The sequence below is a fragment of the Oncorhynchus kisutch genome, linkage group LG16, assembly GCF_002021735.2.
Source record: "Oncorhynchus kisutch isolate 150728-3 linkage group LG16, Okis_V2, whole genome shotgun sequence".
In the NCBI taxonomy this organism is placed as follows: Eukaryota; Metazoa; Chordata; class Actinopteri; order Salmoniformes; family Salmonidae; genus Oncorhynchus; species Oncorhynchus kisutch.
Genome location: NC_034189.2, coordinates 2,633,644 through 2,777,822, shown reverse-complemented (window position 1 = coordinate 2,777,822; position 144,179 = coordinate 2,633,644). Strand labels below are relative to the sequence as shown.

The following is a 144,179-nucleotide window of genomic DNA, read 5'->3' as shown; positions in this document are numbered from 1 at the left end:
AGACTAGACAGGTGTAGTTCCCATAGACTAGACAGGTGTAGTTACCATAGACTAGACAGTGGACAGGTGTAGTTACCATAGACTAGACAGTGGACAGGTGTAGTTACCATAGACTAGACAGGTGTAGTTACCATAGACTAGACAGTGGACAGGTGTAGTTACCATAGACTAGACAGTTGGCAGGTGTAGTTACCATAGACTAGACAGGTGTAGTTACCATAGACTAGACAGGTGTAGTTACCATAGACTAGACAGGTGTAGTTTCCATAGACTAGACAGTGGACAGGTGTAGTTACCATAGACTAGACAGTGGACAGGTGTAGTTACCATAGACTAGACAGTGGACAGGTGTAGTTACCATAGACTAGACAGGTGTAGTTACCATAGACTAGACAGTGGACAGGTGTAGTTACCATAGACTAGACAGTGGACAGGTGTAGTTACCATAGACTAGACAGTGGACAGGTGTAGTTACCATAGACTAGACAGTGGACAGGTGTAGTTACCATAGACTAGACAGGTGTAGTTACCATAGACTAGACAGGTGTAGTTACCATAGACTAGACAGGTGTAGTTACCATAGACTAGACAGTGGACAGGTGTAGTTACCATAGACTAGACAGGTGTAGTTACCATAGACTAGACAGTGGACAGGTGTAGTTACCATAGACTAGACAGTGGACAGGTGTAGTTACCATAGACTAGACAGGTGTAGTTACCATAGATAGACAGGTGTAGTTACCATAGACTAGACAGTGGACAGGTGTAGTTACCATAGACTAGACAGTGGACAGGTGTAGTTACCATAGACTAGACAGTGGACAGGTGTAGTTACCATAGACTAGACAGGTGTAGTTACCATAGACTAGACAGGTGTAGTTACCATAGACTAGACAGTGGACAGGTGTAGTTACCATAGACTAGACAGGTGTAGTTACCATAGACTAGACAGGTGTAGTTACCATAGACTAGACAGTGGACAGGTGTAGTTACCATAGACTAGACAGGTGTAGTTACCATAGACTAGACAGTGGACAGGTGTAGTTACCATAGACTAGACAGGTGTAGTTACCATAGACTAGACAGTGGACAGGTGTAGTTACCATAGACTAGACAGGTGTAGTTACCATAGACTAGACAGTGGACAGGTGTAGTTACCATAGACTAGACAGGTGTAGTTACCATAGACTAGACAGGTGTAGTTCCCATAGACTAGACAGTTGACAGGTGTAGTTACCATAGACTAGACATGTGTAGTTACCATAGACTAGACAGGTGTAGTTCCCATAGACTAGACAGGTGTAGTTACCATAGACTAGACAGTGGACAGGTGTAGTTACCATAGACTAGACAGTGGACAGGTGTAGTTACCATAGACTAGACAGGTGTAGTTACCATAGACTAGACAGTGGACAGGTGTAGTTACCATAGACTAGACAGTTGGCAGGTGTAGTTACCATAGACTAGACAGGTGTAGTTACCATAGACTAGACAGGTGTAGTTACCATAGACTAGACAGGTGTAGTTTCCATAGACTAGACAGTGGACAGGTGTAGTTACCATAGACTAGACAGTGGACAGGTGTAGTTACCATAGACTAGACAGTGGACAGGTGTAGTTACCATAGACTAGACAGGTGTAGTACCATAGACTAGACAGTGGACAGGTGTAGTTACCATAGACTAGACAGTGGACAGGTGTAGTTACCATAGACTAGACAGTGGACAGGTGTAGTTACCATAGACTAGACAGTGGACAGGTGTAGTTACCATAGACTAGACAGGTGTAGTTACCATAGACTAGACAGTGGACAGGTGTAGTTACCATAGACTAGACAGTGGACAGGTGTAGTTACCATAGACTAGACAGGTGTAGTTACCATAGACTAGACAGGTGTAGTTACCATAGACTAGACAGTTGACAGGTGTAGTTACCATAGACTAGACAGGTGTAGTTACCATAGACTAGACAGGTGTAGTTACCATAGACTAGACAGTTGGCAGGTGTAGCTACCATAGACTAGACAGTGGACAGGTGTAGTTACCATAGACTAGACAGTGGACAGGTGTAGTTACCATAGACTAGACAGTTGACAGGTGTAGTTACCATAGACTAGACAGGTGTAGTTACCATAGACTAGACAGGTGTAGTTACCATAGACTAGACAGTTGGCAGGTGTAGTTACCATAGACTAGACAGTTGATAATGCTGCTGGTAATAAACAGACTATGAGCTGTTACTGCAGGAAGTGTTTCTCCTGTTTATATTGAGCTGTGATTGCTGGAGAATCCTACAGTATCGTCACACTATTCGGTAACCAGTTTCCAGAGGCTGCAGTTCTCCCAGATGACCACAGGGAGGCAGCAGAGTGCCAGACATGGTGCTGGCCGACAGGATGTTGTCGATTTAGGGACTCATAATAAACAGTAGAAAGCGTTCTTATAATAGACTGTTCCTATAACAAGTTGATATAGTTATTATACTATTATTATTATTATTTTCATGAAAAAAGTGTCAGATTAACATAATCAGACAAACAACACCAGATAAACACCATCAGGTAAACACCAGATAAACACCATCAGGTAAACATCATCAGGTAAACATCATCAGGTAAACATCATCAGGTAAACACCAGATAAACATCATCAGGTAAACACCATCAGGTAAACATCATCAGGTAAACACCATCAGGTAAACATCATCAGGTAAACACCATCAGGTAAACATCATCAGATAAACACCATCAGGTAAACATCATCAGGTAAACACCATCAGGTAAACATCATCAGATAAACACCATCAGGTAAACAACAGATAAACATCATCAGGTAAACATCATCAGGTAAACATCCTCAGGTAAACATCATCAGGTAAACACCATCAGGTAAATATCATCAGGTAAATATCATCAGGTAAATATCATAAGCCAAGCCACCAGTACACATCACTCAGCAGTCACCATCACTCAGCAGTCACCATCACTCAGCAGTCACTATTACACATCACTCAGCAGTCACCATCACTCAGCAGTCACCATCACTCCACAGTCACCATCACTCAGCAGTCACTATTACACATCACTCAGCAGTCACCATCACTCAGCAGTCACCATTACCCATCACTCAGCAGTCACCATTACCCATCACTCAGCAGCCACCATCACTCAGAAGTCACCATTACCCATCGCTCAGCAGTCACCATTACACATTACTCAGCAGTCACCATCACTCAGCAGTCACCATTACCCATCACTCAGCAGTCACCATTACCCATCACTCAGCAGTCACCATCACTCAGCAGTCACCATCACTCAGCAGTCACCATTACCCATCAGTCAGCAGTCACCAGTACACATCACTCAGCAGTCAGCAGTCACCATTACACATCACTCAGCAGTCACCATTACACATCACTCAGCAGTCACCATTACACATCACTCAGCAGTCACCAGTACACATCGCTCAGCAGTCACCATCACTCAGCAGTCACCATTACACATCACTCAGCAGTCACCAGTACACATCACTCAGCAGTCACCATCACTCAGCAGTCACCATTACACATCACTCAGCAGTCACCATACCCATCACTCAGCAGTCACCATCACTCAGCAGTCACCATTACACATCACTCAGCAGTCACTATTGCCCATCACTCAGCAGTTACCATTACCCATCCCTCAGCAGTCACTATTACACATCACTCAGCATTCACCATCACCCATCACTCAGCAGTCACCATCACTCAGCAGTCACCATTACACAGCACTCAGCAGTCACCATTACACATAACTCAGCAGTCACTATTACCCATCCCTCAGCAGTCACTATTACCCATCACTCAGCAGTCACCATCACTCAGCAGTCACCATTACCCATCACTCAGCAGTCACCATTACCCATCCCTCAGCAGTCACTATTACCCATCCCTCAGTAGTCACTATTACCCATCACTCAGCAGTCACCATCACTCAGCAGTCACCATTACCCATCCCTCAGCAGTCACCAATACCCATCACTCAGCAGTCACCATTACCCATCCCTCAGCAGTCACTATTACCCATCCCTCAGTAGTCACTATTACCCATCACTCAGCAGTCACCATTACACAGCAGTCACCATTACCCATCACTTAGCAGTCACCAGCACTCAGCAGTCACCATTACCCATCACTTGGCAGTCACCATCACTCAGCAGTCACCATTACCCATCACTCAGCAGTCACCATCACTCAGCAGTCACCATTATCCATCACTCAGCAGTCACCATTACACATCACTCAGCAGTCACCATCACTCAGCAGTCACCATCACTCAGCAGTCACCATTACCCATCACTCAGCAGTCACCATTACACATTACTCAGCAGTCACCATCACTCAGCAGTCACCATCACTCAGCAGTCACCATTACACATCACTCAGCAGTCACTATTACACATCACTCCGCAGTCACCATTACACATTACTCAGCAGTCACCATACCTCAGCAGTCACCATCACTCAGCAGTCACCATCACTCAGCAGTCACCATCACTCAGCAGTCACCATTACACATAACTCAGCAGTCACCATTACCCATCACTCAGCAGTCACCATCACTCAGCAGTCACCATCACTCAGCAGTCACCATTACACATCACTCAGCAGTCACTATTACACATCACTCAGCAGTCACCATCACTCAGCAGTCACTATTACACATCACTCCGCAGTCACCATTACACATTACTCAGCAGTCACCATACCTCAGCAGTCACCATCACTCAGCAGTCACCATCACTCAGCAGTCACCATCACTCAGCAGTCACCATTACACATAACTCAGCAGTCACCATTACCCATCACTCAGCAGTCACCATCACTCAGCAGTCACCATCACTCAGCAGTAACCATTACCCATCACTCAGCAGTCACCAGTACACATCACTCAGCACTCAGCAGTCACCATTACACATCACTCAGCAGTCACCATTACCCATCACTCAGCAGTCACCATTACACATCACTCAGCAGTCACCATTACACATCACTCAGCAGTCACCAGTACACATCACTCATCACTCAGCAGTCACCATTACACATCACTCAGCAGTCACCAGTACACATCACTCAGCAGTCACCATCACTCAGCAGTCACCATTACACATCACTCATTAGTCGCCATTACACATCACTCAGCAGTCACCAGTACACATCACTCAGCAGTCACCATCACTCAGCAGTCACCATTACACATCACTCAGCAGTCACCATACCCATCACTCAGCAGTCACCATCACTCAGCAGTCACCATTACACATCACTCAGCAGTCACTATTACCCATCACTCAGCAGTCACCAGTACACATCACTCAGCAGTCAGCAGTACACATCACTCAGCAGTCACCATTACCCATCACTCAGCAGACACCATCACTCAGCAGTCACCATTACACATCACTCAGCAGTCACTATTACCCATCACTCAGCAGTCACCATTACCCATCACTCAGCAGACACCATCACTCAGCAGTCACCATTACACATCACTCAGCAGTCACTATTACCCATCACTCAGCAGTCACCATTACACATAACTCAGCAGTCACCATCACTCAGCAGTCACCATTACCCATCACTCAGCAGTCACCATTACCCATCACTCAGCAGTCACCATCACTCAGCAGTCACCATTACACATCACTCAGCAGTCACTATTACCCATCACTCAGCAGTTACCATTACCCATCCCTCAGCAGTCACTATCACACATCACTCAGCAGTCACCATTACCCATCACTCAGCAGTCACCATCACTCAGCAGTCACCATTACACAGCACTCAGCAGTCACCATTACACATAACTCAGCAGTCACTATTACCCATCCCTCAGCAGTCACTATTACCCATCACTCAGCAGTCACCATCACTCAGCAGTCACCATTACACATCACTCAGCAGTCACCATTACCCATCCCTCAGCAGTCACTATTACCCATCCCTCAGTAGTCACTATTACCCATCACTCAGCAGTCACCATCACTCAGCAGTCACCATTACCCATCCCTCAGCAGTCACCAATACCCATCACTCAGCAGTCACCATTACCCATCCCTCAGCAGTCACTATTACCCATCCCTCAGTAGTCACTATTACCCATCACTCAGCAGTCACCATTACATAGCAGTCACCATTACCCATCACTCAGCAGTCACCAGCACTCAGCAGTCACCATTACCCATCACTTGGCAGTAACCATCACTCAGCAGTCACCATTATCCATCACTCAGCAGTCACCATTACACATCACTCAGCAGTCACCATCACTCAGCAGTCACCATCACTCAGCAGTCGCCATCGCTCAGCAGTCACCATCACTCAGCAGTCACCATCACTCAGCAGTCACCATTACCCATCACTCAGCAGTCACCATCACTCAGCAGTCACCATTACACAGCACTCAGCAGTCACCATTACACATAACTCAGCAGTCACTATTACCCATCCCTCAGCAGTCACTATTACCCATCACTCAGCAGTCACCATCACTCAGCAGTCACCATTACACATCACTCAGCAGTCACCATTACCCATCCCTCAGCAGTCACTATTACCCATCCCTCAGTAGTCACTATTACCCATCACTCAGCAGTCACCATCACTCAGCAGTCACCATTACCCATCCCTCAGCAGTCACCAATACCCATCACTCAGCAGTCACCATTACCCATCCCTCAGCAGTCACTATTACCCATCCCTCAGTAGTCACTATTACCCATCACTCAGCAGTCACCATTACATAGCAGTCACCATTACCCATCACTCAGCAGTCACCAGCACTCAGCAGTCACCATTACCCATCACTTGGCAGTCACCATCACTCAGCAGTCACCATTACCCATCACTCAGCAGTCACCATCACTCAGCAGTCACCATTATCCATCACTCAGCAGTCACCATTACACATCAGTCAGCAGTCGCCATCGCTCAGCAGTCACCATCACTCAGCAGTCACCATCACTCAGCAGTCACCATTACCCATCACTCAGCAGTCACCATTACACATTACTCAGCAGTCACCATCACTCAGCAGTCACCATCACTCAGCAGTCACCATTACACATCTCTCAGCAGTCACTATTACCCATTACACAGCAGTCACCATTACACATAACTCAGCAGTCACCATCACTCAGCAGTCACCATTACCCATCACTCAGCAGTCACCATTACCCATCACTCAGCAGTCACCATCACTCAGCAGTCACCATTACACATCACTCAGCAGTCACTATTACCCATCACTCAGCAGTTACCATTACCCATCCCTCAGCAGTCACTATTACACATCACTCAGCAGTCACCATTACCCATCACTCAGCAGTCACCATCACTCAGCAGTCACCATTACCCATCCCTCAGCAGTCACTATTACCCATCCCTCAGTAGTCACTATTACCCATCACTCAGCAGTCACCATTACACAGCAGTCACCATTACCCATCACTCAGCAGTCACCAGCACTCAGCAGTCACCATTACCCATCACTTGGCAGTCACCATCACTCAGCAGTCACCATTACCCATCACTCAGCAGTCACCATCACTCAGCAGTCACCATTATCCATCACTCAGCAGTCACCATTACACATCACTCAGCAGTCACCATCACTCAGCAGTCACCATCACTCAGCAGTCACCATTACCCATCACTCAGCAGTCACCATTACACATTACTCAGCAGTCACCATCACTCAGCAGTCACCATCACTCAGCAGTCACCATTACACATCACTCAGCAGTCACTATTACACACCACTCAGCAGTCACCATCACTCAGCAGTCACTATTACACATCACTCCGCAGTCACCATTACACATTACTCAGCAGTCACCATACCTCAGCAGTCACCATCACTCAGCAGTCACCATCACTCAGCAGTCACCATCACTCAGCAGTCACCATTACACATAACTCAGCAGTCACCATTACCCATCACTCAGCAGTCACCATCACTCAGCAGTCACCATCACTCAGCAGTCACCATTGCACATCACTCAGCAGTCACTATTACACATCACTCAGCAGTCACCATCACTCAGCAGTCACTATTACACATCACTCCGCAGTCACCATTACACATTACTCAGCAGTCACCATACCTCAGCAGTCACCATCACTCAGCAGTCACCATCACTCAGCAGTCACCATTACACATAACTCAGCAGTCACCATTACCCATCACTCAGCAGTCACCATCACTCAGCAGTCACCATCACTCAGCAGTAACCATTACCCATCACTCAGCAGTCACCAGTACACATCACTCAGCAGTCACCATTACACATCACTCAGCAGTCACCATTACACATCACTCAGCAGTCACCAGTACACATCACTCAGCAGTCACCATCACTCAGCAGTCGCCATTACACATCACTCAGCAGTCACCAGTACACATCACTCAGCAGTCACCATCACTCAGCAGTCACCATTACACATCACTCAGCAGTCACCATTACACATCACTCAGCAGTCACCATCACTCAGCAGTCACCATTACACATCACTCAGCAGTCACTATTACCCATCACTCAGCAGTCACCATTGCACATAACTCAGCAGTCACTATTACACATAACTCAGCAGTCACCATCACTCAGCAGTCACCATTACACAAAATTTGCAACATGAAAAATGGAAATTTCAAGATACACAGGTCTTTTTCTTTTTCATTCAAAAGGAGGGAGAAACTTAACAATTGGCAACTAAAGTTTTCTTTATGAAGGAAACATATATAGGCATGGCCTCCTTCCAGTGGCTACCCGGTGTGTTTTGAGCTCCACATATATATCATTTAGACTGTTTTGCATTTATTTGGCAACAATACATGTCACATATCAGTTTGCAAACAATGTAAAAAACCGATATAACTGAGTTAATAAAGCTGCATACATGGGTCTCTTTTTTGTTTTCGTAAGGCAGCTCCAAAATGCAGGTGTTTCAGCCTAGCTCAGTGCTTTCTGTGGTGGACGCGAGCGGTGTAGTCAGGGTATAACACCAACTGGGTCCTGGACTTTCTGACAGGCCTCCCCCAGGAGGTGAGGGTAGGAAACAACATCTCCACTCCGCTGATCCTCAACACTGGGTCCCCCCAAGGGTGCGTTTTCAGCCCCGTCCTGTACTCCCTGTTCACCCACGACTGCGTGGCCATGCACGCCTCCAACTCAATTATCAAGTTTGCAGACGACACAACAGTAGTGGGCTTGATTACCAACAAAGACGAGACGGCCTACAGGGCGGAGGTGAGGGCACTCGGAGAGTTGTGTCAGGAAAACAACCTCTCACTCAACGTCAACAAAACAAAGGAGACGATCTTGGACTTCAGGAAACGGCAGAGGAAGGTGGAAAGTTTTAAGTTCCTCGGCGTACACATCATGGACACACTGAAATGGTCCACCCGCACAGACAGTGTGGTGAAGAAGGCACAACAGCGCATCTTCAACCCCAGGAGGTTGAAGAAATTTGGCTTGTCACCTAAAACCCTCACAAACTTTTACAGATTCACCATTTAGAGCATCCTGTCAGGCTGTATCACCACCTGGTATGGCAACTGCACCATCTAGAAGAAAAATAAACGCACACCTATTTAGGCGAGGTGCTGGCTAGCGGAGTAGAACACCTATTAAGACGAGGTGCTGGCTAGCGGAGAAGAAAACTAGAAAATAAAAGAGAGCCGCACACTCTAGGAGCTCAGATGCAAAAATGTAATTACCAACGTTTCAACAGCCAAGCTGTCTTCATCAGGGTATAATCACAAACACTGCGGGATGACTCGTTTATGTAGTGTCAAAAGACACAGGTGTCTGTAATCATGGCCAAGAGTGGCCTAATATCATTGGTTAATTATCAAATATTAAAATGTCATACAAAGAACAGCATACTGCACCACCCTCAACCACAAGGCTCTCCAGAGGGTGGTGAGGTCAGCACAACGCATCACCGGGGGGCAAACTACCTGCCCTCTAGTACACCTACAGCACCTATTGTCACAGGAAGGCCAAAACTATCATCAAGGCCAACAACCACTCAAGCCACTGCCTGTTCACCCCACTATCATCCAGAAGAGTAGGTCAGTACAGGTACATCAAAGCTTGGGCAGAGAGACTGAAAAACAGCTTCTATCTCAAGGCCATCAGTCCATTAAACAGCCATCACTAACACAGAGAGGCTGCTGCCTACCTACAGACTCAAATCATTGGCCAATACATCGATTAAATAAATGTATCATGAGTCACTTTAAATAATGTCACTTAATATAATGTTTACGTACCCTACATTACTCATCTCATATGTATATACTGTATTTTATACCATCTATTGCATCCTGCCTATGCCGCTCGGCCATCTCTCATCCATATATTTATCATGTACATATTCTTATTTCATCCCTTTACATTTGTGTGTATTTGCCGAAACAAGGAGCACAAGCATTTTGCTACACTCGCAATAACATCTGCTAACCATGTGTATGTGACCAATAACATCTGCTAACCATGTGACCAATAACATCTGCTAACCATGTGACCAATAAAATTTGATTTATTTTGATGTTGTGTAGTAAGCTGTTAGTAGCCCATGTTCCTCACCCAAATAATTTGGTCTCTATCCCCCTCATAATTTTGCCTACTGTTCTGACTTGATGGTGCACATGTAGCCTCTAACCTGTTTTAGAGAAATATAATCATCAAATATTGTAAGAGCTTTCATTTTCTGCTTATATGCCCCCTTTTATTTATTCTAGGCTTCTGACTTGGTGTGCAGGGAGAGAACTGTCAGAACGGCCCATGTTCTGAATTCTGTCGCTGTAAATTTATAAAGTGCTGAACAAATAGTTATATTGAATACGGCCTAGCTTGCTCACTAATGTCTTAATCGAAACGACGGATTGCCTCTCATCGTTCCCTTATGTCGTAGTTTGAACATTTTAGTTGTCATTAGAAACCACATTTGTTTATTAAGCAAGTCAGCCATTTCAGCAGTTTTCTTTTAAAGGCAGTAAATGAGGCTGAATGAACTTTTTCGCTGCCAGACAAAGCTCCGCTGATAGCCAGGTGTAGCAGTGGTAAGGTGTTGGGACTCTGCTGTTAGGCTAACAGTTTGTGGGCACTGTTTGTCACCATTCTAGTGCAATTAATGTATTGTTTAGTGTTGTGTAGTGGCTTTGCATCCAACTTTTTTTCTATTTTTTTGCCCCACCAACATTTACATGCTAAAATCGCCTCCTTCAAATATCCAGTTTCCAAAACACACATATTGATCAAATCACAACTTATAAGTTTCCACTGAATCTGTAGTTTCCCCGGGGATATAGAGGAGGCTCTTCTCAACCTTAAGGGGGGCTACTCTAGGTGGTTCCTGAGAGAGGTTAAGGCTGAGGTCAATCAAACCTTCTAGATCCATGGAGCATATAAGATAGAGAAGGATAACTGGCTATCACGTTTCAGGTATGACCAAGATGCAGACAATGTCAAAGAAACACAAGTTTATTTCTGAAACAGGGGCAGGCAAACGACAGGTCAAAGGCAGGCTCAAGGTCAGGGTCAGAGGTCAATAATCCAGAGAGGTGGGGGAAAGTACAGAACGGTAGTCAGGGTCAGGGGTCAACAATCCAGTGAAGTGGGGGAAGGTACAGAACGGCAGGCAGGCTCAGGGTCAGGGGCAGAACGGTCAAAACCAGGAAGGACTAGAAAACAGGCGCAAGAAACAGGCAGGAGCAGGGAAACAAACACTGGTAGGTTTCACAAACAAAAACAAAATGGCAACAGACAAACAGAGAACACAGGTATAAATACACAGGGGATAATGGGGGAAGATGGGTGACACCTGGAGGGGGGTGGAGACAAGCACAAAGACAGGTGATACAGATCAGGGTGAGACAGACAGGAGGTAGAGAGGATAACTGTGGTTCCATTTGTGGGGACTTATTTATTCTCAGGCTCTGGTGGGGTTCAACACTGAACTGAAATCTCATTTTCAACAGGCCCAGAATGATGGTGGGGCTTTGATTCAGGGTAATCTCAGCCTATTGGAGGAGTAAAAGCCTGAAGGACACTCTAGTCAATTCAAACCTGACCAAGCAGAAAAAAAACACTTTATCGAAACACCGTTTCTGTCCAATAGGCAATCGGGCTTGAGGGACCTCAATCAGGCATAAAGTCCAATTGAATAATATAAATGTGGTTGATGTGATTGAGTCATAAACTCTATATTGTAGAGACACGAATGGCAGAATGCAGACCACATTCAGAAGGAGAGCAGTTACCTTTAGATTACCCAAAACTCAGTAACGTAATCTGATTACATTCAGTTACTTTTAGATTACGTTCCCCTTAAGAGGCATTAGAAGAAGACATAAAATGTATGTTACCAATTGAACAACGTCTAATTGCAGGATAAATCAATTCCAGTCACTCCAATAAATGTTAAACCCCTTGATCTTCAAGAACAGGACTTGGAAATATGGAAGTATAGTTTTGCCAAATTGTTTTACCTGAGTATGACCTCAAAACTAAGGACTTATTAGCCAGCAGGCAGAACGGAACAGTCTGTTGTTTATGATTTAGTTGTCATGGACGACTGATTGGGCTCATTGATTCGGGTTGAAAATAAATGCTGCGCTAGTGGAATGGCTTTGAGCACTACTGAAAAGTGCTATTTACATGTGATAAATGAATGCCATATGCTGCATTTGCTACAGGTCCGTTGTTTACCTTTTAGTTTGTGACACTTTGATATCTTGATAATATGCAGCTGTTTTAAAGGGCAAATCCACAGATGAAACAATAACAAAACGTTCTCCCCGCCTCTGTTTTGGTAAAAAGCTGAGGGATGGGGCATGGAGAAATGTAACCAGTCTCAGATTAATAGATAGAGCTATGGATGTAATGACTGACTATACAGGACTGACCATCCATGATATTAACATTATAGTTATAACCATGTTATGAGGCTATACAGGACTGACCATCCATGATATCAACATTATAGTTATAACCATGTTATGAGGCTATACAGGACTGACCATCCATGATATCAACATTATAGTTATAACCATGTTATGAAGCTATACAGGACTGACCATCCATGATATCAACATTATAGTTATAACCATGTTATGAAGCAGCCATTTGATTAGCTGTTCAGGAGTATTATGGGGTTAGGAGTCTCTTGGATCTGGACTTTGAGCTCCGGTACCTCTTGCCGTGCGGTAGCAGAGAGAACAGTCTATGACTGGGGTGGCTGGAGTCTTTGACATTTTTTTAGGTCCTTCCTCTGACACCGCCTGGTATAGAGGTCCTGATGGTGACGTTCGTCCCATTTATTTTCCTCCGATTGAACATTAGCTAGCAGGATGGAGGGCACGGGCTGATTAGCCACTCGTCGCCTGATCCTCACAAGGCACCCTGATCTTTTGTCTCAGTCACAGTTTCTTTCACCAGTGAAGCACAGGGATCTGGGCCTGGTGTCTGTAGTAGTATATCCCTACCATCCGACTCATTGAGGATCTGGGCCTGGTCGGATCTGGGCCTGGTCAGATCTGGTCGGGTGTCTGTAGTAGTATATCCCTCCCAACCGACTCATTGAGGATCTGGGCCTGGTCAGATCTGGTCGGGTGTCTGTAGTAGTCTGTCCCTCCCATCCGACTCATTGAGGATCTGGGCCTGGTCGGATCTGGGCCTGGTCGGATCTGGGCCTGGTCAGATCTGATCGGGTGTCTGTAGTAGTATGTCCCTCCCATCCGACTCATTGAGGATCTGGGCCTGGTCAGATCTGGGCCTGGTCAGATCTGGTCGGGTGTCTGTAGTAGTTTGTCCCTCCCATCCGACTCATTGAGGATTTGGGCCTGGTCAGATCTGGGCCTGGTCAGATCTGGTCGGGTGTCTGTAGTAATATATCCCTCCCATCCGACTCATTGAGGATTTGGGCCTGGTCGGACCTGGCCTGGTCGGATCTGGGCCTGGTCGGATCTGGGCATGGTCAGATCTGGTCGGGTATCTGTAGTAGTATATCCCTCCCATCCGACTCATTGAGGATCTGGGCCTGGTCAGATCTGGTCGGGTGTCTGTAGCAGTCTGTCCCTCCCATCTGACTCATTGAGGATCTGGGCCTGGTCGGATCTGGGCCTGGTCGGATCTGGGCCTGGTCAGATCTGGTCGGGTGTCTGTAGTAGTATGTCCCTCCCATCCGACTCATTGAGGATCTGGGCCTGGTCAGATCTGGTCGGGTGTCTGTAGTAGTATGTCCCTCCGATCCGACTCATTGAGTATCTGGGCCTGGTTGGATCTGGGGCTGGTCGGATCTGGGCCTGGTCAGATCTGGTTGGGTGTCTGTAGTAGTATGTCCCTCCCATCCGACTCATTGAGGATCTGGGCCTGGTCGGATCTGGGCCTGGTCGGATCTGGGCCTGGTCAGATCTGGTCGGGTGTCTGTAGTAGTATATCCCTCCCATCCGACTCATTGAGGATCTGGGCCTGGTCGGATCTGGGCCTGGTCAGATCTGGTCGGGTGTCTGTAGTAGTATGTCCCTCCCATCCGACTCATTGAGGATCTGGGCCTGGTCAGATCTGGTCGGGTGTCTGTAGTAGTATGTCTCTCCTATCCGACTCATTGAGGATCTTGGCCTGGTCGGATCTGGGGCTGGTCGGATCTGGGCCTGGTCAGATCTGGTCGGGTGACTGTAGTAGTATATCCCTCCCATCCGACACATTGAGGATCTGGGCCTGGTCAGATCTGGTCGGGTGTCTGTAGTAGTATGTCCCTCCCATCCGACTCATTTAGGATCTGGGCCTGGTCAGATCTGGTCGGGTGTCTGTAGTAGTATGTCCCTCCCATCCGACTCATTGAGGATCTGGGCCTGGTCGGATCTGGGGCTGGTCGGATCTGGGCCTGGTCAGATCTGGTCGGGTGTCTGTAGTAGTTTGTCCCTCCCATCCGACTCATTGAGGATCTGGGCCTGGTCAGATCTGGTCGGGTGTCTGTAGTAGTATATCCCTCCCATCCAACTCATTGAGGATTTGGGCCTGGTCAGATCTGGGCCTGGTCGGATCTGGGCCTGGTCGGATCTGGGCCTGGTCGGATCTGGGCCTGGTCGGATCTGGGCCTGGTCAGATCTGGTCGGGTGTCTGTAGTAGTATATCCCTCCCATCCGACTCATTGAGGATCTGTGCCTGGTCAGATCTGGTCGGGTGTCTGTAGTAGTATGTCCCTCCCATCCGACTCATTGAGGATCTGGGCCTGGTCGATACTGGGCCTGGTCAGATCTGGTCGGGTGTCTGTAGTAGTATGTCCCTCCCATCCGACTCATTGAGGATCTGGGCCTGTTCAGATCTGGTCGGGTGTCTGTAGTACTATATCCCTCCCATCCGACTCATTGAGGATTTGGGCCTGGTCGGATCTTGGCCTGGTCGGATCTGGGCCTGGTCGGATCTGGGCCTGGTCAGATCTGGTCGGGTGTCTGTAGTAGTATATCCCTCCCATCCGACTCATTGAGGATCTGGGCCTGGTCAGATCTGGTCGGGTGTCTGTAGTAGTATGTCCCTCCCATCCGACTCATTGAGGATCTGGCCCTGGTCGATACTGGGCCTGGTCAGATCTGGTCGGGTGTCTGTAGTAGTATGTCCCTCCCATCCGACTCATTGAGGATCTGGGCCTGTTCAGATCTGGTCGGGTGTCTGTAGTACTATATCCCTCCCATCCGACTCATTGAGGATTTGGGCCTGGTCGGATCTTGGCCTGGTCGGATCTGGGCCTGGTCGGATCTGGGCCTGGTCAGATCTGGTCGGGTGTCTGTAGTAGTATATCCCTCCCATCCGACTCATTGAGGATCTGGGCCTGGTCGGATCTGGGCCTGGTCGGATCTGGGCCTGGTCGGATCTGGGCCTGGTCGGATCTGGGCCTGGTCAGATCTGGTCGGGTGTCTGTAGTAGTATATCCCTCCCATCCGACTCATTGAGGATCTGGGCCTGGTCAGATCTGGTCGGGTGTCTGTAGTAGTATATCCCTCCCATCCGACTCATTGAGGATTTGGGCCTGGTCGGATCTTGGCCTGGTCGGATCTGGGCCTGGTCGGATCTGGGCCTGGTCAGATCTGGTCGGGTGTCTGTAGTAGTATATCCCTCCCATCCGACTCACTGAGAATCTGGGCCTGGTCGGATCTGGGCCTGGTCAGATCTGGTCGGGTGTCTGTAGTAGTATGTCCCTACCATCCGACTCATTGAGGATCTGGGCCTGGTCGGATCTGGGGCTGGTCGGATCTGGGCCTGGTCAGATCTGGTCGGGTGTCTGTAGTAGTTTGTCCCTCCCATCCGACTCATTGAGGATCTGGGCCTGGTCAGATCTGGTCGGGTGTCTGTAGTAGTATATCCCTCCCATCCAACTCATTGAGGATTTGGGCCTGGTCGGATCTGGGCCTGGTCGGATCTGGGCCTGGTCGGATCTGGGCCTGGTCGGATCTGGGCCTGGTCAGATCTGGTCGGGTGTCTGTAGTAGTATATCCCTCCCATCCGACTCATTGAGGATCTGGGCCTGGTCAGATCTGGTCGGGTGTCTGTAGTAGTATGTCCCTCCCATCCGACTCATTGAGGATCTGGGCCTGGTCGATACTGGGCCTGGTCAGATCTGGTCGGGTGTCTGTAGTAGTATGTCCCTCCCATCCGACTCATTGAGGATCTGGGCCTGTTCAGATCTGGTCGGGTGTCTGTAGTAGTATATCCCTCCCATCCAACTCATTGAGGATTTGAGCCTGGTCGGATCTGGGCCTGGTCGGATCTGGGCCTGGTCGGATCTGGGCCTGGTCAGATCTGGTCGGGTGTCTGTAGTAGTATATCCCTCCCATCCGACTCATTGAGGATCTGGGCCTGGGCAGATCTGGTCGGGTGTCTGTAGTAGTATGTCCCTCCCATCCGACTCATTGAGGATCTGGGCCTGGTCGATACTGGGCCTGGTCAGATCTGGTCGGGTGTCTGTAGTAGTATGTCCCTCCCATCCGACTCATTGAGGATCTGGGCCTGGTCGGATCTGGGGCTGGTCGGATCTGGGCCTGGTCGGATCTGGGCCTGGTCGGGTGTCTGTAGTACTATATCCCTCCCATCCGACTCATTGAGGATTTGGGCCTGGTCGGATCTGGGGCTGGTCGGATCTGGGCCTGGTCAGATCTGGTCGGGTGTCTGTAGTAGTTTGTCCCTCCCATCCGACTCATTGAGGATCTGGGCCTGGTCGGATCTGGGCCTGTTCGGATCTGGGCCTGGTCAGATCTGGTCGGGTGTCTGTAGTAGTATGTCCCTCCCATCCGACTCACTGAGAATCTGGGCCTGGTCGGAACTGGGCCTGTTCGGATCTGGGCCTGGTCAGATCTGGTCGGGTGTCTGTAGTAGTATATCCCTCCCATCCGACTCATTGAAGAAGAACTCTTTGTCCAGTTTGAGGTGAGCAATCTCAGTTCTGACGTCCAGAAGTTCTGTTCGGTCGTAAGAGACGGTAGCAGCAACATTATGTACAAAACAAGTTACGAACAGCGCGAAGAAACAAACAAAATAACGTGATTGGTTGAGAGCCGATAAGACGGAAGCCCTATACTTTATCCAATATCTTTTAGATTTAAGAAAGGAAATATGTTAGTTTTTTGGACGCATATTTAATTCATTATTTGTATTGCCACAAAACTACCTCCATATATATCTATATCTACCTCTATATATATCTATATCTACCTCCATATATATCTATATCTATCTCCATATATATCTATATCTACCTCCATATATATCTATATCTACCTCCATACTACCATTCATTTGTATGGGTTAATATCTATATATATATCTCCATACTACCATTCATGTATATGGGTTACCTTCAGATTAAGGTTTAATATCTATATATATCTCCATACTACCATTCATTTGTATGGGTTACCTTCAGATGAGTCCCGTGACATTGTGTTCTTGAGAATCCCCGCTTTCCATAGTGGGGTCATATTAGTTTGTAGCTGAGAGTCTCCCCTTTCCATAGTGGGGTCATATTAGTTTGTAGCTGAGAGACTCCCCTTTCCATAGTGGGGTCATATTAGTTTGTATCTGAGAGACTCCCCTTTCCATAGTGGGGTCATATTAGTTTGTAGCTGAGAGTCTCCCCTTTCCATAGTGTGGTCATATTAGTTTGTAGCTGAGAGACTCCCCTTTCCATAGTGGGGTCATATTCGTTTGTAGCTGTCTCCTCTTTCCATAGTGGGGTTATAGTGAGGTCATATTAGTTTGTAGCTGAGAGACTCCCCTTTCCATAGTGGGGTCACATTAGTTTGTAGCTGAGAGACTCCCCTTTCCATAGTGGGGTCATATTAGTTTGTAGTCTAAATGTAGTTCGGATGCTACAGACAGAAGTTGGCATATCAGTATAGTATATAGTACTGTAATACCATAATATAGGCCAATACAGTACTGTAGTATAGGCCAATACAGTGCTGTAATATAGGCCAATACAGTACTGTAGTATAGGCCAATACAGTACTGTAATACCATAATATAGGCCAATACAGTACTGTAATACCATAATATAGGCCAATACAGTACTGTAATACCATAATATAGGCCAATACAGTACTGTAGTATAGGCCAATACAGTACTGTAGTATAGGCCAATACAGTACTGTAATATAGGCCAATACAGTACTGTAATATAGGCCAATACAGTACTGTAATACCATAATATAGGCCAATACAGTACTGTAGTATAGGCCAATACAGTACTGTAGTATAGGCCAATACAGTACTGTAATACCATAATATAGGCCAATACAGTACTGTAGTATAGGCCAATACAGTACTGTAATACCATAATATAGGCCAATACAGTACTGTAATACCATAATATAGGCCAATACAGTACTGTAATGTAGGCCAATACAGTACTGTAGTATAGGCCAATACAGTACTGTAATACCATAATATAGGCCAATACAGTACTGTAATACCATAATATAGGCCAATATAGTACTGTAATATAGGCCAATACAGTACTGTAATATAGGCCAATACAGTACTGTAATACCATAATATAGGCCAATACAGTACTGTAGTATAGGCCAATACAGTACTGTAATACCATAATATAGGCCAATACAGTACTGCAGTATAGGCCAATACAGTACTGTAGTATAGGCCAATACAGTACTGTAATATAGGCCAATACAGTACTGTAGTATAGGCCAATACAGTACTGTAGTATAGGCCAATACAGTACTGTAGTATAGGCCAATACAGTACTGTAATACCATAATATAGGCCAATACAGTACTGTAATATAGGCCAATACAGTACTGTAATACCATAATATAGGCCAATACAGTACTGTAGTATAGGCCAATACAGTACTGCAGTATAGGCCAATACAGTACTGTAGTATAGGCCAATACAGTACTGTAATATAGGCCAATACAGTACTGTAGTATAGGCCAATACAGTACTGTAGTATAGGCCAATACAGTACTGTAGTATAGGCCAATACAGTACTGTAATACCATAATATAGGCCAATACAGTACTGTAATATAGGCCAATACAGTACTGTGATAACATAATATAGGCCAATACAGTACTGTAGTATAGGCCAATACAGTACTGTAGTATAGGCCAATACAGTACTGTAATATAGGCCAATACAGTACTGTAATATAGGCCAATACAGTACTGTAATATAAGCCAATACAGTACTGTAATATAGGCCAATACAGTACTATAATACCATAATATAGGCCAATACAGTACTGTAATACTGTAGTATAGGCCAATACAGTACTGTAATACCATAATATAGGCAAATACAGTACTGTAATACCATAATGTAGGCCAATACAATACAGTACTGTAATACTGTATCCTGTCTCAGCCTCCAGTATTTATGCTGCAGTAGTTTATGTGTCGGGGGGCTAGGGTCAGTTTGTTATATCTGGAGTACTTCTCCTGTCCTATTCGGTGTCCTGTGTGAATCTAAGTGTGCGTTCTCTAATTCTCTCCTTCTCTCTTTCTTTCTCTCTCTCGGAGGACCTGAGCCCTAGGACCATGCCCCAGGACTACCTGACATGATGACTCCTTGCTGTCCCCAGTCCACCTGGCCATGCTGCTGCTCCAGTTTCAACTTCCACCTGACTGTGCTGCTGCTCTAGTTTCAACTGTTCTGCCTTATTATTATTCGACCATGCTGGTCATTTATGAACATTTGAACATCTTGGCCATGTTCTGTTATAATCTCCACCCGGCACAGCCAGAAGAGGACTGGCCACCCCACATAGCCTGGTTCCTCTCTAGGTTTCTTGGCCTTTCTAGGGAGTTTTTCCTAGCCACCGTGCTTCTACACCTGCATTGCTTGCTGTTTGGGGTTTTAGGCTGGGTTTCTGTACAGCACTTTGAGATATCAGCTGATGTACGAAGGGCTATATAAATAAATTTGATTTGATTTGATTTGATTTGTAATACCATTATATAGGCCAATACAGTACTGTAGTATAGGCCAATACAGTACTGTAATATAGGCCAATACAGTACTGTAATACCATAATATAGGCCAATACAGTACTGTAGTATAGGCCAATACAGTACTGTAGTATAGGCCAATACAGTACTGTAGTATAGGCCAATACAGTACTGTAATATAGGCCAATACAGTACTGTAGTATAGGCCAATACAGTACTGTAGTATAGGCCAATACAGTACTGTAATACCATAATATAGGCAAATACAGTACTGTAATATAGGCCAATACAGTACTATAGTATAGGCCAATACAGTACTATAATATCATAATGTAGGCCAATACAGTACTGTAATACCATAATGTAGGCCAATACAGTACTGTAATACCATAATATAGGCCAATACAGTACAGTAGTAACATAATATAGGCCAATACAGTACTGTAGTATAGGCCAATACAGTACTGTAGTATAGGCCAATACAGTACTGTAGTATAGGACAATACAGTACTGTAATACCATAATATAGGCCAACATACTACTGTAATACCATAATATAGGCCAATACAGTACTGTAATACCATAATATAGGCCAATATAGTACTGTAATACCATAATATAGGCCAATACAGTACTGTAGTATAGGCCAATACAGTACTGTAGTATAGGCCAATACAGTACTGTAATACCATAATATATGGTATTAGTTAGTGAATAGAGACAGACTGCTCTGTCAGTCAGTTAGTGAATAGAGACAGGCTGCTCTGTCAGTTAGTGAATAGAGACAGACTGCTCTGTCAGTCAGTGAATAGAGACAGGCTGCTCTGTCAGTCAGTTAGTGAATAGAGACAGGCTGCTCTGTCAGTTAGTGAATAGAGACAGACTGCTCTGTGTGTCAGTTAGTGAATGGAGACAGACTGCTCTGTGTGTCAGTTAGTGAATAGAGACAGACTGCTCTGTCAGTCAGTTAGTGAATAGAGACAGACTGCTCTGTCAGTCAGTTAGTGAATAGAGACAGACTGCTCTGTCAGTTAGTGAATAGAGACAGACTGCTCTGTCAGTCAGTGAATAGAGACAGGCTGCTCTGTCAGTCAGTTAGTGAATAGAGACAGGCTGCTCTGTGTGTCAGTTAGTGAATAGAGACAGGCTGCTCTGTGTGTCAGTTAGTGAATAGAGACAGGCTGCTCTGTCAGTCAGTTAGTGAATAGAGACTGGCTGCTCTGTCAGTCAGTTAGTGAATAGAGACAGACTGCTCTGTGTGTCAGTTAGTGAATAGAGACAGACTGCTCTGTCAGTTAGTGAATAGAGACAGACTGCTCTGTCAGTCAGTGAATAGAGACAGGCTGCTCTGTCAGTCAGTTAGTGAATAGAGACAGGCTGCTCTGTGTGTCAGTTAGTGAATAGAGACAGGCTGCTCTGTGTGTCAGTTAGTGAATAGAGACAGGCTGCTCTGTCAGTCAGTTAGTGAATAGAGACAGGCTGCTCTGTCAGTCAGTTAGTAAATAGAGACAGGCTGCTCTGTCAGTTAGTGAATAGAGACAGGCTGCTCTGTCAGTCAGTTAGTGAATAGAGACAGACTGCTCTGTCAGTTAGTGAATAGAGACAGGCTGCTCTGTCAGTCAGTTAGTGAATAGAGACAGGCTGCTCTGTCAGTCAGTTAGTAAATAGAGACAGGCTGCTCTGTCAGTTAGTGAATAGAGACAGGCTGCTCTGTCAGTCAGTTAGTGAATAGAGACAGGCTGCTCTGTCAGTCAGTTAGTGAATAGAGACAGACTGCTCTGTCAGTTAGTGAATAGAGACAGACTGCTCTGTCTGTCAGTTAGTGAATAGAGACAGACTGCTCTGTGTGTCAGTTATTGAATAGAGACAGACTGCTCTGTCAGTTAATAAATAGAGACAGACTGCTCTGTCAGTCAGTTAGTGAATAGAGACAGATTGCTCTGTGTGTCAGTTAATAAATAGAGACAGACTGCTCTGTCAGTCAGTTAGTAAATAGAGACAGACTGCTCTGTGTGTCAGTTAGTGAATGGAGACAGACTGCTCTGTGTGTCAGTTAGTGAATAGAGACAGGCTGCTCTGTGTGTCAGTTACTGAATAGAGACAGACTGCTCTGTGTGTCAGTTAGTGAATAGAGACAGGCTGCTCTGTGTGTCAGTTAGTGAATAGAGACAGGCTGCTCTGTCAGTTAGTGAATAGAGACAGACTGCTCTGTGTGTCAGTTAGTGAATAGAGAAAGGCTGCTCTGTGTGTCAGTTACTGAATAGAGACAGACTGCTCTGTGTGTCAGTTAGTGAATAGAGACAGACTGCTCTGTCAGTCAGTTAGTGAATAGAGACAGACTGCTCTGTCAGTCAGTTAGTGAATAGAGACAGGCTGCTCTGTCAGTTAGTGAATAGAGACAGGCTGCTCTGTCAGTTAGTGAATAGAGACAGACTGCTCTGTCAGTTAGTGAATAGAGACAGACTGCTCTGTCAGTTAATAAATAGAGACAGACTGCTCTGTCAGTCAGTTAGTGAATAGAGACTGGCTGCTCTGTCAGTCAGTTAGTGAATAGAGACAGACTGCTCTGTGTGTCAGTTAGTGAATAGAGACAGACTGCTCTGTGTGTCAGTTAGTGAATAGAGACAGACTGCTCTGTGTGTCAGTTAGTGAATAGAGACAGGCTGCTCTGTGTTTCAGTTAGTGAATAGAGACAGACTGCTCTGTGTGTCAGTTAGTGAATAGAGACAGACTGCTCTGTGTGTCAGTTAGTGAATAGAGACAGACTGCTCTGTGTGTCAGTTAGTGAATAGAGACAGACTGCTCTGTGTGTCAGTTAGTGAATAGATAGACATGCTGGAGACCAGAGTGACACAAGGACATGGCTCTTACATACACTCTGCTATTGACGCAATGACACGGTGTGTGTGTGTGTGTGTGTGTGTGTGTGTGTGTGTGTATTGATAGTCTCCCTGTTTTTAGGAGAAGGAAGAGAAAGAACTCTTAGCCTGCCAGTAGCACCATGGTTACAGCCTTCGAGTTGTTCCCACCCCTCCTCCACACATTGAGAATGCTACATATCCTCTCTCTCCTATATTAGAACTCCCAGATGGTTCTGCTTCTAGAATGTCACAGCTCCTCTCTCTCTCTCTCCTATATTAGAACTCCCAGATGGTTCTGCTTCTAGAATGTCACAGCTCCTCTCTCTCTCTCTCTCTCTCCTATATTAGAACTCCCAGATGGTTCTGCTTCTAGAATTGGAACATTCCCCTTCAGAGAGAATCCAAAAACAAGTCACAACTGAATGATGTAATAATAATAATGAGGGAAGTCTTTCTATTTTAAGCAAAAAGAAGTTTGATGTGCTCCTCAGCTATTCTTAAATCGATCCAAGTGGGTTTTCAGTCCTTTTTATTTTTTTTGACGTGACACCTGTCAAAGAGGGTGTGACGTAGAAGTTGCGTAATTGTGAGTCAATAGTTTATCTAACCTCCTCTTGTATGGTCTCCTCCTGACAATATGATTGGCTAGTGTTATTAAAACACTGACTGGACAGGGCTGTTATTAGTCAATCTGTCACTCTCTCAGCACTCTGTCGGGGGGCGGTGGGAAGACACAGGTTGTCAGCTCTTTTGTGTTAGTGTATAGGAACAGGCTGCAGCCTAGACAACATGCAGCGTTGCTATGTGGAGGCTAGTTATTAGCTTGCTGCTGAGTTGGGCTTTTAATGTAACGTTTAATGTATTTATCTTATATGCAGATTTAGCCAAATAGCTGTGTCTAATATATAGAGGACGTGCATATCTAGTCAGTGAAACTGTGAATCGATTTACTCTAAACTATCTGAGTTGTGTAAGCAGCTCCATGGAGAGCGAATCCGGAAATCCACCACGATCTCAAAACGGAGCTTGCATCACTTTCAAAGAGCGTGTCTGCAGATTCAATAATCGAGGCTTCAAACACGGTGTGTCGCGCGCATTTCCAAAGCACCATTAGGTTGCCTTTATGCGATGTCTGTCCCGGGTGGACCAAATCGGTGTCGTATGAAGCAATAACCGTTTACACAACGTTTGTTCTATATTAAGGCGGGTGATTGTGATTAAGTTAACAGTTGCAGGGTAACTATTCAATTGGGTTTTAATTAACCGAGTCCGTGCAGTCAATAAATTGATTGCAAAATCACTGAGCCCGTGAAATCCTCACGCACCATGAGGCTGATATCCGGTGAGGAGAGAGAGAGGGAGACCCACCGATGGGGAGTAGTGTCGCATTATGATGCAACAATAGATCCAGGATTCTTCTCCCTGTACATCATTTCTACATATTTCAATAGGAGACAAAACGATACGGAAAGCTGTTTTCTCACGACACGCTGTGTGCAGCAGTCCTCAATGGTGCACGAGTCAGAACGGTGTTTAAAATTACAAATACATATGATGTGTATGTTTAGTTCGGCTGGCTGACTATATAACGCATTGCTTCCAGTTTGACACATCATTCAGAGTTACATGTCTGGTCCATGCATCTCCTTCTAATGGAATGAAGCATTCTGCAGATAAAACTGAGCGCATCACCCCTCCTCTCTCTCTCTCTGTCGCTCTAACACACACACACGCACGCACGCACGCACGCACACACACCCATCTGCGCTTCCCTGTAGCATGTTGCATGTCCAGTGCGCTGCCTATGGTTCTGAACGTGAAGACAAACGCTGTGAGACTGAGCTACAACCAAACGCTGTGAGACTGAGCTGCAGCCAAACGCTGTGAGACTGAGCTACAACCAAACGCTGTGAGACTGAGCTGCAACCAAACGCTGTGAAACTGAGCTACAACCAAACGCTGTGAGACTGAGCTACAACCAAACGCTGTGAGACTGAGCTGCAGGCAAACGCTGTGAGACTGAGCTGCAACTAAACGCTGTGAGACTGAGCTGCAGCCAAACGCTGTGAGACTGAGCTGCAGCCAAACGCTGTGAGACTGAGCTACAACCAAACACTGTGAGACTGAGCTGCAGCCAAACGCTGTGAGACTGAGCTGCAGCCAAACGCTGTGAAGACAGACATTAATGCCAACAGACGTCCATTCCAACCCGAGATCAGGGCTCATTCAACTAAATGCATATTGTCAATACAGCAGTTTACAGGGAGGAATATCTTCTGGATTTCTCACAGCAGATCCCCCACCAATCCCATCAGAGGCACCGGGTCCTGTTTCCACTGCGCCACGGTGCGCACACAAACACAAAACACAAACACACAACACAAACACACACAAGCCCCGTGATGCTCATAATAACATGCAGGTGATTCATTCCTGTTGACCAGATGCTAATTATAACGTGGGACAGATGACTATGATGCTTTTGTTTTCATAAACAAATATCCAGTAGTGTGTAATATCCAGTAGTGCTTAATATCCAGTAGTGTGTAATATCCAGTAGTGTGTAATATCCAGTAGTGCGTAATATCCAGTAGTGCGTAATATCCAGTAGTGTGTAACCTGTGTTCCTATCTGTGTTGCATCTCATGAAGGGGGAAACGGAATGTGTGTTTATTCCTCTAAATGGTCATCATTACTCTTCACCTGTATGTGCATTAGCACGCCCTTCAAACCGACATGTAGGTTTAACCCGCTATGTGTTGTGTAATCACTCTTGCGCACCCGGGGCTCTGCTCTGGGCTCGGCGGGTGGGCGGGTTTCAGCATAGAACACAGAGCTTCAAGAGAATCCCCTCTTTTATGTCACACACCCGTGTGTCCTTATAAGGCAGGGGGATACCCTGCGTCATATCCTCTGTCCATGTTTGGGCATGATGCTACGCAGCGGGGGAATCCTCACGGACGTAGAACCAATGGCGGGAGGAGGGGTTACCTAGCAGCCAGAAAAGTATAAAATGGAGAGGCGCAGAGCAAACCTTATCATTCAGACACATCTACCAGAATAACGGAATACAGCAACCATTCAGCAAAGGACTTACCTTCCCCACTCCTCACCACTCCAAGGGAATCCCCACATTTAATCGAAGACTAATTTCATTATCTGTTTGGAGATTGATCAATCATTTTAATTGATTAATTGATTAATTACCCTTGGACCTAGCTTTTAATAACATTCATTTAGCTAACGTTTTCCCTCTCATTTTATCGAGACGTTTACCGGATCCGTTAACATGCTGTTCACAGAGGAAGACATCTTCATGTCAGAGTTCGAGGACGCGTGCAGCGCCTGGGTGGACAGTGTCAGCTCAGGCAGTGACGGTACAGACTCTGATGTCGGATCTCCAGCACAACAAGGTGGGTTTCTCTCTAGATTCTAATCCCCTGGATACAAGGATTGATGCATTATCAATAACATTTGAATACATAACTCATAAAGAATGCTAATGTATTCTCTAGTAGCTATTGTGCAATTGTTTTGTAGTCAAAAATACTAGGCTATAATTACATCTTGTTCAATAATATGTTACTTATGTAATGCCATGCAGCTAGAAGTCCCTCTTCACCCAATGCTTGCTGCCTTTGCTAATGTAGCCTATCAGTTTATATAATGATAATAACCGCAGTTGTGTTGTCTCTCTCTCTCAGGTTGTGTGTTATCCCCGGGGACCGAAGGGTCTGATTCGGATTTCTTCTCCGACCTGAATGACTGTTCCTCAGACAGCCTGTCGCCTCCTCTTGCCTACACCGGGAGCTTCTACAAGGAGGCGTTACCGGGCACGGTGCCACCCTGCAGCACAGAAGCCCTGCTCAACATGATCACGGAGATAGTTGGGATCTGCACGGTGGAGGACCAGGCGACCAGCGAGACTCCGTATGCCTCCCTCCCCGTCTCTGCCACACCCTGCTCGGCCATGAGCGTTGCCTCTCCCCCTATTTACTCTCCCTCCATGGAGTCTGTCTCCAGCGCATACTGGAGCCAGGATCTGACCGAGATTCCTTCTCCTTCCTCCGGGGTGGACATTCAGACTCCCACCGCTGCCCCTGTGGTGGTCAAGAACGAGTTCAACAGCAACTGCGACGGCTGCGACAACGACCACTTCTCCCACCCTGGTCAGGATGCCTTCTCCCCGGGCAGCTTGGAGCAGCTGTTCCCGTTGTCTGGTCAGTCTCTGGATCACCAGGTAGATGTAAAGGAGCTTCTGGACTCTCTGCTGCTGACTGACATTAAGACAGAGTGTATCATCAAACAGGAGCCGTGCTACGTGGGAGACTGGGCTCAGAATTACCCTGTACCTGTTAACGGGAGCTACGTCAACGATAGCTTTCTGGTCAAAACGGAGCCTCTGGAGTTCCAGACTGGGGCCTCAGGGCCGCAGCAGCTGGACGCATGCAGCGACCTGGCGGCCTTCACCGCCTCTCTCTCCTCCTCCTCCCTGGATGCCATCCTCTCCTCCCTGCTGCCCAGCGTGTTCCCGAGGAGCAGGGGCGTGCACGCCACCGCTGGAGCAAGTAAAGCGACGGCCCGCACCGGGGCCGTGAAGGTGAAGCCGTTCCCGTGTCCAATAATCGGCTGTGAGAGGCGTTTCTCGCGCTCCGACGAGCTCAATCGCCACGTGCGCATCCACACGGGCCACAAGCCATTCCAGTGCGCAATCTGCCTGCGCAGTTTCAGCAGGAGCGACCACCTGACCACGCACACGCGCACGCACACTGGAGAGAAACCTTTCTCTTGCGAGGTGTGCGGGAAGCGGTTCGCGCGCAGCGACGAGAGGAAGAGGCACGGACGCGTGCACGTGAAGCAGCAGCTGAAAGCTCAGATGATGGCAGCCTATCATCTGGCTTTCCCCGGTGAAGTTTGAACTGAACTCTAACTCTCTAAAGCTGGGCTTCGTGGCCCTGAGTTTAAACGTGCTCTTTAGAAGGCTTCTGTTTGGTTCTACTGGCTTCGGTTGGTTCTACTGGCTTCGGTTGGTTCTACTGGCTTCGGTTGGTTCCGTCTGCCTGGTAACGTTGGCTATTGGCCCGGTTCAGTTGGAGGTGTTGACTTCAAAATGGGCCATCGGTTGAAAAATGGTGGAAAAGTTTCAACGGGAAAGAAAATAAAATAATCTCGTCTTGTCGGTTGGACGTGGAACTATTTTAGAACGTCTCTGGTACGTTGTCGTATGAACAGAAACCGTTGAACTACGAGAGGATTCGTTGGTTTTCAGCACCTCTGTGAGTGGACAGCTCCTTGTCTGTCAATCCGAACAGACTGAAACATACAGTACATGTTTTGGCACTCGACAGTTCTGATTGTAAACTGGTACAGTTGTCAGAGTTTGAGTTTTTTGTGCAACATTGCATGATATAGTTTTACATTGATGTGTTGATGTTTATTTTATTATATAAATCTCTAATGTTAGGAGTTGGAATGTAACTTTTCTCTACTTCGAATCACATTTCTAGCCTTGATGTTGACCATATAGGCTTATATTTTATCATTCTAAATATATATTTGAAATCTTCATAATCAAAACATTATTTATATTCTATTCTCTCAATTGTATTTTTCTACCTGTATGTATATATATATATATATATATATATTTATATTTGAAACGTCCTCTTTCCTGTGATAAACATTCTCTATATTTTTTCGGAACTTCCATAAGAACGTTGAACAGTCACAGATGTATTATGACATCATTTCTCTAACCGATAGATTGTTCCCGGGTTAGGTGGCTCGTTGCTGCGCTCACACCGGTGCTTAACGGTAATTAATAACAGGGGTCTTGGAGTTTGATTGTACTTTCTACATTCATACAAGACTCACCGGGAAAAAAAAACAATATTCAACATTGTAGTTGATGAACCAAGTAGCACACATTGCTGTGCGTTTACGTACAATTAGTTCAACTGCTAAACTCTTGTCTTGTTTGAGGCATGAAACGCAGATCTGTTTCGGTTTTAAATGGAAGACCTTGTGTTATTTTGTTGCATGATGGTTATGAATAAAAAAACTGTGAAATGACACGTGAGAAGTTTCTATCGATTATCTACTTTATTCAGTACACACACACCACACACACACCCTGCGTGTGTCTCGCACGCCTATAGCGCCCCCTTCTGTCTGAAGAGTACTACAGATCCCGCGCTGCAACTTATTATATGAAACTATTTTGAGTCAATAAAAAGGCAAATAACAGCCACAAATAAGGTCCATCAAAAAGACACAGCAGATAGACTATAGGACTATAGGACTAACCTACACAGCAGATGGACTATAGGACTATAGGACTAACCTACACAGCAGATAGACTATAGGACTATAGGACTAACCTACACAGCAGATAGACCATAGGACTGACCTACACAGCAGATAGACTATAGGACTAACCTACACAGCAGATAGACCATAGGACTAACCTACACAGCAGATAGACTATAGGACCAACCTACACAGCAGATAGATAGACTATAGGACTAACCTACACAGCAGATAGACTAAGCTACACAGCAGATAGACTATAGGACTAACTTACACAGCAGATAGACTATCGGACTGACCTACACAGCAGATAGACTACAGGACTAACCTACCCAGCAGATAGACTATAGGACTATCGGACTGACCTACACAGCAGATCGACTATAGGACTATCGGACTGACCTACACAGCAGATAGACTACAGGACTAACCTACACAGCAGATAGACTATAGGACCAACCTACACAGCAGATCGACTATAGGACTATAGGACTGACCTACACAGCAGATCGACTATAGGACTATCGGACTGACCTACACAGCAGATAGATTATAGTACTAACTCACACAGCAGATAGACTATAGGACTAACCTACACAGCAGATAGACTATAGGACTAACCTAGACAGCAGATAGACTATAGGACTATCGGACTGACCTACACAGCAGATAAACTATAGGACTATAGGACTAACCCACACAGCAGATATACTACAGGACTAACCTACACAGCATAATGTTATTGTATGACCACAACAGATAGAGAAGGGGAGACAGACAGACAGACAGACAGACAGACAGACAGACAGACAGACAGACAGTAAGCAGCGCATTACTGGTCAGGCACCGTGTTATGCGGTTAAGCGCACCGGAGCGCTATAAGGCAGCCCCCCGAAAGTGTCATGCGAGTGTGGGCATCGAGCCAGGGCGTATGGTGCCTGCTCAGCGTGTCTGGTCGCCGGTACGCAGTTTTGGTCCAGGGTATCCTACACCGGCTCTGTGTGCTGTGTCTCCAGGCCACTGGGAGGGTTTCCTTTGTTTTGTCATTATTTAGTATGGTCAGGGCAGTCTGAGTGAGTTGGGGTGGGCAGTCTGTTTTTCTATGATTTGGGGATTTGTATGTTTCGGCCTAGTATGGTTCTCAATCAGAGGCAGGTGTCATTAGTTGTCTCTGATTGAGAATCATACTTAGGTAGCCTGGGTTTCACTGTGTGTTTGTGGGTGTTTGTTTCCGTGTCTGTGTTGCTCATCACACGGTACTGGTTTGGGTTTCGTTCGTTCCACGTTTATTGTTTTTGTATTCAGTTGTTCATGTGTACTATTTCTTATTAAAAGAACCATGGACACTTACCACGCCGCATATTGGTCCTCCGATCCTTTTCGCCTCTCCTCTTCGGAAGAAGATACATAGATAGATAGATAGATACAGGGGAGAACAAATATTTGATACACTGCCGATTTTGCAGGTTTTCCTACTTACAAAGCATGTCTGGTCTGTAATTTTTATCATAGGTACACTTCAACTGCGAGAGACGGAATCTATAACAAAAATCCAGAAAATCACATTGTGTCACGTTCTGACCTTAGTTATTTTATTATGTATTTCTATTAGTATGGTCAGGGCGTGAGTTGGGTCGGTTGTCTATGTTCTTTTTTCTATAATTTGGAATTTTCTGTGTTCGGCCTGGTATGGTTCTCAATCAGAGGCAGTTGTCAATCGTTGTCCCTGATTGAGAATCATACTTAGGTAGCCTGGTTGTCCCTGATTGAGAATCATACTTAGGTAGCCTGGTTGTCCCTGATTGAGAATCATACTTAGGTAGCCTGGTTGTTCCTGATTGAGAATCATACTTAGGTAGCCTGGTTGTCCCTGATTGAGAATCATACTTAGGTAGCCTGGTTGTCCCCGACACCGAGCTAATGGAGACCAGGCTGAGCCAGGACACCGAGCTACTGGAGACCAGGCTGATCCAGGACACCGAGCTAATGGAGACCAGGCTGAGCCAGTACCCTAACTTCACTAGGGTAGAGGGCAGCATTGGGAATTTGGGATGAAAAGTGAGCCCAAATTAAACTGCTACTCAGCCATAAAAGCTAGAATATGCATACATTTGGATAGAAAACACTCTGAAGTTTCTAAAACTGTTTGAATGATGTCGGTGAGTATAACATAACTCATATGGCAGGCAAACACCTGAGAAAGAAATCCAACCAGGAAGTGGGAAATCTGAGGTTTGTAGTTTTTCAACTCATTGCCTATCGAATTTACAGTGTCTATGGGGTCATATTGCACTTCCTAAGGCTTCCACTAGATGTCAACAGTCTTTAGAACCTTGTTTGAGGCTTCTACTGTGAAGTGGGGCCGAATGAGAGTGGTTTGAGTAAGGTCTCTCCCAGAGTGCCATTAGCTGACCACGCACGTTCACGTGAGAGGTAGCTTGCGTTCCATTGCAATTCTAAAGACAAAGGAATTCTCCGGTTGGAACATTATTGAAGATTTATGTTAAAAACATCCTAAAGATTGATTCTATACATCGTTTGACATGTTTCTACAGACTGTAATGGAACTTTATGACTTTTTGTCTGCACCTAGTGATCGCACCTCATGAATGTCTATTTCTGGGCTAAACGTGCAAACAAAAAGGAGGTATTTGGACATAAATGATGGACTTTATCGAACAAATCAAACATTTATTGTGGGAACTGTGATTCCTGGGAGTGCATTCTGATGAAGATCATCAAAGGTAAGTGAATATGTATAATGCTACTTCTGACTTATGTTGACAAGATCCTGCAACCATGGAGATGTAAATACCTGTCTATTTATGGAAAAAGTACACTGATTAACTGATGGTATTTTTTTGGGGGGAGGGGGTCTTGGATGGTTGAGGTGCAGCTGTTGGGGAACTGTGGGGTGATCTTTGAGGGTTGAGGGGCAGCTGTTGGGGAACTGTGGGGGGAACTTTGATGGATGAGGAGCAGCTGTTGGGGAACTGTGGGGTGATCTTTGAGGGTTGAGGAGCAGCTGTTGTGGAACTGTGGGGTGATCTTTGAGGGTTGAGGGGCAGCTGTTGGGGAACTGTGGGGGATCTTTGATGGTTGAGGAGCAGCTGTTGGGGAACTGTGGGGGGATCTTGGAGGGTTTAGGGGCAGCTGTTGGGGAACTGTGGGGGATCTTGGAGGGTTGAGGGGAAGCTGTTGGGAAATGGGGGGGGGATCTTGGAGGGCTGAGGGACAGCTGTTGGGGAACTGTGGGGGGGATCTTGGAGGGTTTAGGGGCAGCTGTTGTGGAACTGTGGGGGGGATCTTGGATGGCTGGTGGTGGGCCGGTGGCTGATAGGTCGTTGGTTCCGCTTGGGCTGGTGGCTGATAGGTCGTTGGTTCATCTTGGGCTGGTGGCTGATAGGTCATTGGTTCAGCTTGGGCTGGTGGCTGATAGGTCGTTGGTTCAGCTTGGGCTGGTGGCTGATAGGTCATTGGTTCAGCTTGGGCTGGTGGCTGATAGGTCATTGGTTCAGCTTGGGCTGGTGGCTGATAGGTCATTGGTTCAGCTTGGGCTGGTGGCTGATAGGTCGTTGGTTCAGCTTGGGCTGGTGGCTGATAGGTCGTTGGTTCAGCTTGGGCTGGTGGCTGATAGGTCGTTGGTTTGGGTCTCCGTTTTGACTTGTTGGGAGATCTGTTGACGTCCTTGGGCAGGGCGTTGACCCTAGTTGCTTCTGTGTCTCTGGATGGGAGTCTGCTAGATGACTAATGTAATGTAAATGTTGAGCGGCAGGTAGATTGTATATTTCAACATTTGATAATAAAAATACAGTATATGTCAGGTGAGAAATCAACGCCCCCTGTGGTTGACTGTGGTACTACAGCTACAGAGGACAGGAACAAGGTGGTGAACAACATTGTATTGGTTCCCCTGTGGTTTACTGTGGTACTACAGCTACAGAGGACAGGAACAAGGTGGTGAACCACATTGTATTGGTTCCCCTGTGGTTTACTGTGGTACTACAGCTACAGAGGACAGGAACAAGGTGGTGAACAACATTGTATTGGTTCCCCTGTGGTTGACTGTGGTACTACAGCTACAGAGGACAGGAACAAGGTGGTGAACAACATTGTATTGGTTCCCCTGTGGTTGACTGTGGTACTACAGCTACAGAGGACAGGAACAAGGTGGTGTAGTGAACAACGTATTACAGCTACAAAGGACAGGAACAAGGTGGTGAACCACATTGTATTGGTTCCCCTGTGGTTTACTGTGGTACTACAGCTACAGAGGACAGGAACAAGGTGGTGAACAACATTGTATTGGTTCCCCTGTGGTTTACTGTGGTACTACAGCTACAGAGGACAGGAACAAGGTGGTGAACCACATTGTATTGGTTCCCCTGTGGTTTACTGTGGTACTACAGCTACAGAGGACAGGAACAAGGTGGTGAACAACATTGTATTGGTTCCCCTGTGGTTTACTGTGGTACTACAGCTACAGAGGACAGGAACAAGGTGGTGAACAACATTGTATTGGTTCCCCTGTGGTTTACTGTGGTACTACAGCTACAGAGGACAGGAACAAGGTGGTGAACAACATTGTATTGGTTCCCCTGTGGTTGACTGTGGTACTACAGCTACAGAGGACAGGAACAAGGTAGTATAGTGAACAGCATTGTATTGGTTCCCCTGTGGTTGACTGTGGTACTACAGCTACAGAGGACAGGAACAAGGTGGTGTAGTGAACAACATTGTATTGGTTCCCCTGTGGTTGACTGTGGTACTACAGCTACAGAGGACAGGAACAAGGTGGTGAACCACATTGTATTGGTTCCCCTGTGGTTGACTGTGGTACTACAGCTACAGAGGACAGGAACAAGGTGGTGAACAACATTGTATTGGTTCTCTGTGGTATTACAGCTACAGAGGACAGGAACAAGGTGGTGAACCACATTGTATTGGTTCCCCTGTGGTTTACTGTGGTACTACAGCTACAGAGGACAGGAACAAGGTGGTGAACAGCATTGTATTGGTTCCCCTGTGGTTGACTGTGGTACTACAGCTACAGAGGACAGGAACAAGGTGGTGAACAACATTGTATTGGTTCCCCTGTGGTTGACTGTGGTACTACAGCTACAGAGGACAGGAACAAGGTGGTGAACAACATTGTATTGGTTCCCCTGTGGTATTACAGCTACAGAGGACAGGAACAAGGTGGTGAACAACATTGTATTGGTTCCCCTGTGGTTGACTGTGGTACTACAGCTACAGAGGACAGGAACAAGGTGGTGAACAACATTGTATTGGTTCCCCTGTGGTTTACTGTGGTACTACAGCTACAGAGGACAGGAACAAGGTGGTGTAGTGAACCACATTGTATTGGTTCCCCTGTGGTTTACTGTGGTACTACAGCTACAGAGGACAGGAACAAGGTGGTGAACAACATTGTATTGGTTCCCCTGTGGTTTACTGTGGTACTACAGCTACAGAGGACAGGAACAAGGTGGTGAACAACATTGTATTGGTTCCCCTGTGGTTTACTGTGGTACTACAGCTACAGAGGACAGGAACAAGGTGGTGAACAACATTGTATTGGTTCCCCTGTGGTTTACTGTGGTACTACAGCTACAGAGGACAGGAACAAGGTGGTGAACAACATTGTATTGGTTCCCCTGTGGTTGACTGTGGTACTACAGCTACAGAGGACAGGAACAAGGTGGTGAACCACATTGTATTGGTTCCCCTGTGGTTTACTGTGGTACTACAGCTACAGAGGACAGGAACAAGGTGGTGAACCACATTGTATTGGTTCCCCTGTGGTTTACTGTGGTACTACAGCTACAGAGGACAGGAACAAGGTGGTGAACAACATTGTATTGGTTCCCCTGTGGTTTACTGTGGTACTACAGCTACAGAGGACAGGAACAAGGTGGTGAACCACATTGTATTGGTTCCCCTGTGGTTTACTGTGGTACTACAGCTACAGAGGACAGGAACAAGGTGGTGAACAACATTGTATTGGTTCCCCTGTGGTTTACTGTGGTACTACAGCTACAGAGGACAGGAACAAGGTGGTGAACAACATTGTATTGGTTCCCCTGTGGTTTACTGTGGTACTACAGCTACAGAGGACAGGAACAAGGTGGTGAACAACATTGTATTGGTTCCCCTGTGGTTTACTGTGGTATTACAGCTACAGAGGACAGGAACAAGGTGGTGAACAACATTGTATTGGTTCCCCTGTGGTTTACTGTGGTATTACAGCTACAGAGGACAGGAACAAGGTAGTGAACAACATTGTATTGGTTCCCCTGTGGTTTACTGTGGTACTACAGCTACAGAGGACAGGAACAAGGTGGTGAACCACATTGTATTGGTTCCCCTGTGGTTTACTGTGGTACTACAGCTACAGAGGACAGGAACAAGGTGGTGAACCACATTGTATTGGTTCCTCTCTGGTTCTCTGTGGTACTACAGCTACAGAGGACAGGAACAAGGTGGTGAACCACATTGTATTGGTTCCCCTGTGGTTTACTGTGGTACTACAGCTACAGAGGACAGGAACAAGGTGGTGAACCACATTGTATTGGTTCCTCTCTGGTTCTCTGTGGTACTACAGCTACAGAGGACAGGAACAAGGTAGTGTAGTGAACAACATTGTATTGGTTCTCTGTGGTATTACAGCTACAGAGGACAGGAACAAGGTGGTGTAGTGAACAACATTGTATTGGTTCTCTGTGGTATTACAGCTACAGAGGACAGGAACAAGGTGGTGTAGTGAACCACATTGTATTGGTTCTCTGTGGTATTACAGCTACAGAGGACAGGAACAAGGTGGTGTAGTGAACCACATTGTATTGGTTCTCTGTGGTATTACAGCTACAGAGGACAGGAACAAGGTGGTGTAGTGAACCACATTGTATTGGTTCTCTGTGGTACTACAGCTACAGAGGACAGGAACAAGGTGGTGTAGTGAACCACATTGTATTGGTTCTCTGTGGTATTACAGCTACAGAGGACAGGAACAAGGTGGTGTAGTGAACAACATTGTATTGGTTCTCTGTGGTATTACAGCTACAGAGGACAGGAACAAGGTAGTGTAGTGAACCACATTGTATTGGTTCTCTGTGGTATTACAGCTACAGAGGACAGGAACAAGGTAGTGTAGTGAACCACATTGTATTGGTTCTCTGTGGTATTACAGCTACAGAGGACAGGAACAAGGTAGTGTAGTGAACAACATTGTATTGGTTCTCTGTGGTATTACAGCTACAGAGGACAGGAACAAGGTAGTGTAGTGAACAACATTGTATTGGTTCTCTGTGGTATTACAGCTACAGAGGACAGGAACAAGGTAGTGTAGTGAACCACATTGTATTGGTTCTCTGTGGTATTACAGCTACAGAGGACAGGAACAAGGTAGTGTAGTGAACAACATTGTATTGGTTCTCTGTGGTACTACAGCTACAGAGGACAGGAACAAGGTAGTGTAGTGAACCACATTGTATTGGTTCTCTGTGGTACTACAGCTACAGAGGACAGGAACAAGGTAGTGTAGTGAACAACATTGTATTGGTTCTCTGTGGTACTACAGCTACAGAGGACAGGAACAAGGTAGTGTAGTGAACAACATTGTATTGGTTCTCTGTGGTATTACAGCTACAGAGGACAGGAACAAGGTAGTGTAGTGAACAACATTGTATTGGTTCTCTGTGGTACTACAGCTACAGAGGACAGGAACAAGGTAGTGTAGTGAACAACATTGTATTGGTTCTCTGTGGTACTACAGCTACAGAGGACAGGAACAAGGTGGTGTAGTGAACAACATTGTATTGGTTCTCTGTGGTATTACAGCTACAGAGGACAGGAACAAGGTAGTGTAGTGAACAGCATTGTATTGGTTCTCTGTGGTACTACAGCTACAGAGGACAGGAACAAGGTAGTGTAGTGAACAACATTGTATTGGTTCCTCTCTGGTTCTCTGTGGTATTACAGCTACAGAGGACAGGAACAAGGTAGTTTAGTGAACAACATTGTATTGGTTCTCTGTGGTATTACAGCTACAGAGGACAGGAACAAGGTAGTGTAGTGAACAACATTGTATTGGTTCTCTGTGGTACTACAGCTACAGAGGACAGGAACAAGGTAGTGTAGTGAACCACATTGTATTGGTTCCTCTCTGGTTCTCTGTGGTACTACAGCTACAGAGGACAGGAACAAGGTAGTGTAGTGAACCACATTGTATTGGTTCTCTGTGGTATTACAGCTACAGAGGACAGGAACAAGGTGGTGTAGTTAACAACATTGTATTGGTTCCTCTCTGGTTCTCTGTGGTATTACAGCTACAGAGGACAGGAACAAGGTAGTTTAGTGAACAACATTGTATTGGTTCTCTGTGGTATTACAGCTACAGAGGACAGGAACAAGGTAGTGTAGTGAACAACATTGTATTGGTTCTCTGTGGTACTACAGCTACAGAGGACAGGAACAAGGTAGTGTAGTGAACCACATTGTATTGGTTCCTCTCTGGTTCTCTGTGGTACTACAGCTACAGAGGACAGGAACAAGGTAGTGTAGTGAACCACATTGTATTGGTTCCTCTCTGGTTCTCTGTGGTACTACAGCTACAGAGGACAGGAACAAGGTAGTGAACAACATTGTATTGGTTCCTCTCTGGTTCTCTGTGGTACTACAGCTACAGAGGACAGGAACAAGGTAGTGAACAACATTGTATTGGTTCTCTGTGGTACTACAGCTACAGAGGACAGGAACAAGGTAGTGTAGTGAACAACATTGTATTGGTTCCTCTCTGGTTCTCTGTGGTACTACAGCTACAGAGGACAGGAACAAGGTAGTGTAGTGAACAACATTGTATTGGTTCCTCTCTGGTTCTCTGTGGTACTACAGCTACAGAGGACAGGAACAAGGTAGTGTAGTGAACAACATTGTATTGGTTCCTCTGGTTCTCCATGGTATTACAGCTACTAGTAAGATGTCAACTAGGCAAAGCTGCATAAACTGAACAGAAGAGGGAGCCGTTTAGCAGAGTTGTGTCTAATGAAGAAAAGCACCATGGTCCAACCCTTAGCCTCTACTCCCTAGACCCTAGCCCCTACTCCCTAGCCCCTACTCCCTAGCCCCTACTCTCTGGACCCTACTCCCTAGACCCTACTCCCTAGACCCTAGCCCCTACTCCCTAGACCCTACTCTCTGGACCCTACTCCCTACTCTCTGGACCCTACTCCCTAGACCCTACTCCCTAGACCCTACTCCCTGGACCCTACTCGCTAGACCCTACTCCCTAGACCCTACTCCGTAGAACCTACTCTCTGGACCCTACTCCCTAGACCCTACTCCCTAGACCCTACTCCCTGGACCCTACTCCCTGGACCCTACTCCCTGGACCCTACTCCCTAGACCCTACTCCCTAGACCCTACTCCCTGGACCCTGGACCCTACTCCCTAGACCCTACTCCCTGGACCCTACTCCCTAGACCCTACTCCCTAGACCCTACTCCCTGGACCCTACTCCCTGGACCCTAATCCCTAGACCCTACTCCCTAGACCCTACTCCCTAGACCCTATTCCCTGGACTCTACTCCCTGGACCCTACTCCCGGGACCCTACTCCCTGGAACCTACTCCTTGGACCCTACTCCCTAGACCCTACTCCCTAGACCCTACTCCCTGGACCCTACTCCCGAGACCCTACTCTCGAGCCTTTAGCTCCTCCTCCCTATAGTAGTGACTGACAGTAGGGGTTAGAGGTCAATCCTCTCAGATCTACAGTAGTGTCTGACAGTAGGGGTTAGAGGTCAGTCCTCTCAGATCTACAGTAGTGTCTGACAGTAGGGGTTAGAGGTCAGTCCTCTCAGAATAACACAGTTGAGCACATGGGAATGGTTGGCATTAACGGATATGATCCTAGTCCAGGGGTGGGAGAAGTGGCAATGAAGAAATATACAGTGGTAGAGGAAGTATAGACAAGATAATCTACTCTCTCTTCCTCTGTTTCACAGCGTCAGCAGGGCCGTGTGTGTGTGGTCAGAACAGGAAAGAGGCATACTGTCTATAAGTCTAAAACTGGAGTTCAGTCTCACTCAGCATCAAAACATGAGAGAACTGACACCACTCTGCTGGCAGCTCTGTAAGTACTCTCTCAATTCAATTCAATTCAAGAGCTTTATTGGCATGGGAAACGTGTTAACATTGCCAAAGCAAGTGAGGTAGATAATATATAAAGTGAATATATAAAGTGAAATAAACAATAAAGGTTAACAGTAAACATCACACATACAGAAGTTTCAAAACAATAAAGACATTACAAATGTCATATTATATATATACAGTGTTTTAACAATGTACAAATGGTAAAGGACACAAGATAAAATAAATAAGTGTAAATATGGGTTGTATTTACAATGGTGTGTGTTCTTCACTGGTTGCCCTTTTCTCGTGGCAACAGGTCACAAATCTTGCTGCTGTGATGGCACACTGTGGACTTTCACCCAGTAGATATGGGAGTTTATCAAAATTGGATTTGTTTTCGAATTCTTTGTGGATCTGTGTAATCTGAGGGAAATATGTATCTCTAATATGGTCATACATTGGGCAGGAGGTTAGGAAGTGCAGCTCAGTTTCCACCTCATTTTGTGGGCAGTGAGCACATAGCCTGTCCTCTCTTGAGAGCCATGTCTGCCTACGGCGGCCTTTCTCAATAGCAAGGCTATGCTCACTGAGTCTGTACATAGTCAAAGCTTTCCTTAATTTTGGGTCAGTCACAGTGGTCAGGTATTCTGCCGCTGTGTACTCTCTGTGTAGGGCCAAATAGCATTGTAGTTTGCTCTGTTTTTTTGTTAATTCTTTCCAATGTGTCAAGTAATTATCTTTTTGTTTTCTCATGATTTGGTTGGGTCTAATTGTGCTGCTGTCCTGGGGCTCTGCCCAAATTAAACTGCTACTCAGCCATAAAAGCTAGAATATGCATACATTTGGATAGAAAACACTCTGAAGTTTCTAAAACTGTTTGAATGATGTCGGTGAGTATAACATAACTCATATGGCAGGCAAACACCTGAGAAAAAAATCCAACCAGGAAGTGGGAAATCTGAGGTTTGTAGTTTTTCAACTCATTGCCTATCGAATTTACAGTGTCTATGGGGTCATATTGCACTTCCTAAGGCTTCCACTAGATGTCAACAGTCTTTAGAACCTTGTTTGAGGCTTCTACTGTGAGGTGGGGCCGAATGAGAGTGGTTTGAGTAAGGTCTCTCCCAGAGTGCCATTAGCTGACCACGCACGTTCACGTGAGAGGTAGCTTGCGTTCCATTGCAATTCTAAAGACAAAGGAATTCTCCGGTTGGAACATTATTGAAGATTTATGTTAAAAACATCCTAAAGATTGATTCTATACATCGTTTGACATGTTTCTACAGACTGTAATGGAACTTTATGACTTTTTGTCTGCACCTAGTGATCGCACCTCATGAATGTCTATTTCTGGGCTAAACGTGCAAACAAAAAGGAGGTATTTGGACATAAATGATGGACTTTATCGAACAAATCAAACATTTATTGTGGGAACTGTGATTCCTGGGAGTGCATTCTGATGAAGATCATCAAAGGTAAGTGAATATGTATAATGCTACTTCTGACTTATGTTGACAAGATCCTGCAACCATGGAGATGTAAATACCTGTCTATTTATGGAAAAAGTACACTGATTAACTGATGGTATTTTTTGGGGGGGAGGGGGTCTTGGATGGTTGAGGTGCAGCTGTTGGGGAACTGTGGGGTGATCTTTGAGGGTTGAGGGGCAGCTGTTGGGGAACTGTGGGGGGAACTTTGATGGATGAGGAGCAGCTGTTGGGGAACTGTGGGGTGATCTTTGAGGGTTGAGGAGCAGCTGTTGTGGAACTGTGGGGTGATCTTTGAGGGTTGAGGGGCAGCTGTTGGGGAACTGTGGGGGATCTTTGATGGTTGAGGAGCAGCTGTTGGGGAACTGTGGGGGATCTTGGAGGGTTGAGGGGAAGCTGTTGGGAAATGGGGGGGGGATCTTGGAGGGCTGAGGGACAGCTGTTGGGGAACTGTGGGGGGGATCTTGGAGGGTTGAGGGGCAGCTGTTGTGGAACTGTGGGGGGGATCTTGGATGGCTGGTGGTGGGCCGGTGGCTGATAGGTCGTTGGTTCCGCTTGGGCTGGTGGCTGATAGGTCATTGGTTCAGCTTGGGCTGGTGGCTGATAGGTCATTGGTTCAGCTTGGGCTGGTGGCTGATAGGTCGTTGGTTCAGCTTGGGCTGGTGGCTGATAGGTCGTTGGTTCAGCTTGGGCTGGTGGCTGATAGGTCATTGGTTCAGCTTGGGCTGGTGGCTGATAGGTCATTGGTTCAGCTTGGGCTGGTGGCTGATAGGTCATTGGTTCAGCTTGGGCTGGTGGCTGATAGGTCATTGGTTCAGCTTGGGCTGGTGGCTGATAGGTCGTTGGTTTGGGTCTCCGTTTTGACTTGTTGGGAGATCTGTTGACGTCCTTGGGCAGGGCGTTGACCCTAGTTGCTTCTGTGTCTCTGGATGGGAGTCTGCTAGATGACTAATGTAATGTAAATGTTGAGCGGCAGGTAGATTGTATATTTCAACATTTGATAATAAAAATACATTATATGTCAGGTGAGAAATCAACGCCCCCTGTGGTTGACTGTGGTACTACAGCTACAGAGGACAGGAACAAGGTGGTGAACAACATTGTATTGGTTCCCCTGTGGTTGACTGTGGTACTACAGCTACAGAGGACAGGAACAAGGTGGTGAACAACATTGTATTGGTTCCCCTGTGGTTGACTGTGGTATTACAGCTACAGAGGACAGGAACAAGGTGGTGAACAACATTGTATTGGTTCCCCTGTGGTTGACTGTGGTACTACAGCTACAGAGGACAGGAACAAGGTGGTGAACAACATTGTATTGGTTCCCCTGTGGTTGACTGTGGTACTACAGCTACAGAGGACAGGAACAAGGTGGTGAACAACATTGTATTGGTTCCCCTGTGGTTGACTGTGGTATTACAGCTACAGAGGACAGGAACAAGGTGGTGAACAACATTGTATTGGTTCCCCTGTGGTTGACTGTGGTATTACAGCTACAGAGGACAGGAACAAGGTGGTGAACAACATTGTATTGGTTCCCCTGTGGTTTACTGTGGTACTACAGCTACAGAGGACAGGAACAAGGTGGTGAACAACATTGTATTGGTTCCCCTGTGGTTGACTGTGGTATTACAGCTACAGAGGACAGGAACAAGGTGGTGAACAACATTGTATTGGTTCCCCTGTGGTTGACTGTGGTATTACAGCTACAGAGGACAGGAACAAGGTGGTGAACAACATTGTATTGGTTCCCCTGTGGTTGACTGTGGTACTACAGCTACAGAGGACAGGAACAAGGTGGTGAACAACATTGTATTGGTTCCCCTGTGGTTTACTGTGGTACTACAGCTACAGAGGACAGGAACAAGGTGGTGAACAACATTGTATTGGTTCCCCTGTGGTTTACTGTGGTACTACAGCTACAGAGGACAGGAACAAGGTGGTGAACAACATTGTATTGGTTCCCCTGTGGTTTACTGTGGTACTACAGCTACAGAGGACAGGAACAAGGTAGTGAACAACATTGTATTGGTTCCCCTGTGGTTTACTGTGGTACTACAGCTACAGAGGACAGGAACAAGGTGGTGAACAACATTGTATTGGTTCCCCTGTGGTTTACTGTGGTACTACAGCTACAGAGGACAGGAACAAGGTGGTGAACCACATTGTATTGGTTCCCCTGTGGTTTACTGTGGTACTACAGCTACAGAGGACAGGAACAAGGTAGTGTAGTGAACAACATTGTATTGGTTCCCCTGTGGTTTACTGTGGTACTACAGCTACAGAGGACAGGAACAAGGTGGTGTACCACATTGTATTGGTTCCCCTGTGGTTTACTGTGGTACTACAGCTACAGAGGACAGGAACAAGGTGGTGTACCACATTGTATTGGTTCCCCTGTGGTTTACTGTGGTACTACAGCTACAGAGGACAGGAACAAGGTGGTGAACAACATTGTATTGGTTCCCCTGTGGTTTACTGTGGTACTACAGCTACAGAGGACAGGAACAAGGTGGTGAACAACATTGTATTGGTTCCCCTGTGGTTTACTGTGGTACTACAGCTACAGAGGACAGGAACAAGGTGGTGAACAACATTGTATTGGTTCCCCTGTGGTTTACTGTGGTACTACAGCTACAGAGGACAGGAACAAGGTGGTGTAGTGAACAACATTGTATTGGTTCTCTGTGGTACTACAGCTACAGAGGACAGGAACAAGGTGGTGAACAACATTGTATTGGTTCCCCTGTGGTTTACTGTGGTACTACAGCTACAGAGGACAGGAACAAGGTGGTGAACAACATTGTATTGGTTCCCCTGTGGTTTACTGTGGTACTACAGCTACAGAGGACAGGAACAAGGTGGTGAACAACATTGTATTGGTTCCCCTGTGGTTTACTGTGGTACTACAGCTACAGAGGACAGGAACAAGGTGGTGAACAACATTGTATTGGTTCCCCTGTGGTTTACTGTGGTACTACAGCTACAGAGGACAGGAACAAGGTGGTGAACAACATTGTATTGGTTCCCCTGTGGTTTACTGTGGTACTACAGCTACAGAGGACAGGAACAAGGTGGTGAACAACATTGTATTGGTTCCCCTGTGGTTCTCTGTGGTACTACAGCTACAGAGGACAGGAACAAGGTGGTGAACAACATTGTATTGGTTCCCCTGTGGTTCTCTGTGGTACTACAGCTACAGAGGACAGGAACAAGGTGGTGAACAACATTGTATTGGTTCCCCTGTGGTTTACTGTGGTACTACAGCTACAGAGGACAGGAACAAGGTGGTGAACAACATTGTATTGGTTTACTGTGGTACTACAGCTACAGAGGACAGGAACAAGGTGGTGTAGTGAACAACATTGTATTGGTTCCCCTGTGGTTTACTGTGGTACTACAGCTACAGAGGACAGGAACAAGGTGGTGAACAACATTGTATTGGTTCTCTGTGGTATTACAGCTACAGAGGACAGGAACAAGGTGGTGAACAACATTGTATTGGTTCTCTGTGGTACTACAGCTACAGAGGACAGGAACAAGGTGGTGAACCACATTGTATTGGTTTACTGTGGTACTACAGCTACAGAGGACAGGAACAAGGTGGTGAACAACATTGTATTGGTTCCTCTCTGGTTCTCTGTGGTATTACAGCTACAGAGGACAGGAACAAGGTGGTGTAGTGAACCACATTGTATTGGTTCTCTGTGGTATTACAGCTACAGAGGACAGGAACAAGGTGGTGTAGTGAACAACATTGTATTGGTTCTCTGTGGTACTACAGCTACAGAGGACAGGAACAAGGTGGTGTAGTGAACAACATTGTATTGGTTCTCTGTGGTATTACAGCTACAGAGGACAGGAACAAGGTAGTGTAGTGAACCACATTGTATTGGTTCTCTGTGGTATTACAGCTACAGAGGACAGGAACAAGGTAGTGAACAACATTGTATTGGTTCCTCCTCTGGTTCTCTGTGGTATTACAGCTACAGAGGACAGGAACAAGGTGGTGTAGTGAACAACATTGTATTGGTTCCTCTCTGGTTCTCTGTGGTATTACAGCTACAGAGGACAGGAACAAGGTGGTGTAGTGAACAACATTGTATTGGTTCCTCTCTGGTTCTCTGTGGTATTACAGCTACAGAGGACAGGAACAAGGTAGTGTAGTGAACAACATTGTATTGGTTCTCTGTGGTATTACAGCTACAGAGGACAGGAACAAGGTAGTGTAGTGAACCACATTGTATTGGTTCTCTGTGGTACTACAGCTACAGAGGACAGGAACAAGGTGGTGTAGTGAACCACATTGTATTGGTTCTCTGTGGTACTACAGCTACAGAGGACAGGAACAAGGTAGTGTAGTGAACAACATTGTATTGGTTCCTCTCTGGTTCTCTGTGGTATTACAGCTACAGAGGACAGGAACAAGGTAGTGTAGTGAACAACATTGTATTGGTTCTCTGTGGTACTACAGCTACAGAGGACAGGAACAAGGTGGTGTAGTGAACAACATTGTATTGGTTCTCTGTGGTATTACAGGTACAGAGGACAGGAACAAGGTAGTGTAGTGAACAACATTGTATTGGTTCCTCTGGTTCTCTGTGGTACTACAGCTACAGAGGACAGGAACAAGGTAGTGTAGTGAACAACATTGTATTGGTTCTCTGTGGTACTACAGCTACAGAGGACAGGAACAAGGTAGTGAACAACATTGTCTTGGTTCCTCTCTGGTTCTCTGTGGTACTACAGCTACAGAGGACAGGAACAAGGTAGTGTAGTGAACAACATTGTATTGGTTCCTCTGGTTCTCCATGGTATTACAGCTACTAGTAAGATGTCAACTAGGCAAAGCTGCATAAACTGAACAGAAGAGGGAGCCGTTTAGCAGAGTTGTGTCTAATGAAGAAAAGCACCATGGTCCAACCCTTAGCCTCTACTCCCTAGACCCTAGCCCCTACTCCCTAGCCCCTACTCCCTAGACCCTACTCTCTGGACCCTACTCCCTACTCTCTGGACCCTACTCCCTAGACCCTACTCCCTAGACCCTACTCCCTGGACCCTACTCTCTAGACCCTACTCCCTAGACCCTACTCCCTAGAACCTACTCTCTGGACCCTACTCCCTAGACCCTACTCCCTAGACCCTACTCCCTGGACCCTACTCCCTGGACCCTACTCCCTGGACCCTACTCCCTAGACCCTACTCCCTAGACCCTACTCCCTGGACCCTAGATCCTACTCCCTAGAACCTACTCTCTGGACCCTACTCCCTAGACCCTACTCCCTAGACCCTACTCCCTGGACCCTACTCCCTGGACCCTACTCCCTGGACCCTACTCCCTAGACCCTACTCCCTAGACCCTACTCCCTGGACCCTGGACCCTACTCCCTAGACCCTACTCCCTGGACCCTACTCCCTAGACCCTACTCCCTAGACCCTACTCCCTGGACCCTACTCCCGAGACCCTACTCTCGAGCCTTTAGCTCCTCCTCCCTATAGTAGTGACTGACAGTAGGGGTTAGAGGTCAATCCTCTCAGATCTACAGTAGTGTCTGACAGTAGGGGTTAGAGGTCAGTCCTCTCAGATCTACAGTAGTGTCTGACAGTAGGGGTTAGAGGTCAGTCCTCTCAGAATAACACAGTTGAGCACATGGGAATGGTTGGCATTAACGGATATGATCCTAGTCCAGGGGTGGGAGAAGTGGCAATGAAGAAATATACAGTGGTAGAGGAAGTATAGACAAGATAATCTACTCTCTCTTCCTCTGTTTCACAACGTCAGCAGGGCCGTGTGTGTGTGGTCAGAACAGGAAAGAGGCATACTGTCTATAAGTCTAAAACTGGAGTTCAGTCTCACTCAGCATCAAAACATGAGAGAACTGACACCACTCTGCTGGCAGCTCTGTAAGTACTCTCTCAATTCAGTTCAATTCAAGAGCTTTATTGGCATGGGAAACATGTGTTAACATTGCCAAAGCAAGTGAGGTAGATAATATATAAAGTGAGTATATAAAGTGAAATAAACAATAAAGGTTAACAGTAAACATTACACATACAGAAGTTTCAAAACAATAAAGACATTACAAATGTCATATTATATATATACAGTGTTTTAACAATGTACAAATGGTAAAGGACACAAGATAAAATAAATAAGTGTAAATATGGGTTGTATTTACAATGGTGTGTGTTCTTCACTGGTTGCCCTTTTCTCGTGGCAACAGGTCACAAATCTTGCTGCTGTGATGGCACACTGTGGACTTTCACCCAGTAGATATGGGAGTTTATCAAAATTGGATTTGTTTTCGAATTCTTTGTGGATCTGTGTAATCTGAGGGAAATATGTATCTCTAATATGGTCATACATTGGGCAGGAGGTTAGGAAGTGCAGCTCAGTTTCCACCTCATTTTGTGGGCAGTGAGCACATAGCCTGTCCTCTCTTGAGAGCCATATCTGCCTACGGCGGCCTTTCTCAATAGCAAGGCTATGCTCACTGAGTCTGTACATAGTCAAAGCTTTCCTTAATTTTGGGTCAGTCACAGTGGTCAGGTATTCTGCCGCTGTGTACTCTCTGTGTAGGGCCAAATAGCATTGTAGTTTGCTCTGTTTTTTTGTTAATTCTTTCCAATGTGTCAAGTAATTATCTTTTTGTTTTCTCATGATTTGGTTGGGTCTAATTGTGCTGCTGTCCTGGGGCTCTGCCCAAATTAAACTGCTACTCAGCCATAAAAGCTAGAATATGCATACATTTGGATAGAAAACACTCTGAAGTTTCTAAAACTGTTTGAATGATGTCGGTGAGTATAACATAACTCATATGGCAGGCAAACACCTGAGAAAAAAATCCAACCAGGAAGTGGGAAATCTGAGGTTTGTAGTTTTTCAACTCATTGCCTATCGAATTTACAGTGTCTATGGGGTCATATTGCACTTCCTAAGGCTTCCACTAGATGTCAACAGTCTTTAGAACCTTGTTTGAGGCTTCTACTGTGAGGTGGGGCCGAATGAGAGTGGTTTGAGTAAGGTCTCTCCCAGAGTGCCATTAGCTGACCACGCACGTTCACGTGAGAGGTAGCTTGCGTTCCATTGCAATTCTAAAGACAAAGGAATTCTCCGGTTGGAACATTATTGAAGATTTATGTTAAAAACATCCTAAAGATTGATTCTATACATCGTTTGACATGTTTCTACAGACTGTAATGGAACTTTATGACTTTTCGTCTGCACCTAGTGATCGCACCTCATGAATGTCTATTTCTGGGCTAAACGTGCAAACAAAAAGGAGGTATTTGGACATAAATGATGGACTTTATCGAACAAATCAAACATTTATTGTGGGAACTGTGATTCCTGGGAGTGCATTCTGATGAAGATCATCAAAGGTAAGTGAATATGTATAATGCTACTTCTGACTTATGTTGACAAGATCCTGCAACCATGGAGATGTAAATACCTGTCTATTTATGGAAAAAGTACACTGATTAACTGATGGTATTTTTTTGGGGGGAGGGGGTCTTGGATGGTTGAGGTGCAGCTGTTGGGGAACTGTGGGGTGATCTTTGAGGGTTGAGGGGCAGCTGTTGGGGAACTGTGGGGGGAACTTTGATGGATGAGGAGCAGCTGTTGGGGAACTGTGGGGTGATCTTTGAGGGTTGAGGAGCAGCTGTTGTGGAACTGTGGGGTGATCTTTGAGGGTTGAGGGGCAGCTGTTGGGGAACTGTGGGGGATCTTTGATGGTTGAGGAGCAGCTGTTGGGGAACTGTGGGGGATCTTGGAGGGTTGAGGGGAAGCTGTTGGGAAATGGGGGGGGGATCTTGGAGGGCTGAGGGACAGCTGTTGGGGAACTGTGGGGGGGATCTTGGAGGGTTGAGGGGCAGCTGTTGTGGAACTGTGGGGGGGATCTTGGATGGCTGGTGGTGGGCCGGTGGCTGATAGGTCGTTGGTTCCGCTTGGGCTGGTGGCTGATAGGTCGTTGGTTCAGCTTGGGCTGGTGGCTGATAGGTCGTTGGTTCAGCTTGGGCTGGTGGCTGATAGGTCATTGGTTCAGCTTGGGCTGGTGGCTGATAGGTCATTGGTTCAGCTTGGGCTGGTGGCTGATAGGTCATTGGTTCAGCTTGGGCTGGTGGCTGATAGGTCATTGGTTCAGCTTGGGCTGGTGGCTGATAGGTCGTTGGTTCCGCTTGGGCTGGTGGCTGATAGGTCATTGGTTCAGCTTGGGCTGGTGGCTGATAGGTCGTTGGTTCAGCTTGGGCTGGTGGCTGATAGGTCGTTGGTTTGGGTCTCCGTTTTGACTTGTTGGGAGATCTGTTGACGTCCTTGGGCAGGGCGTTGACCCTAGTTGCTTCTGTGTCTCTGGATGGGAGTCTGCTAGATGACTAATGTAATGTAAATGTTGAGCGGCAGGTAGATTGTATATTTCAACATTTGATAATAAAAATACATTATATGTCAGGTGAGAAATCAACGCCCCCTGTGGTTGACTGTGGTACTACAGCTACAGAGGACAGGAACAAGGTGGTGAACAACATTGTATTGGTTCCCCTGTGGTTGACTGTGGTACTACAGCTACAGAGGACAGGAACAAGGTGGTGAACAACATTGTATTGGTTCCCCTGTGGTTGACTGTGGTACTACAGCTACAGAGGACAGGAACAAGGTGGTGAACAACATTGTATTGGTTCCCCTGTGGTTGACTGTGGTATTACAGCTACAGAGGACAGGAACAAGGTGGTGAACAACATTGTATTGGTTCCCCTGTGGTTGACTGTGGTACTACAGCTACAGAGGACAGGAACAAGGTGGTGAACAACATTGTATTGGTTCCCCTGTGGTTGACTGTGGTATTACAGCTACAGAGGACAGGAACAAGGTGGTGAACAACATTGTATTGGTTCCCCTGTGGTTGACTGTGGTATTACAGCTACAGAGGACAGGAACAAGGTGGTGAACAACATTGTATTGGTTCCCCTGTGGTTTACTGTGGTACTACAGCTACAGAGGACAGGAACAAGGTAGTGAACAACATTGTATTGGTTCCCCTGTGGTTTACTGTGGTACTACAGCTACAGAGGACAGGAACAAGGTGGTGAACAACATTGTATTGGTTCCCCTGTGGTTTACTGTGGTACTACAGCTACAGAGGACAGGAACAAGGTGGTGAACAACATTGTATTGGTTCCCCTGTGGTTGACTGTGGTACTACAGCTACAGAGGACAGGAACAAGGTGGTGAACAACATTGTATTGGTTCCCCTGTGGTTGACTGTGGTACTACAGCTACAGAGGACAGGAACAAGGTGGTGAACAACATTGTATTGGTTCCCCTGTGGTTGACTGTGGTACTACAGCTACAGAGGACAGGAACAAGGTGGTGAACAACATTGTATTGGTTCCCCTGTGGTTTACTGTGGTACTACAGCTACAGAGGACAGGAACAAGGTGGTGAACAACATTGTATTGGTTCCCCTGTGGTTTACTGTGGTACTACAGCTACAGAGGACAGGAACAAGGTGGTGAACAACATTGTATTGGTTCCCCTGTGGTTGACTGTGGTACTACAGCTACAGAGGACAGGAACAAGGTGGTGAACAACATTGTATTGGTTCCCCTGTGGTTGACTGTGGTACTACAGCTACAGAGGACAGGAACAAGGTGGTGAACAACATTGTATTGGTTCCCCTGTGGTTGACTGTGGTACTACAGCTACAGAGGACAGGAACAAGGTGGTGAACCACATTGTATTGGTTCCCCTGTGGTTGACTGTGGTACTACAGCTACAGAGGACAGGAACAAGGTGGTGAACCACATTGTATTGGTTCCCCTGTGGTTGACTGTGGTACTACAGCTACAGAGGACAGGAACAAGGTGGTGAACAACATTGTATTGGTTCCCCTGTGGTTTACTGTGGTACTACAGCTACAGAGGACAGGAACAAGGTGGTGAACCACATTGTATTGGTTCCCCTGTGGTTGACTGTGGTACTACAGCTACAGAGGACAGGAACAAGGTGGTGAACAACATTGTATTGGTTCCCCTGTGGTTGACTGTGGTACTACAGCTACAGAGGACAGGAACAAGGTGGTGAACCACATTGTATTGGTTCCCCTGTGGTTTACTGTGGTACTACAGCTACAGAGGACAGGAACAAGGTGGTGAACCACATTGTATTGGTTCCCCTGTGGTTTACTGTGGTACTACAGCTACAGAGGACAGGAACAAGGTGGTGTACCACATTGTATTGGTTCCCCTGTGGTTGACTGTGGTACTACAGCTACAGAGGACAGGAACAAGGTGGTGTACCACATTGTATTGGTTCCCCTGTGGTTGACTGTGGTACTACAGCTACAGAGGACAGGAACAAGGTAGTGAACAACATTGTATTGGTTCCCCTGTGGTTGACTGTGGTACTACAGCTACAGAGGACAGGAACAAGGTGGTGAACAACATTGTATTGGTTCCCCTGTGGTTGACTGTGGTACTACAGCTACAGAGGACAGGAACAAGGTGGTGAACCACATTGTATTGGTTCCCCTGTGGTTGACTGTGGTACTACAGCTACAGAGGACAGGAACAAGGTGGTGAACAACATTGTATTGGTTCCCCTGTGGTTTACTGTGGTACTACAGCTACAGAGGACAGGAACAAGGTGGTGAACCACATTGTATTGGTTCCCCTGTGGTTTACTGTGGTACTACAGCTACAGAGGACAGGAACAAGGTGGTGAACAACATTGTATTGGTTCCCCTGTGGTTGACTGTGGTATTACAGCTACAGAGGACAGGAACAAGGTGGTGAACCACATTGTATTGGTTCCCCTGTGGTTTACTGTGGTACTACAGCTACAGAGGACAGGAACAAGGTGGTGAACAACATTGTATTGGTTCCCCTGTGGTTGACTGTGGTACTACAGCTACAGAGGACAGGAACAAGGTGGTGAACAACATTGTATTGGTTCCCCTGTGGTTTACTGTGGTACTACAGCTACAGAGGACAGGAACAAGGTGGTGAACCACATTGTATTGGTTCCCCTGTGGTTTACTGTGGTACTACAGCTACAGAGGACAGGAACAAGGTGGTGAACAACATTGTATTGGTTCCCCTGTGGTTGACTGTGGTATTACAGCTACAGAGGACAGGAACAAGGTGGTGAACCACATTGTATTGGTTCCCCTGTGGTTTACTGTGGTACTACAGCTACAGAGGACAGGAACAAGGTGGTGAACAACATTGTATTGGTTCCCCTGTGGTTGACTGTGGTATTACAGCTACAGAGGACAGGAACAAGGTGGTGAACAACATTGTATTGGTTCCCCTGTGGTTGACTGTGGTATTACAGCTACAGAGGACAGGAACAAGGTGGTGAACCACATTGTATTGGTTCCCCTGTGGTTTACTGTGGTACTACAGCTACAGAGGACAGGAACAAGGTGGTGAACAACATTGTATTGGTTCCCCTGTGGTTGACTGTGGTACTACAGCTACAGAGGACAGGAACAAGGTGGTGAACCACATTGTATTGGTTCCCCTGTGGTTTACTGTGGTACTACAGCTACAGAGGACAGGAACAAGGTGGTGAACAACATTGTATTGGTTCCCCTGTGGTTTACTGTGGTACTACAGCTACAGAGGACAGGAACAAGGTGGTGAACAACATTGTATTGGTTCCCCTGTGGTTTACTGTGGTATTACAGCTACAGAGGACAGGAACAAGGTGGTGAACAACATTGTATTGGTTCTCTGTGGTATTACAGCTACAGAGGACAGGAACAAGGTAGTGTAGTGAACAACATTGTATTGGTTCTCTGTGGTATTACAGCTACAGAGGACAGGAACAAGGTGGTGAACAACATTGTATTGGTTCTCTGTGGTACTACAGCTACAGAGGACAGGAACAAGGTGGTGAACAACATTGTATTGGTTCTCTGTGGTACTACAGCTACAGAGGACAGGAACAAGGTGGTGAACAACATTGTATTGGTTCCTCTCTGGTTCTCTGTGGTATTACAGCTACAGAGGACAGGAACAAGGTGGTGAACAACATTGTATTGGTTCCTCTCTGGTTCTCTGTGGTATTACAGCTACAGAGGACAGGAACAAGGTAGTGTAGTGAACAACATTGTCTTGGTTCCTCTCTGGTTCTCTGTGGTATTACAGCTACAGAGGACAGGAACAAGGTAGTGTAGTGAACAACATTGTATTGGTTCTCTGTGGTATTACAGCTACAGAGGACAGGAACAAGGTAGTGTAGTGAACAACATTGTATTGGTTCTCTGTGGTATTACAGCTACAGAGGACAGGAACAAGGTAGTGTAGTGAACAGCATTGTATTGGTTCTCTGTGGTATTACAGCTACAGAGGACAGGAACAAGGTAGTGTAGTGAACAACATTGTATTGGTTCCTCCTCTGGTTCTCTGTGGTATTACAGCTACAGAGGACAGGAACAAGGTAGTGTAGTGAACAACATTGTATTGGTTCCTCCTCTGGTTCTCTTTGGTATTACAGCTACAGAGGACAGGAACAAGGTAGTGTAGTGAACCACATTGTATTGGTTCTCTGTGGTATTACAGCTACAGAGGACAGGAACAAGGTGGTGTAGTGAACAACATTGTATTGGTTCTCTGTGGTATTACAGCTACAGAGGACAGGAACAAGGTGGTGTAGTGAACAACATTGTATTGGTTCCTCTCTGGTATTACAGCTACAGAGGACAGGAACAAGGTGGTGTAGTGAACAACATTGTATTGGTTCTCTGTGGTATTACAGCTACAGAGGACAGGAACAAGGTGGTGTAGTGAACAACATTGTATTGGTTCTCTGTGGTATTACAGCTACAGAGGACAGGAACAAGGTAGTGTAGTGAACAACATTGTATTGGTTCTCTGTGGTATTACAGCTACAGAGGACAGGAACAAGGTGGTGTAGTGAACAACATTGTATTGGTTCTCTGTGGTACTACAGCTACAGAGGACAGGAACAACGGAGTGTAGTGAACAACATTGTATTGGTTCTCTGTGGTATTACAGCTACAGAGGACAGGAACAAGGTAGTGTAGTGAACAACATTGTATTGGCTCCTCTCTGGTTCTCTGTGGTACTACAGCTACAGAGGACAGGAACAAGGTGGTGTAGTGAACAACATTGTATTGGTTCTCTGTGGTACTACAGCTACAGAGGACAGGAACAAGGTAGTGTAGTGAACAACATTGTATTGGTTCCTCTCTGGTTCTCTGTGGTATTACAGCTACAGAGGACAGGAACAAGGTAGTGTAGTGAACCACATTGTATTGGTTCTCTGTGGTACTACAGCTACAGAGGACAGGAACAAGGTAGTGTAGTGAACAACATTGTATTGGTTCCTCTCTGGTTCTCTGTGGTATTACAGCTACAGAGGACAGGAACAAGGTAGTGTAGTGAACAACATTGTATTGGTTCCTCCTCTGGTTCTCTGTGGTATTACAGCTACAGAGGACAGGAACAAGGTAGTGTAGTGAACAACATTGTATTGGTTCTCTGTGGTATTACAGCTACAGAGGACAGGAACAAGGTAGTGTAGTGAACAACATTGTATTGGTTCTCTGTGGTATTACAGCTACAGAGGACAGGAACAAGGTAGTGTAGTGAACAACATTGTATTGGTTCTCTGTGGTATTACAGCTACAGAGGACAGGAACAAGGTGGTGTAGTGAACCACATTGTATTGGTTCTCTGTGGTACTACAGCTACAGAGGACAGGAACAAGGTAGTGTAGTGAACAACATTGTATTGGTTCCTCTCTGGTTCTCTGTGGTATTACAGCTACAGAGGACAGGAACAAGTTAGTGTAGTGAACAACATTGTATTGGTTCCTCCTCTGGTTCTCTGTGGTATTACAGCTACAGAGGACAGGAACAAGGTAGTGTAGTGAAGAACATTGTATTGGTTCTCTGTGGTATTACAGCTACAGAGGACAGGAACAAGGTGGTGTAGTGAACAACATTGTATTGGTTCTCTGTGGTACTACAGCTACAGAGGACAGGAACAAGGTAGTGTAGTGAACAACATTGTATTGGTTCTCTGTGGTATTACAGCTACAGAGGACAGGAACAAGGTAGTGTAGTGAACAACATTGTATTGGTTCCTCTCTGGTTCTCTGTGGTACTACAGCTACAGAGGACAGGAACAAGGTGGTGTAGTGAACAACATTGTATTGGTTCTCTGTGGTACTACAGCTACAGAGGACAGGAACAAGGTAGTGTAGTGAACAACATTGTATTGGTTCCTCTCTGGTTCTCTGTGGTATTACAGCTACAGAGGACAGGAACAAGGTAGTGTAGTGAACCACATTGTATTGGTTCTCTGTGGTACTACAGCTACAGAGGACAGGAACAAGGTAGTGTAGTGAACAACATTGTATTGGTTCCTCTCTGGTTCTCTGTGGTATTACAGCTACAGAGGACAGGAACAAGGTAGTGTAGTGAACAACATTGTATTGGTTCCTCCTCTGGTTCTCTGTGGTATTACAGCTACAGAGGACAGGAACAAGGTAGTGTAGTGAACAACATTGTATTGGTTCTCTGTGGTATTACAGCTACAGAGGACAGGAACAAGGTAGTGTAGTGAACAACATTGTATTGGTTCTCTGTGGTACTACAGCTACAGAGGACAGGAACAAGGTAGTGTAGTGAACAACATTGTATTGGTTCCTCTCTGGTTCTCTGTGGTATTACAGCTACAGAGGACAGGAACAAGTTAGTGTAGTGAACAACATTGTATTGGTTCCTCCTCTGGTTCTCTGTGGTATTACAGCTACAGAGGACAGGAACAAGGTAGTGTAGTGAAGAACATTGTATTGGTTCTCTGTGGTATTACAGCTACAGAGGACAGGAACAAGGTGGTGTAGTGAACAACATTGTATTGGTTCTCTGTGGTACTACAGCTACAGAGGACAGGAACAAGGTAGTGTAGTGAACAACATTGTATTGGTTCTCTGTGGTATTACAGCTACAGAGGACAGGAACAAGGTAGTGTAGTGAACAACATTGTATTGGTTCCTCTCTGGTTCTCTGTGGTACTACAGCTACAGAGGACAGGAACAAGGTGGTGTAGTGAACAACATTGTATTGGTTCTCTGTGGTACTACAGCTACAGAGGACAGGAACAAGGTAGTGTAGTGAACAACATTGTATTGGTTCCTCTCTGGTTCTCTGTGGTATTACAGCTACAGAGGACAGGAACAAGGTAGTGTAGTGAACCACATTGTATTGGTTCTCTGTGGTACTACAGCTACAGAGGACAGGAACAAGGTAGTGTAGTGAACAACATTGTATTGGTTCCTCTCTGGTTCTCTGTGGTATTACAGCTACAGAGGACAGGAACAAGGTAGTGTAGTGAACAACATTGTATTGGTTCCTCCTCTGGTTCTCTGTGGTATTACAGCTACAGAGGACAGGAACAAGGTAGTGTAGTGAACAACATTGTATTGGTTCTCTGTGGTATTACAGCTACAGAGGACAGGAACAAGGTAGTGTAGTGAACAACATTGTATTGGTTCTCTGTGGTATTACAGCTACAGAGGACAGGAACAAGGTAGTGTAGTGAACAACATTGTATTGGTTCTCTGTGGTATTACAGCTACAGAGGACAGGAACAAGGTAGTGTAGTGAACAACATTGTATTGGTTCTCTGTGGTATTACAGCTACAGAGGACAGGAACAAGGTGGTGTAGTGAACCACATTGTATTGGTTCTCTGTGGTACTACAGCTACAGAGGACAGGAACAAGGTAGTGTAGTGAACAACATTGTATTGGTTCCTCTCTGGTTCTCTGTGGTATTACAGCTACAGAGGACAGGAACAAGTTAGTGTAGTGAACAACATTGTATTGGTTCCTCCTCTGGTTCTCTGTGGTATTACAGCTACAGAGGACAGGAACAAGGTAGTGTAGTGAACAACATTGTATTGGTTCTCTGTGGTATTACAGCTACAGAGGACAGGAACAAGGTGGTGTAGTGAACAACATTGTATTGGTTCTCTGTGGTACTACAGCTACAGAGGACAGGAACAAGGTAGTGTAGTGAACAACATTGTATTGGTTCTCTGTGGTATTACAGCTACAGAGGACAGGAACAAGGTAGTGTAGTGAACAACATTGTATTGGTTCCTCTCTGGTTCTCTGTGGTACTACAGCTACAGAGGACAGGAACAAGGTGGTGTAGTGAACAACATTGTATTGGTTCTCTGTGGTACTACAGCTACAGAGGACAGGAACAAGGTAGTGTAGTGAACAACATTGTATTGGTTCCTCTCTGGTTCTCTGTGGTATTACAGCTACAGAGGACAGGAACAAGGTAGTGTAGTGAACCACATTGTATTGGTTCTCTGTGGTACTACAGCTACAGAGGACAGGAACAAGGTAGTGTAGTGAACAACATTGTATTGGTTCCTCTCTGGTTCTCTGTGGTATTACAGCTACAGAGGACAGGAACAAGGTAGTGTAGTGAACAACATTGTATTGGTTCCTCCTCTGGTTCTCTGTGGTATTACAGCTACAGAGGACAGGAACAAGGTAGTGTAGTGAACAACATTGTATTGGTTCTCTGTGGTATTACAGCTACAGAGGACAGGAACAAGGTAGTGTAGTGAACAACATTGTATTGGTTCTCTGTGGTATTACAGCTACAGAGGACAGGAACAAGGTAGTGTAGTGAACAACATTGTATTGGTTCTCTGTGGTATTACAGCTACAGAGGACAGGAACAAGGTGGTGTAGTGAACCACATTGTATTGGTTCTCTGTGGTATTACAGCTACAGAGGACAGGAACAAGGTAGTGTAGTGAACAACATTGTATTGGTTCCTCTCTGGTTCTCTGTGGTACTACAGCTACAGAGGACAGGAACAAGGTGGTGAACAACATTGTATTGGTTCCTCTCTGGTTCTCTGTGGTACTACAGCTACAGAGGACAGGAACAAGGTAGTGTAGTGAACAACATTGTATTGGTTCTCTGTGGTATTACAGCTACAGAGGACAGGAACAAGGTAGTGTAGTGAACAACATTGTATTGGTTCCTCTCTGGTTCTCTGTGGTACTACAGCTACAGAGGACAGGAACAAGGTAGTGTAGTGAACAACATTGTATTGGTTCTCTGTGGTATTACAGCTACAGAGGACAGGAACATGGTGGTGTAGTGAACCACATTGTATTGGTTCTCTGTGGTATTACAGCTACAGAGGACAGGAACAAGGTAGTGTAGTGAACCACATTGTATTGGTTCTCTGTGGTACTACAGCTACAGAGGACAGGAACAAGGTAGTGTAGTGAACAACATTGTATTGGTTCCTCTCTGGTTCTCTGTGGTATTACAGCTACAGAGGACAGGAACAAGGTAGTGTAGTGAACAACATTGTATTGGTTCCTCTCTGGTTCTTTGTGGTACTACAGCTTCAGAGGACAGGAACAAGGTAGTGTAGTGAACAACATTGTATTGGTTCTCTGTGGTATTACAGCTACAGAGGACAGGAACAAGGTAGTGTAGTGAACAACATTGTATTGGTTCTCTGTGGTATTACAGCTACAGAGGACAGGAACAAGGTAGTGTAGTGAACAACATTGTATTGGTTCTCTGTGGTATTACAGCTACAGAGGACAGGAACAAGGTAGTGTAGTGAACAACATTGTATTGGTTCCTCTCTGGTTCTCTGTGGTACTACAGCTACAGAGGACAGGAACAAGGTAGTGTAGTGAACAACATTGTATTGGTTCCTCTCTGGTTCTCTGTGGTACTACAGCTACAGAGGACAGGAACAAGGTAGTGTAGTGAACAACATTGTATTGGTTCCTCTCTGGTTCTCTGTGGTACTACAGCTACAGAGGACAGGAACAAGGTAGTGTAGTGAACAGCATTGTATTGGTTCCTCTCTGGTTCTCTGTGGTATTACAGCTACAGAGGACAGGAACAAGGTAGTGTAGTGAACAACATTGTATTGGTTCCTCTCTGGTTCTCTGTGGTATTACAGCTACAGAGGACAGGAACAAGGTAGTGTAGTGAACAACATTGTATTGGCTCCTCTTGGTTCTCTGTGGTATTACAGCTACAGAGGACAGGAACAAGGTGGTGTAGTGAACAACATTGTATTGGTTCTCTGTGGTATTACAGCTACAGAGGACAGGAACAAGGTAGTGTAGTGAACAACATTGTATTGGTTCCTCTCTGGTTCTCTGTGGTACTACAGCTACAGAGGACAGGAACAAGGTAGTGTAGTGAACAACATTGTATTGGTTCCTCTCTGGTTCTCTGTGGTATTACAGCTACAGAGGACAGGAACAAGGTAGTGTAGTGAACAACATTGTATTGGTTCCTCTCTGGTTCTCTGTGGTACTACAGCTACAGAGGACAGGAACAAGGTAGTGTAGTGAACAACATTGTATTGGTTCCTCTGGTTCTCCATGGTATTACAGCTACTAGTAAGATGTCAACTAGGCAAAGCTGCATAAACTGAACAGAAGAGGGAGCCGTTTAGCAGAGTTGTGTCTAATGAAGAAAAGCACCATGGTCCAACCCTTAGCCTCTACTCCCTAGACCCTAGCCCCTACTCCCTAGCCCCTACTCCCTAGACCCTACTCTCTGGACCCTACTCCCTACTCTCTGGACCCTACTCCCTAGACCCTACTCCCTAGACCCTACTCCCTGGACCCTACTCCCTAGACCCTACTCCCTAGACCCTACTCCCTAGAACCTACTCTCTGGACCCTACTCCCTAGACCCTACTCCCTAGACCCTACTCCCTGGACCCTACTCCCTGGACCCTACTCCCTGGACCCTACTCCCTAGACCCTACTACCTAGACCCTACTCCCTGGACCCTGGACCCTACTCCCTAGACCCTACTCCCTGGACCCTACTCCCTAGACCCTACTCCCTAGACCCTACTCCCTGGACCCTACTCCCGAGACCCTACTCTCGAGCCTTTAGCTCCTCCTCCCTATAGTAGTGACTGACAGTAGGGGTTAGAGGTCAATCCTCTCAGATCTACAGTAGTGTCTGACAGTAGGGGTTAGAGGTCAGTCCTCTCAGATCTACAGTAGTGTCTGACAGTAGGGGTTAGAGGTCAGTCCTCTCAGAATAACACAGTTGAGCACATGGGAATGGTTGGCATTAACGGATATGATCCTAGTCCAGGGGTGGGAGAAGTGGCAATGAAGAAATATACAGTGGTAGAGGAAGTATAGACAAGATAATCTACTCTCTCTTCCTCTGTTTCACAACGTCAGCAGGGCCGTGTGTGTGTGGTCAGAACAGGAAAGAGGCATACTGTCTATAAGTCTAAAACTGGAGTTCAGTCTCACTCAGCATCAAAACATGAGAGAACTGACACCACTCTGCTGGCAGCTCTGTAAGTACTCTCTCAATTCAATTCAATTCAAGAGCTTTATTGGCATGGGAAACATGTGTTAACATTGCCAAAGCAAGTGAGGTAGATAATATATAAAGTGAGTATATAAAGTGAAATAAACAATAAAGATTAACAGTAAACATTACACATACAGAAGTTTCAAAACAATAAAGACATTACAAATGTCATATTATATATATACAGTGTTTTAACAATGTACAAATGGTAAAGGACACAAGATAAAATAAATAAGTGTAAATATGGGTTGTATTTACAATGGTGTGTGTTCTTCACTGGTTGCCCTTTTCTCGTGGCAACAGGTCACAAATCTTGCTGCTGTGATGGCACACTGTGGACTTTCACCCAGTAGATATGGGAGTTTATCAAAATTGGATTTGTTTTCGAATTCTTTGTGGATCTGTGTAATCTGAGGGAAATATGTATCTCTAATATGGTCATACATTGGGCAGGAGGTTAGGAAGTGCAGCTCAGTTTCCACCTCATTTTGTGGGCAGTGAGCACATAGCCTGTCTTCTCTTGAGAGCCATGTCTGCCTACGGCGGCCTTTCTCAATAGCAAGGCTATGCTCACTGAGTCTGTACATAGTCAAAGCTTTCCTTAATTTTGGGTCAGTCACAGTGGTCAGGTATTCTGCCGCTGTGTACTCTCTGTGTAGGGCCAAATAGCATTGTAGTTTGCTCTGTTTTTTTGTTAATTCTTTCCAATGTGTCAAGTAATTATCTTTTTGTTTTCTCATGATTTGGTTGGGTCTAATTGTGCTGCTGTCCTGGGGCTCTGTAGGGTGTGTTTGTGTTTGTGAACCAGCTTGCTTAGGGGACTCTTCTCCAGGTTCATCTCTCTGTAGGTGATGGCTTTGTTGTGGAAGGTTTGGGAATCGCTTCCTTTTAAGTGGTTATAGAATTTAACGGCTCTTTTCTGGATTTTGATAATTAGTGGGTATCGGCCTAATTCTGCTCTGCATGCATTATTTGGTGTTCTACGTTGTACACGGGGGATATTTTTGCAGAATTCTGCGTGCAGAGTCTTAATTTGGTGTTTGTCCCATTTTGTGAAGTCTTGGTTGGTGAGCGGACCCCAGATCTCATAACCATAAAGGGCAATGGGCTCTATGACTGATTCAAGTATCTTTAGCCAAATCCTAATTGGTAAGTTGAAATTTATGTTCTTTTTGATGGCATAGAATGCCCTTCTTGCCTTGTCTCTCAGATCGTTCACAGCTTTGTGGAAGTTACCTGTGGCGCTGATGTTTAGGCCAAGGTATGTATATATTTTTGTGTGCTCTAGGGCAACAGTGTCTAGATGGAAATTGTATTTGTGGTCCTGGTGACTGGACCTTTTTTGGAACACCATTATTTTCGTCTTACTGAGATCTACTGTCAGGGCCCAGGTCTGACAGAATCTGTGCAGAAGATCTAGGTGCTGCTGTAGGCCCTCCTTGGTTGGTGACAGAAGCACCAGATCATCAAAAACAGCAGACATTTGACTTCAGATTCTAGCAGGGTGAGGCCAGGTGCTGCAGACTTTTCTAGTGCCCGCGCCAATTCATGATATATATGTTGAAGAGGGTGGGGCTTAAACTGCATCCCTGTCTCACCCCACGACCCTGTTTGAAGAAATGTGTGTTTTTTTTTGCCAATTTTAACCGCACACTTGTTGTTTGTGTACATGGATTTTATAATGTTGTATGTTTTACCCCCAACACCACTCAGTTCCATCAGTTCCATCAGTTTGTATAGCAGACCCTCATGCCAAATTGTTTTGGTTTGTTTGTTTGTCAATTAGGGTGTGCAGGGTGAATACATGGTCTGTTGTACGGTAATTTGGTAAAAAGCCAATTTGACATTTGCTCAGTACATTGTTTTCATTGAGGAAATGTACGAGTCTGCTGTTAATGATAATGCAGAGGATTTTCCCAAGGTTACTGTTGACGCACATTCCACGGTAGTTATTGGGGTCAAGTTTGTTTCCACTTTTGTGGATTGGGCTGATCAGTCCTTGGTTCCAAATATTGGGGAAGATGCCAGAGCTAAGGATGATGTTAAAGAGTTTTAGTATAGCCAATTGGAATTTGTTGTCTGTATATTTGATCATTTCATTGAGGATACCATCAACACCACAGGCCTTTTTGGGTTGGAGGGTTTTTATTTTGTCCTGTAACTCATTCAATGTAATTGGATAATCCAGTGGGTTCTGGTCGTCTGTAATAGTTGATTCTGAGATCTGTGTTTGATCATGTATATGTTTTTGCTGTTTATTCTTTGTTATAGAGATAAAGATATTGGAGAAGTGGTTTATCCAGACATCTCCATTTTGGATAGATAATTCTTTGTGTTGTTGTTTGTTTAGTGTTTTCCAATTTTCCCAGAAGTGGTTAGAGTCTATGGATTCTTCAATTACATTGAGCTGATTTCTGACATGCTGTTCCTTCTTTTTCCGTAGTGTATTTCTGTATTGTTTTAGTGATTCACCATAGTGAAGGCGTAGACTCAGGTTTTCCGGGTCTCTATGTTTTTGATTGTACAGGTTTCTCAATTTCTTTCTTAGATTTTTGCATTCTTCATCAAACCATTTGTCGTTATTGTTAATTTTCTTCGGTTTTCTATTTGAGATTTTTAGATTTGATAGGGAAGCTGAGAGGTCAAATATACTGTTAAGATTTTCTACTGTCAAGTATACATCTTCACTCTTACAGTGGAACGTTTTACCCAGGAAATTGTCTAAAAGGGATTGAATTTGTTGTTGCCTAATTGTTTTTTGGTAGGTTTCCAAACTGCATTCCTTCCATCTATAGCATTTCTTAATGTTACTCAGTTCCTTTGGCTTTGATGCCTCATGATTGAGTATTGCTCTGTTTAAGTAGACTGTGATTTTGCTGTGGTCTGATAGGGGTGTCAGTGGGCTGACTGTGAACGCTCTGAGAGACTCTGGGTTGAGGTAAGTGATAAAGTAGTCTACAGTACTACTGCCAAGAGATGAGCTATAGGTGTACCTACCATAGGAGTCCCCTTGAAGCCTACCATTGACTATGTACATACCCAGAGTGCGACAGAGCTGCAGGAGTTGTGACCCATTTTTGTTGGTTGTGTTGTCATAGTTGTGCCTAGGGGGGCATATGTGGGAGGGAATGCTGTCACCTCCAGGCAGGTGTTTGTCCCCCTGTGTGCTGAGGGTGTCAGGTTCTTGTCCGGTTCTGGCATTTAGGTCGCCACAGACTAGTACATGTCCCTGGGCCTGGAAATGATTGATTTCCCCCTCCAGGATGGAGAAGCTGTCTTCATTAAAGTATGGGGATTCTAGTGGGGGGATATAGGTAGCACCCAGGAGGACATTTTTCTCTGTTAGGATAATTTCCCTTTGAATTTCTAGCCAAATGTAGAATGTTCCTGTTTTGATTAATTTAATGGCGTGAGTTAGGTCTACTCAATATCAAATTAGCATACCCCCTGAGTCCCTTCCCTGTTTCACATCTGGTAGTTTGGTGGATGGGACTACCAGCTCTCTGTAACCTAGAGGGCAACCAGTGGGTCCGTCTCCTCTATACCAGGTTTCTTGCAGGATGACAATGTCTGTATTACCGATTTCTTTGGTGAAGTCTGGGTTTCTGCTCTTTAGGCCAAAAGCAGATGACCTCAGGCCTTGGATATTCCAGGATGATATAGTGAAGGCTTTTTGTTCCATAGAGTGTCCAATGTTGTTGGTCGTGGTTTGTCCTCAGGCCAGTAAGTGTGAGCAGAGCCTGCTGAGCATCCGGTACATGCCATTGGCTTGGGCGAGTGTGAGAGTGGGGGTTGGGACTGTTTGCCCGCTCACTACCTGGGCGTATGTGTGGCTTCCATGTTGAGGCCCTCTTTGCGGGGGTGGGGTGCATGGGGTGGGCAGGAGTGGCATAGGTCTGATCTGAGGGGGCCTAAATGGGGTGTGGGCATGGGTGACGTGGGGGGGTGTTGATTGGTTGGGGTGGGGGTGTGGATGTGTCTGGGGGTGCTGTGGTCTGGATGTAATTCCTCTTGGCGTGGGTCCTCTATGTGTAGGTCCAGGGGGGGGTCCTGCAGATCTGGGAGGGTGTCTCGCTTGTCTGGGTGGGGTGTCTATTGATCTGTTGCTCCTGTGTGAAGTGTTGGGGATACGTTTGAGAGCGATGTCCTTTAGAGTTCGGGCAAAGGTGGGCACTGCTGCCTTGTAGAGGTGGACCTGGTCATAGAGGCTGTTCAAGTCCAGGGTGGAGAGGTGGGCCAGGAAAACATTTGGTTTTGAGGCACAGTCACAAGAAATACTCGCGTTTACCCGCTGTATTGTGGCAGGGTGGAAGTCTTTTCGTGGTAGCAGGGTGGAGATAACCACTTGTGCGTTGGGGAAAGTAGAAGAAGCCTTTTCAATCACTCCCTTCAGTGCTGTGGCCACCCTTTCCTGCTGTGCTCTCAGGTCGTTTGTGCCTGTGTGTATTATTATGTGGCTAGGTGAGCCTAGTTGGTCCTCAGACAGAAGGTCGAGGGCGCGCTGGGTGTTTGGACACCAGAGTTTAGACACACTGTGTTTGGGAAAAAGTTTTTTTTCTTCTATATATTTCCCATTTGAGTCCATAAGTAGTACAATCTGTGTCTTGTGTTTGTCCTCAGTGGGTGTGGGGGGGTTGTCAGAAGGGCTATCAGGGTGGCTGACAGGGGGGGTGCTCAGAGGGGTGAGAGCCTCTGGGCTTGGGGTTCTTCATTTGTCTGTTCTGCTGCGATGTCGACTCTATGGTCAGGGTCTGGTGTGGACTGTTCTGCTGTGGTGTCGGGACTTTTGTCGGGTGCTGAGGTGGGCTGTTCTGCTGGCTTCTCTGTGGGGGTGGCCACCTCTCTAGTGGGTTGTTCTCTGTCACACGCCGTCCCCCTCAACCTCTCCTCCGTCCCTCTCACCCTCTCCTCCATCCCCCTCAACCTCTACTCCAACAGTCTGATCCTCTCCTCTTGTGCTCTGTTCTTCTCTTGATCCTGCTCTTTCTCCTGTTGAAGTTGTCTCACCACTGTCCAGAGTGCAGATAAGTCTCTCTCCAACTCCAGCATTCCGGGTCTGGTTAAGGGGGTGTTGTTGTGCTTGACTGTTGTCTGGATCTGTGCTGACTGAAGTGTAATCACCTGCTGTTCCAGCTCCACCTGCCTTACCTCCAGCTGGGTGAATTTGTCCTTCATTTCAATGAGGGGGTGGTAATCTGTGCTGGGAGGTTGACTCTCCGTTGGGGGTTGCTCGTCTGTGGGGTTACATAATGAAGAGGTCTGGTCTGACCCGCTCGGGGTGGGGGTATCTTTATCAAGGGAGAGCTTCTCCTGCTGGGCTAATTCTTTGATTAGGTGAAAGTCCAGCTGAAACCGTTTGGGGTTACCCTGTACCATTACTGTTCCGGACTTATAGATATTTATATTACCTGACTCGAGAGTCCTCATTATCAAGTATTCTGAGTTTCCACCCCTCGTTAACTGCTCTCTTAACAAAGGGGTAGTGTGCTAATATAGCACTGTGCCAGGGGATGGTTTGTGTGGAAGATAAGGTTGCTGATGTTCCCATTTTTGTAATAGTCAGCAAAAAGTGTCTCTTGATTTTCCATAAGGAGCTTCATTTTGTAATCTTTTCTTGCCTTATCATTCTTTACATACACAGGGTACTGTTTTTTAATTACCTCTGAACAGTGGGAGGCAGCTTCTAAGGCCTCTCCATTTGGTTGGGGTAGACTGTGTGACTCTCCTGCCATTGTTGTGCTAATGGGCTTTGACACCTCTCACTTGACACGTCAGTGCTAGTTGAAGCTGTATCAAGCTTGGTAGAATTATGTGTCACGTTTCTTCAAAATTGAACCCAGAAGCAGACCAGGACAAGGAGAGTAGGAAAGAAGATGAGTATTTATTTACAAGTGAATGTGAATGGGTAGATATATCCAGGTGGCGTAGCGGGCAGCGGTGGTGAGTTGATGGGAGTAAATAGGTGGATCCAATGGGGAAGCGGAATCCTCCGACGACCAGACGGGAATGGGGTAAATGATCCGGGTGAGTAATGTTCATGGCTAACGATCCGGCAGGGAATGGTTGTCAGGTCCGGGCTTATGAAGAGGAGAGATGATGATCAGGACCAGGTGTGCAGATAGCTGATGGGATACAGGTGCGGGTAATCAGAACTCCCAACTGGCTACATTGCCCGGCAACCAGACAGGGTGCGTTCCAGGACGCCGGAAAAAAACACTCCAGGACAGAACACTGGCAAAAAACAGACTCAGGAAACGGGATTCGTGACAGTACCCCCCCCCCTCCGACGAACGCCACCGGGCGGACTACCCGGAGCGCCAGGGTGGAGGCGGTAAAAGTCACGAAGCAGGTCATCGTCAAGGATCTGACGCCGAGGAATCCAACTCCTCTCCTCAGGACCATATCCTTCCCAATCCACTAAATACTGGAACCCTCGACCCCGCCGTCTGAAGTCCATGATGCGGCGCACCATGTAGACAGGACCACCTCCGATCATCCGAGGAGGAGGAGGACGAGGAGGAGGGGGCAACAGAGGACTGAGGAGAACCGGCTTGAGGCAGGAGACATGAAAGGTGGGATGTACTCTTAGTGTAGCAGGCAACTTGAGTCGGACCACAACAGGATTAATGATCTTCTCCACTACAAACGGACCAATGAACTTCGGTGACAGTTTCCTCGACTCAGTCCGTAGAGGAAGATCCCGTGTAGCCAACCAAACCTTATCTCCAATGGTATAAGCGGGGGCAGGAATACATCTTCGAGAAGATGAGGATATCATCCAGGTAAACGAACACAACCAAACCTTATCTCCAATGGTATAAGCGGGGGCAGGAATACGGCGACGATTCGCCTGGATCTGATACCGGTCAGAAACCTTAAGGAGGGCCTTCCTGGCCCGATGCCAGGTGCGGTGGCAACGACGAATGTGGGTCTGGACAGAAGGAACCGAGAGATCCCGCTCCTGAGAAGGAAACAAGGGAGGTTGGTAACCGTACAGGCACTGGAAGGGAGACATCCCAGTGGCAGATGAAGAGAGAGTATTATGAGCATACTCGACCCAGGGTAATTGAGAGGACCAAGAGGTGGGATCAGAGGAAACAAGACAGCGCAGCGTGGACTCCATCTTCTGGTTGGCTCTCTCCGCCTGACCATTAGATTGGGGGTGAAATCCAGATGTGAGACTGACTGTAGCTCCAATGGCCAAACAGAAGGACTTCCAGACAGCAGAGGTAAACTGAGGACCACGGTCAGAAACAATGTCACAGGGCAACCCGTGGACCCTGAACACCTCCCTAACCAGGATCTCGGACGTCTCAGTGGCAGAAGGCAGCTTGGAGAGGGGAACAAAGTGTGCAAACTTGCTGAATCTATCCACAATGGTCAGAATAACCGTGTTACCAACAGAAGAGGGCAACCCCGTGACAAAATCCAGGGCCAGATGCGACCAAGGTCACCGGGGAATAGGTAAGGGGTGAAGAAGCCCAGAGCTGGCCCGATTGGTACTCTTATTCTGCGCACAAACAGGACAAGCGGCAACAAACCTCCGGGTATCTTCTCCCATGGCAGGCCACCAAAATCGTCTGCGCAGTAACGCCATAGTCCGAGCAACACCAGGGTGACAAGCTATCTTGCTGGCGTGGGACCACTGAAGGACAGCAGAACGAACCGAATCAGGCACGAACAACCGGCCGGGTGGCCGTTATCGGGCCCGGGCTGTGTCCGAAGAGCCGCCATCACCTCCTCCTCAATCCTCCATGTAAGGGAAGACCCCCCTGAAGTGGACAAAAATGAATGGCAACACATTGGCACCGGACAAACCATACACACATTGGACAATACCACCCAATTGGACGCCAATTCGTGCAAAGTTGATGGCAAATGTCATATGGCTATTGCCAGTTGTAACACTTCAAAAATCCAACAGGGGGTGAGTGCGCTCCACCGTGGTTTTTCATATTGGAAATGGACATCAAGTCAACATCCAAAAACAAAATTTTGAAAAAATGATTTTTTTGTCAAAAATTATCACCCCTTAAAAAAGTGCTTTCTGGACCGTTTTTCGAAATTCTTTCGATTTTTTTGTCAATTACACATGTGTAAGAACTGTATGAATATACTTTTGTCCAATTTTATTAGCATATATATATATTTTTTTACATGCGCATAAGAAATATGTTTTGTCCATTTACAATGTGATTTCATAGGAAGTCAAAAGTCAAAAGTCAAAAATGTCAAAATGTTGTAAAAAACTTCACACACCCTTAAAAAAGTGTTTTCTGGACCGTTTTTTCAAAATTCTTTCCATTTTTGTGTCAATTACACATGTATAAGAACTGTATCAACATACTTTTGTCCAATTTTATTAGCCAAATTCACAATGTGATTTCATATGAAGTCAAAAGTCGAAAATTTGAACTTTTTAAAAAACTTATCACCCTCGTAAAAAAGTTCTTTCTGGACCGTTTTTCGAAATTGTTTCGATTTTATGTCAATTCATCATGTGTTTTTTTGGGGCCAAATACCATAAGAAATTTGACATGCTCAAAAATCCTGCAGAAATGCAAAATTGACTGGCCAGATGAACTCGGGATGGCCTGGCAGTGATAGTTGCTCCTTTCCATCGCTCATTGTGTTGACTTCATCATGTCCATTTTGTGATGTTTTTTCACTGTTTAATCATATTGCAAGTGTACGGGCATTTGCAATATGGTTCAATGGGCATTTACCATATGAAATTTGACATGCTCAAAAATCCTGCAGAAATGCAAAATTGACTGGCCAGATGAACTCGGGATGGCCTGGCAGTGATAGTTGCTCCTTTCCATCGCTCATTGTGTTGACTTCATCATGTCCATTTTGTGATGTTTTTTCACTGTTGAATCATATTGCAAGTGTACGGGCATTTGCAATATGGTTCAATGGGCATTTACCATATGAAATTTGACATGCTCAAAAATCCTGCAGAAATGCAAAATTGACTGGCCAGATGAACTCGGGATGGCCTGGCAGTGATAGTTGCTCCGTTCCATCGCTCATTGTGTTGACTTCATCATGTCCATTTTGTGATGTTTTTTCACTGTTTAATCATATTGCAAGTGTACGGGCATTTGCAATATGGTTCAATGGGCATTTACCATATGAAATTTGACATGCTCAAAAATCCTGCAGAAATGCAAAATTGACTGGCCAGATGAACTCGGGATGGCCTGGCAGTGATAGTTGCTCCGTTCCATCGCTCATTGTGTTGACTTCATCATGTCCATTTTGTGATGTTTTTTCACTGTTTAATCATATTGCAAGTGTACGGGCATTTGCAATATGGTTCAATGGGCATTTACCATATGAAATTTGACATGCTCAAAAATCCTGCAGAAATGCAAAATTGACTGGCCAGATGAACTCGGGATGGCCTGGCAGTGATAGTTGCTCCTTTCCATCGCTCATTGTGTTGACTTCATCATGTCCATTTTGTGATGTTTTTTCACTGTTTAATCATATTGCAAGTGTACGGGCATTTGCAATATGGTTCAATGGGCATTTACCATATGAAATTTGACATGCTCAAAAATCCTGCAGAAATGCAAAATTGACTGGCCAGATGAACTCGGGATGGCCTGGCAGTGATAGTTGCTCCTTTCCATCGCTCATTGTGTTGACTTCATCATGTCCATTTTGTGATGTTTTTTCACTGTTGAATCATATTGCAAGTGTACGTGCATTGTTGTGCAACTGGTAACCCAAAAATAAAAATATGGTGATTTCATTATGTCCATTTGTTTATGTTTTCTTACTTTTGCAAAGTCACTGGGCATTTGCAATATGGTTCAATGGGCAGGTACCATCACGAATTTGTCATGCTATAAAAATCCTCAAGGAATGTGAAATTGACTGGCCTGATGAACACAGGATGGCCTGGCAGTGATAGTTGCTCCTTTCCATCGCTCGTTGTGTTGACTTCATCATGTCCATTTTGTGAGGTTTTTTCACTGTTGAATCATATTGCAAGTGTACGTGCATTGTTGTGCAACTGGTAACCCAAAAATAAAAATATGGTGATTTCATTATGTCCATTTGTTTATGTTTTCTTACTTTTGCAAAGTCACTGGCATTTGCAATATGGTTCAATGGGCAGGTACCATCACGAATTTGTCATGCTATAAAAATCCTCAGGGAATGTGAAATTGACTGGCCTGATGAACACAGGATGGCCTGGCAGTGATAGTTGCTCCTTTCCATCGCTCGTTGTGTTGACTTCATCATGTCCATTTTGTGAGGTTTTTTCACTGTTGAATCATATTGCAAGTGTACGTGCATTGTTGTGCAACTGGTAACCCAAAAATAAAAATATGGTGATTTCATTATGTCCATTTGTTTATGTTTTCTTACTTTTGCAAAGTCACTGGCATTTGCAATATGGTTCAATGGGCAGGTACCATCACGAATTTGTCATGCTATAAAAATCCTCAGGGAATGTGAAATTGACTGGCCTGATGAACTTGGGATGGCTGGGCAGTGATTCTGGTTAATCTCAGTCGCTCGTTAGGGTTGATTTCAGAATGTCACTTTGGTGATGGTACCTCACTGTTTAAACATATTGCAAATGGACAAGAGTCACCAGCAAGTCACCGTCCGTCAGTCAATTAGATATCATTCTGACACCAAACTGATACAAACTGACACCAAACCCACTTTTTCCAACTCGTTTAGTAGCCAACTATCACATACTTCAGAGCTGGCCCAAAATTCACAACGCCTTCGGTTCAAACCATAAAAAAAACATAAAACACGTAGTTACGTTCTAGCTGCGGGTCCATTTCTTATGTTATGTGTAGGCCTAGCTGAGGCGACCCCGAATCCCAAGTTTCGGCTCGATCGGTCATTTGGTGTCCGAGCAAAACCCTAATTGGTGCTGAAAATCCACTTTTTTCCATGACTTGCTACGGGGTCCTTGAATGAGCTATCGGACAGAAACGTTGGGGTCCGTCTCTATGAAACGAGACGGTCGCAATGCACCTAGTCTTGCGTTTCTGAGACTTTTCTAAATGTCGTCATTTTCGTAACGGTCAAAATGAATTGAAGTCATTGCAAATGTACGAGGCTGTTTCTCGGTCCGAGAACCTTTTAGAGCCACGTAACTCACCACGCACTATTGACCGGAGGTCTAGAACAGGATTCTAAAGTTTCGGAACTCTAGGTCTGACGGTTCTTTTTTAGCTCGAACAAAGCTAACTATTGCAGTCACTGTCTGTCTCTACGCACCCCAATACGTCCCTCCATCCAAGTTGTGTTTTAGGGTGATTTATTTTTCCTTTGAAATTTTATGGGAAAAATGACTGATTTACAGTTCATGGGGGTTGCCTAATCACATATATGAAGTTTTGGAAAGATCTGACTTTTTTAACCCCTCGAAACAGCCCAAGAGACACCAATTATGACACTTCCGGTTGGCACAGGAAGCTATAAATCAACACATATCCTCACTGGGGTATGCTTGTACAGAATCCTGAGTTCTAAGTCCTTACGTTAAGAATTGACTGATTTACACAGGGTTGAATGCACTATGTCTATCAAACTGCAGGCAGGGTATGGATAAACACTTTTAGGGTGATTTTAACCACTTCCGGTTGGTCCAGGAAGCTTAGAATCAACACAGGTAGACCTCGTAGTGGCCTGATGGATTGTCATCGAAGACAGGTTCATACGACATTCATAACCCACATAGGCTTCAGGTTGAATTTAGGGGTGCAGGCAATGTATTCCTATGGGGAGAGAAGTCAATGCAAACTCTTTGAAGTAAACACCCTCTTTTAACTATTAAGGGTTAATGCCACACGGTCAACGTTAGGCTTGCACGGATCGGGAGGACCTTAGGAACGTACCTGAGGTCGAATTGTGCTTCTCACCCTAACGGTTCTCTCACTGTCACCCAAAAGCAAATGACGTTGTGGGGCAGGCTTCATTTTGGGCCTACTTTTCTAATAGTCGCTGCGCCTAGACCGAGCGAGCTACGGTCAAGCGGGATATCTCGTTGAACTCGGCACGGCCTAGAGATTATGTTTATGCCATTGCCTGCTCTCTGTGTCTTTGAGCACCGCACTTTATCACTCCATCCTTGCTGTGTGTGTATGTGAAAGCTTTTCTTTGACATCTGTTGGGAGAAATGACTGATTTACAGTTCATGAGGGTTACCTAGTCACACATATGAAGTTTTGGAGAGATGTGACTTTTCTAACCCTTCAAAACAGACAGTGTGACCCAATTAAAGGCACTTCCGGTTGGCACAGGAAGCTATAAGTAAACACATGTCTTGATTGACATAGAAACTTACAGAATCCTGAGTTTTAAGTCTTTAAGTTAAGAATTGACTGATCTACGATCTACACAGGGTTGAATGTAGTCATTTTCACCTTTGAAGGTTATGTACATCAAAACACCTTTTGGGTTATAACCTGGTTAGGGGTGTTTGGCCTTTAGGCCTGTATGTCCCTTCATCCCATGAGAGAGAGTTTAACTTTTTAAGCCTCTCTGTGTCTTCTTATTCACAATCTTTAAATTTTTGGGTTACCAGATGCACAACAATCAGTATCCATCGTGAAATTTCAAAGTGTCCATAATGCACTCAGGTCGCCCCTGACAGAGAGAGGGCCGTAGTAGGGTGTTTCCATAGCGGGCATTAATATCAGAATGACCCTTAAATGCATTTAGGACCATATTTGAATTTTTGGGTTACCAGATGCACGTTTTCAATCACCAGGTGCACGGGTCTATTTCCTCTTGGGTTACCAGATGCACGTTTTCAATCACCAGGTGCACGGCTCTATTTCCTCCTCCAGCACTTGGCTAACAGTCCATAAAGCACCCAGGTCGGTCCTGAGTGAAAGAGGGCCGTAGTAGGGTGCTCCTATAGCGGGCATTAAAATCAGAATGACCCTTAAATGCATTTAGGACCATATTTGAATTTTTGGGTTACCAGATGCACGTTTTCAATCGCCAGGTGCACGGGTCTATTTCCTCTTGGGTTACCAGATGCACGTTTTCAATCACCAGGTGCACGGCTCTATTTCCTCCTCCAGCACTTGGCTAACAGTCCATAAAGCACCCAGGTCGGCCCTGAGTGAAAGAGGGCCGTAGTAGGGTGCTCCTATAGCGGGCATTAAAATCAGAATGACCCTTAAATGCATTTAGGACCATATTTGAATTTTTGGGTTACCAGATGCACGTTTTCAATCACCAGGTGCACGGGTCTATTTCCTCTTGGGTTACCAGATGCACGTTTTCAATCACCAGGTGCACGGGTCAATTTCCTCCTCCAGCACTTGGCTAACAGTCCATAAAGCACCCAGGACGGCCCTGAGTGAAAGAGGGCCGTAGTAGGGTGCTCCTATAGCGGGCATTAAAATCAGAATGACCGTTAAATGCATTTTGGGCCTTCTTTTTTTCAAAGTCGCTGCACTCAGAACGAGCTACGGTCAAGCGGGGCGTCTCGTTGAACTCGGCACAGTTTGGAGACTGTGGTGATGCCATTTTTTGTGTTGATTTCAGAATGCCATTTTGGTGATGGTCCCTCTCCGTTTAAACACATTGCAAATGTACAAAAGTCAACTAGCAAGTCAGTGTCCATCAGTCAATTAGATGTCATTATGACACCAAACTGATATCAATTGACACCAAACCCACTTTTTCCTACTCATTTAGAAGCCAACTATCACATATGTCAGAGCAGGCCCATAATTCACAGCGCCTTCGGTTTAAAACATAATAAAAACGTAAAACACATAGTTACGTTCTAGCTGCGGGTCCAGGTCGGACATTATGTGTAGGCCTATGTGAGGCGACCCCGAATCCCGAGTTTCGGCTCGATAGGTCCTTCGGTGCCCGAGTAAAACCCTAATTGGTGCTGAAAATCCACTTTTTTCCATGCCTTGCTACGGGGTCCTTGAATGAGCTATCGGACAGAAACGTTGGGATCTGTCTCTATGGGCCGAGCCGGTTTCAATGCACCTAGCCTTGCGTCTCTGAGACTTTTCTAAATGTCGTCATTTTCGTAACGGTCAAAATGAATTGAAGTCATTGCAAATGTACGAGGCTGTTTCTCGGTCCGAGAACCTTCTAGAGCCACGTAACTCACCACGCACTATTGACCGGAGGTCTAGAACAGGATTCTAAAGTTTCGGAACTCTAGGTCTGACGGTTCTTTTTTAGCTCGAACAAAGCTAACTATTGCAGTCACTGTCTGTCTCTATGCACCCCAATACGTCCCTCCATCCAAGTTGTGTTTTAGGGTGATTTATTTTTCCTTTGAAATTTTATGGGAAAAATGACTGATTTACAGTTCATGGGGGTTGCCTAATCACATATATGAAGTTTTGGAAAGATCTGACTTTTTTAACCCCTCGAAACAGCCCAAGAGACACCAATTATGACACTTCCGGTTGGCACAGGAAGCTATAAATCAACACATATCCTCACTGGGGTATGCTTTTACAGAATCCTGAGTTTTAAGTCCTTACGTTAAGAATTGACTGATTTACACAGGGTTGAATGCACTATGTCTATCAAACTGCAGGCAGGGTATGGATAAACACTTTTAGGGTGATTTTAACCACTTCCGGTTGGTCCAGGAAGCTTAGAATCAACACAGGTAGACCTCGTAGTGGCCTGATGGACTGTCATCGAAGACAGGTTCATACGACATTCATAACCCACATAGGCTTCAGGTTGAATTTAGGGGTGCAGGCAATGTATTCCTATGGGGAGAGAAGTCAATGCAAACTCTTTGAAGTAAACACCCTCTTTTAACTATTAAGGGTTAATGCCACACGGTCAACGTTAGGCTTGCACGGATCGGGAGGACCTTAGGAACGTACCTGAGGTCGAATTGTGCTTCTCACCCTAACGGTTCTCTCACTGTCACCCAAAAGCAAATGACGTTGTGGGGCAGGCTTCATTTTGGGCCTACTTTTCTAATGGTCGCTGCGCCTAGACCGAGCGAGCTACGGTCAAGCGGGATATCTCGTTGAATTCGGCACGGCCTAGAGATTATGTTTATGCCATTGCCTGCTCTCTGTGTCTTTGAGCACTGCACTTTATCACTCCATCCTTGCTGTGTGTGTATGTGAAAGCTTTTCTTTGACATCTGTTGGGAGAAATGACTGATTTACAGTTCATGAGGGTTACCTAGTCACACATATGAAGTTTTGGAGAGATGTGACTTTTCTAACCCTTCAAAACAGACAGTGTGACCCAATTAAAGGCACTTCCGGTTGGCACAGGAAGCTATAAGTAAACACATGTCTTGATTGACATAGAAACTTACATAATCCTGAGTTTTAAGTCTTTAAGTTAAGAATTGACTGATCTACGATCTACACAGGGTTGAATGTAGTCATTTTCACCTTTGAAGGTTATGTACATCAAAACACCTTTTGGGTTAATTTAACCACTTCCGTTTGCTTCAGGAAGCTTAGAATTGGCACAGGTAGACCTCATAGTGGTCTGATGGACTGTCATAGAAGACAGGTTCATAAGGCATTCATAACCCACATAGGCTTCAGGTTGAATTTAGGGGTGCAGGCAATGTATTCCTATGGGGAGAGAAGTCAATGCAAACTCTTTGAAGTAAACACCTTCTTTTAACTATTAAGGGTTAATGCCACACGGTCAACGTTAGGCTTGCACGGATCGGGAGGACCTCAGGTACGTTCCTGAGGTCGAATTGTGCTTCTCACCTTAACGGTTCTCTCACTGTCACCCAAAAACAAATCACATTGAGGGCCAGCCTCCATTTTGGGCCTACTTTTCTAATGGTCGCTGTGCTTAGACCGAGCGAGCTACGCTCAAGCGGGGCATCTTGTTGAACTCGGCACGGCCTAGAGAATATGGAAATGCCATTGTAGGCTTTGTGTGTCTTTAAGCACCGCACTTTGTCACTCCATCCTTGCTGAGTGTGTGTTTCTGTGTGTGTGTGTGTGTGTGTGAGAGAGAGCTTTTCTTTGACATCTGTTGGGAGAAATGACTGCCTTACAGTTTATGGGGGTTGCCTAATCACACATATGAAGTTTTGAAAAGATCTGACCTTTTTAACCCTTGGAAAATGCCACTGTGACACCATTTAAGGCACTTCCGGTTGGCACAGGAAGCTATAAATAAACTCATATCCTGATTGTGGTATGCCTTTACATAATCCTGAGTTTTAAGTCTTTACGTTAAGAACTGAGTTATTTACGGAGGGTCTAGGGAGTGTGTGTTATTTCAGAAAATCATAAAAAATCACAGAAATCTCGCAGAGCTCCGAAGCACACTTTAAAAAGATTCGTAAGAACACCCTGCAACTGGATCTGTAACCGTTGAAAAAAAAAAACACCTATCCGTGAACATCACCAATCTGTCGTTGTACGATTTCTCTTAAATGACGATAGATAAATGGCTGTTTTTTTTTTTATTGACACCGGAGGCTCCTTGACTTTGACGTGAAGTGGAAAAATAATTTCTCTATTTTCATTTTGGACCTTTAATCCCAGATAAATGGCCATAACTCAAAAACCGTTGAGGCCTAGACGCCATCTTGTTCGGGGCCAACTGCCCGTTATGCCAAACCTACGCTCACCGAGTTTCGGCTTTGAAATATTTTCAGTTTTCGAGATAAGGCCCCGTCGTGAATCGTGATGTTTTGTCCAATAGCAATATGATTGCTTATGCCCTCTTGTGGGAATTTCCGGGACAGCGGCAAAATGACCAAAATCTTATTATTTTTGTAAAACGGAAACCGAATGTCCGACAAAGTTCATTTGATGACTTCCCGGTAGGTCCGGCCCTGCCGCTCGGCCCGACGCCGTCCGCGAATTTTACAAACGATTTCGGACGTCTAGTAAGGGACCGTACATTTGCAATATGGACTTTCTCACTAACCATATGGCACCTGCCGAAATCTTCCCTTAAGGTATGTAACGGCTCCCACGACAACGTTCTGGGGAAGAATCGTCTCAGTCTTGGCCCCACTCTCCTCCGTCTTGGAGAACATCCGGGACAGGGCGTCCGCCTTCCCGTTCTTCGACCCAGGTCGGAATGTCAGGGAAAAATTGAAGCGTCCAAAAAACAAAGCCCACCGGGCCTGACGGGAGTTGAGACGTTTAGCCGATTGCACGTAAGCCAGATTCTTGTGGTCAGTCCAGACCACAAACGGTTGCTCCGCTCCCTCCAACCAGTGACGCCACTCCTCCAAGGCGAGCTTCACAGCGAGAAGCTCCCGGTTACCCACATCGTAGTTTCTTTCAGCTGGAGAAAGACGACAAGAGTAGAAGGCGCAGGGATGGAGTTTACCATCAGTGGAGCTACGCTGGGACAGGATGGCCCCCACCCCCACATCAGACGCATCCACCTCCACAACGAACTGACGGGAAGTGTCAGGTTGAGAGAGAATCGGGGCGTTGGTGAATCGGCTCTTCAAATCTCGAAATGCTCGGTCTGCCTCAGGAGACCAACAGAACTTTCTGGTGCAAGACGTCAGTACAGTTAAAGGGGCGGCCACCCGGCTGTAATCACGGATAAACCTCCGATAAAAATTCGCAAACCCCAGGAATCTCTGGAGCTGCAATCTCGTACCGGGCTGGACCCAATCCCGAACCGCCCGAACCTTCTCTTGGTCCATCTTGATCTCTCCCCTGGAGATGATGTACCCGAGGAAGGACGTCGTGTGGGCGTGAAAATCGCACTTCTCAGCCTTCACGAACAGACGGTTCTCCAATAACCGCTGCAGGACCTGCTTGACATGCTGAACGTGGCTAGAAAGCTCCTTCGAGAAGATGAGGATATCATCCAGGTAAACGAACACCAAAATACCAATCATATCTCTCAGAACGTCATTCACCATACTTTGGAACACAGCAGGAGCGTTGGTCAGTCCAAACGGCATCACCTGGTACTCGAAATGTCCCATCGGAGTATTGAACCCAGTCAACCACTCGTCCCCCTCCTTGATCCGAACCAAATGATAAGCATTACGTAAATCAAGCTTCGTAAAAACCGTAGCACCCTGTAAAGAATCGAAAGCCGAGGTCATCAAGGGCAGGGGATACTTGTTCTTGACCGTAATATCATTCAAACCCCGATAATCAATACACGGTCGAAGAGAGCCGTCCTTCTTGCTCACCAAAAAAAATCCTGCTCCCAGAGGTGATGACGAAGGCCGAATGAGACTTGCAGCTAGAGACTCCTTGATGTAGGTCTCCAAGGCCTCACGTTCAGGTCGAGAGATACTGTATAACCGTCCCTTGGGAAAGGCTGCTCCAGGAAACAGATTAATCGCACAGTCATAAGGTCGGTGGGGGGGAAGGGACTGAGCCTTCTGTTTACTGAATACTTCACCCAACTCGTGATATGTTTCTGGAACCAGGGACAAATCAGGAGGAGCAGAGGCACTGACCTGACTGGAAACGGCAGGAGAACAGGCAGTCCTAAGACAGTTAGCATGACAATCAATGCTCCAACTAGTTATCTTCCCCGTCACCCAATCAAACGAGGGATTGTGTTCCTTCAGCCAGGGGTAACCAAGAACCAGAGGAACATGGGGCGAGGACAGAATGAAGAAGGAGATAAATTCTGAATGATTCCCCGACAACAACATCTTAACCGGTTCAGTCCTCATAGTGATCCGTGCCAGACTACTGCCGTTCAGAGTGGTTGTTTCAATGGCTTCCGGCAATTGCTCCTTGGAAAGCCCCAGCTGTTCCACCAAGTCGGCATCAATAAAGCTGCCATCGGCACCTGAATCGATAAAAGCGTTCATCTCTAAGCTCTGATCCTCATTCATAAGGGTCGCAGGAAAACGGGGTCTGACAGGATTCTTGAGAGGTTGAAACTGGCTCGCTAAAATTCCTCCCAAAACTAGCAAGCCGGGCAGTTTAACGAGCGCTGTGGACAAGCGGAGATGTAATGTCCTGAGCTACCACAGTAGAGACAGCTGTTGGTCTCACGTCTACGTTGGCGCTCCTCCTTAGTTAGCCTGTGTCTCCCCACTTGCATTGGTTCAGGATCTGGTGGCAAGACCCCTCCACTAATCCCGTGTGGGGAATAACGATCAATACGTTCTGGTTCACTTATGGAACCGAATGGTAACCGAGTTGCTGATTGATTGGATGGGCCCCACTGCTTCTGCCTCCTTCTCTCTCGGACTCTATTATCTACCCGAATAGATAAAGTGACCAAGCTGTCTAGGTCACTAGGCTCTGGATAAGAGATCAGCTCGTCCTTGAGTTGCTCCGACAACCCCTGGTAAAAAACCGCTTGTAGTGATTCCTCATTCCAACCACTCTCCACAGCCAATGTCCTGAATTCTATCACAAAGTCTGCCACACTGCGAGCTCCTTGGCAAAGAGAGAACAAACGTTTAGCTGCGTCCTTACCTCGGACTGGATGGTCAAAAAGCTTTCTCATCTCTGCCGTGAAACCCTGGTATGACGTCATGCATGTGTCTCGTCGTTCCCAAACAGCTGAAGCCCATTCCAGAGCTCTACCACGCAGCAGCTCAATAACAAAAGCTATCTGTGGCGTAAGAGTAGGGCTGCAGATCAAAAACTAACCCACACTGTACAAGAAATGAACAGCATCCTCCCAGATCTCCCTCGTACTTCTCCGGTGTCAGAACCTTGGGCTCACGGAAGGAACCTGCTCCCAAATCGGCAGGTGATATGGGTGAAACAGGTGGTGGATGATCCGCCGGCAACCTGAGCTGATCCTGGATACTCGTTAATCGATCCGATAAGTTCCGGATTGAACCTGCTATCTCGTGTAGCGCCGTGTTGTGTTGTCCCAACATCTTCTCCTGCTGGGTAATGGCATGGCAAATGGAGTCCAGGTCCGCAGGGTTCATCCTTGGCCGGATCGTTCTGTCACGTTTCTTCAAAATTGAACCCAGAAGCAGACCAGGACAAGGAGAGTAGGAAGAAGGTGAGTATTTATTTACAAGTGAATGTGAATGGGTAGATATATCCAGGTGGCGTAGCGGGCAGCGGTGGTGAGTTGATGGGGGTAAATAGGTGGATCCAATGGGGAAGCGGAATCCTCCGACGACCAGACGGGAATGGGGTAAATGATCCGGGTGAGTAATGTTCATGGCTAACGATCCGGCAGGGAATGGTTGTCAGGTCCGGGCTTATGAAGAGGAGAGATGATGATCAGGACCAGGTGTGCAGATAGCTGATGGGATACAGGTGCGGGTAATCAGAACTCCCAACTGGCTACATTGCCCGGCAACCAGACAGGGTGCGTTCCAGGACGCCGGAAAAAACACTCCAGGACAGAACACTGGCAAAAAACAGACTCAGGAAACGGGATTCGTGACATTATGTTAGAATTCAGTCCTTATAAAGTAATGTTGTGTATTTTTCTTCTTGGCTTTTGGAAATAAAATATAGTTTCAGACTAAACATTACTCACTCAGTTCCAGGTTGGATGTTGTTTTCAGGTTTCTGTTGTTTTCCAGAGAATTTGCTGTATAGAGTAATAATCCTTGGTAGTTCCGTAATTCCGTCCAAAATCAGGTTGTAGGTTTTAAGTTTTGATTTGAAGTAGGGGTTATGTTGTAAAGGGTAGAATCCAGTATGTGTTCCTGACAAAAAATCCAAGTTTATCTAACTCCTAATCTATCTTTTTTTAAAGAAAATGCTGAAAAAATGCAGGAGCTCATCTGATCCTGACCTCTGCTCTGCTCTGCTCTCTCTTTCTCTCTCTCTCTCTCTCTCTCTCTCTCTCTCTCTCTCTCTCTCTCTCTCTTTGTCTCTCTCTCTCTCCCTCTCCCTCTCTCTGTCTCTGTCTCTGTCTCTGTCTCTGTCTCTGTCTCTGTCTCTGTCTCTGTCTCTGTCTCTGTCTCTGTCTCTGTCTCTCTCTCTCTCCTCTCTCTCCCTCTCTCTGTCACTGTATCTGTCTCTGTCTCTCTCTCTCCTCTCTCTCCCTCTCTCTCTCTCTCTGTCTCTGTCTCTGTCTCTGTCTCTGTCTCTGTCTCTGTCTCTGTCTCTGTCTCTCCTCTCTCTCTCTCTCTCTGTGTGTCGCGGCAGGTGAGACGGAGCACTTGTGTCTTATACTCTGTGATTATCTGGTTTACTATCTGTGTGGTTTATTATCTGTGTGGCTTAATATCTGTGTGGTTTAATTAAATATCCTAAATATTAGGAACACATTCAGACACACATTAAAATACATACACACACAATAATAAAAACTGTCACAATCGTCAGTAAAAAGGTTTCCTAACAACTGTCTGAAATACCCTATAGGCACAAATTTCTCCAAATGTAAACTGTATTGTAGATCATTTCACAGCAAGGCACAAGGAAGCCAATCGCGTCTCCACCTAACTCTCTAGACACTAAAGGAGTCTCCACCTAACTCTCTGGACATTAAAGGAGTCTCCACCTAACTCTCTGGACATTAAATGAGTCTCCACCTAACTCTCTGGACACTAAAGGAGTCTCCACCTAACTCTCTGGACATTAAAGGAGTCTCCACCTAACTCTCTAGACACTAAAGGAGTCTCCACCTAACTCTCTGGACACTAAAGGAGTCTCCACCTAACTCTCTGGACATTAAAGGAGTCTCCACCTAACTCTCTAGACACTAAAGGCATCTCCACCTAACTCTCTAGACACTAAAGGAGTCTCCACCTAACTCTCTAGACACTAAAGGAGTCTCCACCTAACTCTCTAGACACTAAAGGAGTCTCCACCTAACTCTCTAGACACTAAAGGAGTCTCCACCTAACTCTCTAGACACTAAAGACGTCTCCACCTAACTAGACACTAAAGGACACCAAATAGCGTGCCCAATGTCAACTGCCTGCTACTCATCCCCAGAATATAAGATATGCATATTATTAGTAGATTTGGACAGGAACCACTCTGAAGTTTCTAACCATGTTTGATTCATGTCTGTGAGTATAACAGAACTTATGTAGCAGGCAAAACCCCGAGGACAAACCATTCAGATTCTTTTTTTTGAGGTCACTGTCTTTTCAATGGAATTTCATTGGAAACCAGATTTCTAAGGGACTTGTTTGCAGTTCCAAAAAAGTACAAAAGTAGTTTGAAATCTTTTGGTGTTCCCGTTTTAAACAAGATATCTATGCATATAATTGACAGCTTTGGAAAGAAAACACTCTTACGTTTCCAAAACTGCAAAGATATTGTCTGTGAGTACCACAGAACTGATGTTACAGGCAAAACCCAGATAAAAATCCAATCAGCAAGTGCCGCATTTTTTGAAACCGCCTCATTTCAATGACTCCTTATATGGCTTTGGAGGAGCTAGGAGTCAGCTTACGTTTTCCACGTTTTCCCCAAGGTGTTTGCAGCATTGTGACGTATTTGTAGGCATATCATTGGAAGATTGACCATAAGAGACTACATCTACCAGGTGGTCGCTTGGTGTCCTCCGTCGCAATTATTGCATAATCTCCAGCTGCAGTATTTTTCCGTTTGCCTTTGATGAGAAACCGACTGCCAGGAATGATTTTTCATCAAATAGAATTGTGAAAAACACCTTGAGGATTGATTCTAAACAACGTTTGCCATGTTTCTGTCGATATTATGGAGCTAATTTGGAAAACAGTTTGGCGTTGTGTTGACTGCATTTTAGTTTTTTTTTCTTAGCCAAACGTGATGAACAAAACGGAGCTATTTCTCTTACACAAATAATCTTTTTGGAAAAACTGAACATTTGCTATCTAACTGAGAGTCTCCTCATTGAAAACATCCGAAGTTCTTCAAAGGTAAATGATTGTATTTGAATGCTTTTCTTGTTTTTGTGAAAATGTTGCCTGCTGAATGCTAGGCTTAATGCTATGCTAGCTATCAATACTCTTACACAAATGCTTGTGTAGCTTTGGTTAAAGCATATTTTGAAAATCTGAGATGACAGTGTTGTTAACAAAAGGCTAAGCTTGTGTTTCAATATATTTATTTCATTTCATTTGCGATTTTCATGAATAGGAAACGTTGCGTTATGGTAATGAGCTTGAGGCTATGATTACGCTCCCGGATACGGGATTGCTTGACGCTATAGATTAATGAATGTATGAATTTTATAGTATTTTATTTGAATATGGCGCTCTGCATTTCCCTGGCAATTGCCAGGTGGGACATTTGCGTCCCGCCTATCCCAGAGAGGTTTTAACATCTATATGGTTTAATATCTATATAGTTTAATATCTGTATTGTTTAACATCTATATAGTTTAACTTCTTGGAACTACCCCTCCCGGATCCGGGAGAATTGTCATCAACTGCACTAATTAGCATAACGCAAAGGACAAAAAATCTTACTCAAAAATATTCATATTCATGAAATCACAAGTGAAATATAGTGAAACACAGCTTAGCCTTTTGTTAATCACCTTGTCATCTCAGATTTGGAAATGATACTTTACAGGTTTGGAGTCGCTCGACCCCAGTTATACTAGCTGTCTCCATGGTTTCAGACCCCAGTTAGACTAGCTGTCTCCATGGTATCAGACCCCAGTTATACTAGCTGTCTCCATGGTATCAGACCCCAGTTAGACTATCTGTCTCCATGGTATCAGACCCCAGTTAGACTAGCTGTCTCCATGGTATCAGACCCCATTTAGACTAGCTGTCTCCATGGTATCAGACCCCAGTTAGACTAGCTGTCTCCATGGTATCAGACCCCAGTTAGACTAGCTGTCTCCATGGTATCAGACCCCAGTTAGACTAGCTGTCTCCATGGTATCAGACCCCATTTAGACTAGCTGTCTCCATGGTATCAGACCCCAGTTAGACTAGCTGTCTCCATGGTATCAGACCCCAGTTAGACTAGCTGTCTCCATGGTATCAGACCCCAGTTAGACTAGCTGTCTCCATGGTATCAGACCCCAGTTAGACTAGCTGTCTCCATGGTATCAGACCCCAGTTAGACTAGCTGTCTCCATGGTATCAGACCCCAGTTAGACTAGCTGTCTCCATGGTATCAGACCCCAGTTAGACTAGCTGTCTCCATGGTATCAGACCCCAGTTAGACTAGCTGTCTCCATGGTATCAGACCCCAGTTAGACTAGCTGTCTCCATGGTATCAGACCCCAGTTAGACTAGCTGCCTCCATGGCGTCAGACCCCAGTTAGACTAGCTGTCTCCATGTTATTTTCATTTTATATCTGACACCAGCTGACTCCATGGTATCAGACCCCAGTTAGACTAGCTGTCTCCATGGTATCAGACTAGCTGTCTCCATGGTATCAGACCCAAGTTAGACTAGTATGGGTGAGTGTATGGGTGAATATCTATATATAGCTCCATAATACCATTCATTTGTATGGGTTACCTTCAGATGAGTCCCGTGACACTTTTGGGGATCGTAGAGTAAAACACACCTTCTAAGGTAGATGCTGAAGGCCAATAAAGGGAATGTGTTGGATTAAAAGCAAAAAAACAGATACCTCTTAAACTGAATGATTTTGTTGGGGATGTTTGTACTGTGTTAATTAGATTGACTCAAAAATGTGTCACTATACTATTAAGGACAATAATATCTGTGGTAAAGCTCAGTGTTTACATCATGTACCATAGTGATAGTTCTCTCTGTGTGTTTCAGTGTTTACATCATGTACCATAGTGATAGTTCTCTCTGTGTGTTTCAGTGTTTACATCATGTACCATAGTGATAGTTCTCTCTGTGTGTTTCAGTGTTTACATCATGTACCATAGTGATAGTTCTCTCTGTGTGTTTCAGTGTTTACACCATGTACCATAGTGATAGTTATCTCTGTGTGTTTCAGTGTTTACATCATGTACCATGGTGATAGTTCTCTCTGTTTGTTTCAGGGTTTACATCATGTACCATAGTGATAGTTCTCTCTGTGTGTTTCAGTGTTTACATCATGTACCATAGTGATAGTTCTCTCTGTGTGTTTCAGTGTTTACATCATGTACCATAGTGATCGTTCTCTCTGTGTGTTTCAGTGTTTACATCATGTACCATAGTGAGAGTTCTCTCTGTGTGTTTCAGTGTTTACATCATGTACCATAGTGATAGTTCTCTCTGTGTGTTTCAGTGTTTCCATCATGTACCATAGTGATAGTTATCTCTGTGTGTTTCAGTGTTTACATCATGCACCATAGTGATAGTTCTCTCTGTGTGTTTCAGTGTTTCCATCATGTACCATAGTGATAGTTCTCTCTGTGTGTTTCAGTGTTTACATCATGTACCATAGTGATAGTTCTCTCTGTGTGTTTCAGTGTTTACATCATGTACCATAGTGATAGTTCTCTCTGTGTGTTTCAGTGCTGTTGAGTACACTGGTATACTGTAGCCTCGGACAAGGTGGAGGTGAGTACATTTCTCTATATTCATCACCTGTTCTATAATAGTAACATTTCTCTATATTCATCACCTGTTCTATAATAGTAACATTTCTCTATATTCATCACCTGATCTATAATAGTAACATTTCTCTATAGTCATTACTCTGTGATGTGAGATACATATTGACTATCACTCCAACCCTGTGGGGGTGTCACTAATCAGGTCTGCAGTACAACAATGCAGTGATAGTCTGGGGTGGCAGGTAGCCTAGTGGTTAGAGCGTTGAACTAGTAACCGAAAAGTGGATCGAATGAGCAAGCTGTCAGGGTAGTGATAGTCAGACACCAACTCTCTCTCTCTTTTTCTCTCTACTTTCCTCTGATTCCCCCTCCCCCTCTCTCTCACTCTCTCTTGCTCTCTGTCCTGTCTATCTGTCTGGAGCTAGATCTATTATATTACCAACTGGATCTGTTGTCTCTATTATATTGTGACAGACCAGCTAGATCTACTGTCTCTATTATATTGTGACAGACCAGCTTGATCTACTGTCTCTATTATATCATGGCAGACCAGCTTGATCTACTGTCTCTATTATATTATGACAGACCAGCTAGATCTACTGTCTCTATTATATCATGGCAGACCAGCTTGATCTACTGTCTCTATTATATCATGGCAGACCAGCTAGATCTACTGTCTCTATTATATCATGGCAGACCAGCTTGATCTACTGTCTCTATTATATCATGGCAGACCAGCTAGATCTACTGTCTCTATTATATCATGGCAGACCAGCTAGATCTACTGTCTCTATTATATTATGACAGACCAGCTAGATCTACTGTCTCTATTATATTATGACAGACCAGCTAGATCTACTGTCTCTATTATATTATGACAGACCAGTTAGATCTACTGTCTCTATTTTATTATGACAGACCAGCTAGATATACTGTCTCTATTATATTATGACAGACCAGCTAGATCTACTGTCTCTATTATATTTTGACAGACCAGCTAGATCTACTGTCTCTATTATATTATGACAGACCAGCTAGATCTACTGTCTCTAATATATTATGACAGACCAGCTAGATCTACTGTCTCTATTCTATCATGGCAGACCAGCTAGATCTACAGTCTCTATTATATCATGGCAGACCAGCTAGATCTACAGTCTCTATTATATTATGACAGACCAGCTAGATCTACTGTCTATATTAAATTATGACAAACCAGGACATAATCTGGAGCTAGATCTACTGTCTCTATTATATTATGACAGACCAGCTAGATCTACAGTCTCTATTATATTATGACAGACCAGCTAGATCTACTGTCTATATTAAATTATGACAAACCAGGACATAATCTGGAGCTAGATCTACTGTCTCTGTTATATTATGACAGACCAGCTAGATCTACTGTCTCTAATATATATGACAGACCAGCTAGATCTACTGTCTCTATTATATTATGACAGACCAGCTAGATCTACTGTCTCTATTATATTGACAGACCAGCTAGATCTACTGTCTCTATTATATTATGACAGACCAGCTAGATATACTGTTTCTATTATATTGACAGACCAGCTAGATCTACTGTCTCTATTATATTGACAGACCAGCTAGATCTACTGTCTCTATTATATTATGACAGACCAGCTAGATATACTGTTTCTATTATATTGACAGACCAGCTAGATCTACTGTCTCTATTATATTATGACAGACCAGCTAGATCTACTGTCTCTATGTCTCTATTATATTATGACAGACCAGCGAGATCTATTGTCTCTATTATATTATGACAGACCAGCTAGATCTACTGTCTCTATTATATTATGACAGACCAGCTAGATATACTGTCTCTATTATATTGACAGACCAGCTAGATCATCTGTCTCTATTATAATATGACAGACCAGCTAGATCTACTGTCTCTGTCATATTATGACAGACCAGCTAGATCTACTGTCTCTATGTCTCTATTATATTATGACAGACCAGCGAGATCTATTGTCTCTATTATATTATGACAGACCAGCTAGATCTACTGCCCCTATTATATTATGACAGACCAGCTAGATCTACTGTCTCTATTATATTGACAGACCAGCTAGATCTACTGTCTCTATTATATTATGACAGACCAGCTAGATCTACTGTCTCTATTATATTGACAGACCAGCTAGATCTACTGTCTCTATTATATTATGACAGACCAGCTAGATCTACTGTCTCTATTATATTGACAGACCAGCTAGATCTACTGTCTCTATTATATTATGACAGACCAGCTAGATATACTGTTTCTATTATATTATGACAGACCAGCTAGATATACTGTCTCTATTATATTGACAGACCAGCTAGATCATCTGTCTCTATTATAATATGACAGACCAGCTAGATCTACTGTCTCTATTATATTATGACAGACCAGCTAGATCTATTGTCTCTGTTATATTATGACAGACCAGCTAGATCTACTGTCTCTATTATCACCTGAACCAAAGTTACATAGCGTTTCCTCTCTGACTCTCTATAATACTGTATATTAGATGGAAGGAAGCTCATTCTCTCGTCACCTGAACCAAAGTTACATAGCGTTTCCTCTCTGACTCTCTATAATACTGTATATTAGATGGAAGGAAGCTCATTCTCTCGTCACCTGAACCAAAGTTACATAGCGTTTCCTCTCTGACTCTCTATAATACTGTATATTAGATGGAAGGAAGCTCATTCTCTCGTCACCTGAACCAAAGTTACATAGCGTTTCCTCTCTGACTCTCTATAATACTGTATATTAGATGGAAGGAAGCTCATTCTCTAGTCACCTTAGCGTTTCCTCTCTGACCCTCTATGTTTTTCTATGATGTCTCTACACACTATAGAAGGGTTCCAAAAGGATTTTCGTCTGTCTTCCCCAAAGGAGAACCCTTTTTGGTTCCAGGTAGAACCCTTTGTGGTTCCAGGTAGAACCCTTTTTGGTTCCAGGTAGAACCCTTTTTGGTTCCAGGTAGAACCCTTTGTGGAAATGGAATTTGTCCCAATAATTACAGAGAACACTGCATATACCATAATATCTATTAACTAATCTAAACTAACCCTACCTACCCCACACTACCCCACACTAACCCTACCAACCCTTCACTGTCACTCATCACCAGGTTAAACAGCTAGAGAATAGCCTCTCTGCTGTGTTTCAGCATCTCTGTTAGAATATAAAGCCTTGTCTCCAGACCTCAGGATAGATAGGGAGAGCTCATTGTTGTCCCCAGTCCACCTGGTTGTGCTGTTGCTCCAGTTTCAACTGTTCTGCCTGCGGCTATGGAACCCTGACCTGTTCACCGGACGTGCTACCTGTCCCAGACCTGCTGTTTTCAACTCTCTAGAGACAGCAGGAGTGGTAGACATACTCTGAATGATCGGCTATGAAAAGCCAACTGACATTTACTCCTGAGGTGCTGACCTGTTGTTATAATCTCCACCCGGCACAGCCAGAAAAAGACTGGCCACCCCACATAGCCTGGTTCCTCTCTAGGTTTCTTCCTAGGTTCTGGCCTTTCTAGGGAGTTGTTCCTAGCCACCGTGCTTCTACACCTGCATTGTTTGCTGTTTGGGGTTTTTAGGCTGGGTTTCTGTACAGCACTTTGAGATATCAGCTGATGTAAGAAGGGCTTTATAAATACATTTGATTCAAAATGTTATTTAGTATCACTAGGTTAAACAGCTTGAGAATAGGTTCTCTGCTGTGTTTCAGCCTCTCTGTTAGAATATAAAGCCTTGTCTCCAGATCTCAGGATAGTATCCTCCCCTCATCACCAGGTTAAACAGCTAGAGAATAGCTTCTCTCTGATGTGTTTCAGCATCTCATTTCCAATACAGGCTTTACTGCTCTTTAATAGCTCTGTCTGTCTGTCTGTCTGTCTGTCTGTCTGTCTGTCTGTCTGTCTGTCTGTCTGTCTGTCTGTCTGTCTGTCTGTCTGTCTGTCTGTCTGTCTGTCTGTCTGTCTGTCTGTCTGTCTGTCTGTCTGTCTGTCTGTCTGTCTGTCTGTCTGTCTGTCTGTCTGTCTGTCTGTCTGTCTGTCTGTCTGTCTGTCTGTCTGTCTGTCTGTCTGTCTGTCTGTCTGTCTGTCTGTCTGTCTGTCTGTCTGTCTGTCTGTCTGTCTGTCTGTCTGTCTGTCTGTCTGTCTGTCTGTCTGTCTGTCTGTCTGTCTGTCTGTCTGTCTGTCTGTCTGTCTGTCTGTCTTTGTCTGTCTGTCTGTCTGTCTGTCTGTCTGTCTGTCTGTCTGTCTGTCTGTCTGTCTCCGTGTCTGTCTCCGTGTCTGTCTCCGTGTCTGTCTGTCTCCGTGTCTGACAAAGCATTTATTTTTATGCTAAATGGAGCTCTTCTTCTCATGATCTCTCTCTCTCTCCTCCTTCCACCTTCCTCTCTCTCTCCTCCTCTATCTCTCTCTCTCCTCCTTCCACCTTCCTCTCTCTCTCCTCCTCTATCTCTCTCTCTCCTCCTTCCACCTTCCTCTCTCTCTCCTCCTCTATCTCTCTCTCTCCTCCTTCCACCTTCCTCTCTCTCTCCTCCTTCCACCTTCCTCTCTCTCTCCTCCTCTATCTCTCTCTCTCCTCCTCTATCTCTCTCTCTCTCTCTCTCTCTCTCTCTCTCTCTCTCCAGTTCTCTCTTATTCAGCCTCTCTGAGTGTCAGTCCTGACAGATCTCAGTTCTTTGAATATGAGTCTGTCTCTCTGAGCTGTGAGGTTCAGGGGAACTCTGCTGGATGGAGAGTGATGAGGAACACATTGAGAGGAAACCTTTCAGAGTGTAATACTGACTGGGGAAAACAACAGGGGTCTTCATGCATTGTGTCACTAATACCATCAGACAGTGGAATGTACTGGTGTGAGTCTGGGTCTGGAGAACACAGCAATGCTGTCAACATCACAGTACCTGGTATGTCCACAAACACCATCTACTAACATTACAGTGGTTAGTGGTTCATCTGGTTTCAGGTAGCTGATATTATGTTTATATATGATGTTTATATATTATATACAGCTGGTGCTGTGATCCTGGAGAGACCTGTTTATATATTATATACAGCTGGAGCTGTGATCCTGGAGAGACCTGTTTATATATTATATACAGCTGGAGCTGTGATCCTGGAGAGACCTGTTTATATATGATGTTTATATATTATATACAGCTGGAGCTGTGATCCTGGAGAGACCTGTTTATATATTATATACAGCTGGAGCTGTGATCCTGGAGAGACCTGTTTATATATGATGTTTATATATTATATACAGCTGGAGCTGTGATCCTGGAGAGCCCTGTCCGTCCTGTGACTGAGGGATATTCTGTGACTCTGCGCTGCAGACATCAGGGAACTCCCTCTGATCTCACAGCTGATTTCTACAAAGATGGATCCCTCATCAGGACTGAGACTACAGGAGAGATGACTATCCCTGCAGTATCCAAGTCAGATGAAGGACTCTACAAGTGTACCAGCTCTGAAGGAGAATCACCAGAGAGCTGGATGACTGTGACAGGTGAGAATATGAGAAACCTTGACATTCAGATGATCTGGATCTTCTTTACACTGTTAAGAGGTGCTGAAACCTGCATTATAAACTGGGTGGATCTTCTTTACACTGTTAAGAGGTGCTGAAACCTGCATTATAAACTGGGTGGATCTTCTTTACACTGTTAAGAGGTGCTGAAACCTGCATTATAAACTGGGTGGTTCTTCTTTACACTGTTAAGAGGTGCTGAAACCTGCATTATAAACTGGGTGGTTCTTCTTTACACTGTTAAGAGGTGCTGAAACCTGCATTATAAACTGGGGGGTTCCAGTCCTGAAAGCTGAATGGCTGGAAGCCGTGGTATATCACAAGTATGACAAAGCATGTATTTTTTATTAAAATAAATTAAAATAAAATGTTATTAGTCACATGATGCTGCCACCACCATGCTTCAAGACAAATCAAATTGTATTAGTCACATGATGCTGCCACCACCATGCTTCAAGACAAATCAAATTGTATGTTTCACATGCTACGAATACAACAGGTGTAGTAGACATTACAGTGAAATGCTGAATACAATAGGTGTAGACCTCACAGTGAAATGCTGACTGACCAGCCCTTAACCAACAGGTGTAGACCTCACAGTGAAATGCTGACTGATCAGCCCTTAACCAACAGGTGTAGACCTCACAGTGAAATGGTTGATGACCAGCCCTTAACCAACAGGTGTAGACCTCACAGTGAAACGCTGACTGACCAGCCCTTAACCAACAGGTGTAGACCTCACAGTGAAATGGTTGATGACCAGCCCTTAACCAACAGGTGAAGACCTCATAGTGAAATGCTGACTGACCAGCCCTTAACCAACAGGTGTAGACCTCACAGTGAAATACTGACTGACCAGCCCTTAACCAACAGGTGTAGACCTCACAGTGAAATGCTGACTGACCAGCCCTTAACCAACAGGTGTAGACCTCACAGTGAAATGCTTACTGACCAGCCCTTAACCAACAGGTGTAGACCTCACAGTGAAATGGTTACTGACCAGCCCTTAACTTAAATGCATTTAAATAAATGTCAAAAAATAATAAGAGGCTATATACAGGGGGTACCGGTACAGAGTCAATGTGGAGGCTATATACAGGGGGTACCGGTACAGAGTCAATGTGGAGGCTATATACAGGGGGTACTGGTACAGAGTCAATGTGGAGGCTATATACAGGGGGTACCGGTACAGAGTCAATGTGGAGGCTATATACAGGGGGTACCGGTACAGAGTCAATGTGGAGGCTATATACAGGGGGTACTGGTACAGAGTCAATGTGGAGGCTATATACAGGGGGTACCGGTACAGAGTCAATGTGGAGGCTATATACAGGGTGTTACGGTACAGAGTCAATGTGGAGGCTATATACAGGGGGTACCGGTACAGAGTCAATGTGGAGGCTATATACAGGGGGTACCGGTACAGAGTCAATGTGGAGGCTATATACAGGGTATTACGGTACAGAGTCAATGTGGAGGCTATATACAGGGTGTTACGGTACAGAGTCAATGTGGAGGCTATATACAGGGTATTACGGTACAGAGTCAATGTGGAGGCTATATACAGGGTATTACGGTACAGAGTCAATGTGGAGGCTATATACAGGGGTACCGGTACAGAGTCAATGTGGAGGCTATATACAGGGGGTACCGGTACAGAGTCAATGTGGAGGCTATATACAGGGGGTACCAGTACAGAGTCAATGTGGAGGCTATATACAGGGGGTACCGGTACAGAGTCAATGTGGAGGCTATATTCAGGTTATTATGGTGCAGAGTCAAAGTGGAGGCTATATACAGGAGGTACCGGTACAGAGTCAATGTGGAGGCTATATACAGGGGATACCGGTACAGAGTCAATGTGGAGGCTATATACAGGGGGTACCGGTACAGAGTCAATGTGGAGGCTATATACAGGGGGTACCGGTACAGAGTCAATGTGGAGGCTATATACAGTGGGTTACAGTACAGAGTCAATGTGGAGGCTATATACAGGGGGTACCGGTACAGAGTCAATGTGGAGGCTATATACAGGGTGTTACGGTACAGAGTCAATGTGGAGGCTATATACAGGGGGTACCGGTACAGAGTCAATGTGGAGGCTATATACAGGGGGTACCGGTACAGAGTCAATGTGGAGGCTATATACAGGGTATTACGGTACAGAGTCAATGTGGAGGCTATATACAGGGTGTTACGGTACAGAGTCAATGTGGAGGCTATATACAGGGTATTACGGTACAGAGTCAATGTGGAGGCTATATACAGGGTATTACGGTACAGAGTCAATGTGGAGGCTATATACAGGGTATTACGGTACAGAGTCAATGTGGAGGCTATATACAGGGTATTACGGTACAGAGTCAATGTGGAGGCTATATACAGGGTATTACGGTACAGAGTCAATGTGGAGGCTATATACAGGGGTACCGGTACAGAGTCAATGTGGAGGCTATATACAGGGGGTACCGGTACAGAGTCAATGTGGAGGCTATATACAGGGGGTACCAGTACAGAGTCAATGTGGAGGCTATATACAGGGGGTACCGGTACAGAGTCAATGTGGAGGCTATATTCAGGTTATTATGGTGCAGAGTCAAAGTGGAGGCTATATACAGGAGGTACCGGTACAGAGTCAATGTGGAGGCTATATACAGGGGATACCGGTACAGAGTCAATGTGGAGGCTATATACAGGGGGTACCGGTACAGAGTCAATGTGGAGGCTATATACAGGGGGTACCGGTACAGAGTCAATGTGGAGGCTATATACAGTGGGTTACAGTACAGAGTCAATGTGGAGGCTATATACAGGGGGTACCGGTACAGAGTCAATGTGGAGGCTATATACAGGGTGTTACGGTACAGAGTCAATGTGGAGGCTATATACAGGGGGTACCGGTACAGAGTCAATGTGGAGGCTATATACAGGGGGTACCGGTACAGAGTCAATGTGGAGGCTATATACAGGGTATTACGGTACAGAGTCAATGTGGAGGCTATATACAGGGTGTTACGGTACAGAGTCAATGTGGAGGCTATATACAGGGTATTACGGTACAGAGTCAATGTGGAGGCTATATACAGGGTATTACGGTACAGAGTCAATGTGGAGGCTATATACAGGGGTACCGGTACAGAGTCAATGTGGAGGCTATATACAGGGGGTACCGGTACAGAGTCAATGTGGAGGCTATATACAGGGGGTACCAGTACAGAGTCAATGTGGAGGCTATATACAGGGGGTACCGGTACAGAGTCAATGTGGAGGCTATATTCAGGTTATTATGGCTCAGAGTCAAAGTGGAGGCTATATACAGGAGGTACCGGTACAGAGTCAATGTGGAGGCTATATACAGGGGATACCGGTACAGAGTCAATGTGGAGGCTATATACAGGGGGTACCGGTACAGAGTCAATGTGGAGGCTATATACAGGTTATTATGGTACAGTCAATGTGGAGGCTATATACAGGGGGTGCCGGTACAGAGTCAATAAGGAGGCTATATACAGGGAGTACCGGTACAGAGTCATTGTGGAGGCTATATACAGTCTCTTCATTCATTACTCTGTGATGTGAGATACATATTGACTATCACTATACTATATCTATATATATTTATCTCCATACTACCATTCATTTGTATGGGTTAATATCTATATATATCTCCATACTACCATTCATTTGTATGGGTTAATATCTATATATATCTCCATACTACCATTCATTTGTATGGGTTAATATCTATATATATCTCCATACTACCATTCATTTGTATGGGTTAATATCTATATATATCTCCATACTACCATTCATTTGTATGGGTTACCTTCAGCCGAGTCCTGTGACACTTTTGGGGGTCGTAGAGCAAAACACACCTTCTACAGTAGGTGTACCTTCTTCTACCTTCAGATGAAGGTTTAATATCTATATATATCTCCATACTCCAAGAGGTGCTGAAACCTGCATTATAAACTGGGTGGTTCTTCTTTACACTGTTAAGAGGTACTGAAACCTGCATTATAAACTGGGCGGTTCTTCTTTACACTGTTAAGAGGTGCTGAAACCTGCATTATAAACTGGGTGGTTCTTCTTTACACTGTTAAGAGGTGCTGAAACCTGCATTATAAATTGGGTGGATCTTCTTTACACTGTTAAGAGGTGCTGAAACCTGCATTATAAACTGGGTGGATCTTCTTTACACTGTTAAGAGGTGCTGAAACCTGCATTATAAACTGGGGGGTTCCAGTCCTGAATGCTGATTGGCTGGAAGCAATGGAATATGAGAAACGTATACCACGGGTATGACAAAGCATTTTTTTATGCTAAATGGAGCTCTTCTTCTCATGATCTCTCTCTCAATTCAATTCAAGGGCTTTATTGGCATGGGAAACATGTGTTAACATTGCCAAAGCAAGTGAGGTAGACAACATACAAAGTGAATATATAAAGTGCAAAACAACAAAAATGAACAGTAAACATTACACATACAGAAGTTTCAAAACAGTAAAGACATTACAAATGTCATATTATATATATATATACAGTGTTCTAACAATGTACAAATGGCTAAAGGACACAAGATAAAATAAATAAGCATAAATATGGGTTGTATTTACAATGGTGTTTGTTCTTCACTGGTTGCCCTTTTCTCATGGCAACAGGTCACAAATCTTGCTGCTGTGATGGCACAATCTCTCTCTCTCTCTCTCTCAGATATCTCTCTTCCAGCTTCTCTGAGTGTCAGTCCTGACAGATCTCAGTTCTTTGAATATGAGTCTGTCTCTTTGAGCTGTGAGGTTCAGGGGAACTCTGCTGGATGGAGAATGCTAAGGAACGCAGAGAGAGGGAATGTTTCAGAGTGTAATACTGACTGGGGAAAACAACAAGGGTCTTCATGCATCGTGTCACTAATACTATCATACAGTGGAGTGTACTGGTGTGAGTCTGGGTCTGGAGAACACAGCAATGCTGTCAACATCACAGTACATGGTATGTCCACAAACACCATCTACTAACATTATAGTGTTTAGTGGTTCATCTGGTTTCAGATAGCTGATGTTATGTTTATATATGATGTTTATATATTATATACAGCTGGTGCTGTGATCCTGGAGAGACCTGTTTATATATTATATACAGCTGGAGCTGTGATCCTGGAGAGACCTGTTTATATATTATATACAGCTGGAGCTGTGATCCTGGAGAGACCTGTTTATATATTATATACAGCTGGAGCTGTGATCCTGGAGAGACCTGTTTATACATGATGTTTATATATTATATACAGCTGGAGCTGTGATCCTGGAGAGACCTGTTTATACATGATGTTTATATATTATATACAGCTGGAGCTGTGATCCTGGAGAGACCTGTTTATATATGATGTTTATATATTATATACAGCTGGAGCTGTGATCCTGGAGAGCCCTGCCCTTCCTGTGACTGAGGGAGATTCTGTGACTCTGCGCTGCAGACATCAGGGAACTCTCTCTAACCTCACAGCTGATTTCTACAAAGATGGATCCCTGATCAGGACTGAGACTACAGGAGAGATGACTATCCCTGCAGTATCCAAGTCAGATGAAGGACTCTACAAGTGTACCAACTCCAGCTCTGAAGGAGAATCACCAGAGAGCTGGATGACTGTGACAGGTGAGAATATGAGAAACCTTGACATTCAGATTATCTGGTTCTTCTTTACACTGTTAAGAGGTGCTGAAACCTGCATTATAAACTGGGTGGATCTTCTTTACACTGTTAAGAGGTGCTGAAACCTGCATTATAAACTGGGTGGTTCTTCTTTACACTGTTAAGAGGTGCTGAAACCTGCATTATAAACTGGGTGGTTCTTCTTTACACTGTTAAGAGGTGCTGAAACCTGCATTATAAACTGGGTGGTTCTTCTTTACACTGTTAAGAGGTGCTGAAACCTGCATTATAAACTGGGTGGTTATTCTTTACACTGTTAAGAGGTGCTGAAACCTGCATTATAAACTGGGTGGTTCTTCTTTACACTGTTAAGAGGTGCTGAAACCTGCATTATAAACTGGGTGGTTCTTCTTTACACTGTTAAGAGGTGCTGAAACCTGCATTATAAACTGGGTGGTTCTTCTTTACACTGTTAAGAGGTGCTGAAACCTGCATTATAAACTGGGTGGTTCTTCTTTACACTGTTAAGAGGTGCTGAAACCTGCATTATAAACTGGGTGGTTCTTCTTTACACTGTTAAGAGGTGCTGAAACCTGCATTATAAACTGGGTGGTTCTTCTCTACACTGTTAAGAGGTGCTGAAACCTGCATTATAAACTGGGTGGTTCTTCTTTACACTGTTAAGAGGTGCTGAAACCTGCATTATAAACTGGGTGGTTCTTCTTTACACTGTTAAGAGGTGCTGAAACCTGCATTATAAACTGGGTGGTTATTCTTTACACTGTTAAGAGGTGCTGAAACCTGCATTATAAACTGGGTGGTTCTTCTTTACACTGTTAAGAGGTGCTGAAACCTGCATTATAAACTGGGTGGTTCTTCTTTACACTGTTAAGAGGTGCTGAAACCTGCATTATAAACTGGGTGGATCTTCTTTACACTGTTAAGAGGTGCTGAAACCTGCATTATAAACTGGGTGGATCTTCTTTACACTGTTAAGAGGTGCTGAAACCTGCATTATAAACTGGGTGGTTCTTCTTTACACTGTTAAGAGGTGCTGAAACCTGCATTATAAACTGGGGGGTTCCAGTCCTGAAAGCTGAATGGCTGGAAGCCGTGGTATATCACAAGCAAGTATGACAAAGCATGTATTTTTTATTAAAATAAATTAAAATAAAATGTTATTAGTCACATGATGCTGCCACCACCATGCTTCAAGACAAATCAAATTGTATTAGTCACATGATGCTGCCACCACCATGCTTCAAGACAAATCAAATTGTATGTTTCACATGCTACGAATACAACAGGTGTAGTAGACATTACAGTGAAATGCTGAATACAATAGGTGTAGACCTCACAGTGAAATGCTGACTGACCAGCCCTTAACCAACAGGTGTAGACCTCACAGTGAAATGCTGACTGATCAGCCCTTAACCAACAGGTGTAGACCTCACAGTGAAATGGTTGATGACCAGCCCTTAACCAACAGGTGTAGACCTCACAGTGAAACGCTGACTGACCAGCCCTTAACCAACAGGTGTAGACCTCACAGTGAAATGGTTGATGACCAGCCCTTAACCAACAGGTGAAGACCTCATAGTGAAATGCTGACTGACCAGCCCTTAACCAACAGGTGTAGACCTCACAGTGAAATACTGACTGACCAGCCCTTAACCAACAGGTGTAGACCTCACAGTGAAATGCTGACTGACCAGCCCTTAACCAACAGGTGTAGACCTCACAGTGAAATGCTTACTGACCAGCCCTTAACCAACAGGTGTAGACCTCACAGTGAAATGCTGACTGACCAGCCCATAACCAACAGGTGTAGACCTCACAGTGAAATGGTTACTGACCAGCCCTTAACCAACAGGTGTAGACCTCACAGTGAAATGGTTACTGACCAGTCCTTAACTTAAATGCATTTAAATAAATGTCAAAAAATAATAAGAGGCTATATACAGGGGGTACCGGTACAGAGTCAATGTGGAGGCTATATACAGGGGGTACCGGTACAGAGTCAATGTGGAGGCTATATACAGGGGGTACTGGTACAGAGTCAATGTGGAGGCTATATACAGGGGGTACCGGTACAGAGTCAATGTGGAGGCTATATACAGGGGGTACCGGTACAGAGTCAATGTGGAGGCTATATACAGGGGGTACTGGTACAGAGTCAATGTGGAGGCTATATACAGGGGGTACCGGTACAGAGTCAATGTGGAGGCTATATACAGGGTGTTACGGTACAGAGTCAATGTGGAGGCTATATACAGGGGGTACCGGTACAGAGTCAATGTGGAGGCTATATACAGGGGGTACCGGTACAGAGTCAATGTGGAGGCTATATACAGGGTATTACGGTACAGAGTCAATGTGGAGGCTATATACAGGGTGTTACGGTACAGAGTCAATGTGGAGGCTATATACAGGGTATTACGGTACAGAGTCAATGTGGAGGCTATATACAGGGTATTACGGTACAGAGTCAATGTGGAGGCTATATACAGGGGTACCGGTACAGAGTCAATGTGGAGGCTATATACAGGGGGTACCGGTACAGAGTCAATGTGGAGGCTATATACAGGGGGTACCAGTACAGAGTCAATGTGGAGGCTATATACAGGGGGTACCGGTACAGAGTCAATGTGGAGGCTATATTCAGGTTATTATGGTGCAGAGTCAAAGTGGAGGCTATATACAGGAGGTACCGGTACAGAGTCAATGTGGAGGCTATATACAGGGGATACCGGTACAGAGTCAATGTGGAGGCTATATACAGGGGGTACCGGTACAGAGTCAATGTGGAGGCTATATACAGGGGGTACCGGTACAGAGTCAATGTGGAGGCTATATACAGTGGGTTACAGTACAGAGTCAATGTGGAGGCTATATACAGGGTGTTACGGTACAGAGTCAATGTGGAGGCTATATACAGGGGGTACCGGTACAGAGTCAATGTGGAGGCTATATACAGGGGGTACCGGTACAGAGTCAATGTGGAGGCTATATACAGGGTATTACGGTACAGAGTCAATGTGGAGGCTATATACAGGGTGTTACGGTACAGAGTCAATGTGGAGGCTATATACAGGGTATTACGGTACAGAGTCAATGTGGAGGCTATATACAGGGTATTACGGTACAGAGTCAATGTGGAGGCTATATACAGGGGTACCGGTACAGAGTCAATGTGGAGGCTATATACAGGGGGTACCGGTACAGAGTCAATGTGGAGGCTATATACAGGGGGTACCAGTACAGAGTCAATGTGGAGGCTATATACAGGGGGTACCGGTACAGAGTCAATGTGGAGGCTATATTCAGGTTATTATGGTGCAGAGTCAAAGTGGAGGCTATATACAGGAGGTACCGGTACAGAGTCAATGTGGAGGCTATATACAGGGGATACCGGTACAGAGTCAATGTGGAGGCTATATACAGGGGGTACCGGTACAGAGTCAATGTGGAGGCTATATACAGGGGGTACCGGTACAGAGTCAATGTGGAGGCTATATACAGTGGGTTACAGTACAGAGTCAATGTGGAGGCTATATACAGGGGGTACCGGTACAGAGTCAATGTGGAGGCTATATACAGGTTATTATGGTACAGTCAATGTGGAGGCTATATACAGGGGGTGCCGGTACAGAGTCAATAAGGAGGCTATATACAGGGAGTACCGGTACAGAGTCATTGTGGAGGCTATATACAGGGGGTAACAGTACAGAGTCAATGTGGATACTATAAACAGGGGGAACCAGTATAGAGTCAATGTGGAGGCTATATACAGGGGGTACCAGGTACAAATCAAATCAAATCAATGTGGATACTATAAACAGGGGGTACCGGTACAGAGTCAATGTGGAGGCTATATACAGGTTATTATGGTACAGAGTCAATGTGGAGGCTATATACAGGGGGTACTGGTACAAATCAAATCAAATCAATGTGGATACTATAAACAGGGGGTACCGGTACAGAGTCAATGTGGAGGCTATATACAGGTTATTATGGTACAGAGTCAATGTGGAGGCTATATACAGGGGGTACTGGTACAGAGTCAATGTGGAGGCTAAATACAAGGGGTACCGGTACAGAGTCAATGTGGAGGCTATATACAGGTTATTATGGTACAGAGTCAATGTGGAGGCTATATACAGGGGGTACTGGTACAGAGTCAATGTGGAGGCTATATACAGGGGGCACCGGTTAGTTGAGGTAATAGTAGGTAGAGTTATTAAAGTGTCTATGCATAGATAATAACAGAGACTAGCAGCAGCGTAGAAGATGGGTGGGGGGTGCAATACAAATAGACTGGGTAGCCATTTTATTAGATGTTCAGGAGTCTTATGACTTGAGGGTAGAAGCTGTTTTTAAGCCTCTTGGACCTAGTCTTGGCATTCCGGTACCACTTGTGGTTGCAGAGAGAACGCTCTATGCCTAGGGTGGCTGGAGTCTTTGATTATTTTTAGGGCCTTCCTCTGACACCGCCTGGTATAGAGGTCCTGGGTGGCAGGAAGCTTGGCCCTGGGCCGTACCCACTACCCTCTGTAGTGCCTTACGGTCAGATGCCGAGCAGTTGCCGTACCAGGCAGTGATGCAACCAATGCTCTCGATGGTGAAGCTGTAGAACCTTTTTAGGATCTTAGGACCCATAGGTTTTGTCCTCTTCATGACTGTCTTGGTGTGCTTGGACCATGTTATATTGTTTGTTATGTTGACACTTGAAGCTCTCGACCTGCTCCACTACATCCCTTTCGATGAGAATGGGGGCGTGCTCGGTCCTCTTTTCCTGTAGTCCACAATCATCTCCTTTGTCTTGATCACATTGAGGGATAGGTTGTTATTCTGGCACCACATGGCCAGGTCTCTGACCTCCTCCCTAGGATGTCTCGTCGTTGTCGGTGATCAAGCCTACCACTGTTGTGTCATCGGCAAACTTAATGTTGGTGTTGATGTCGTGCCTGGCCGTGTGGTCATGAATGAACAGTAAGTACAGGAGGAGACTGAGCACGCACCCCTGAGGGGCCCCTGTGTTGAGGATCAGCGTGTAAAATGTGTTGTTACCTAACCTTACCACCTGGGGGCTGCCCGTCAGGAAGTTCAGGATCCATTTGCAGAGGGAGGTGTTTAGTCCCAGGGTCCTTAGCTTATTGATGAGCTTTGAGGACACTATGGTGTTGAACGCAGAGCTGTAGTCAATGAATAGCATTCTCGCATAGGTGTTCCTTTTGTTCAGGTGGGAAAGGGCAGTGTGGAGTGCAAAAGAGATTACGTCATCTGTTGGGGTGGTATGCAAATTGGAGTGGGTCTAGAGTTTCTGGGATAATGGTGTTGATGTGAACCACTAGCCTTTCAAAGCACTCCATGGCTACAGACGTACATTTTTTATTTTACCTTTATTTTACTAGGCAAGTCAGTTAAGAACAAATTCTTATTTTCAATGACGGCCTAGGAGCAGTGGGTTAACTGCCTGTTCAGGGACAGAACGACAGATTTGTACCTTGTCAGCTCGGGGGTTCGAACTTGCAACCTTTCGGTTACTAGTCCAACGCTCTAACCACTAGGCTAGCCTGCCGCCCCGTAGTCATTTAGGCAGGTTACATTAGTGATCTTGTGCACAGGGACTATGGTGGTCTGCTTAAAACATGTTGGTATTACAGACTTGGACAGGGAGAGGTTGAAAATGTCAGTGAAGACACTTGCCAGTTGGTCAGCGCATGCTCGCAGTACACGTCCTGGTAATCTGTCTGGCCCTGCGGCTTTGTGAATGTTGACCTGTTTGAAGGTCTTACTCACATCGGCTAAGGAGAGTGTGATCACACAGTCATCCGGAACGGCTGGTGCTCTCATGTGGGTTTCAGTGCTATTTGCCTTGAAGTGAGCATAGAAGTGATTTAGCTCGTCTGGTTGGCTCGTGTCACTGGGCAGCTCTCGGCAGTGCTGCCCTTTGTAGTCTGTAATGGTTATCAAGCCCTGCCACATCCTACGAGCGTAGGAGATGGTGTAGTACAGATTCGATCTTAGTCCTGTATTGATGCTTTGCCTGTTTGATGGTTTGTCGGAGGGCATAGCGGGAGTTCTTATAAGCTTCCGGGTTAGAGTCCCGCTCCTTGAAAGCGGCAGCTCTACCCTTTAGTTGAGTGCGAATGTTGCCTGTAATATATGGCTTCTGGTTGGGTTATGTACGTACAGTCACTGTGACGACGACGTCCTCGATGCACTTATTAATAAAGCCAGTGACTGATGTGGGTTACTCCTCAATGCCATCGGAAGAATCCCGGGAACATATTCCAGTCTGTGCTAGCAAAAAGGTCTTATGGCTTAGCATCTGCTTCATCTGACCACTTTTTTATTGACCGTGTCACTGGTGCTTCCTACTTAAATTTTAGCTTGTAAGCAGGAGTCAGGAGGATACAATTATGGTCAGATTTGCCAAATGGAGGGCGAGGGAGAGCTCTATACGCGTCTCTGTGTGTGGAGTAAAGGTGGTCTAGAGTTTTTTCCCCTCTGGTTGCACATTTAACATGCTGATAGAAATGAGGTAAAACAGATTTAAGTTTCCCTGCATTAAAGTCCCTGGCCACTAGGAGTGCCACCGCTGGATGAGCATATTCTTTGCTTATGGCGTAAAAGTCATTGAGTGTGGTCTTAGTGCATCGGTCTGTGCTGGTATGAAGACAGATACAGATGTAAACTCTCTAGGTAGATAGTGTGGTCTACAGCTTATCATGAGATACTCTACCTCAGGTGAGCAAAACCTTGAGACTTCCTTAGATATCGTACACCAGCTTTTGTTTACAAATATACATAGTCCGACCCCTCCCACCTTGTCTTACCAGACTCTGCTGTTCTATCCTGCTGATACAGCGTATAACCATCCCGCTGTATGTTGGTAATGGCCCCGATTCAATGAAGCATAAGATATTACAGTTTTAATGTCCCGTTGGTAGTTTCATCTTCCTCGTAGGTCGTCAATTTTATTTTCCATTGATTGCATGTTAGCTGATTGCACTGGGGGTTTATTCAATCTTCCTCCAACTGCAGATCCAACTCCCATTCCATCTCCAGCAGTCCCAGTGTTGTCCATGTCTCTCTCCATCACCATCTCCAGTGTTGTCCATGTCTCTCTACCATCACCATCTCCAGTGTTGTCCATCTCTCTGCCCAGCACCATCCCAGTGTTGTCCATCTCTCTGCCCAGCACCATCCCAGTGTTGTCCATCTCTCTGCCCAGCACCATCCCAGTGTTGTCCATTTCTCTGCCCAGCACCATCTCCAGTATTGTCCATCTCTCTGCCCAGCACCATCCCAGTGTTGTCCATCTCTCTGCCCAGCACCATCTCCAGTGTTGTCCATCTCTCTGCCCAGCACCATCCCAGTGTTGTCCATCTCTCTGCCCAGCACCATCCCAGTGTTGTCCATCTCTCTGCCCAGCACCATCCCAGTGTTGTCCATCTCTCTGCCCAGCACCATCCCAGTGTTGTCCATCTCTCTGCCCAGCACCATCCCAGTTTTGTCCATCTCTCTGCCCAGCACCATCTCCAGTGTTGTTTTAAATTGTTTTCTTTCTCCAACTGCAGTTTCAACTCCCATTCCATCTCCAGCAGCCCCAGTTTTGTCCATGTCTCCACCCATTCCATCTCCAGCAGTCCCAGTGTTGTCCATGTCTCTACCCAGGCTGCTGTGTAGTCTACTGGTGGGGTCTCCCTACCTGCTGGTGACCATCATACTGCTGGTGAAAGGCTGCAGGAGCAGGGCTCAAGGTGAGATCCTGAGTTTATACAGGATCGCCTCATTTGTAAATCAGAATTATATTATTATGGCCATTGAAATGTTGGCTATTAAAATTAGATCCAACAAGAACATCAAGGGAAATCCAGTGGGAAAAAAACAAAAGTGTCAATGCATGTTAAAGAGTCTAGTCTGGATCCCTGCAGAGTCTCAATGTATGTTGATGACTCTTGTCCGCAATCTGGATCCCTGCACAGTCTCATTGAAGATCTTGGTCACTTTTCTAGCCTCTCTGGACTAAAACCTAATTATGACAAGTATGTATTGTATTGTATGTATTGGATCATTAAAATACAGTGTTTACGCCACCTTGTAGTTTACCAATAAAATGGGCGGATGGTGAAGTAGACATACTTGGTATTCACACCTACAAAAATATAAATGAACTGACCACAATTCATTTCAATCAATAGTTAACAAAAATAGATACAATTCTGCAACCATGGAGAGGTAAATACTTGTCTATTTATGGAAAAAACACATTGATTAACTCTTTGGTCCTATCAATGTTGACTGGCTAATGGTCCTATCAATGTTGACTGACTAATGGTCCTATCAATGTTGACTGACTAATGGTCCTATCAATGCTGACTGACTAATGGTCCTATCAACGTTGACTGACTAATGGTCCTATAAATGTTGACTGACTAATGGTCCTATCAATGTTGACTGACTAATGGTCCTATCAATGTTGACTGACTAATGGCCCTATCAACGTTGACTGACTAATGGTCCTATCATTGTTGACTGACTAATGGTCCTATCACAGTTGACCGACGTACCAATGGTCCTATCACAGTTAACTGACCTACTAATGGTCCTATCACAGTTGACTGACTTACTAATGGTCCTATCACAGTTGACTGACTAATGGTCCTATCAATGTTGACTGACTAATGGTCCTATCACAGTTGACTTACTAATGGTCCTATCACTGTTGACTGACTAATGGTCCTATCAATGTTGACTGACTAATGGTCCTATCACAGTTGACTGACTTACTAATGGTCCTATCACAGTTGACTGACTTACTAATGGTCCTATCACAGTTGACTGACTTACTAATGGTCCTATTACAGTTGACTGACTTACTAATGGTCCTATCACTGTTGACTGACTAATGGTCCTATTACAGTTGACGGACTGACTAATGGTCCTATCACAGTTGACTGACTTACTAATGGTCCTATCACAGTTGATTTAGTAATGGTCCTATCACAGTTGACTGACTGACTAATGGTCCTATTACAGTTGACTGACTTACTAATGGTCCTATCACAGTTGACTCAGTAATGGTCCTATCACAGTTGTCTGACTGACTAATGGTCCTATTACAGTTGACTGACTTACTAATGGTCCTATCACAGTTGACTGACTAATGGTCCTATTACAGTTGACGGACTGACTAATGGTCCTATCACAGTTGACTTAGTAATGGCCCTATCACAGTTGACTGACTGACTAATGGTCCTATTACAGTTGACTGACTTACTAATGGTCCCATCACAGTTGACTTAGTAATGGTCCTATCACAGTTGACTGACTGACTAATGGTCCTATTACAGTTGACTGACTTACTAATGGTCCTATCACAGTTAACTGACTTACTAACGGTCCTATCACAGTTGACTGACTGACTAATGGTCCTATCACAGTTGACTGACTGACTAATGGTCCTATCACTGTTGACTTACTAATGGTCCTATCACAGTTGACTGACTAATGGTCCTATTACAGTTGATGGACTGACTAATGGTCCTATCACAGTTGACTTAGTAATGGTCCTATCACAATTGACTGACTGACTAATGGTCCTATTACAGTTGACTGACTTACTAATGGTCCTATCACTGTTGACTTAGTAATGGTCCTATCACAGTTGACTGACTGACTAATGGTCCTATTACAGTTGACTGACTTACTAATGGTCCTATCACTGTTGACTTAGTAATGGTCCTATCACAGTTGACTGACTGACTAATGGTCCTATTACAGTTGACTGACTTACTAATGGTCCTATCACAGTTAACTGACTGGCTAATGGTCCTATCACAGTTGACTGACTGACTAATGGTCCTATCACAGTTGACTGACTTACTAATGGCTCTGTCTACTCCAGATGACTCGTTTTTTAAATCGTATGAGCAAAAAACATTTAATTCTATTTGGAAAGCTAAGCTAAACTAAATTAAACGTGCCTATTTATGAATATGAGTTTATACAGATTACAACGTCTCATTTCTGACTAATTGAAAATGAAATGTCGCCCTTCCTTAAACAAGCTATACAAAGCTGGTTACAACTTCAGTTTGATCCTCTAGAAAATAACAAATATTACATCAAATGTTGTGGTTAAACTCAAATATATTGATGAATAAAAAAAACATTATTTATGGAAAAAATGAAGAATAAAATGTATATTATATTTTTTAATGATATTATGAGTTATGTCACATATGCAGTTATTGGAAATATAATAAATGGGAGGAGATGTTCAATGTACCAATTCCATGGCACATGGTTTATCAACTGGTACAAAAAACTACACTTGATTCCACACTTAGAGATTAGAGTTTAAATTCTTATATAACATTCTAGCCACTAACAGAATGCTATATAATATAATATTATATCATTGAAGAGGGGTGGTGGAGGGGTTAAAAAATTAAATCAGAATTATATTACAAGGACTGACAATACTGAGACTGAGTCATGTCCTTAAAGGGTTGATAACTGTACTCCCTGGTATTCATAAATAGTAAATGACCCTGGTATTGATAAATAGTAAATAGTCCTGGTATTCATAAATAGTAAATGACCCTGGTATTGATAAATAGTAAATAGTCCTGGTATTCATAAATAGTAAATGACCCTGGTATTGATAAATAGTAAATAGTCCTGGTATTCATAAATAGTAAATGACCCTGGTATTGATAAATAGTAAATAGTCCTGGTATTCATAAATAGTAAATGACCCTGGTATTGATAAATAGTAAATAGTCCTGGTATTCATAAATAGTAAATGACCCTGGTATTGATAAATAGTAAATAGCGCTGGTATTGATAAATGGTAAATGCCCTGATATTGATATTTTGTAAATTGCCCTGGTATTGATAAGGGAGAACTGGACATAAGCAGGAGCCCCATTGGAAGAGATTTTGATTGAATTCTAAGTAACACAGTATTGACTAGTCAATCATCTGAAATTAATTACATTTCTAAATGTTACTGTATTGGATAAGTAAATACATGGCCACGCTGATTAACTACTTCTGTGTTGAACAGGTGATCGTGTTGAAGAAGAGTGAGGCTGAGTTCACCTGATCACCATAACAACCATCAGAATGGAACTCATGGAATTCTAATATAGAACTGTGAGTCACAATGCTGTATGTTGTTACATTGTAGCTCCACCTGCTGGAACAATAGTGGCATTTGATCAAATGTGATCTATTAACAGATACATGTATTATTCTGATTGGAATGCGTTTTAATATAATGTGTGTTGTATTATTCATTCAGCAGCTGTCCTTTAACATCAGTCATATACTGGTCATATACTGTATAGCATTATGGTTGATACATTGTAAATGCCTTCACTTCTCATGTCTATACAGATCAACTGATAGGTGTTGAGGTTCAGGCATTATTGTTACAGGTTCAGTATAATGTTATACCGTTACATGTTACAGAGTTAGAAAACATACAGGAGAGGAGAATTCAATTGTTATAATTATTTACTATATTTTCCCATTTTGGTCTCATTATGTTATTTTGTTTCAACATAACTAATGTAGGCCTTTTGTTTTATTGTGTTTTTGTGCAAAACCATTATTTTTCAATGAATCATCCTGGTAAGATATTGCTTTTGTCTTTGTAGCATATAGAATTAAATGAATGATTTTCCTCAATCATGTAGCCTGTTTTTTAATCAGTTCTGAATGACATCACAACCACTCTGTTTATAATTTCACTCACTTCCCTTTATTTATCTTCTGAATACTCCATTCCAGGTCCCACCATACAGCCCCAGTAATTTGTGCCATACTGCTCACACCTATCTAGCTAATCCATAACATTTATTTTATATGATCAATTGTTACGTTCCCCAGTTTCTGTGTTTTGGGTTTGTAGGTTTTGTGTACGTGTGCGTTTTAGGAAATGGCTTCCTGGATTCCAAGCAGCTGATTGGTTCACCCCATTGATTGTAGCTCTGACCCCGCCCTCTTGCTAGGAGAGTTTCTATTACAATAAGGACTCCTTCTGCAGCTTGAAAAGACAGTGTTCATTTGTTAGGAGAGAGAGCTTCTTGGTACTGGGGGCATACATATATGTCCTGTGTTTTGTTGTTGGTCTGTAAGTTATTTTGTAGCAGGTCCTTCTGAGGTATGTGTGTGCCAATAGGACTCTTAGCACCTTGGGAGTGCTTAGGCAAGAGGCCTGCGGACATACATATACCCGTAGTATGTACTCTGTCACAAGGTAAGACCTGGGCGGCCCCTCCTCTGTATTTTGGTTAGCGCGCCAGGTGGTGCTAAGAGAGGTAAGTAGTGGGTAGATAGGTAGGAGGGGATTCCTTCACTTTTACTTTCTTTGCTTTGGTCCAGCCACTTTTCCCCCAAATGACTGTGTGAAGGAAATAAATAATGGGTTAACGGTCATATATTCTGCCTCTGTCATCCTTACCCGCACCTACAGTCCCATACCTCTATACCTCCACCTACAGTCCCATACCTCCACCTCCACCTACAGTCCCATACCTCTATACCTCCACCTACAGTCCCATACCTCTATACCTCCACCTACAGTCCCATACCTCTATACCTCCAACTACAGTCCCATACCTCTATACCTCCACCTACAGTCACGTACCTCTTTACCTCCACCTACAGTCCCATACCTCTTTACCTCCACCTACAGTCCCATACCTCCACCTACAGTCACATACCTCCATACCTCCACCTAGTCACATACCTATATACCTCCACCTACAGTCACATACCTCTTTACCTCCACCTCCAATCACAAACCTCTATACCTCCACCTTCAGTCACATACCTCTTTACCTCCACCTACAGTCACATACCTCTTTACTGCCACCTCCAGTCACATACCTCTTTACCTCCACCTACAATCCCATACCGCTTTACCTCCACCTACAGTCACACACCTCTATACCTCCACCTACAGTCACATACCTTTTTCACTCCACCTACAGTCCCATACCTCTATACCTCCACCTACAGTGACACACCTCTATACCTCCACCTACAGTCACATACCTCTTTACCTCCACCTCCAATCACATACCTCTTTACCTCCACCTACAGTCAAATACCTCTATACCTCCACCTACAGTCACATACCTCTTTACCTCCACCTACAGTCACATACCTCTTTATTTCAACCTACAATCACACACCTCTTTACCTCCACATACAGTCCCATACCTCTTTACCTCCACCTACAGTGACATACCTCCACCTACAGTCACATACCTCTTTACCTCCACCTACAGTCCCATACCTCTTTACCTCCACCTACAGTCACATACCTCTTTACCTCCACCTCCAGTCACATACCTCTTTACCTCCACCTACAGTCACATACCTCTTTACCTAAACCTACAGTCACATACCTCTTTACCTCCACCTAGTCCCATACCTCTTTACCTCCACCTACAGTCACATACCTCTATACCTCCACTTACAGTCACATACCTCTTTACCTCCACCTACAGCCCCATACCTCCACCTACAGTCCCATACCTCCACCTACAGTCACATACCTCTTTACCTCCACCTCCAGTCACATACCTCTTTACCTCCACCTACAGTCACATACCTCTTTACCTCCACCTACAGTCACATACCTCTATACCTCCACCTAATGGGACTCCACCCAAATGACTGTGTGAAGGAAATAAATAATGGGTTAACGGTCATATATTCTGCCTCTGTCATCCTTACCCGCACCTACAGTCCCATACCTCCACCTCCACCTACAGTCCCATACCTCTATACCTCCACCTACAGTCCCATACCTCTATACCTCCAACTACAGTCCCATACCTCTATACCTCCACCTACAGTCACGTACCTCTTTACCTCCACCTACAGTCCCATACCTCTTTACCTCCACCTACAGTCCCATACCTCCACCTACAGTCACATACCTCCATACCTCCACCTAGTCACATACCTATATACCTCCACCTACAGTCACATACCTCTTTACCTCCACCTCCAATCACAAACCTCTATACCTCCACCTACAGTCACATACCTCTTTACCTCCACCTACAGTCACATACCTCTTTACTGCCACCTCCAGTCACATACCTCTTTACCTCCACCTACAATCCCATACCGCTTTACCTCCACCTACAGTCACACACCTCTATACCTCCACCTACAGTCACATACCTTTTTCACTCCACCTACAGTCACATACCTCTTTACCTAAACCTACAGTCACATACCTCTTTACCTCCACCTAGTCCCATACCTCTTTACCTCCACCTACAGTCACATACCTCTATACCTCCACTTACAGTCACATAACCTCTTTACCTCCACCTACAGCCCCATACCTCCACCTACAGTCCCATACCTCCACCTACAGTCACATACCTCTATACCTCCACCTACAGTCACATACCTCTTTACCTCCACCTACAGTCACATACCTCTTTACCTCCACCTACAGTCACATACCTCTATACCTCCACCTAATGGGACTCCACCCAAATTACTGTGTGAAGGAAATAAATAATGGGTTAACGGTCATATATTCTGCCTCTGTCATCCTTACCCGCACCTACAGTCCCATACCTCCACCTCCACCTACAGTCCCATACCTCTATACCTCCACCTACAGTCCCATACCTCTATACCTCCAACTACAGTCCCATACCTCTATACCTCCACCTACAGTCACGTACCTCTTTACCTCCACCTACAGTCCCATACCTCTTTACCTCCACCTACAGTCCCATACCTCCACCTACAGTCACATACCTCCATACCTCCACCTAGTCACATACCTATATACCTCCACCTACAGTCACATACCTCTTTACCTCCACCTCCAATCACAAACCTCTATACCTCCACCTACAGTCACATACCTCTTTACCTCCACCTACAGTCACATACCTCTTTACTGCCACCTCCAGTCACATACCTCTTTACCCTCCACCTACAATCCCATACCGCTTTACCTCCACCTACAGTCACACACCTCTATACCTCCACCTACAGTCACATACCTTTTTCACTCCACCTACAGTCCCATACCTCTATACCTCCACCTACAGTGACACACCTCTATACCTCCACCTACAGTCACATACCTCTTTACCTCCACCTCCAATCACATACCTCTTTACCTCCACCTACAGTCAAATACCTCTATACCTCCACCTACAGTCACATACCTCTTTACCTCCACCTACAGTCACATACCTCTTTATTTCAACCTACAATCACACACCTCTTTACCTCCACATACAGTCCCATACCTCTTTACCTCCACCTACAGTGACATACCTCCACCTACAGTCACATACCTCTTTACCTCCACCTACAGTCCCATACCTCTTTACCTCCACCTACAGTCACATACCTCTTTACCTCCACCTACAGTCACATACCTCTTTACCTCCACCTCCAGTCACATACCTCTTTACCTCCACCAACAGTCACATACCTCTCTACCTCCACATACAGTCACATACCTCTATAACTCCACCTACAGTCACATACCTCTTTACCTCCACCTACAGTCACATACCTCTTTACCTCTACCTACAGTCCCATACCTCCACCTACAGTCACATACCTCTATACCTCCACCTACAGTCCCATACCTCTATACCTCCACCTACAGTCACATACCTCTATACCTCCACCTACAGTCACATACCTCTTTACCTCCACCTACAGTCACATACCTTTTTCACTCCACCTACAGTCACATACCTCTTTACCTAAACCTACAGTCACATACCTCTTTACCTCCACCTAGTCCCATACCTCTTTACCTCCACCTACAGTCACATACCTCTATACCTCCACTTACAGTCACATAACCTCTTTACCTCCACCTACAGCCCCATACCTCCACCTACAGTTCCATACCTCCACCTACAGTCACATACCTCTATACCTCCACCTACAGTCACATACCTCTTTACCTCCACCTACAGTCACATACCTCTTTACCTCCACCTACAGTCACATACCTCTATACCTCCACCTAATGGGACTCCACCCAAATGACTGTGTGAAGGAAATAAATAATGTGTTAACGGTCATATATTCTGCCTCTGTCATCCTTACCCGCACCTACAGTCCCATACCTCCACCTCCACCTACAGTCCCATACCTCTATACCTCCACCTACAGTCCCATACCTCTATACCTCCAACTACAGTCCCATACCTCTATACCTCCACCTACAGTCACGTACCTCTTTACCTCCACCTACAGTCCCATACCTCTTTACCTCCACCTACAGTCCCATACCTCCACCTACAGTCACATACCTCCATACCTCCACCTAGTCACATACCTATATACCTCCACCTACAGTCACATACCTCTTTACCTCCACCTCCAATCACAAACCTCTATACCTCCACCTACAGTCACATACCTCTTTACCTCCACCTACAGTCACATACCTCTTTACTGCCACCTCCAGTCACATACCTCTTTACCTCCACCTACAATCCCATACCGCTTTACCTCCACCTACAGTCACACCACCTCTACACCTCCACCTACAGTCACATACCTTTTTCACTCTACCTACAGTCCCATACCTCTATACCTCCACCTACAGTGACACACCTCTATACCTCCACCTACAGTCACATACCTCTTTACCTCCACCTCCAATCACATACTTCTTTACCTCCACCTACAGTCAAATACCTCTATACCTCCACCTACAGTCACATACCTCTTTACCTCCACCTACAGTCACATACCTCTTTATTTCAACCTACAATCACACACCTCTTTACCTCCACATACAGTCCCATACCTCTTTACCTCCACCTACAGTGACATACCTCCACCTACAGTCACATACCTCTTTACCTCCACCTACAGTCCCATACCTCTTTACCTCCACCTACAGTCACATACCTCTTTGCCTCCACCTCCAGTCACATACCTCTTTACCTCCACCTACAGTCACATACCTCTTTACCTAAACCTACAGTCACATACCTCTTTACCTCCACCTAGTCCCATACCTCTTTACCTCCACCTACAGTCACATACCTCTATACCTCCACTTACAGTCACATACCTCTTTACCTCCACCTACAGCCCCATACCTCCACCTACAGTCCCATACCTCCACCTACAGTCACATACCTCTATACCTCCACCTACAGTCACATACCTCTTTACCTCCACCTACAGTCACATACCTCTTTACCTCCACCTACAGTCACATACCTCTTTACCTCCACCTACAGTCACATACCTCTTTACCTCCACCTCCAGTCACATACCTCTTTACCTCCACCAACAGTCACATACCTCTCTACCTCCACATACAGTCACATACCTCTATAACTCCACCTACAGTCACATACCTCTTTACCTCCACCTACAGTCACATACCTCTTTACCTCTACCTACAGTCCCATACCTCCACCTACAGTCACATACCTCTATACCTCCACCTACAGTCCCATACCTCTATACCTCCACCTACAGTCACATACCTCTATACCTCCACCTACAGTCACATACCTCTTTACCTCCACCTACAGTCACATACCTCTTTATTTCAACCTACAGTCACACACCTCTTTACCTCCACCTACAGTCCCATACCTCTTTACCTCAACCTACAGTCCCATACCTCCACCTACAGTCACATACCTCTTTATTTCAACCTACAGTCACACACCTCTTTACCTCCACCTACAGTCCCATACCTCTTTACCTCCACCTACAGTGACACATCTCTATACCTCCAACTACAGTCACATACCTCTTTACCTCCACCTACAGTCACACACCTCTTTACCTCCACCTACAGTCACATAACTACACCTACAGTCCCATACCTCTTTACCTCCACCTACAGTCACATAACTACACCTACAGTCCCATACCTCTTTACCTCCACCTACAGTCACATACCTCTTTACTGCCACCTCCAGTCACATACCTCTTTACCTCCACCTACAATCCCATACCTCTTTACCTCCACCTACAGTCACACACCTCTATACCTCCACCTACAGTGCCATACCTCTTTACCTCCACCTACAGTCACACACCTCTTTACCTCCACCTACAGTCACATAAATACACCTACAGTCCCATACCTCTTTACCTCCACCTACAGTCACATACCTCTTTACTGCCACATCCAGTCACATACCTCTTTACCTCCACCTACAATCCCATACCTCTTTACCTCCACCTACAGTCACACACCTCTATACCTCCACCTACAGTCACATACCTTTTTCACTCCACCTACAGTCCCATACCTCTCTACCTCCACCTACAGTCCCATACCTCCACCTACAGTCACATACCTCTATACCTCCACCTAGTCACATACCTCTTTACCTCCACCTACAGTGACACACCTCTATACCTCCACCTACAGTCACATACCTCTTTACCTCCACCTCCAATCACATACCTCTTTACCCCCACCTACAGTCACATACCTCTCTACCTCCACCTACAGTCACATACCTCTATACCTCCACCTAATGGGACTCCACCCAAATGACTGTGTGAAGGAAATAAATAATGGGTTAACGGTCATATATTCTGCCTCTGTCATCCTTACCCGCACCTACAGTCCCATACCTCCACCTCCACCTACAGTCCCATACCTCTATACCTCCACCTACAGTCCCATACCTCTATACCTCCAACTACAGTCCCAGACCTCTATACCTCCACCTACAGTCACATACCTCTTTACCTCCACCTACAGTCCCATACCTCTTTACCTCCACCTACAGTCCCATACCTCCATCTACAGTCACATACCTCCATACCTCCACCTAGTCACATACCTATATACCTCCACCTACAGTCACATACCTCTTTACCTCCACCTCCAATCACAAACCTCTATACCTCCACCTACAGTCACATACCTCTTTACCTCCACCTACAGTCACATACCTCTTTACCCTCCACCTACAATCCCATACCGCTTTACCTCCACCTACAGTCACACACCTCTATACCTCCACCTACAGTCACATACCTTTTTCACTCCACCTACAGTCCCATACCTCTATACCTCCACCTACAGTGACACACCTCTATACCTCCACCTACAGTCACATACCTCTTTACCTCCACCTCCAATCACATACTTCTTTACCTCCACCTACAGTCAAATACCTCTATACCTCCACCTACAGTCACATACCTCTTTACCTCCACCTACAGTCACATACCTCTTTATTTCAACCTACAATCACACACCTCTTTACCTCCACATACAGTCCCATACCTCTTTACCTCCACCTACAGTGACATACCTCCACCTACAGTCACATACCTCTTTACCTCCACCTACAGTCCCATACCTCTTTACCTCCACCTACAGTCACATACCTCTTTACCTCCACCTCCAGTCACATACCTCTTTACCTCCACCTACAGTCACATACCTCTTTACCTAAACCTACAGTCACATACCTCTTTACCTCCACCTAGTCCCATACCTCTTTACCTCCACCTACAGTCACATACCTCTATACCTCCACTTACAGTCACATACCTCTTTACCTCCACCTACAGCCCCATACCTCCACCTACAGTCACATACCTCTATACCTCCACCTACAGTCACATACCTCTTTACCTCCACCTACAGTCACATACCTCTTTACCTCCACCTACAGTCACATACCTCTTTACCTCCACCTACAGTCACATACCTCTTTACCTCCACCTCCAGTCACATACCTCTTTACCTCCACCAACAGTCACATACCTCTCTACCTCCACATACAGTCACATACCTCTATAACTCCACCTACAGTCACATACCTCTTTACCTCCACCTACAGTCACATACCTCTTTACCTCTACCTACAGTCCCATACCTCCACCTACAGTCACATACCTCTATACCTCCACCTACAGTCCCATACCTCTATACCTCCACCTACAGTCACATACCTCTATACCTCCACCTACAGTCACATACCTCTTTACCTCCACCTACAGTCACATACCTCTTTATTTCAACCTACAGTCACACACCTCTTTACCTCCACCTACAGTCCCATACCTCTTTACCTCAACCTACAGTCCCATACCTCCACCTACAGTCACATACCTCTTTATTTCAACCTACAGTCACACACCTCTTTACCTCCACCTACAGTCCCATACCTCTTTACCTCCACCTACAGTGACACATCTCTATACCTCCAACTACAGTCACATACCTCTTTACCTCCACCTACAGTCACACACCTCTTTACCTCCACCTACAGTCACATAACTACACCTACAGTCCCATACCTCTTTACCTCCACCTACAGTCACATAACTACACCTACACTCCCATACCTCTTTACCTCCACCTACAGTCACATACCTCTTTACTGCCACCTCCAGTCACATACCTCTTTACCTCCACCTACAATCCCATACCTCTTTACCTCCACCTACAGTCACACACCTCTATACCTCCACCTACAGTGCCATACCTCTTTACCTCCACCTACAGTCACACACCTCTTTACCTCCACCTACAGTCACATAAATACACCTACAGTCCCATACCTCTTTACCCTCCACCTACAGTCACATACCTCTTTACTGCCACATCCAGTCACATACCTCTTTACCTCCACCTACAATCCCATACCTCTTTACCTCCACCTACAGTCACACACCTCTATACCTCCACCTACAGTCACATACCTTTTTCACTCCACCTACAGTCCCATACCTCTCTACCTCCACCTACAGTCCCATACCTCCACCTACAGTCACATACCTCTATACCTCCACCTAGTCACATACCTCTTTACCCTCCACCTACAGTGACACACCTCTATACCTCCACCTACAGTCACATACCTCTTTACCTCCACCTCCAATCACATACCTCTTTACCCCCACCTACAGTCACATACCTCTCTACCTCTACAGTCCCATACCTCTATAACTCCACCTACAGTCACATACCTCTTTACCTCCACCTACAGTCTCATACCTCCACCTACAGTCACATACCTCTGTACCTCCACCTACAGTCCCATACCTCTATACCTCCACCTACAGTCACATACCTCTATACCTCCACCTACAGTCACATACCTCTTTACCTCCACCTACAGTCACATACCTCTTTATTTCAACCTACAGTCACACACCTCTTTACCTCCACCTACAGTCCCATACCTCTTTACCTCAACCTACAGTCCCATACCTCCACCTACAGTCACATACCTCTTTATTTCAACCTACAGTCACACACCTCTTTACCTCCACCTACAGTCCCATACCTCTTTACCTCCACCTACAGTCACATAACTCTTTACCTCCACCTACAATAGCATACCTCTTTACCTCCACCTACAGTCACATACCTCTATACCTCCACCTACAGTCACATACCTCTTTACCTCCACCTACAGTCACATACCTCTATACCTCCAACTACAGTCACATACCTCTTTACCTCCACCTCCAGTCACATACCCCTTTACCTCCACCTACAATAGCATACCTCTTTACCTCCACCTACAGTCACATACCTCTATACCTCCATCTACAGTCACATACCTCTTTACCTCCACCTACAGTCACATACCTCTTTACCTCCACCTCCAGTCACATACCTCTTTACCTCCACCTACAATAGCATACCTCTTTACCTCCACCTACAGTCACATACCTCTATACCTCCATCTACAGTCACATACCTCTTTACCTCCACCTACAGTCACATACCTCTTTACCTCCACCTACAGTCCCATACCTCTTTACCTCCCCCTACAGTGACACACCTCTATACCTCCACCTACAGTCACATACCTCTTTACCTCCAACTCCAATCACATACCTCTTTACCCCCACCTACAGTCACATACCTCTTTACCTCCACCTACAGTCACATACCTCTATACCTCCACCTACAGTGACATACCTCCACCTACAGTCACATACCTCTTTACCTCCACCTACAGTCCCATACCTCTTTACCTCCACCTACAGTGACATACCTCCACCTACAGTCACATACCTCTTTACCTCCACCTACAAGCACATACCTCTTTACCCCTACCTACAGTCACATACCTCTATACCTCCACCTATAGTCACATACCTCTATACCTCCACCTAGTCCCATACCTCTTTACCTCCACCTACAGTCACATACCTCTATACCTCCACCTACAGTCACATACTTCTTTACCTCCACCTACAGCCCCATACCTCCACCTACAGTCCATACCTCCACCTACAGTCACATACCTCTTTACCTCCACCTACAGTCACATATCTCTATACCTCCACCTACAGTCACATACCTCTTTACCTCCACCTAGTCCCATACCTCTTTACCTCCACCTACAGTCACATACCTCTTTACCTCCACCTCCAGTCACATACCTCTTTACCTCCACCAACAGTCACATACCTCTCTACCTCCACCTACAGTCACATACCTCTATACCTCCAACTACATTCACATACCTCTCTACCTCCACCTACAGTCCCATACCTCTATAACTCCACCTACAGTCACATACCTCTTACCTCCACCTACAGTCCCATACCTCCACCTACCGTCACATACCTCTATACCTCCAACTACAGTCACATACTCTTTACCTCCACCTACAGTCACATACCTCTTTATTTCAACCAACAGTCACACACCCTCTTTACCTCCACCTACAGTCCCATACCTCTTTACCTCCACCTACAGTGACACACCTCTATACCTCCAACTACAGTCACATACCTCTTTACCTCCACCTACAATAGCATACCTCTTTACCTCCCACCTACAGTCACATACCTCTATACCTCCATCTACAGTCACATACCTCTTTACCTCCACCTACAGTCACATACCTCTTTACCTCCACCTACAGTCCCATACCTCTTTACCTCCACCTACAGTCACATACCTCTATACCTCCATCTACAGTCACATACCTCGTTACCTTCCACCTCCAGTCACACACCTCTTTACCTCCACCTACAGTCCCATACCTCTATACCTCCACCTACAGTCCCATACCTCTTTACCTCCACCTACAGTCACATACCTCTTTACCTCCACCTACAGTCCCATACCTCTTTACCTCCACCTACAGTCACATACCTCTTTACCTCCACTTACAGTCACACACCTCTTTACCTCCACCTACAGTCACATAACTACACCTACAGTCCCATACCTCTTTACCTCCACCTCCAGTCACATACCTCTTTACCTCCACCTCCAATCACATACTTCTTTACATCCACCTACAGTCAAATACCTCTATACCTCCACCTACAGTCACATACCTCTTTACCTCCACCTACAGTCACATACCTCTTTATTTCAACCTACAATCACACAACCTCTTTACCTCCCAATACAGTCCCATACCTCTTTACCTCCACCTACAGTGACATACCTCCACCTACAGTCACATACCTCTTTACCTCCACCTACAGTCCCATACCTCTTTACCTCCACCTACAGTCACATACCTCTTTGCCTCCACCTCCAGTCACATACCTCTTTACCTCCACCTACAGTCACATACCTCTTACCTAAACCTACAGTCACATACCTCTTTACCTCCACCTAGTCCATACCTCTTTACCTCACCTACAGTCACATACCTCTATACCTCCACTTACAGTCACATACCTCTTTACCTCCACCTACAGCCCCATACCTCCACCTACAGTCCCATACCTCCACCTACAGTCACATACCTCTATACCTCCACCTACAGTCACATACCTCTTTACCTCCACCTACAGTCACATACCTCTTTACCTCCACCTACAGTCACATACCTCTTTACCCTCCACCTACAGTCACATACCTCTTTACCTCCACCTCCAGTCACATACCTCTTTACCTCCACCAACAGTCACATACCTCTCTACCTCCACATACAGTCACATACCTCTATAACTCCACCTACAGTCACATACCTCTTTACCTCCACCTACAGTCACATACCTCTTTACCTCTACCTACAGTCCCATACCTCCACCTACAGTCACATACCTCTATACCTCCACCTACAGTCCCATACCTCTATACCTCCACCTACAGTCACATACCTCTATACCTCCACCTACAGTCACATACCTCTTTACCTCCACCTACAGTCACATACCTCTTTATTTCAACCTACAGTCACACACCTCTTTACCTCCACCTACAGTCCCATACCTCTTTACCCTCAACCTACAGTCCCATACCTCCACCTACAGTCACATACCTCTTTATTTCAACCTACAGTCACACACCTCTTTACCTCCACCTACAGTCCCATACCTCTTTACCTCCACCTACAGTGACACATCTCTTAACCTCCAACTACAGTCACATACCTCTTTACCTCCACCTACAGTCACACACCTCTTTACCTCCACCTACAGTCACATAACTACACCTACAGTCCCATACCTCTTTACCTCCACCTACAGTCACATAACTACACCTACAGTCCCATACCTCTTTAACTCCACCTACAGTCACAGTACCTCTTTACTGCCCACCTCCAGTCACATACCTCTTACCTCCACCTACAATCCCATACCTATTACCCTCCACCTACAGTCACAACACCTCTATACCTCCACTACAGTGCCATACCTCTTTACCTCCACCTACAGTCACACACCTCTTTCCCTCCACTACAGTCACATAAATACACTACAGTCCCATACCTCTTACCTCCACCTACAGGTGCACATGACCTCTTTACTGCCGACATCCAGTCACATCCCTCTTACCTCCACCTACAATCCCATACCTCTTTACCTCCACCTACAGTCACACACCCTCTTATACCTCCACCTACAGTCACATACCTTTTTCAACTCCACCTACAGTCCCATACCTCTCTACCTCAACCTACAGTCCCATACCTCCACCTACAGTCACATACCTCTATACTCCACCTAGTCACATACCTCTTTACCTCCACCTACAGGACACACCTCTATACCTCCACCTACAGTCACATACTCTTTACCTCCACCTCCAATCACATACCTCTTTACCCCCACCTACAGTCACATACCTCTCTACCTCCACCTACAGTCACATACCTCTATACCTCCACCTAATGGGACTCACCCCAAATGACTGTGTGAAGGAAATAAATAATGGGTTAACGGTCATATATTCTGCCTCTGTCATCCTTACCCGCACTACAGTCCCCATACTCCACCTCCACCTACAGTCCCATACCCTCTATACCTCCACCTACAGTCCCATACCTCTATACCTCCAACTACAGTCCCAGACCGTCTATACCTTCCACCCTACAGTCACGTACCTCTTTTACTCCACCTACAGTCCCATACCTCTTTACCTCCACCTACAGTCCCATACCTCCATCTACAGTCACATACCTCCATACCTCCACCCTAGTCACATACCTATATACTCCACCTACAGTCACATACCTCTTTACCTCCACCTCCAATCACAAACCTCTATACCTCCACCATACGTCACATACCTCTTACCTCCACCTACAGTCACATACCCTCTTTACCTCCACCTACAATCCCATACCGCTTTACCTCCACCTACAGTCACAAACCTCTATACTCCACCTACAGTCACATACCTTTTATCCACCTACAGTCCCATACCTCTATACCTCCACCTACAGTGACACACCTCTATACCTCCACCTACAGTCACATACCTCTTTACCTCCACCTACAATCACATACCTCTTTACCTCCACCTACAGTCAAATACCTCTATACCTCCACCTACAGTCACATACCTCTTTACCTCCACCTACAGTCACATACCTCTTTATTTTCAACCTACAATCACACCACCTCTTTACCTCCACATACAGTCCCATACCTCTTTACCTCCACCTACAGTGACATACCTCCACCTACAGTCACATACCTCTTTACCTCCACCTACAGTCCCATACCTCTTTACCTCCACCTACAGTCACATACCTCTTTACCTCACACTCCAGTCACATACCTCTTTACCTCCAACTACAGTCACATACCTCTTACCTAAACCTACAGTCACATACTCTCTTTACCTCCACCACTAGTCCCATACCTCTTACCTCCACCTACAGTCACATACCTCTATACCTCCACTTACAGTCACATACCTCTTTACCTCCACTACAGCCCCATACCTCCACCTACAGTCCCATACCTCCACCTACAGTCACATACCTCTATACCTCCACCTACAGTCACATACCTCTTTACCTCCACCTACAGTCACATACCTCTTTACCTCCACCTACAGTCACATACCTCTTTACCTCCACCTACAGTCACATACCTCTTTACCTCCACCTACAGTCACTACCTCTTTACCTCCACCTACAGTCACATACCTCACTCCACCTACAGTCACATACCTCTATAACTCCACCTACAGTCACATACCTCTTTACCTCCACCTACAGTCACATACCTCTTTACCTCTACCTACAGTCCCTACCTCCACCTACAGTCACATACCTCTATACCTCCACCTACAGTCCCATACTCTTATACCTCCCACCTACAGTCACATACCTCTATACCTCCACCTACAGTCACATACCTCTTTACCTCCACCTACAGTCACATACCTTCTATTTCAAACTACAGTCACACACCTCTTTACCTCCACCTACAGTCCCATACCTCTTTCTCAACCTACAGTCACATACCTCCACCTACAGTCACATACCTCTTTATTTCAACCTACAGTCACACATCTTTACCTCCACCTACAGTCCCATACCTCTTACCTCCACCTACAGTGACACATCTCTATACCTCCAACTACAGTCACATACATCTTTACCTCCACCTACAGTCACACAACCTCTTTACCTCCACCTACAGTCACATAACTACACCTACAGTCCCATACCTCTTTACCTCCACCTACAGTCACATAACTACACCTACACTCCCATACCTCTTTACCTCCACCTACAGTCACATACCTATTACTGCCACCTCAGTCACATACCTCTTTACCTCCACCTACAATCCATACCTCTTACCTCCACCTACAGTCACACACCTCTATACCTCCACTACAGTGCCATACCTCTTTACCTCCATACAGTCACACAACTCTTTACCTCCACATACAGTCACATAAAACACCTACAGTCCCATACCTCTACCTCCACCTACAGTCACATACTCTTTAATGCCACATCCAGTCACATACCTCTTCTTTACCTCTCCACTACAATCCCATACCTCTTACTCCACCTACAGTCACACACCTCTATACCTCCACCTACAGTCACATACCTTTTTCACTCCACCACAGTCCACATAAACCTCTCTACCTCACCTACTATAGTCCCAATACCTCCACCTACAGTCACAATACCTCTATACCTCCACCTAGTCACATACCTCTTTACCTCCACCTACAGTGACAACACCTCTATACCTCCACCTACAGTCACATACCTCTTTACTCCACCTCCAATCACTACCTCTTTACCCCCACCTACANCTCCAGTCACATAACTCTATACATCCACCTACAATAGCATACCTATTTACCTCCACTACAGTACATACCTCTTTACCTCCATCTACAGTCACATACCTTTACCTCCACTACAGTCAATACTCTTTACCTCCACCTCAGTCACATACCTCTTTACCTCCACCTACAATAGCATACCTCTTTACCTCCACCTACAGTCACATACCTCTATACCTCCATCTACAGTCACATACCTCTTTACCTCCACCTACAGTCACATACCTCTTTACCTCCACCTACAGTCCCATACCTCTTTACCTCCACCTACAGTGACACACCTTATACCCCAACTACAGTCACATACCTCTTTACCTCCACCTCCAGTCACATACCTCTTTACCTCCACCTACAATAGCATACCTCTTTACCTCCACCTACAGTCCCAGACCTCTTTACCTCCACCTACAGTCAAATACCTCCACTTAGAGTCACATACCTCCACCTACAGTCACATACCTCATTACCTCCATCTACAGTCACATACCTCTTTACCTCCACCTACAGTCACATACCTCTATACCTCCACCTACAGTCACATACCTCTTTACCTCCACCTACAGTCCCAGACCTCTTTACCTCCACCTACAGTCAAATACCTCCACTTAGAGTCACATACCTCCACCTACAGTCACATACCTCATTACCTCCATCTACAGTCACATACCTCTTTACCTCCACCTACAGTCACATACCTCTATACCTCCACCTACAGTCACATACCTCTTTACCTCCACCTACAGTCACATACCTCTTTACCTCCACCTACAGTCCCATACCTCTTTACCTCCACCTACAGTGACACACTTCTATACCTCCACCTACAGTCACATACCTCTTTACCTCCACCTCCAGTCACATACCTCTTTACCTCCACCTACAATAGCATACCTCTTTACCTCCACCTACAGTCACATACCTCTATACCCTTCACCTACAGTCCCATACATCTATACCTCCACCTACAGTCACATACCTCTTTACCTCCATCTACAGTCACATACCTCTATACCTCCACCTACAGTCATATTCCTCTATACCTCCACCTACAGTCCCATACCTCTTTACCTCCACCTACAGTCACATACCTCTTTACCTCCACCTGCAGTCACATACCTCTTTACCTCCACCTAGTCCCATACCTCTTTACCTCCACCTACAGTCACATACCTCTATACCTCCACTTACAGTCACATACCTCTATACCTCCACTTACAGTCACATACCTCTTTACCTCCACCTACAGCCCCATACCTCCACCTACAGTCCCATACCTCCACCTACAGTCACATACCTCTATACCTCCACCTACAGTCACATACCTCTTTACCTCCACCTACAGCCCCATACCTCCACCTACAGTTCCATACCTCCACCTACAGTCACATACCTCTATACCTCCAACTACAGTCACATACCTCTCTAGCTCCACCTACAGTCCCATACCTCTATAACTCCACCTACAGTCACATACCTCTTTACCTCCACCTACAGTCACATACCTCTTTACCTCCACCTACAGTCCCATACCTCCACCTACAGTCACATACCTCTATACCTCCACCTACAGTCCCATACCTCTATACCTCCACCTACAGTCACATACCTCTATACCTCCACCTACAGTCCCATACCTCTTTACCTCCACCTACAGTCACATACCTCTTTACCTCCACCTACAGTCACACACCTCTTTACCTCCACCTACAGTCACATAACTACACCTACAGTCCCATACCTCTTTACCTCCACCTCCAGTCACATACCTCTTTACCTCCACCTACAATCCCATACCTCTTTACCTCCACCTACAGTCACACATCTCTATACCTCCACCTACAGTCACATACCTCTATACCTCCACCTACAGTCCCATACTTCCACCTACAGTCACATACCTCTATACCTCCACCTAGTCACATACCTCTATACCTTCACCTACAGTCACATACCTCTTTACCTCCACCTACAGTGACACACCTCTATACCTCCCCCTACAGTCACATACCTCTTTACCTCCACCTCCCAGTCACATACCTCTTTACCTCCACCTACAATAGCATACCTCTTTACCTCCACCTAGAGTCACATACCTCTATACCTCCATCTATAGTCACATACCTCTTTACCTCCACCTACAGTCCCATACCTCTATACCTCCACCTACAGTCACATACCTCTTTACCTCCACCTACAGTCACATACCTCTTTACTGCCACCTACAGTCCCATACCTCTTTACCTCCACCTACAGTGACACACCTCTATACCTCCACCTACAGTCACATACCTCTTTACCTCCACCTACAATCCCAGACCTCTTTACCTTCACCTACAGTCACATACCTCTTTACCTCCACCTACAGTCCAATACCTCTTTACCTCCACCTACAGTGACACACCTCTATACCTCCACCTACAGTCACATACCTCTTTACCTCCACCTCCAATCACATACCTCTTTACCTCCACCTACAGTCACATACCTCTATACCTCCACCTACAGTCACATACCTCTTTACCTCCACCTACAGTCACATACCTCTTTACCTCCACCTACAGTCCCATACCTCTTTACCTCCACCTACAGTGACACACTTCTATACCTCCACCTACAGTCACATACCTCTTTACCTCCACCTCCAGTCACATACCTCTTTACCTCCACCTACAATAGCATACCTCTTTACCTCCACCTACAGTCACATACCTCTATACCTTCACCTACAGTCCCATACATCTATACCTCCACCTACAGTCACATACCTCTTTACCTCCATCTACAGTCACATACCTCTATACCTCCACCTACAGTCATATTCCTCTATACCTCCACCTACAGTCCCATACCTCTTTACCTCCACCTACAGTCACATACCTCTTTACCTCCACCTGCAGTCACATACCTCTTTACCTCCACCTAGTCCCATACCTCTTTACCTCCACCTACAGTCACATACCTCTATACCTCCACTTACAGTCACATACCTCTATACCTCCACTTACAGTCACATACCTCTTTACCTCCACCTACAGCCCCATACCTCCACCTACAGTCCCATACCTCCACCTACAGTCACATACCTCTATACCTCCACCTACAGTCACATACCTCTTTACCTCCACCTACAGCCCCATACCTCCACCTACAGTTCCATACCTCCACCTACAGTCACATACCTCTATACCTCCAACTACAGTCACATACCTCTCTAGCTCCACCTACAGTCCCATACCTCTATAACTCCACCTACAGTCACATACCTCTTTACCTCCACCTACAGTCACATACCTCTTTACCTCCACCTACAGTCCCATACCTCCACCTACAGTCACATACCTCTATACCTCCACCTACAGTCCCATACCTCTATACCTCCACCTACAGTCACATACCTCTATACCTCCACCTACAGTCCCATACCTCTTTACCTCCACCTACAGTCACATACCTCTTTACCTCCACCTACAGTCACACACCTCTTTACCTCCACCTACAGTCACATAACTACACCTACAGTCCCATACCTCTTTACCTCCACCTCCAGTCACATACCTCTTTACCTCCACCTACAATCCCATACCTCTTTACCTCCACCTACAGTCACACATCTCTATACCTCCACCTACAGTCACATACCTCTATACCTCCACCTACAGTCCCATACTTCCACCTACAGTCACATACCTCTATACCTCCACCTAGTCACATACCTCTATACCTTCACCTACAGTCACATACCTCTTTACCTCCACCTACAGTGACACACCTCTATACCTCCCCCTACAGTCACATACCTCTTTACCTCCACCTCCAGTCACATACCTCTTTACCTCCACCTACAATAGCATACCTCTTTACCTCCACCTAGAGTCACATACCTCTATACCTCCATCTATAGTCACATACCTCTTTACCTCCACCTACAGTCCCATACCTCTATACCTCCACCTACAGTCACATACCTCTTTACCTCCACCTACAGTCACATACCTCTTTACTGCCACCTACAGTCCCATACCTCTTTACCTCCACCTACAGTGACACACCTCTATACCTCCACCTACAGTCACATACCTCTTTACCTCCACCTACAATCCCAGACCTCTTTACCTTCACCTACAGTCACATACCTCTTTACCTCCACCTACAGTCCAATACCTCTTTACCTCCACCTACAGTGACACACCTCTATACCTCCACCTACAGTCACATACCTCTTTACCTCCACCTCCAATCACATACCTCTTTACCTCCACCTACAGTCACATACCTCTTTACCTCCACCTACAGTCACACACCTCTTTACCTCCACCTACAGTCACATAACTACACCTACAGTCCCATACCTCTTTACCTCCACCTCCAGTCACATACCTCTTTACCTCCACCTACAATCCCATACCTCTTTACCTCCACCTACAGTCACACATCTCTATACCTCCACCTACAGTCACATACCTCTATACCTCCACCTACAGTCCCATACTTCCACCTACAGTCACATACCTCTATACCTCCACCTAGTCACATACCTCTATACCTTCACCTACAGTCACATACCTCTTTACCTCCACCTACAGTGACACACCTCTATACCTCCACCTACAGTCACATACCTCTTTACCTCCACCTCCAGTCACATACCTCTTTACCTCCACCTACAATGGCATACCTCTTTACCTCCACCTACAGTCACATACCTCTATACCTCCATCTATATTCACATACCTCTTTACCTCCACCTACAGTCCCATACCTCTATACCTCCACCTACAGTCACATACCTCTTTACCTCCACCTACAGTCACATACCTCTTTACTGCCACCTACAGTCCCATACCTCTTTACCTCCACCTACAGTGACACACCTCTATACCTCCACCTACAGTCACATACCTCTTTACCTCCACCTACAATCCCAGACCTCTTTACCTTCACCTACAGTCACATACCTCTTTACCTCCACCTACAGTCCCATACCTCTTTACCTCCACCTACAGTGACACACCTCTATACCTCCACCTACAGTCACATACCTCTTTACCTCCACCTCCAATCACATACCTCTTTACCTCCACCTACAGTCACATACCTCCACCTACAGTCACATACCTCTTTACCTCCACCTGCAGTCACATACCTCTTTACCTCCACCTACAGTCCCAGACCTCTTTACCTCCACCTACAGTCAAATACCTCCACTTAGAGTCACATACCTCCACCTACAGTCACATACCTCATTACCTCCATCTACAGTCACATACCTCTTTACCTCCACCTACAGTCACATACCTCTATACCTCCACCTACAGTCACATACCTCTTTACCTCCACCTACAGTCACATACCTCTTTACCTCCACCTACAGTCCCATACCTCTTTACCTCCACCTACAGTGACACACTTCTATACCTCCACCTACAGTCACATACCTCTTTACCTCCACCTCCAGTCACATACCTCTTTACCTCCACCTACAATAGCATACCTCTTTACCTCCACCTACAGTCACATACCTCTATACCTTCACCTACAGTCCCATACATCTATACCTCCACCTACAGTCACATACCTCTTTACCTCCATCTACAGTCACATACCTCTATACCTCCACCTACAGTCATATTCCTCTATACCTCCACCTACAGTCCCATACCTCTTTACCTCCACCTACAGTCACATACCTCTTTACCTCCACCTGCAGTCACATACCTCTTTACCTCCACCTAGTCCCATACCTCTTTACCTCCACCTACAGTCACATACCTCTATACCTCCACTTACAGTCACATACCTCTATACCTCCACTTACAGTCACATACCTCTTTACCTCCACCTACAGCCCCATACCTCCACCTACAGTCCCATACCTCCACCTACAGTCACATACCTCTATACCTCCACCTACAGTCACATACCTCTTTACCTCCACCTACAGCCCCATACCTCCACCTACAGTTCCATACCTCCACCTACAGTCACATACCTCTATACCTCCAACTACAGTCACATACCTCTCTAGCTCCACCTACAGTCCCATACCTCTATAACTCCACCTACAGTCACATACCTCTTTACCTCCACCTACAGTCACATACCTCTTTACCTCCACCTACAGTCCCATACCTCCACCTACAGTCACATACCTCTATACCTCCACCTACAGTCCCATACCTCTATACCTCCACCTACAGTCACATACCTCTATACCTCCACCTACAGTCCCATACCTCTTTACCTCCACCTACAGTCACATACCTCTTTACCTCCACCTACAGTCACACACCTCTTTACCTCCACCTACAGTCACATAACTACACCTACAGTCCCATACCTCTTTACCTCCACCTCCAGTCACATACCTCTTTACCTCCACCTACAATCCCATACCTCTTTACCTCCACCTACAGTCACACATCTCTATACCTCCACCTACAGTCACATACCTCTATACCTCCACCTACAGTCCCATACTTCCCCCTACAGTCACATACCTCTATACCTCCACCTAGTCACATACCTCTATACCTTCACCTACAGTCACATACCTCTTTACCTCCACCTACAGTGACACACCTCTATACCTCCCCCTACAGTCACATACCTCTTTACCTCCACCTCCAGTCACATACCTCTTTACCTCCACCTACAATAGCATACCTCTTTACCTCCACCTAGAGTCACATACCTCTATACCTCCATCTATAGTCACATACCTCTTTACCTCCACCTACAGTCCCATACCTCTATACCTCCACCTACAGTCACATACCTCTTTACCTCCACCTACAGTCACATACCTCTTTACTGCCACCTACAGTCCCATACCTCTTTACCTCCACCTACAGTGACACACCTCTATACCTCCACCTACAGTCACATACCTCTTTACCTCCACCTACAATCCCAGACCTCTTTACCTTCACCTACAGTCACATACCTCTTTACCTCCACCTACAGTCCAATACCTCTTTACCTCCACCTACAGTGACACACCTCTATACCTCCACCTACAGTCACATACCTCTTTACCTCCACCTCCAATCACATACCTCTTTACCTCCACCTACAGTCACATACCTCTATACCTCCACCTACAGTCACATACCTCTTTACCTCCACCTACAGTCACATACCTCTTTACCTCCACCTACAGTCCCATACCTCTTTACCTCCACCTACAGTGACACACTTCTATACCTCCACCTACAGTCACATACCTCTTTACCTCCACCTCCAGTCACATACCTCTTTACCTCCACCTACAATAGCATACCTCTTTACCTCCACCTACAGTCACATACCTCTATACCTTCACCTACAGTCCCATACATCTATACCTCCACCTACAGTCACATACCTCTTTACCTCCATCTACAGTCACATACCTCTATACCTCCACCTACAGTCATATTCCTCTATACCTCCACCTACAGTCCCATACCTCTTTACCTCCACCTACAGTCACATACCTCTTTACCTCCACCTGCAGTCACATACCTCTTTACCTCCACCTAGTCCCATACCTCTTTACCTCCACCTACAGTCACATACCTCTATACCTCCACTTACAGTCACATACCTCTATACCTCCACTTACAGTCACATACCTCTTTACCTCCACCTACAGCCCCATACCTCCACCTACAGTCCCATACCTCCACCTACAGTCACATACCTCTATACCTCCACCTACAGTCACATACCTCTTTACCTCCACCTACAGCCCCATACCTCCACCTACAGTTCCATACCTCCACCTACAGTCACATACCTCTATACCTCCAACTACAGTCACATACCTCTCTAGCTCCACCTACAGTCCCATACCTCTATAACTCCACCTACAGTCACATACCTCTTTACCTCCACCTACAGTCACATACCTCTTTACCTCCACCTACAGTCCCATACCTCCACCTACAGTCACATACCTCTATACCTCCACCTACAGTCCCATACCTCTATACCTCCACCTACAGTCACATACCTCTATACCTCCACCTACAGTCCCATACCTCTTTACCTCCACCTACAGTCACATACCTCTTTACCTCCACCTACAGTCACACACCTCTTTACCTCCACCTACAGTCACATAACTACACCTACAGTCCCATACCTCTTTACCTCCACCTCCAGTCACATACCTCTTTACCTCCACCTACAATCCCATACCTCTTTACCTCCACCTACAGTCACACATCTCTATACCTCCACCTACAGTCACATACCTCTATACCTCCACCTACAGTCCCATACTTCCACCTACAGTCACATACCTCTATACCTCCACCTAGTCACATACCTCTATACCTTCACCTACAGTCACATACCTCTTTACCTCCACCTACAGTGACACACCTCTATACCTCCCCCTACAGTCACATACCTCTTTACCTCCACCTCCAGTCACATACCTCTTTACCTCCACCTACAATAGCATACCTCTTTACCTCCACCTAGAGTCACATACCTCTATACCTCCATCTATAGTCACATACCTCTTTACCTCCACCTACAGTCCCATACCTCTATACCTCCACCTACAGTCACATACCTCTTTACCTCCACCTACAGTCACATACCTCTTTACTGCCACCTACAGTCCCATACCTCTTTACCTCCACCTACAGTGACACACCTCTATACCTCCACCTACAGTCACATACCTCTTTACCTCCACCTACAATCCCAGACCTCTTTACCTTCACCTACAGTCACATACCTCTTTACCTCCACCTACAGTCCAATACCTCTTTACCTCCACCTACAGTGACACACCTCTATACCTCCACCTACAGTCACATACCTCTTTACCTCCACCTCCAATCACATACCTCTTTACCTCCACCTACAGTCACATACCTCTTTACCTCCACCTACAGTCACACACCTCTTTACCTCCACCTACAGTCACATAACTACACCTACAGTCCCATACCTCTTTACCTCCACCTCCAGTCACATACCTCTTTACCTCCACCTACAATCCCATACCTCTTTACCTCCACCTACAGTCACACATCTCTATACCTCCACCTACAGTCACATACCTCTATACCTCCACCTACAGTCCCATACTTCCACCTACAGTCACATACCTCTATACCTCCACCTAGTCACATACCTCTATACCTTCACCTACAGTCACATACCTCTTTACCTCCACCTACAGTGACACACCTCTATACCTCCACCTACAGTCACATACCTCTTTACCTCCACCTCCAGTCACATACCTCTTTACCTCCACCTACAATGGCATACCTCTTTACCTCCACCTACAGTCACATACCTCTATACCTCCATCTATAGTCACATACCTCTTTACCTCCACCTACAGTCCCATACCTCTATACCTCCACCTACAGTCACATACCTCTTTACCTCCACCTACAGTCACATACCTCTTTACTGCCACCTACAGTCCCATACCTCTTTACCTCCACCTACAGTGACACACCTCTATACCTCCACCTACAGTCACATACCTCTTTACCTCCACCTACAATCCCAGACCTCTTTACCTTCACCTACAGTCACATACCTCTTTACCTCCACCTACAGTCCCATACCTCTTTACCTCCACCTACAGTGACACACCTCTATACCTCCACCTACAGTCACATACCTCTTTACCTCCACCTCCAATCACATACCTCTTTACCTCCACCTACAGTCACATACCTCCACCTACAGTCACATACCTCTTTACCTCCACCTGCAGTCACATACCTCTTTACCTCCACCTACAGTCCCAGACCTCTTTACCTCCACCTACAGTCAAATACCTCCACTTAGAGTCACATACCTCCACCTACAGTCACATACCTCATTACCTCCATCTACAGTCACATACCTCTTTACCTCCACCTACAGTCACATACCTCTATACCTCCACCTACAGTCACATACCTCTTTACCTCCACCTACAGTCACATACCTCTTTACCTCCACCTACAGTCCCATACCTCTTTACCTCCACCTACAGTGACACACCTCTATACCTCCACCTACAGTCACATACCTCTTTACCTCCACCTCCAGTCACATACCTCTTTACCTCCACCTACAATAGCATACCTCTTTACCTCCACCTACAGTCACATACCTCTATACCTTCACCTACAGTCCCATACATCTATACCTCCACCTACAGTCACATACCTCTTTACCTCCATCTACAGTCACATACCTCTATACCTCCACCTCCAGTCACATTCCTCTATACCTCCACCTACAGTCCCATACCTCTTTACCTCCATCTACAGTCACATACCTCTTTACCTCCACCTGCAGTCACATACCTCTTTACCTCCACCTAGTCCCATACCTCTTTACCTCCACCTACAGTCACATACCTCTATACCTCCACTTACAGTCACATACCTCTATACCTCCACTTACAGTCACATACCTCTTTACCTCCACCTACAGCCCCATACCTCCACCTACAGTCCCATACCTCCACCTACAGTCACATACCTCTATACCTCCACCTACAGTCACATACCTCTTTACCTCCACCTACAGTCACATACCTCTTTACCTCCACCTTCAGTCACATACCTCTTTACCTCCACCTACAGTCACATACCTCTTTACCTCCACCTTCAGTCACATACCTCTTTACCTCCACCTACAGTCACATACCTCTATACCTCCACCTACAGTCACATACCTCTTTACCTCCACCTCCAGTCACATACCTCGTTACCTCCACCAACAGTCACATACCTCTCTACCTCCACCAACAGTCACATACCTCTATACCTCCAACTACAGCCACATACCTCTTTACCTCCACCTACAGTCCCATACCTCCACCTACAGTCACATACCTCTATACCTCCACCTACAGTCCCATACCTCTATACCTCCACCTACAGTCACATACCTCTATACCTCCACCTACAGTCACATACCTCTTTACCTCCACCTACAGTCACATACCTCTTTATTTCAACCTACAGTCACACACCTCTTTACCTCCACCTACAGTCCCATACCTCTTTACCTCAACCTACAGTCCCATACCTCCACCTACAGTCACATACCTCTTTATTTCAACCTACAACCCATACCTCTTTACCTCCACCTACAGTGACACACCTCTATACCTCCAACTACAGTCACATACCTCTTTACCTCCACCTCCAGTCACATAACTCTTTACCTCCACCTACAATAGAATACCTCTTTACCTCCACCTACAGTCACATACCTCTATTCCTCCATCTACAGTCACATACCTCTTTACCTCCACCTACAGTCACATACCTCTTTACCTCCACCTCCAGGCACATACCTCTTTACCTCCACCTACAATAGCATACCTCTTTACCTCCACCTACAGTCACATACCTCTATACCTCCATCTACAGTCACATACCTCTTTACCTCCACCTACAGTCACATACCTCTTTACCTCCACCTACAGTCCCATACCTCTTTACCTCCACCTACAGTGACACACCTCTATACCTCCAACTACAGTCACATACCTCTTTACCTCCACCTCCAGTCACATACCTCTTTACCTCCACCTACAATAGCATACCTCTTTACCTCCACCTACAGTCACATACCTCTATACCTCCATCTACAGTCACATAGCTCTTTACCTCCACCTCCAGTCACACACCTCTTTACCTCCACCTACAGTCCCATACCTCTTTACCTCCACCTACAGTCACATACCTCTTTACCTCCACCTACAGTCCCATACCTCTTTACCTCCACCTACAGTCACATACCTCTTTACCTCCACCTACAGTCACACACCTCTTTACCTCCACCTACAGTCACATAACTACACCTACAGTCCCATACATCTATACCTCCACCTACAGTCACATACCTCTTTACCTCCATCTACAGTCACATACCTCTATACCTCCACCTACAGTCACATTCCTCTATACCTACACCTACAGTCCCATACCTCTTTACCTCCATCTACAGTCACATACCTCTTTACCTCCACCTGCAGTCACATACCTCTTTACCTCCACCTAGTCCCATACCTCTTTACCTCCACCTACAGTCACATACCTCTATACCTCCACTTACAGTCACATACCTCTATACCTCCACTTACAGTCACATACCTCTTTACCTCCACCTACAGCCCCATACCTCCACCTACAGTCCCATACCTCCACCTACAGTCACATACCTCTATACCTCCACCTACAGTCACATACCTCTTTACCTCCACCTACAGTCACATACCTCTTTACCTCCACCTTCAGTCACATACCTCTTTACCTCCACCTACAGTCACATACCTCTATACCTCCACCTACAGTCACATACCTCTTTACCTCCACCTCCAGTCACATACCTCGTTACCTCCACCAACAGTCACATACCTCTCTACCTCCACCTACAGTCACATACCTCTATACCTCCAACTACAGTCACATACCTCTCTACCTCCACCTACAGTCCCATACCTCTATAACTCCACCTACAGTCACATACATCTTTACCTCCACCTACAGCCACATACCTCTTTACCTCCACCTACAGTCCCATACCTCCACCTACAGTCACATACCTCTATACCTCCACCTACAGTCCCATACCTCTATACCTCCACCTACAGTCACATACCTCTATACCTCCACCTACAGTCACATACCTCTTTACCTCCACCTACAGTCACATACCTCTTTATTTCAACCTACAGTCACACACCTCTTTACCTCCACCTACAGTCCCATACCTCTTTACCTCAACCTACAGTCCCATACCTCCACCTACAGTCACATACCTCTTTATTTCAACCTACAACCCATACCTCTTTACCTCCACCTACAGTGACACACCTCTATACCTCCAACTACAGTCACATACCTCTTTACCTCCACCTCCAGTCACATAACTCTTTACCTCCACCTACAATAGAATACCTCTTTACCTCCACCTACAGTCACATACCTCTATTCCTCCATCTACAGTCACATACCTCTTTACCTCCACCTACAGTCACATACCTCTTTACCTCCACCTCCAGGCACATACCTCTTTACCTCCACCTACAATAGCATACCTCTTTACCTCCACCTACAGTCACATACCTCTATACCTCCATCTACAGTCACATACCTCTTTACCTCCACCTACAGTCACATACCTCTTTACCTCCACCTACAGTCCCATACCTCTTTACCTCCACCTACAGTGACACACCTCTATACCTCCAACTACAGTCACATACCTCTTTACCTCCACCTCCAGTCACATACCTCTTTACCTCCACCTACAATAGCATACCTCTTTACCTCCACCTACAGTCACATACCTCTATACCTCCATCTACAGTCACATACCTCTTTACCTCCACCTCCAGTCACACACCTCTTTACCTCCACCTACAGTCCCATACCTCTATACCTCCACCTACAGTCCCATACCTCTTTACCTCCACCTACAGTCACATACCTCTTTACCTCCACCTACAGTCCCATACCTCTTTACCTCCACCTACAGTCACATACCTCTTTACCTCCACCTACAGTCACACACCTCTTTACCTCCACCTACAGTCACATAACTACACCTACAGTCCCATACCTCTTTACCTCCACCTCCAGTCACATACCTCTTTACCTCCACCTACAATCCCATACCTCTTTACCTCCACCTACAGTCACACATCTCTATACCTCCACCTACAGTCACATACCTCTATACCTCCACCTACAGTCCCATACTTCCACCTACAGTCACATACCTCTATACCTCCACCTAGTCACATACCTCTATACCTTCACCTACAGTCACATACCTCTTTACCTCCACCTACAGTGACACACCTCTATACCTCCACCTACAGTCACATACCTCTTTACCTCCACCTCCAGTCACATACCTCTTTACCTCCACCTACAATAGCATACCTCTTTACCTCCACCTACAGTCACATACCTCTATACCTCCATCTATAGTCACATACCTCTTTACCTCCACCTACAGTCCCATACCTCTATACCTCCACCTACAGTCACATACCTCTTTACCTCCACCTACAGTCACATACCTCTTTACTGCCACCTACAGTCCCATACCTCTTTACCTCCACCTACAGTGACACACCTCTATACCTCCACCTACAGTCACATACCTCTTTACCTCCACCTACAATCCCAGACCTCTTTACCTTCACCTACAGTCACATACCTCTTTACCTCCACCTACAGTCCCATACCTCTTTACCTCCACCTACAGTGACACACCTCTATACCTCCACCTACAGTCACATACCTCTTTACCTCCACCTCCAATCACATACCTCTTTACCTCCACCTACAGTCACATACCTCCACCTACAGTCACATACCTCTTTACCTCCACCTGCAGTCACATACCTCTTTACCTCCACCTAGTCCCATACCTCTTTACCTCCACCTACAGTCACATACCTCTATACCTCCACTTACAGTCACATACCTCTATACCTCCACTTACAGTCACATACCTCTTTACCTCCACCTACAGCCCCATACCTCCACCTACAGTCCCATACCTCCACCTACAGTCACATACCTCTATACCTCCACCTACAGTCACATACCTCTTTACCTCCACCTACAGTCACATACCTCTTTACCTCCACCTTCAGTCACATACCTCTTTACCTCCACCTACAGTCACATACCTCTATACCTCCACCTACAGTCACATACCTCTTTACCTCCACCTCCAGTCACATACCTCGTTACCTCCACCAACAGTCACATACCTCTCTACCTCCACCTACAGTCACATACCTCTATACCTCCAACTACAGTCACATACCTCTCTACCTCCACCTACAGTCCCATACCTCTATAACTCCACCTACAGTCACATCCATCTTTACCTCCACCTACAGCCACATACCTCTTTACCTCCACCTACAGTCCCATACCTCCACCTACAGTCACATACCTCTATACCTCCACCTACAGTCCCATACCTCTATACCTCCACCTACAGTCACATACCTCTATACCTCCACCTACAGTCACATACCTCTTTACCTCCACCTACAGTCACATACCTCTTTATTTCAACCTACAGTCACACACCTCTTTACCTCCACCTACAGTCCCATACCTCTTTACCTCAACCTACAGTCCCATACCTCCACCTACAGTCACATACCTCTTTATTTCAACCTACAACCCATACCTCTTTACCTCCACCTACAGTGACACACCTCTATACCTCCAACTACAGTCACATACCTCTTTACCTCCACCTCCAGTCACATAACTCTTTACCTCCACCTACAATAGAATACCTCTTTACCTCCACCTACAGTCACATACCTCGTTACCTCCACCAACAGTCACATACCTCTCTACCTCCACCTACAGTCACATACCTCTTTACCTCCACCTCCAGTCACATACCTCGTTACCTCCACCAACAGTCACATACCTCTCTACCTCCACCTACAGTCACATACCTCTATACCTCCAACTACAGTCACATACCTCTCTACCTCCACCTACAGTCCCATACCTCTATAACTCCACCTACAGTCACATACATCTTTACCTCCACCTACAGCCACATACCTCTTTACCTCCACCTACAGTCCCATACCTCCACCTACAGTCACATACCTCTATACCTCCACCTACAGTCCCATACCTCTATACCTCCACCTACAGTCACATACCTCTATACCTCCACCTACAGTCACATACCTCTTTACCTCCACCTACAGTCACATACCTCTTTATTTCAACCTACAGTCACACACCTCTTTACCTCCACCTACAGTCCCATACCTCTTTACCTCAACCTACAGTCCCATACCTCCACCTACAGTCACATACCTCTTTATTTCAACCTACAACCCATACCTCTTTACCTCCACCTACAGTGACACACCTCTATACCTCCAACTACAGTCACATACCTCTTTACCTCCACCTCCAGTCACATAACTCTTTACCTCCACCTACAATAGAATACCTCTTTACCTCCACCTACAGTCACATACCTCTATTCCTCCATCTACAGTCACATACCTCTTTACCTCCACCTACAGTCACATACCTCTTTACCTCCACCTCCAGGCACATACCTCTTTACCTCCACCTACAATAGCATACCTCTTTACCTCCACCTACAGTCACATACCTCTATACCTCCATCTACAGTCACATACCTCTTTACCTCCACCTACAGTCACATACCTCTTTACCTCCACCTACAGTCCCATACCTCTTTACCTCCACCTACAGTGACACACCTCTATACCTCCAACTACAGTCACATACCTCTTTACCTCCACCTCCAGTCACATACCTCTTTACCTCCACCTACAATAGCATACCTCTTTACCTCCACCTACAGTCACATACCTCTATACCTCCATCTACAGTCACATACCTCTTTACCTCCACCTCCAGTCACACACCTCTTTACCTCCACCTACAGTCCCATACCTCTATACCTCCACCTACAGTCCCATACCTCTTTACCTCCACCTACAGTCACATACCTCTATACCTCCAACTACAGTCACATACCTCTCTACCTCCACCTACAGTCCCATACCTCTATAACTCCACCTACAGTCACATACATCTTTACCTCCACCTACAGCCACATACCTCTTTACCTCCACCTACAGTCCCATACCTCCACCTACAGTCACATACCTCTATACCTCCACCTACAGTCCCATACCTCTATACCTCCACCTACAGTCACATACCTCTATACCTCCACCTACAGTCACATACCTCTTTACCTCCACCTACAGTCACATACCTCTTTATTTCAACCTACAGTCACACACCTCTTTACCTCCACCTACAGTCCCATACCTCTTTACCTCAACCTACAGTCCCATACCTCCACCTACAGTCACATACCTCTTTATTTCAACCTACAACCCATACCTCTTTACCTCCACCTACAGTGACACACCTCTATACCTCCAACTACAGTCACATACCTCTTTACCTCCACCTCCAGTCACATAACTCTTTACCTCCACCTACAATAGAATACCTCTTTACCTCCACCTACAGTCACATACCTCTATTCCTCCATCTACAGTCACATACCTCTTTACCTCCACCTACAGTCACATACCTCTTTACCTCCACCTCCAGGCACATACCTCTTTACCTCCACCTACAATAGCATACCTCTTTACCTCCACCTACAGTCACATACCTCTATACCTCCATCTACAGTCACATACCTCTTTACCTCCACCTACAGTCACATACCTCTTTACCTCCACCTACAGTCCCATACCTCTTTACCTCCACCTACAGTGACACACCTCTATACCTCCAACTACAGTCACATACCTCTTTACCTCCACCTCCAGTCACATACCTCTTTACCTCCACCTACAATAGCATACCTCTTTACCTCCACCTACAGTCACATACCTCTATACCTCCATCTACAGTCACATACCTCTTTACCTCCACCTCCAGTCACACACCTCTTTACCTCCACCTACAGTCCCATACCTCTATACCTCCACCTACAGTCCCATACCTCTTTACCTCCACCTACAGTCACATACCTCTTTACCTCCACCTACAGTCCCATACCTCTTTACCTCCACCTACAGTCACATACCTCTTTACCTCCACCTACAGTCACACACCTCTTTACCTCCACCTACAGTCACATAACTACACCTACAGTCCCATACCTCTTTACCTCCACCTCCAGTCACATACCTCTTTACCTCCACCTACAATCCCATACCTCTTTACCTCCACCTACAGTCACACATCTCTATACCTCCACCTACAGTCACATACCTCTATACCTCCACCTACAGTCCCATACTTCCACCTACAGTCACATACCTCTATACCTCCACCTAGTCACATACCTCTATACCTTCACCTACAGTCACATACCTCTTTACCTCCACCTACAGTGACACACCTCTATACCTCCACCTACAGTCACATACCTCTTTACCTCCACCTCCAGTCACATACCTCTTTACCTCCACCTACAATAGCATACCTCTTTACCTCCACCTACAGTCACATACCTCTATACCTCCATCTATAGTCACATACCTCTTTACCTCCACCTACAGTCCCATACCTCTATACCTCCACCTACAGTCACATACCTCTTTACCTCCACCTACAGTCACATACCTCTTTACTGCCACCTACAGTCCCATACCTCTTTACCTCCACCTACAGTGACACACCTCTATACCTCCACCTACAGTCACATACCTCTTTACCTCCACCTACAATCCCAGACCTCTTTACCTTCACCTACAGTCACATACCTCTTTACCTCCACCTACAGTCCCATACCTCTTTACCTCCACCTACAGTGACACACCTCTATACCTCCACCTACAGTCACATACCTCTTTACCTCCACCTCCAATCACATACCTCTTTACCTCCACCTACAGTCACATACCTCCACCTACAGTCACATACCTCTTTACCTCCACCTGCAGTCACATACCTCTTTACCTCCACCTACAGTCCCAGACCTCTTTACCTCCACCTACAGTCAAATACCTCCACTTAGAGTCACATACCTCCACCTACAGTCACATACCTCATTACCTCCATCTACAGTCACATACCTCTTTACCTCCACCTACAGTCACATACCTCTATACCTCCACCTACAGTCACATACCTCTTTACCTCCACCTACAGTCACATACCTCTTTACCTCCACCTACAGTCCCATACCTCTTTACCTCCACCTACAGTGACACACCTCTATACCTCCACCTACAGTCACATACCTCTTTACCTCCACCTCCAGTCACATACCTCTTTACCTCCACCTACAATAGCATACCTCTTTACCTCCACCTACAGTCACATACCTCTATACCTTCACCTACAGTCCCATACATCTATACCTCCACCTACAGTCACATACCTCTTTACCTCCATCTACAGTCACATACCTCTATACCTCCACCTACAGTCACATTCCTCTATACCTCCACCTACAGTCCCATACCTCTTTACCTCCACCTACAGTCACATACCTCTTTACCTCCACCTGCAGTCACATACCTCTTTACCTCCACCTACAGTCCCATACCTCTTTACCTCCACCTACAGTCACATACCTCCACCTACAGTCACATACCTCTATACCTCCACCTACAGTCCCATACCTCTTTACCTCCACCTACAGTCACATACATCTTTACCTCCACCTGCAGTCACATACCTCTTTACCTCCACCTACAGTCACATACCTCGTTACCTCCATCTACAGTCCCATACCTCTTTACCTCCACCTCCAGTCACATATCTCTATACCTCCACCTACAGTCCCATACCTCTTTACCTGCACCTACAGTACCATATCTCTCTACCTCCACCTACAGTCACATACCTCCACTTA

At 45.5% G+C, this 144,179-nt stretch overlaps 4 protein-coding genes across 7 annotated transcripts; 2 read left to right on the top strand and 2 right to left on the bottom strand.

The window, feature by feature from the left end:
* The first annotated feature begins 26,407 nt into the window (after nt 1-26,407).
* LOC109884943 (early growth response protein 4) lies at nt 26,408-29,437 on the top strand. Its single transcript, XM_020476831.2, has 2 exons — nt 26,408-26,783; nt 27,075-29,437. Exons 1-2 carry the CDS (start codon nt 26,660-26,662, stop codon nt 28,286-28,288), a joined length of 1,338 nt encoding a protein of 445 aa, XP_020332420.1. The 5' UTR covers nt 26,408-26,659; the 3' UTR covers nt 28,289-29,437.
* An 11,949-nt stretch (nt 29,438-41,386) lies between these two features.
* Nucleotides 41,387-42,109, bottom strand: LOC116354051 (proline-rich extensin-like protein EPR1). Its single transcript, XM_031793051.1, has one exon. It carries the CDS (start codon nt 42,107-42,109, stop codon nt 41,387-41,389), a length of 723 nt encoding a protein of 240 aa, XP_031648911.1.
* A 6,672-nt stretch (nt 42,110-48,781) lies between these two features.
* On the bottom strand, nt 48,782-49,504 carry LOC116354050 (early nodulin-75-like). Its single transcript, XM_031793050.1, has one exon. It carries the CDS (start codon nt 49,502-49,504, stop codon nt 48,782-48,784), a length of 723 nt encoding a protein of 240 aa, XP_031648910.1.
* Nucleotides 49,505-60,561: 11,057 nt separating this feature from the next.
* On the top strand, nt 60,562-108,922 carry LOC116353903 (Fc receptor-like protein 5). 4 transcript variants are annotated; one of them, XR_004203270.1, is made up of 8 exons: nt 60,562-60,667; nt 85,968-86,012; nt 90,666-90,941; nt 91,298-91,540; nt 96,278-96,553; nt 96,659-97,216; nt 104,800-104,982; nt 108,297-108,922. XR_004203270.1 is itself a non-coding variant. In XM_031791575.1 (8 exons), exons 1-8 carry the CDS (start codon nt 60,634-60,636, stop codon nt 108,317-108,319), a joined length of 1,329 nt encoding a protein of 442 aa, XP_031647435.1. In that variant the 5' UTR covers nt 60,578-60,633; the 3' UTR covers nt 108,320-108,922. The 4 variants fall into 4 exon arrangements, 3 of the variants coding, with proteins under 3 accessions (XP_031647437.1, XP_031647435.1, XP_031647436.1); XM_031791575.1 differs by having other exon boundaries at nt 60,578-60,667; nt 96,968-97,216; XM_031791577.1 differs by lacking the exon at nt 96,278-96,553 and having other exon boundaries at nt 60,567-60,667; nt 96,968-97,216.
* Nucleotides 108,923-144,179: the final 35,257 nt, after the last annotated feature.

Bases quoted from the DNA above. Each gene is read 5' to 3' on its own strand.
- LOC116353903 (XM_031791575.1), top strand. From the start codon at position 60,634: ATGAGAGAACTGACACCACTCTGCTGGCAGCTCT. The intron at 86,013-90,665 runs GTGAGTACATTT...CTCTCTCTCCAG, and splicing joins TAGCCTCGGACAAGGTGGAG to TTCTCTCTTATTCAGCCTCT. The intron at 96,554-96,967 runs GTATGTCCACAA...TATTATATACAG, and splicing joins TGTCAACATCACAGTACATG to CTGGAGCTGTGATCCTGGAG.
- LOC109884943 (XM_020476831.2), top strand. From the start codon at position 26,660: ATGCTGTTCACAGAGGAAGACATCTTCATGTCAGAGTTCGAGGACGCG. The intron at 26,784-27,074 runs GTGGGTTTCTCT...TCTCTCTCTCAG, and splicing joins CGGATCTCCAGCACAACAAG to GTTGTGTGTTATCCCCGGGG.
- LOC116354050 (XM_031793050.1), bottom strand. From the start codon at position 49,504: ATGACCTATCAGCCACCAGCCCAAGCGGAACCAACGACCTATCAGCCA.
- LOC116354051 (XM_031793051.1), bottom strand. From the start codon at position 42,109: ATGACCTATCAGCCACCAGCCCAAGCTGAACCAATGACCTATCAGCCA.